This window comes from Symphalangus syndactylus, chromosome 3, assembly GCF_028878055.3.
Source record: "Symphalangus syndactylus isolate Jambi chromosome 3, NHGRI_mSymSyn1-v2.1_pri, whole genome shotgun sequence".
NCBI classification, from domain to species: Eukaryota; Metazoa; Chordata; class Mammalia; order Primates; family Hylobatidae; genus Symphalangus; species Symphalangus syndactylus.
The window spans coordinates 22,390,545-22,521,390 of NC_072425.2; the positions used below are offsets into that span (position 1 = coordinate 22,390,545).

The window sequence follows — 130,846 nt, forward strand, 5'->3', positions numbered from 1 at the left end:
CAGAATTTAAAACAAAACTCACATGATCATCTCAATAGACACAGGAAAAGCATTTGACAAAATCCAGCATCCTTTTATGATTAAAACCTTCAGCAAAATTGGTGTACAAGGGACATACTTTAAGGTAATAAAAGCCATCTACAACAAGCCCACAGCCAACATTATACTGAAGGGGGAAAAGTTGAAAGCATTCCCCCTGAGAACTGGAACAAAACAAGAATGCCCACTTTCATCACTTCTATTCAACATAGTACTAGAAGTCCTAGCCAGAGCAATCAGACAAGAGAAAGAAATAAAGGGCATCCAAATCAGTAAAGAGGGACAAAGTCAAAAACAATAAATGTCGGTGAGGCTGCGGAGAAAAGGGAACGTGTATACACTGTTAGTGGAAATGTAAATTAGTTCAGCCATTGTGGAAAGCACTTTGTAGATTTCTCAAGGAACTCAAAACAGAACTACCATTTGACCCAGCAATCCTATTACTGGGTATATATCCAAAGGAAAACAAGTTGTTCTACCAAAACGACACATATACTTGGATATTCATCACAGTACTATTCACGATAGCAAAGACATGGAATCAACCCAGGTATTCATCAATGGTGGACTAAATAAAAAAATGTAGTACATATATACCATGGAATACTATGAAGCCATAAAAAGAATGAAATCATGTCCTTTGCAGGAACATGGATGCAGCTGGAGGTCATTATCCAAGTGAACTAACTCAGGAAAAGAAAACCAAATACCACATGTTCTCACTTATACATGAGAGCTAAACATTGGGTAATCAAGGACTTATGTGGCAACAATGGACACTGGGAACTATTAGAGAAGGGAGGGAGGGAGGAGACAACAGTTGAAAACCTGTCAGGTACTATGCTCAGTACCTGGGTGATGGAATCATTCATTCTCCAAACCTCAGCATTATGCAATATGTCCAGGTAACAAACTTGCACATGTACCCCCTGAATCTAAAATAAAAGTTAAAAAAGAAAAAAAGTTAAATCTAAACATTCAATTCTTTTTTATCCTACCCATTATATAGGATATTTGGCCTCATAAATCTATCCAGTCTCTGATCCTGTTCATTTTTCCACAAAATTTGTTTTGCCTTCACTCTTACCTCTTCAGGATGAACTGCATGGTTTATAGCTCTCTTACCAATTTGCCTGTCTTTACCACAAGGTCCTTCCTTCCCACTCTTCCACCAAAGCTTCAATGTTGAATCAATCTAACCATCCACCATGTGCACATCCTGACTTTCTGTTTATTATTCAATCCACTGTAATCTAGATTCCATTCCCACCTTTTATTCACATTGCTCCTAGTCATGTCACTGAAATCCACATTATTACTAAATCCAATGAATGGTTTCAGCACTTAACCTTGGCTCTACATTTTTATATTCTCCTTCTCCAAATCTGGTTGTTATTTGATGTCTTTTGGGGACTTTATTTCTCTGCTACTATCTTAATTGTCAATGTTCCCGATGGTCTGTCCTTAGCAACTATTCCCTTCCTTTTCCTTGCTTTTCTCCCTTCTCCTTTCCTCTCCTCTCCTCCCTTTATCTCCCCTCCTTCTTCTTTTTCCTCAGCTTTTACTAACCTCATTTGTTTTTAGGCAATTTCATCCTCCTCTATGTTGACAGTCCGTGAATTTCTATCTCTATCCAAAATATATCCACCTGCCTACTAAATTTGTCTCATGGATGACCTATAGGTACCTCATACTCTATGCAATAAAACTTTTCAAATCTTTTTCTTCTTCTATATTCCCTTCAGTGAATAGCACAACCATACACTCAGCTGTCCAAGCCATAAATTTAGAGGTTTTCAACTCCTTTGTTCTCCTTATTTTCTACATCCTTACCAAAATCAACTCACATCAAAATTACTATATCCATTCGATTCTGACTAAGGAGACTTAAATCAATATAGTTCTCTCTAACATCATGGTCACACTCTATATTATACAGACTTTCATACTCTCTTACCTAAATGACTGTCATCTTCTCCTAATGAGTCTCTTTGCTTCTGGTCTTGCATTCCACTACCCCATGCCTGCTCTGCGAACATGTCCTCCGCCCACTGCAAATACATGCTCATTATCCACTCCTGAACTATACCAACTGTTTTTAGTACGATTGTCAATCTGCTGATCGAGTCCTTCTATGGCTCTTTCTTTCGAGTAATATGCAAATTCTTCAATATGGCTTCTAAGGTCCTGCATGATTTATTCCTTCTAGTTTCTCTGGACTCATCCTGAACCTCTTCTCCTGTTCAAGTGTACATTTCAGCCATTCTAATTTTTCTGATAATTGTTTCCTAAATTTGCCATCCTTTCTCGTCTCTAGGTCTTTTCCTATTCCTCTGTTTCTCTCCCTTTCACTTGCTCTGCCTCTATGTTGTTGACATCACCTTCTACTTGTTTTGATTTTCTTGAGTTTCTGCTTACTTGTAACTTTCTACAAGCCTACTTTGCTGTTCTGTGTGGGAAACGCATGAGGGGAGAAGAAAAGACACACACATAATACCTTTAAGGGTAAACAAGCTTTATCCCACATAAATGGCAATGCAGATATAACAAGCAAATTGATATAATAAGCAAATGATATAATAAGCAAGTTGCAATGGGAAGGGGATAAAGGAAAAGTGATATATATATATTTACACTCACCACCCCACATCGGATGGGGAAATGCATTTGGGGATGGCCATTAATTCCATTCACCATGCAGGATAATATTCCCTCCCCAGTAATCTAGATGCTTACAAACATCGCTGGTTATGAATGCGCCAGACTCCCTGATGATGGTACCCTATCACAGTATTCTCCCCTGCCACCACTACAATCCTGCTTCAGCAACAAATTAAAATATTAAGCTTACATGTAGAAAAAGCTCTTAATGATAGTAGCACTGGACTTATGTTGTTATCAGATGAATTTGCTCAGCCATGCACTGTTGTGTTGCAAAATCGAGAGGCATTAGATATGCTTACCGCAGCCCAGGCAGGGGTTTGTGCCTTACTGCATACTAAATGTTATGTGTCTATCCCTGACAATTCTCACAATATTACTCTCCTTGCAAAGCTATCGCGGGTGTGGTTTTTATGAATTGTGTTTTTAATTCTCCTGTGCTTACCATGTGACTGTAATCTATCAACTGTGCCTTCCCCATGTATCTGTAAGGGTATTGTCCTACAATTGAGTATCAAATTGAGGCCCAATGTGGAGAAAAAGTTAAATATTAAATTTGAACTCAATTGAACGTGGACACAAACAATGGTCACCAAGTCCCGGAACAGGCTATGTGAGCCCCTTGAGGCGTTCATCCAGCGCTGTTTCGGAGAAATCTCTATTTCAGTCTATTCCTATACATTAGTTACTGAAAAACAATAGATAATTGCAAACACAAGTTGATCTTTTTGTGTTCCTTGAGCCCAGTCACAAAGGGCCCTCATCACTGGGCCTCATGCAAAACAACTTCTTACAAAAAGAGCTAGGGTCCCAGACGGCGCCGAAGCTTCATGAGACCTCTCCTCGTCTGTGCACGGACAAGTGGCAGACTCTGGAGCCCAGGCTGTTGCTTCCCAGTCTGGTGGTGAATCCTCCATAGTCTGGCGAGTGTAAATATATATATATTTATATATGGAATAAAGGTATGGTGTGTGTGTCTTTTCTTCTCCCCTCATGAGTTTCCCACACAGAACACTTGCTTGATGCCTTTAATTTGGGTTTGATGCCCCCCTTTGTGCTCCCACAGCACTCGGCTCTTACCTTCATTACAGTGTCTGATGGGTACGGTTTTGTCGATCTCATTTAATGGATTGGGAGCTCTTTGGGGATAGAAAATTGTGTTTTCCCATGGACACAGAGAGGGGAACATCACACACCAGGGCCTGTCAATGGGTGGGGGGGGTTAGGGGAGGGATAGAATTAAGAGAAATACCTAATGTAGATGATGGGTTAATGGGTGCAGCAAACACTATGACATGTGTATACCTATATAACAAACCTGCACGTTCTGCACATGTACCCCGGAACTTAGAGTATAATAATAAATTTTAAAAACAGAAAAGAAAATTGTGTTTTCTTTACTTACAGTGCCTCATAAAATTCTTGCCACATACTTATACAATATTCTTCTGAATGAGTAAATGAACGCACAAATTATTGAAACAAATAATGAAAAAAGCAATCTCCTCCACTTAATTCTCCATCTCTTTTATATTTTTCCCAATCTGAATATAGGTTTCTGAAGATTCTCACACTCATTTTTATGGTCAAAGAATACTTTTTGAGTCCTGAGTCTGTTCCAGCTATTATTATGTGTCATCACTAACCAAAAATAAATCCTGCATGTATTCAGGTGTTTCCCATGAGGAAAATAAATCTCTAGGCCTTGAAAAGTGTTCTTATTCCTCAGGGACTAGTAACACCTCTCCTCCCAGTTCCAAATTGAATGTGGGAAGCAGGAAGTCTGTACAGGCCAGGAGCGGTGGCTCACGCCTATAATCCAGGCACTTTGGGAGGCTGAGGCGGGCAGATCACCTGAGCTCAGGAGTTTGAGATCACCCTGGGCAACATGGCAAAACCCCATTTCTACTAAAAATACAAAAAATTAGCTGGACGTGGTGGCACACACCTGTAATCCCAGTTACTTGGGAGGCTGAGGCATGAGAATCACTTGAACCCAGGAGGCAGAGGTTGCAGTGAACTGAGATCATGCCACTGCACTCCAGCCTGGGCAACAGAACTGTCTCAAAACAAAAATAAAACAAAAACAAAACAAACAAACAAAAAACCCAAAAGAATTATTTAAAATATAGAGCTCACTAATATAAGGGAGGCAACAAGGAAGAAAGCCTAGAATGAAACCAGGCTTTAGGTTTGAAGTTAATGTGTTTATGTTTGAATACTCGTTTAACCATTTACTTTTGAGACATTGTCAAACTCAATAAATGGGAAAAATACTATCTACATCAAACATTATTGTGATGGTTAAAAAATCTTATAGATGTGAAAGTTCTTTATAAATAAAAAAAATCTGTACATAATAAAAGTTCTTATTTATATTCCCATAGGAGTTGACTGTCTTTAGTGTCTGGCAAAGGCACATCTCGACTGGGAATATTAAGGGAAATACAGTAATTAGCCCCTAACTGTCTCTCACCACAGACTTCCGGCACCAGTCCCCTGGGTTCCCAACCAGGCGGGTAAAGGGAGATACTCTTGCTGTAGCCTTGTGGCTGGTGAAAAACAAAGAATGTGCCTCTTCTCCACTTCAGGGTTGAGCTCATGACTTTTCTCACTGTCCCAGCTCTAAGACTTTTGGAGAGAAAATGAATAATTAGTTCATACCAAGGAGCTGACAATATTTGAATTTATCACTGAACTCGGTAAGACCAATGCTTACAGACTCCACTAAGCAGTTTGTGTGTGTGTGTGTGTGTGTGCACGCGTGTGTGTTAATCATCTCCTCCAAAATCTTGCAGATGAGTACACATGTGCCAGGTGGTTTATATAATTTTTGTATCACATCAAATAATTTAGGGTGGACATCATTATTATTATTCTCTGGTGTTTGTACTTTCCTCTTTAGGAAAATGTTGTCTCACAGTTTTGCTGAATATCTGGCCTGCATCCCAGCTATGAGCACATTCCTCAAGGTTTAAAAAATAATAATAATCTGCACTTTTATAAATAGTTATAAACATACCTATATACAATTTCCTATTATGTCCTTTAAAAATTATATCATAAGCTTTTAATGAATTTGTTTTATTGACTACATATTCTTTTCAATAATGTGTACCATAGTTGCCCTAACCTTTCCCTTATTGATGGAAACTAGGTATCCACCAAAAACATTGGCCAGGGTCTTATTTGCTTTTTTCCTGGGACCCCGAGAAATTTACTTTCTGGGAAGCTGCCTTCGTAAATCCAGTAACTGATTTCCTGGACTCTCTATTCTCTTCTGATCATCTGACTAAAGACTGAAGCAATACATCTATGCAAAGCCTTTTGAGAAATTACAGATTCCACCTCTTTAATGACAAGTGCATATCCAGATGTCTTGTCCATCAATGCTCTGCTGCAGGCAATACGACATGATGATTACCAGCATGAGTTTGAAATCAGACAAACATAGGATTGAATGACATCCGCATCATTTTCATGATGTAGGATTTTAGGCAAATTATTTATACTCTGTAAACCCTAGTTTCCCATTGGTTAAATGAGAATAATGCCATTTTTTGATCCTGTTAGGCTGATATGATATAAACTGCATCACAGCAGCTGGCCTACATTATTCACACAATAATTATGTGATTAATGAATGATTGCTATTCTAATTTTTATTATCAGCATTATTGATATCACCATCATGGCACAAATCTTGAAACTATAGATTTTTATTCATCCTTAAACTCTCTGATTTACTTCATGAAATTCTTGAGTGCTCTCAGGCAGCAAATATTGTCCTATTTGAAGATATATTTAATAAGGGCTTTTAATAGAGTGGGAAGAATATAGTCTTTGAAGCCAGATGGACCTGCTATCAAATCCCAGGCTCACAATATACTAGTGCTATAACATTGGGCAAGTTTCATCACTGAATCCCAGTGTTCTCCTCTCCAAAGTGAGGATCAGAATGCCTACATTGGCTGGGCACAGCGGTTCATGCCTGTAATCCCAGCACTTTGGGAGGCCGAGGTGGGTGGATTACTTGACGTCGGGAGTTCAAGACCTGCCTGGCCAACATGGTGAAACCCCCTCTCAACTAAAAATACAAAACTTGGCCTGGCATGGTAGTGGGCACCTGTACTCCCAGCTATCCAGGAGGCTGAGACAGGAGAATTGCTTGAACCCAAGAGGCAGAGGTTGCAGCGAGTCGAGATGGTTCCACTTCCAAAAAAAAAAGCCTATGTGGGAACAGGTGAATATTATTTGAAAACCACCTGGTACAAATTAAGCACTATATCAGATTTCTTAACAATCCAACTATTTCTACAGCCCAGCCTTATAGCAGTCATTGCAGCCAAACTGGAAAGATAGTAAATTTGTTCTCAGTGTCTGCAGCCTCTGCTTTCATTCTGCCTGTAATCCCCAACCTTGTCTTCTCACTTTGTCTAAGGAAGCCAGTGCATTTGTTCTGCCATCCAAACCTGGATCCCCAAATAAATTGCTCTCAGCCATTCTATCTGAGTGAGAGTGTTGGCCATAGGGCTCTCTCTCCCAGGAATACTTACCTTGAAACCTAATCTCTAGTTGGAAACTTAAAGCCCTTTTTCTCTTGCTAAAAGAATTTCAGATATCAGCAAGCTATTGAGGGTGATGTCTCGGGTAGGGATAGGAAGGCTCAATGTTGTTCTGAAAATCACATCACATTGCATGTTCACTTGGAAAACAAAACTAACCCAGATAATCTGAAGAATGTTGAGAAACTTACAGATATGGTTCTATCACTCATTTTCTACAGTCTATGAAGATTTGGGGGTCAAGTTTGGATCCAAAGTGCTGGAGTCTGTGTGGAAAGCCTTTAGCCTCTAAGACTAAGTAACAAACTAGCTTTCACTTGTTTCTGGGCTTAATAGTAAAGCATTCATAAATATTCTAATTCTGCTGAAATTCTAATTCAATATTACATGGAGCCAGTTGGCTACTTTGCTGTAGTTACTGAAAGTTATCATTTGGCATGAATTTTCACCTACTAGGTTAAGTTGGCTCATATTTACACTCTTCCTGTCACTCAGTTGGTGGGAAGGAGGTACCAGGACTAGTAGGACATGGTTGCCTTTTGAATCCAGTTGAGAAGTGATGATGGGGCTTTTGCACTCTGTTTTTTGTTGTTGTTGTTGTTGTTTGTTTGTTTTAAGACAGGGTCTCGCTCTATCACCCAGGATGGAGTGCAGTGGCACAATCTCAGCTCACTGCAGCCTCGACCTCCCAGGCTCAAGTGATCCTCCCACCTCAGCCTCCTGAGTAGCTGGGACCACAGGCACATACCACCATTCCTGGCTATTTTTTTGTATTTTTGGAAGACACAAGGTCTCACCATGTTGCCCAGGCTGGTCTCGAACTACTGAGCTCAAGCAATCCACCCTCCTCAGCCTCCCAAAGTGTTAGGATTACAGGTGTGAGCCAACGCACCTGGTCCTGCACTTGGTCTTCTTGTTCCACATTTTTTCCTTTTTCTCTTGTTGGATAGCTGATGACTAGGTAGGAATGAACAGCAGAAATTTTTGCCCCTTCTTTAAATGGGAGAGAATTTTCAGAGCATGGATTCTGTGTTTCATTATAGTGTCTTTATGTTAAGAACCTCTTTAGATTTGACTACCTGGCCTAAGAGGAGGAGATTTCCTCTTTACCATAGGCCAATAGGATAATCTGCCCATTGGCTATATAGATTGGCCAAAGTAGGTCCATTAAATTTAATAGTAAAAGTTATTCGCCAGGCGCAGTGGCTCACACCTGTAATCCCAGCACTTTGGGAGTCCGAGGCAGGCAGATCACAAGGTCAAGAGATCGAGACAATCCTGGCCAACATGGTGAAACCCCGTTTCTACTAAAAATACAAAAATTAGCTGGGCGTGGTGGCGTGTGCCTATTGTCCCAGCTACTTAGGAGGCTGGGGCAGGAGAATCTCTTGAACTGCAGTGAGCTGAGTCGCACCACTGCACTCCAGCCTGGCGACAGAGCAAGACTTCGTCTCAAAAAAACAAACCAAAAAACCAAAAAAATAGTAAAAATTATTTTAACTGATGGTGGGAAAACATAGAAATAAGAGAACCTTGGAAATTGATGGAGAAAAATAGCGGAAGGCACAATGGGCTCCTAATATTGATTACTTCATGAAGCCATGCTTTTTAAGGTATATATATTACTGAGATATACAGTGCATTCACCAAACTAATAACTCTTATTATAAATTGGGTTTACCTGAGACAGATTTTTCCTGTCTGACCTCCTGTCTGCTAATGAACAAACCTAATTCTCTACACTCTACCTCATCCTTTTCAACTGGTAACATTTTTTAGAGAATGTGACCTTAGAAGCATTTATTTTTTATTTAGAGAAATGTCTTAATTACTTAGTAGTTCAAAAATAAACAGCAGTAAAACATATGACCTAACGTACTTATCATTCAGATTTAACAAACATCAACATGCTGTCACATTTGTTTCTGACCTTTAAAACAAACAACACAGAATGTTATCAGCACAGCCAAAGTTGCATCCCACATAGCCCCTTTGCTTTCTCCTTTTCTAGGGTTAACCACTACAAAGAAATTTTTAATACCTTTTTAATACTTTTTTTACTTGTTTTTGTATTTTTACTGCATATATGTGCCCATAAATAATATATAGTGTTGTTCCATGTTTTAATTGATATATTATACATGAGCATAGTTTGCATGTTAACCCTAAATTAATTTTTAAATAACCATTTATGTAGACAGATATGGCATACACTTTACTCCTTTTTTATTGCAGGATAGAATTATATAAATAAATTAACTTCTGTTTATCTAGTTCTTGACTATTGAACAATTAATTGTTTCAGTTCTTCAGTATTACAAACAAAGCTCTAAACAATAATGTGGCCTTTTTCCTTCTGGAGAATTGTGAGCAATTTTTTACAGCATCTATGGAGAAATACATCAAGAGAAGTAAATCTTCAATTTTATGAGAAATATTTAACAGATAAGCCAATTTAAACTGTTCAAATAGATGAACGATTTAAATCGATGAACGTCTTTATTTATGCTAAATTGACACATAATAATTGTATATATTTATGGGATGGGACACAGTGTGATGTTTTGATACATATATACGTTGCATAATAAGCCGTATGTCCATCACCTCATTCATTTATCATTTCTTTGTGATGAAAACATTCAAAATCCTCTCTTCTGGCTCTTTTGAAATATACAATATTGTTAACAATATTGACCCTACTGTACAATAGTGCATGATAACTTATTTCTCCTATCTAACTGTAACTTTGTAGCTGTTGACCAATTTCTTCCCTTCTCTCATCCTGCTTACCCACCCAGGCTCTGGTAACCACTATTCTACTCTCTGCTTTTATGAGATCAACTTATTCAGATTCCACATACGAGTGAGATCATGCAGTAGTTGTTTTTCTGTGCCAGAACTTATTTCACTTAACGTAATGTCCTCCAGGTTCATCCATGTTGCCACACTGACAGGATTCTATTCCTTTTTATGGCTTAATAGTATTCCATTGTGTACATATACATTTTCTTTATCCATTTATCCACTGATGGACATTTATGTTGATTCTGTATCTTGGCTATTGTGAACAGTGCTGCAATAAACATGCAGATATCTCTCCAAGTTACTGACTGTATTTCCTTTGAATATATACTCAGTAGTGAGATTGCTGGATCATATGGTAGTGCTATTTAATTTTTTGAGAAATCTCCATAGTGTTCTACAAAATGACTATATAATTTATATTCCCACCAACCACGTATAAGTCTTCCCCTTCTTCCACATCCAGGCCAGTATTTGGTATTTTTTTGTCTTTTTGATAATAACCATTCTATTTGAGGTGAAGTCACAGCTCATGGAGGTTTTAATTTGCATTTCCTTAATAATTAGTGATATGAGTGGTTTTCCATATACCTATTGGCCATTTGTATGTCTTCTTTTGAGAAATCTGTATTCAGGTCTTTTGCATATTTTAACATTTGATTGTTTTTGTTTGTTTGCTTTTGCTATTGGGTTGTTTTAGTTCCTTATATATTCTGGATATTAACCCCTTGTCAGACACACAGTTCGAAAATATTTTCTTACATTCTGTAGGTTGTCTTTTCACTCGGTTGATTGTTTCTTTTCCTGTGCAGAAGCTTTTTAGTTTGATATAATCTTATTTGTCTATTTTTGCTTTTGTTACCTGTGCTTTTGAGGTCTTGTCAAAAAAAATCCTTGTCTAAATTAATGTCATGAAGCATTTCCCCTATGTTTTCTTCTAATAGTTTTACTGTTTTGGATCTTACATTTAAGTCCTTAATCCTCTTATAGTTTATTTTTATATATGATAAAGGATAGGGGTCTAGCTTCATTGTTCTGCATGTGCATATCCAGTTTTTCCATCACCATTTATTGAAGAGACTGTCCTTCCCAATTTAACTATCTTTTTTTTTTTTTTTTTTTTTTTTTTGAGACCAAGTCTCGCTGTCGCCCAGGCTGGAGTGCAGTGGCGCAATCTCGGCTCACTGCAAGCTCCGCCTCCCGGGTTCCCGCCATTCTCCTGCCTCAGCCTCTCCCGAGTAGCTGGGACTACAGGCGCCCGCCACCAAGCCCGGCTAATTTTTCGTATTTTTAGTAGAGACGGGGTTTCACCATGGTCTCGATCTCCTGACCTCGTGATCCGCCCGCCTCGGCCTCCCAAAGTGCTGGGATTACAAGCGTGAGCCACCGCGCCCGGCCCCCAATTTAACTATCTAATAGCAATGTATGAGAGTTCCTTTTCTTCATATACTTGCCAATTCATGGTGTCTTCATGTATATTTTTAAAATTTCATCAGTGCTATCTTACCATTGTTTTAACTTTTATTTACTTTATCACTTTGAAAGTGGACCCCCACACACACTTAAATGTTTATTGGCCATTCGGACTTCATTTTCTGTGAGTTTCTAGCTTGTATTTTTTGCCATATTTTAATTGAGCTTGTCTTTTTCTTATTGAACTTTTGTCTTTTCTTTATTGATTCATAGGAGTTCTCTATGTGTCCAGAATACTAGTGTTTTGTTGGTTTGTGGCAGTATATATTCTCCCGTCTGTGGCTTTGTGGTGTTGGTGGTTGCTGTCGTAATGAAACTTCATTTTAATGTTATCAAACTTAACAGAAGATTCATTTACCCTGTGTGCTTTGGGGATCTTGATTCAAAAATGCACTTTACCATGAAAAATGAATGAGACCATGTCCTTTGCAGGGACGTGGATGGAGCCAAAGTCCATTATGCTTAGCAAACTAACACAGGAAAATAAAACCAAATACTGCATGTTCTCACCTTCAAGTGGGAGCTAAATGATGAGGACACATGGACACATAGAGGGCAATAACCCATACTAGGGCCTTTTAGAGGGTGGATGGTGGGAGGAGGGAGAGGATCAGGAAAAATAACGAATGAGTACTAAGCTTAATACCTGGGTGATTATGTATACATATGTAACAAACCTGCACATTGTGCACATATACCCTAGAACTTAAAGTATAATAATAAAAAAAGAAGCAAATACATTTTCTTTCTAATAAAATTTGTTTTTAGATCCTTCAAAAGGATTCAACAGCCAAAAACAAAAAATACCTGGATGATGAAATAATCTGTACAACAAACCCCCATGACACAAGTTTACCTATGCAACAAACCTGCACTTGTACCCTTGAACATAAAATACAAGTTAGAAAGAAATATGCTTTACCCTAAGGCCATAAACATAATCTATACAGTTTTCTAATGATGTGAGGTAGGGATATAGTATTATTTTTCCTTTATTGATAGCCGACTTCCTCAGCACCATTTATTGAACAGTTCTTCCTTTTTACTACTTTATCACTGATTTATAATGCACTTTTGTCAATCTCATGGTCTTCATTATAAACATGTCTATTTCTAAGCTCTATATTTTTCTTCATTATTTTATTGGTTTATCCTTGCAAATATTTATTGTTTGTTTTAATCACTTGCAAATATTTATTATTTGTAACAAGCCATGATATAGTGAATCCCTGTCTTCTCTTTTTATAAAAAATAGAGTACTTTGATAAATATTGATGTGAGTTGAAAAACAAATCGCTTATAAGCTATTTCAGAGATGCTGAAAAAATAGAATTCCTGTTAAAATTACTTTTAGCTTTAAGATTGTATTTCTTTGAATGTGAGGCCATGTGGCAACTAAATAACATGGGGCCCCAGGATTGTTAGAGCAAAAGCTGGTTCTTGAACTAAGCCCAGTAAAAGTTTTTTAATAAAGCTGTTATGATAAATTTAAATAGATCTAACATTTTATTTGATCAACAAATTTATACAGAGTATGCATTAGTTGGTTGTGGTAGATTCTAGGTCTAATCTTTCAAGAAAAAGAGAAAGGAACATGGAAACATGAAAAAGAACAGACCAAAATAAGACATCCAGCTCATATCTTAACCTGAAGTATTATTTCCAGATATGTTGAGAAATTGTCTCGTCCTTCTGGTATTGGTATTTAGAATAGAGTAACAGCATCTGACAGCCTCGCTAACATCTGAATTTATTATGATGTGAAGTTTCCAAGTCTTTATGAATTTTTCCTGATTACACTATTAAATGTTTTAAAAGTGGTAGTGATTAAAGACTGAATTTAAGTTGTGTTTAAGGCCTCATCAGTCAGTACCTTTGATACATCTCAAGATCAAGCAGGAATTTCTAATATGGTATCTGATGTCATATAGAAATGAGATACCAAACAATAAAACAGAAAGGCTGAGAGACTGGAGGAAGAAATCCAAGCTCATCAGCATTTTACTTACTCTGGCTTGACACAGTCAGTAAAATGCTTTGAAAGCCATCCTGGGGACAAGACAAATTCTGAGTGGAACAATGAGATTTCAGTGGCATGGAGAAATTGATGAGATGGCTGAAATCCACTGAATGTGAAATCTCACTTAGCCAATGCTCCTTAGACATATGTGAGAGGAATTCACCGCTGGGTCCCCAGGAGACATTGTCACATGTGTGGTTGAGCCTGGAGGAATATATATATGTTTTCATGCTACACATTGATATTCAAACATAGAATTAAATATCTTACACTTATCTTACGCTTAAACTTTAAAAAGATCAGAGTAATTAGGCTAGGTGCAGTGGCTCACACCTGTAATCCCAGCACTCTGGGAGGCTGAGGCGGGTGGATCATGAGGTCAGGAGTTCAAGACCAGCTTGACCAACATGGTGAAACTCCGTCTCTACTAAAAATAAAAAATTAGCTAGGAGAGTCGCTTGAACCCGGGAGGCGGAGGTTACAGTGAGCCAAGATCTCGCCACTGCACTCCAGCCTGGGCAACAGAGTGAGACTCTGTCTCAAACAAACAAACAAAAAAAGATCAGAGCAATTAATGTATGGATCTGAAACCATAAGAAGGATTTTCTATCTTGTTGCTTACTTTGTATTAATATTTATTTACCTGGACTTTCAACAGTACCACCCTCCCCACCTTCTAGAATAGTACATATATACCATGATAAAATGTGTGGGCATGTCCTTTGAAAAATCACTCAAAATAACTTGTTTTGTTGTCTTTTGGAGTCATTGTTTACATGGAAGAGGTTTTTCAAAAAATAAAGTGTTATGTCTTAAAAAAAGATTAGGGGTCTATAAACAATGAATAAATTAGAAATAATCATGCATTGTGTAGACAAGCAGGGTATACAGAATTAAATAGGTCATTACACACAAAATAAGGCAATGAGATTTCCAATGTCAAATAATTGCTTTGTTTCCACAGAAGAAACTATGGGGTCAAGATACTTGGGTCCAAATCCCAGCTTCTCCTCTTCCTATTGCTATGACTATAAGACTGTCTGCCTTAGCTTTCACATCTAAAGAGTAGAAATAATAACAGTACCACCCAGCTCATATATTGAAGGCTACTGAATCACTTACAACAGCTATTGGAACAGTGTATTAAAAAACATTTAGCAAACAAGTTTTAGTACTATCATTTACAGAGACCAGATTCAGAAAGAAAGTAGGTATATCGACTAAACTTACATTTCTTTTTCAGCACATTTGCAGCAAAATATGTGGCAAATGTAAGAAAATATGAAGACATTCCCTAAGTCAAAAGAACATCTCTATTATACTATGCCACAGTTATCACTTCTTATTCCAAGACATACCATTTTTTTCCTTCAAATTTCCCTAGTGCCCTCCAGCTGATATAAACATGAGCCCTGAGAACCAGAGCAGCGTGTCCGAGTTCCTCCTCCTGGGCCTCCCCATCCGGCCAGAGCAGCAGGTCATGTTCTTTGCCCTATTCCTGGGCATGTACCTGACCACAGTGCTGGGGAACCTGCTCATCATCCTGCTCATCCGGCTGGACTCTCACCTTCACACCCCCATGTACTTCTTCCTCAGCCACGTGGCCCTCACTGACATCTCCTTTTCATCTGTCACTGTCCCTAAGATGCTGATGAACATGCAGACCCAGCACCTAGCCATCTTGTATAAGGGGTGCATTTCACAGACATATTTTTTCATATTTTTTGCTGACTTAGACAGTTTCCTTATCACTTCAATGGCATATGACAGGTATGTGGCCATCTGTCACCCTCTACATTATGCCACCATCATGAGTCAGAGCCAGTGTGTCATGCTGGTGGCTGGGTCCTGGGTCATGGCTTGTGCGTGTGCTCTTTTGCATACCCTCCTCCTGGCCCAGCTTTCCTTTTGTGCTGACCACATCATCCCTCACTTCTTCTGTGACCTTGGTGCCCTGCTCAAGTTGTCCTGCTCAGATACCTCCCTCAATCAGTTAGCAATCTTTACAGCAGGACTGACAGCCATTATGCTTCCATTCTTGTGCATCCTGGTTTCTTATGGTCACATTGGGGTCACCATCCTCCAGATTCCCTCTACCAAGGGCATATGCAAAGCCTTGTCCACTTGTGGATCCCACCTCTCAGTGGTGACTATCTATTATGGGACAATTATTGGTCTCTATTTTCTTCCCCCATCCAGCAACACCAATGACAAGAACATAATTGCTTCAGTGATATACACAGTAGTCACTCCCATGTTGAACCCATTAATTTACAGCCTGAGAAATAAAGACATTAAACGAGCCCTAAGAAAACTCTTGAGTAGGTCAGGCGCAGCGGCTCAAGCCTGTAATCTCAGCACTTTGGGAGGCCAAGGCAGACGGATCACCTGAGATCAGGAGTTTGAGACCAGCCTGGCCAACATGGCGAAACCCCGTCTCTACTAAAAATACAAAAAAATTAGCCGGGCATGGTGGCGCATGCCTGTAGTCCCAGCTACTCGGGAGACTGAGGCAGACGAATCACTTGAACCCAGGAGGCGGAGGTTGCAGTGAGCCAAGGTCCTGCCACTGCACTCCAGCCTGGGTGACAGAGCAAGACTCTGTCAAAACAAAAAAAAAAAAAGAAGAAGAAAAAAATTCTTGAGTAAAAAAACCATTATTCTAACTGATACTTACCTTTCTTTTAAAACATTCCATGTAATATTTTCCCTCAATAATACAGAAATACAAATTATTGAAAATATAGCTCACTTGTCTTTCTTCCACAGCTGTCACTCTGAAATGCTTTCCTGATATTATTCTTGCATCTGTTTGAGGGAATAGTAAAATAGGATATGTCGTATAGGACTTTGTTTGCTCTTTTCTTGGGTAATGGAATTGGAAAATATTCTGAGCATGTTATGTCACTTTGGCTGGTATGAAAAGGAAGCCATCGGGGCTGACGTTTCCCAAATTTTAAATTTGTTATAAAATGTGTCTGGCCCTTCATACCTCTATTCCTTAGGAATTTTCCACTTTTGTGAAGATATGGCTCCTCTTTCGCCCAGGCACCAGATATCCAGGAAGCTGAAGCCCTTTCAGAAATTTTAAGAAAAACATATGACATTTCTCACTCCTTACATAATAATTTTAACACACTGCTTTCTTGTCCTTCCAGAATATAGCCCACACTTCCTTTCTCCCCAAACCACATACAGATGTTCAGTGACAAAATAAATGTCACCTCAGTTCTCTCAGGGACTGATCTAAGAACTTAATATACCTTAAAGTCATCTAACTTAATCCTGACAAAAACTCCAAAAGGTAAGTTTAAAAAACTCAGGCTCTAAAAGGGGAAGAATACCCCAAGATCATATAGTTCATGAAAGGAAGACTTGAATCTTGGCATCTGATTCCAGAGTGACTCAGTGTAGCAAAGACTGTAATAGTTTACATGGAACACTGTGTGGGTTTGAAGAGGAATAATTAGCTCAGTCTGATGGAAGAGGATATAAACAACTTCCCAAATAAGGCGTTTCTTTACCTGAATCTTAACAGATGAGAACTATCCAGACACATAAGGTTTCATCTTGTTCTGATGATCACAGGAAGAGGGAGTAGTGTATGTCAGGATGTTAAACTGGAAGTTTCAACTGAGGCAGCAAGACCTGGGAGACAACAGATATTAAAGTGAATTGTGACACACAAAATGAAGACATTGATAGGAAATACTCAATAATAATAATCAATATCGTAATACTTGAGCCTCTCCATCTAATGTGAATCTAAAAAGAGCTGACAGCTGGAGGTAAGAGAGTGTCTTGTAAAGAGTTTTCTTTCAGAGAAAGCTGCATAGTGAACCCCAAATCCTCCTAACAGGGAGAGGGGTGTTTTTCTCCTTATCTCAAGCTTAATGGAAGAAGCTTCAATAGAACCATTTAGCAAGTTTGATATATATCCCCTGCTTTTGTGAGAGAAAGAGCAATAGAAAAGAAGAAATGTGGCAGGAGAGAGATAAAGACAATGATGAAATTATGTTTAGGGAATGCTTTCACTTCTTTTCAGGGTGAGTTCATAAAATAACTGGGGATCCCAGTACCTGGTAGTGGGCAGTAAGCCAGGAAGGCCCCACCGTGGTGCTGTCCCCATGCCTAACCCTGCCCCTGGTCTCGCCCTCCAGCCCCTATCTCCTGGCCAGGCCCTGTCCCAACCTTCCCTGCCAAGCTGGATGGAGGAGGGTGTAGCCCAGGCTGCTCCTTGTCCGCCTGTTGTCCTGCTAAGTGTTTACCTAGGGAAAAAAAAAAAAGCATTAGAGAAATGTCCAAATATGTTGACTTTATTCAGGAATGAGAAATGAGGATTATAACTCAGGGTGCACAAAATGACAAGCCACCAGTGCATCCGGTGAGGGCGGGGTAAAGGGAAGCTCTCATTGGCAAGAAGGAAGAGGTTCGTGTCAGCTGCTTAGACGTGGAGTCCACTGGCTCCAGAGGCTCAAAGCTAAAGTTGTCATCAGTTCATTGGTAGAGATGCTGTTACTGTGCAAATGGCCATTGAGAGCATGTTGTCTGAATTACTGCAGTCCTAAAGAATGTCTAGTGATAAACCTTGTCATAGAAGCATATGTATACGTGTGAAACCTGCAAGCTGTGCAAAGCAGATGAGTGAAAGATACAAAGAGATGTCTTCTGGAGTTCTTAGAAAGTTCTTGGAAATAGTTCTTATCTCAGACATGTAAGCATGAGCCCCCTCTCCTTCATGCCTTCCCAGCCCTATTTTGTCTGGGTGTGACAAAAGTTATTTCATCCTGATTCCTGCAACTTTCACATTTCCCTCTTTTGATAATGATTTTTCTCTAAAAATATCATTGATCAACTAGCCTGTAGCCAGGTTTGAATTGTCCTTTGGTGCTGAGATAGACCTGTTGTAGTTAGTTGACCTCATCCCACATCAGGCGGAAGTGATAAACAGCTGGAAGTCAGTCTCAAGACCCTTTTAGCCACATTTGAGCAAGAAGGAGGCCAGAAGGAGAAGCTCTTAGGCTTATCTCATCTGGATTTCATCATTAAATTTAATTTTGTCTGTTCCATAGGCATTGACTATCATCTCAAATTGCTGGGCCAACATTATTTTGTCAGGAGTTGTACTTCTGCAAAGATTTAACAGACAACACGTATACAGTTTAAAAAGGAAAATACAGAGCAAAAGGAAATACAGAGCAAAAAAAAAAAACAGGTATACAGTTTAAAAAGGAAAATACAGAGCAAAAACAGCCGCAATATGACCAGCCCAGTTTGCATGATGCTTTTAAGCCATGCAACAAAGGCAACCAACTAAATAGAAAAAATGACCCCAGAGAAGTGGGTGGGACTTGTAGCCAGATAGACTTGTTCTTTTAGTTTATGTAACTGAGTTTCAACTTATCTGGAGGAGTTAACCTGGGTACAACATGCAGTATTAGCAATCACATAGACACCACCTTGCTCAGCTAATAGATAATCAAGAGCAATTCTGTCAACACTACTCTGGCAAGAGAAGCCAATGAATGCTATTGAATTTTGCAGTGAAGTCTGCAAAAATTCCTGGGGTAGCAAATAAATCTTTTACCATTTCTTCATTAGTGGCTCTATCATACCATTATACAAAAGATCTGACAAAGGAAGCAATCCAGAGTCCCATGCCCACCTGGTAACTCATGTTTAACCCTTTGATATAGTAAGAGGGGACTAGTCCAATGACTAGTCCCGTGACCAGTTTCAGATCTATTATGCATTGACAACAGAGAAACAAAACATCCCAACACACATTAGCCTCCTGTTGTCCAAGTGTCTAAATATCTGGAGGCCCATATTGACATATCCCACCCACAAAAGTAAATATATCTGATAGGAAAACAAAGAATTCTTCCATCTGTAAATTTTCTGTGTATGGCGGGATTAAACCAGGGGTCAGTTACATTACTATAAACTGCTAATGGCCCTTCCTCTTAAAATCAGTCCCAGCAAGTTTTCTTACATATGGTAAAGAGACCCAAGGAATACTTTAAGAGAGATGATCCATTGCACATCTCTAGGGCCCAACTAGGAGATCACTGTTTTGAGTAGATGAGACAGGGGACAGGAGTAGAAGGCGAATGAGAAAGCTTAACCTTATAGGATGGTCCCATGATACACTTTGTACAGGGGGTTGGAGCTGAGATGTTAGCAAAATTTGTTACAGATTGTACTAAAAGATCACTAGAGTCATGAACAGGTCAGGATTTTTTATGACAGATCCAACAATCAGTAAGTTTTCCCCTATACCAACAGACGGGAAATGTGGACAGGAATATCGTCTTCCAGGGAAAAAAAATGGATAAGATAAAGTAAGAATTAGAAATAAGGAAAGGGTATACAGAAGTCATCCAAACATCTTGGGAGAAACAGATGCCACCTGCTTCAAATCTTAGAAATTTTTAATTTTATAAACTAAGTTCAATTCTTAGAAATTTTTAGTATTAATTCGCTGACAGGAGTGCAGGTCCACTCAGGAGCTGATGTTTTCCTTAGATAAGATACATATATCCAAGGATCAATTCCTTTAAGCTCGGCAGCACAAAGGTTGGTTAACAGGACTGGAAATGGGCCACTCAGTGAGGTTGGAGGGAGTCTTTTTTTAAATGTCTTTTCAAATAGACAAAATCTCCTGATTGTAGATTATGGTGTTTTCGGTCTTCCTCTCCTGGGAATGCACTGTGGAAAGATCGTTCTACCAGAGCATACTTTTTATCCATAGCCTTGATTATACCTTTATAATACTGAAGCATTTCACCTTTCATGAACTTTGGGTCTTTGAGGTTGGGGCCAAATGCATGGGGTGCCCGGTAATAATTGCAAGTGGTGAGATCTTCTGTATTCCAAAGGGAGGCCTTTTAGCTCTGAAGCACTATAGGCAGGGCTTTTGGCCACGGCAAGTATAAGGTTTCTACAAAATTTGCCAGTTGGGTCTCAAGAGTACTATTGGTGCATTTCAACTAGTCCAGAGGGCTGGAGATGATAAGCACAATTAAAGTGCTGTAAGACTGGCCAGATGGCCCACATTGTCCTATAAAATTAGTTCCTCAGTTGCTGGGAGCTCAAGACAGATGGCCCTGGTATGGATTATCTTTTCTAATAGGACTTTACTGCTAATGTGGTGGCTCATCTTCAGGGGAATGCTTCAATCCAGTGGGAGAACATGCAGATCAAGACTAACACATATTTGTATCCATGCAAGGGAGGGAGCTGTCTAAAATTCAACTTTGAATGGCCCATTAGGGAGGTTAAAATGTCCAGGGTTATGCACCCCGCGTTCCCAGGATTGGATTTAGGGAATGTAGGGCAGGGTAAAATAAGCATTTTTGGCTGCTTTGTTGATGGTACCTGACCAGTATTGTTTTATAGAAGTAATCATATTTTATGTAGTCCAGTGGCTTAAGTTATGTACAGTAGTAAACAATGGAAATTTCATGGAGTCTAGCAGGACAGGTTTGTTTATTTGGCCCAAACCAAAGTATATCTTTACCAATGAATCAGCATCCACTATTCTCCAGTTTATTTTTTTGGCCCCAGGTGCCCAATTCTGTGCTTCTTTAGTAATTGTTTCAGAATTATTTGGGGGAACTTTCTAGCTGGGCCATGATAGAAATTTGATCAATAGGATCTTTTAAGGACAGCATTCTTTGCTGCGTTATCAGCAAAGTGATTTTCCCTAGATTCCATACTGTCTAATTTTGAATGGCCGAGACTTTGATCATGGTTAGGGCATCAGGTAACTGTATAGCATCTAATAATTCTTGCACATAAGGGCCATTCTTTATTTTGTCTCCACTGGAAGTGAGGAAACCTCTTCACTTCCAAACCATACCAAAACTACGAACAACTCCAAAGGTTTACTGTATTAGTCCATTATCATGCTGCTGATAAAGACATGCCTGAGACTGGGAAGAAAAAGAGGCTTAATTGGACTTACAATTCCACATGGCTGAGGGGGCCTCAGAATCACAGTGGGAGGCAAAAGGCACTTCTTATATGGCAGCAGCAAAAGAAGATGAGGAAGATGAAAAAACAGAAAACCCTTATAAAACCATTAGATTTCGTGAGACTTATTCACTACCACAAGAACAGTATGGGGGGAACCACCCCCGTGATTCAAATTATTTCCCACTGGGTCCCTCCCACAACACATGGAAATTATTGGAGATACAATTCAAGTTGAGATTTGGGTGATGACACAAAGCCAAACCATATCATTCCACCCCTGGCCCCTCCAAATCTCATGTCCTCCCATTTCAAAACCAATCACGCCTTCCCAACTGTCCCCCAAAGTTTAACTCTTTTCAGCATTAACCCAAAAGTCCAAAGTGTCATCTGAGACAAGGCAAGTCCCTTCCTCCTATGAGCCTGTAAAATCAAAAGCAAGCTAGTTACTTCCTAGATACAATGGGGGTACGAGTATTGGGTAGATATAGCCATTCCAAATGGGAGAAATTGGCCAAAACAAAGGGGCTACAGGCCCCATGCAAGTCTGAAATCAAGCGGGGCAGTCAAATCTTAAAGCTGCAAGGTGATCTCCTTTGACTCCAGGTCTCACATACAGGTCATGCTGATGCAAGAGGTGGGTTCCCATAGTCTTGGGCAGCTCCACCCATGTGGCTTTGCAGGGTACACCCTCCCTCCTGGCTGCTTTCACGGGCTGGCATTGAGTGTCCATGGCTTTTCCAGGCACCTGGTGAAAGCTGTGGGTAGCTCTACAATTCTGAGGTCTGGAGGACAGTGGCCCTCTTCTCACAGCTCCACTAGGCCAATGTCAAAGCCATTCAACAACAGTGCCCCAGTAGGGACTCTGTGTGGGGGCTCCAACCCCACGTTTCCCTTGCACCCTGCCCTAGCAAAGGTTCTCCATGAGAGCCCCACCCCTGCAGCAAACTTCTGCCTGGGCATCCATGCATTTCTACACATCTGAAATCCAGGCAGAGGTTCTTAACCTCAATTCTTGACTTCTGTGCACCCACAGGCTCAACACTACATGGAAGCTGCCAAGGCTTGAAGCTTGCACCATCTGAAGCCATGGCCTGAGCTCTACGTTGGCCCCTTTCAGCTACAGTGGGAGTGGCTGGGACACAGGGCACCAAGTCCCTATACTGCACACAGCATGGGGACCCTGGGTCCTGCCCACAAAACCATTTTTCCCTCCTAGACCTCCAGGTCTGTTATGACAGAGGCTGCCGCAAAGGTCTCTGACATGCCTGGAGACACTTCCCCCATTGTCTTGGAGATTAACATTCAGCTCCTCATTACTTATGCAAGTATCTGCAGCTGGCTTGAATTTCTCCTCAGAAAATAAGATTTTCTTTTCTATCCATTGTCCAGCTGCAAATTTTTCCAAACTTTTATGCTCTGCTTCCTTTTTAAAACTGAATGCCTTTAAAAGCACCCAAGTCACTTCTTGAGTACTTTGCTGCTTAAAAATTTCTTCTGCCAGATACCCTAAATCATTCTCTTAAGTTCAAAGTTCCACAAATCTCTAGGGCAGAGGCAAAATGCTGCCAGTCTCTTTGCGAAAATATAACAAGAGTCACCTTTGCTCCAGTTCCCAAAAAGTTACTCATCTCCATCTGAGACCACCTCAGCCTGGATTTCATCGTCCATATCATTAACAATATGTTTGTCAAAGCCATTCAACAAGCCTCTAGGGAGTTCCAAACTTTCCCACATTTTCCTGTCTTCTTATGAGCCCTCCAAACTGTTCTAACTTCTGCCTGTTACCCAGTTCTAAAGTTGCTTCCACATTTTCAGGTATCTTTTCAGCAGTGCCCCACTTCCAGTACCAATTTACTGTATTAGTCCATTTTCATGCAGCTGATAAACACATACCCAAGACTGGGAAGAAAAAGAAGTTTAATTATACTTACAGTTCCCCATGACTGGGGAGGCCTCAGAATCATGGTGGGAGGTGAAAGGCACTTCTTACATGGTGGTGGCAAGAGAAAATAAGGAAGACGCAAAAGCAGAAACCCCTGATAAAACCATCAGATCTCATGAGACTTACTCACTACCATGAGAACATAGGCCAGGTGCTATTTATTACAGGCTCATGCCTATAATCCCAGCACTTTGGGAGGCTGAGGCAGGTAGATCACATGAGGTCAGGAGTTTGAGACCAGCCTGGCCAAAATAGTGAAACCCCATCTCCACTAAAAATACAAAAATTAGCTGGGCGTGGTGGCAAGCATCTGTAATCCCAGCTACTCAGGAGGCTGAGCCAGGAGAATCGCTTAAACCTGGGAGGCAGAGGTTGCAGTGAGCCGAGATCACGCCACTGCACTCCAGCCTAGAAGATAAGAGTGAAACTCTGTCTCAAAAAGCAAACAAAAAAAAAAAACCACTCCTAATTTGAAGGATCATTTCACTCAGAAAATTAAGTGGGAGAAGTGGGAAAACCCCCATAAGTCCTTGGAGCCCCTTCACTGAAAGTGATCTCAGATGGGAGAGGAGATGGGGGAGTTGAGAATGAAATTCCCCCTTTCTCTTGCAGCAATCTCTCTTCCAGCCATCTGGAACATTGGCACAGTCCAGGGAGTCTCTGCCTAGTGTTATGTCTGGGAGCTTCAGTTTGCTGTAATTCAAGATTAAGAATGTTAGTGGTTTTCTTTTTAGTACTGTCCTCAGGGGTGCAGGCAAGCTGATTTGCCAGATTAAGCAAATCAGATGTGGACATAGTTTTCCATTCCATGTGTGCTCTTTTGACAAGCTGAGAAAGTTCTTGAGAAAGGCCATTAGCAAACTTAGAATTATAGCCTACTTGAGTAGATTCAGCATCCATAGGTAATCCAGAATTTTCTACAAATACAACCTGGAGCCAACTGTAATAGTCGTAATCTGGTTCATTAGGTTCTTGGGTACAGTCTTGGATTTTATTCATGTGAGGTTTCAGGAAAAGCCTCGAGAACAGCCTCATGAAGTTGTGTTGTGTTTGTTTCCTTGCTCGCTCGCTCACTATGCTTCAGGCCCTGTCATAGTCTTTGGGGGTGTTTTTGCCTAAAGCCCTCTCAGGGTCACATCAAGGAGCCTGGGCCGTTCAATATCGGGCCTGGCCTTCACAAAAAGTATATGAACCAACTGGCATAGGTGAGAAAAACCTGGATGATAAGTCGGAATTATAATACTGTGTTAATTTTATCAGTAAATTGGAAAGGTCTCCATGACCTTTGGGAATTCTGTGGCAATGGCTCAAAGTTCAGCCTTGCTCCAAGGAACAAAAGAAATTTAGGATTTAGAGGAATGATCAGTGAATTTAACTTTAAAGGGACAGGTTTTAACAGGACCAGGTTCAGGGGTAGTGGGAGCTGAGGAAAAGAGGAAAGAGAGAGGAGGAACAGGGGAAAGAGAAGAGGAGGTCTCCTCCAACGAGGAACAAGTCTGGGATCCTCAAGCCTTGTCCTTCCTTAACTATTTGTTTGTCTCAGTTAATTTTGACATAGTATCTCATAAGGAGGCAATTGTAGAATCCTGAATGTATTTAGAAGCTTCGAGATACCAATTAAAGTATGTCTCCCATTCAGATTGTTTAATATTAGGACCACAGTCTTCTAATTTTGTTCTAACGAAACAAGTTTGGGGAGCTCAAATGCCCCCCAGTATGACCACTAAGGATCCAAATTAGTTTTGGTGTGGTGTGCTATAGTTATTGATTTAAAATTGTACACAAGAGAGAGGAACATAATTTTTTAAACATAGAGCCAGCAGGGGTCCCAGGAGGATTATAATTACGTGCTTTAGAATTTTGGGATCCCATTCTGCTTATTAATCTCTTGAGAGCAGAAGAAAAGCCCTATGAGCAGAGCCCTGTCAGGGAATGATAGGCCTTTGGACTGGTGTTTTGTTTTACAGTGTGCCTGGCACCGGATTTTTGTTTTACTTGGCAAGCTATCTGCACTCTCATTGCCTCTCCCATGACCAAGTTTTCCCTAGACGTGCAAAATTTTTCTTGAGACTGGCAGGCCCCCTAGTGGTAACTTGGCTGTTTGTGCACTAGTTTATCCTGACACAAGAGATTTTTTTTTCTTCGGATACTAACATCCCTCATACAATGATGGCCATTGCCCTAATGGCTTTTAAACGGCCAACTCGTGCCTACCTTTTGAGAAAGTAAATTTTTCTTTCAAAAGATGTTTAGAAATAGAGGAAGAAAAGAATCAAGCAACAAATGAAAGTATAAGCATATACAAACAAGTCAGAACAAAACCGAAACCAAAAGTGCACTTACCAGGACCAGAAAGACAAACTGTCTTTCTAATAGAAATAACTTTCCAAAAAAGACAAAAGGTCTTATATAGTCTCAAAAAGGATGCAAGGCATCTTAACCCAATCAGATCCTGAATAAGTCAACAGGGAGCTGCTACCAAAGGGAGGGAACGCAAACTGAGAGATGATTTACCTGGGCAGAAGAAAGATGATCCATGGAAGCTTAGATTGCCAAGGGCTCAATTGTGGTTACCTACCCAGTTCCTCACCTGGTTCCAAGTCACCAATCTTTTCCAAACGTACTCTCACTTCAAGAGTACTTCCAATAGAGGGAAAATGGCAGATAGGAGGCAAAACTAACTTGCAGCCCCCACTAGGATGGACAGAGTGGCATGTGTAGACACACACCATGAACTTTTGCTCTAAGAAACACCACAAGAACATACCAGGAAAGCTGAGAGAATCCACAGACCCTTTGAGGAAGGTGGATTGCTGCTGCAGGCTCCATGGGACAACTGAGGAACTGTGAGTTTGCTTGCTTTCTCAGCTGAGAGGCTTGGAGCCTGCAGACAATTCTCAGCCCTGCTCACCTGCTACCTAGAAATAAACTCGCTGCTGCTGGCAGGTGGTGGGGGTGGGGGACCACCTTGGGAGTGAGACCAGCCTTTCAGGCTGTGGGCTGCATGGGATCTGGGTGAGACCTGTGACTGCCAGCTTTCCCCCACTTCCCTAGCGACCTGTGTGACACAGCAGGAGCAACCATAATCCCCCTGGGAACATAACTCCATTGGCCTGGGAACCATACTCCCAGCCCCCACAGCAGCCACAGCAAGCCTCACCAAAGGAGAGCCTGAGCTCAGACATGCCTAACCCTGCCCCTACCTGATGGTCTTTCTCTAGCTGACCTGGTAGTCAAAGACAAAGGACATAATCCCTTGAGAGCCCTATGGCCCCACCCACTGCCTAATCTTCCCTATACTGATGTGCTGATGTGCCGATATAGCTGAAGTGCTAACACAAAACCAGCACGCTTAACAAAAATACAAGCAAGGACCGTCACAGAGTCCACTTCACTCCCCTGCCACCTCCATTGGAGCAGGTGCTGGTATCCATGGCTGAGAGACCTGAAGAGGCATCACATCACAGGACTCTTTGCAGACACTCCCCTGTACCAGCCCAGAGCCCAGTAGCTCCACTGGGTGGCTAGATTGAGAAGAGAAACAAGTCACTGCAGTTTGGCTCTCAGGAGGCTCTATCTCAGGGGGAAAGGAGAGAGCACCACATCAAGGGAGCACCCTTGTGGGACAAAGGAATCTGAACAGCAGCCCTTGAGTTCCAAACTTCCCTCTGACATAGTCCACCCAAATGAGAAGGAACCAGAAAAACAGTCCTGGCAATATAACAAAACAAGGTTCTTTAACACCCCTAAAAGATCACACTAGCTCATCAGCAAAGGATCCAAACCAAGATGAAATCTCTGAAGTGCCAGAAAAAGAATTCAGAAGATCAACTATTAAGCCAATCAGCGAGGCACCAGAGAAAGATGGAGTCCAACTTAAAGAAATCAAATAATAGAAAATATATGTAATGGAAGTTCAGAAAGAGAAAAGAAAAAAAACAGTTTAGGAGTAACATTTCATGAGACAATGGCTGACAGTTTTCCAAAAACTGACAAAAGCAACACCCCCCATGATATAGTTTGGCTGTTACCCACTCAAATCTCATTTTGAATTGTAGCTCCCATAATTCCTACATGTCATGGGTGGGACCCAGTGGGCAGTAATAGAATCAGGGTGGGGAGTCTTTCCCATGCTGTTCTCGTGATAGTGAATAAGTCTCATGAGATCTGGTGGTTTTATAAAGGGCAATTCCCCTGCACATGCTCTCTTGCCTGCTGCCATGTACGACATGCCTTTGCTTCTCCTTTGCCTTCCACCATGATTGTGAAGCCTCCCCAGCCATGTGGAACTCTGAGTCCATCAAACCTCTTTTTCTTTATAAATTACCCAGTCTTAGGTATGTCTTATTAGCACCGCGAGAACTAATACACCCCATAAAAAACTTTTTGAACCTATCAAAATAAATATACAGAAAACTAGACTTTAGCACACCACAATTCAACTAGTAAAAACCAAAGACAAAGAAAAATCATTAAAGTCGTTAAAAGAAAAACAAATTGCTTTCAAACATTCATTCCTGACAACTGACATGTTTCAACATGAATCCAAAAGACAGGGGAATAACATTTTAAGAGAATAAAAACTATAACTACAAATTGTGGACACTAAAAGCACTGAAAATATCCTTCCAAACAAAGACAAATGAAGACATCTATTCAACACATCTATCTTAAAACAAATATTAAAGAAATTTCATCAGACAAAGGGGAAAATGTCCCAGCAGAAACAAGGAGATCTAAAAAAAATATGAAGAAAAAAAAATATTAAAGATAGCAAAAAATGAATGCTGACTGCACAATTATAGCTATGTATTGTGCAGTCTTAAGTATAAGTAAAATTAAAAATGTATGAAAACAACAAAACAAATTATAGGAGAGGGTTTAATAGAGTATTTTGTGATTTTACAATTCTTTTTAAAGGGGTAGATGTTAGAAGTTGCATTAGACTAATAAGTCGAGAACAAAAAATGTACCATTTACCTATAATATAAAATTTCTATTTGGTGTCTTTTTCTAATTCCCATCCCTTTATTAATATTCTGTTTAGTAATACATTGTTCTCCTAGTTTCCTCTAGTTCTTTGTCCATGATTTCCTTAGTTCTTTGCCCATATTTTTTAAAGTTGATTTAAAATCTTTCACTAGTAAGTCCAGTATCTGGGCTTCTTTCAGGACAATTCCTGTTGATTTTTTTCCCATGAGTGAGCCATAGTTTCTTATTTGAGAACTTTTTTTGCACACCTCATAATTTTTGTTTAAAATTCAGTATTTTTCATATTATAATGTGCTAACTCTAGAAATAAAATTCTCCTCCATTTCCAGGGTTTATTGTTGCTGCTCATTGTGAGTAGTAGTTGTTTCTTTGATTAGTGACTTTTCTTTTTTTAATTTTGTCTTATTTTAAGTTCCAGGATACTTGTGCAAGATGTGCACATAAGTTCCAAGATACATGTGCAGGTTTGTTACGTAGGTAAACGTGTGCCATGGTAGTTTGTTGCATCTATCAATCAACTCATCACCCAGGTATTAAGCCTCACATACGTTAGCTGTTTATCTTAATGCTCTCCCTTCCCCTGCCCCTGCCCCGAGAGGCCCCAGTGTGTGTTGTTCCCTCCCTGTGTCCATGTATTCTCTTTGTTCAGCTCCCACTTGTAAGTGAGAACATGCAGTATTTGGTTTTCTGTTCCTGTGTTAGTTTGCTGAAGACTGGCTTCCAGCCCCACGCATGTCCCTGCAAAGGACATGATCTCATTCCTTTTTAAGGCTGCATAGTATTTAATGGTGTATACTTACCACATTTTTGTTATTGAGTCCATCATTGATAAGCATTTGGGTTGATTACATGTCTTTGCTATTGTGAATAGTGCTGCAACGAACATACACACGCATGTATCTTTATAATAGAACGATTTATATTCCTTTGGTTATACACCCAGTAATGGGATTGCTGATCCAAATGATATTTCCGGTTCTAGGTCTTTGAGGAATTGCCACACTGTCTTCCACGATGGTTGAACTAATTTACATTCCCACCAACAATGTAAAGTGTTCCTGTTTCTCCACAGCCCCATCAGCATCTGTTGTTTCTTGACTTTTTAATAATCACTATTCTGACTGGCATGAGATGGTATCTCATTGTGGTTTTGATTTGCATTTCTCTAATATCACTGATGTTGGATTAGTGACTTTTCTAAACTACTTTTATAAAGACTGTATTCTTCTGTGTGTGTGTTCCCTAAAGGTTCTGTTAGCTTAATGGTCAGCTAGTGATTTAACCATGATTCTCCTAGCTTCCTGGATCCAAAAGAAAAAAAAAGGAAAGGAAATTAAAGAATAAGATAAGATAAAATAAGAAAAAGAGAAAAACTGTTCCCCTGTCTTGGCAGATTGTCTCCATGTTAGGGCAGTCCTTCGATAGTTAGCTAGGTAATTTACAGCTCTGCCTTATCTCTTCACTTACTGCTTACATGGATCCTAGAGATTAGCCAGAGCTAAAAGCATAGGATCTCTTCCAATCTTTCTAGGCATGGGTTTATTCCTGAGTGTGCACATAGCCCTCTAGAACTTTGTTGTATGCAAGAGCGTATTACAGCCATTATTCCCCATTCATCTCCATCCCCAGACTCTTCCTCCCTAGTCAAAACAATCTTGAAAAATAAGAACAAATTTGGAGGATTTACACTTCCTGACTTCAAAATATACTATAAAACTGCAGTCATAAAAAAATATACGCTACTAGCACAAGGATAAATAACTAGATCAATTGAATGGAATTGAGAGTTCAGAAATAAACCCATATATGTATGGTCAATTGATTTTTAACTAAGGTGCTAAGACCATTCAGTGGAGAAAGAATAGTCTCTTCAACAAATGGTGCAGGGGCGATTGGATAGACACATAGAAAGGAATAAAGTTGAGCCCTTACTTCATAGGATATACAAAACTCAAAATAAACTAAAAACCTAAATATAAGAGCTAAAACTATAAAACTTTTAAAAAAATTGAATAAATCTTTATCACCTTGAATTTGTCCAAGTTTCATAGATATGACACCAAAAACACAAGCCACAAAAGAAAAAAATAAAGTGAACATTATCAAAATTAAAATCTTTTTTACATCAAAGGACAATATTGTAAGAGTGAAAACGCAATTCACAAAATGGAAGAAAATATTTGTAAACCCTATGTCTGATAAGGATATCTTATCCAGAATATATAAAGAGCTCTTATAACTCAACAACAAAAGACAAAGGGAAAAAAATGTTTTAATGGGCAAAGAACATAAATAGGCATTCCTCCAAAGAAAATACGTAAATGGCCAACAAGCACACAGAAGATGCTCAGTGTCATTTGTCATTACGGAAATGCAAGACAAAATGACAATAAAATATCACTTCATACCCCTTATCATGGCTATCAACAAAATGATAAACAAATAGTTCAAAGAAATTGAAACACTCATACACTGTTAGTGGGAATGTAAAATGGTATGGACAGTGTGGACAATAGTTTATTCCTCAATCAGTTAAACAGAGATACAAGATGACCTAGCAACTCTACCCCTAGATGTATACCTAAAACAATTGAAAATAGGTATTCAAACAAAAACTTGCATCCAAATGTTCATACCAGCACTACTAACAATAGCCAAAATATGGAAACAACACAAATGTTCATCAATGGATGCATGTATAAATAAAATGCGGCATCTTCATACAATGAAATATTACTCAGCCATAAATAGGAATGAAGTACTTGTAGAGGCTAAACATGAATGAACCTTGAAAACATTATGTAAAGTGAAAGAAGCCAGACATAAAAGGCTTGCCTTTTTTTGTGTTTCATTTGTATAAAATATCCAAAGCTGACAACTTTATAGAGGCAGAATCAGTTTAGTGTTTGCTGGAGGCAAATTTGTTTTATTTAAAAAGAAACCCAAAGATAAAAATAAACAAATAAATAACTTGACTGTGCATATTCCTAAAGAAATAATGGGCTGGATAGTGACTTCATCTCATGAGGGCTGACCAGAGGTGATGAGTCCTTTCCCTGTGAGACATTCCCATCTTCCTTTGCCTTTCTAGCCCTATGCCTTCTACCTGGTAATGGACACAAAAGCAGTTCTGGAAAGCCTAATCTGCTACATGCCTGTAGAGGGCAGGATAGCTGAACCGGAGATGTCTACCCAGAGAAGCCCCATCTGGATCAAGACAGGTAATAAATGGAAAGAGATCATAAAATAGGATATAATACCTGGAAAGGAAGATGACTTTTTTTTTTTTTTTTTTTTTTTAGATCGAGTCTCACTCTGTCACCCAGGCTGGAGTGCAGTGGCATGATCTCAGCCTGCTGCAACCTCAGCCTAGAAGGTTCAAGCAATTCTCATACCTCAGCTTCCTGAGTAGCTGGGACTACAGTCACACGCCACCGCACTTGGCTAATTTTTTGTATTTTTAGTAGAGACGGGGTTTCACTATATTGCCAGGCTGGTCTCAAACTGCTGGCATCAAATGATCCACCCACCTCGGCCTCCCAAAGTGCTGGGATTACAGGCATGAGGCACTGCACCCGGCCACTGGGAGTTGTCATTTTTATCTCAGGAGCAGGAGAATAATATTCTTAGCTGTTTCTTTCATATGTGGTGCTGATCATAGCCCATACAAGGAAATACCCCAAGATTTATTTCCCCTTGATAAGGAGGATTGGACCGAAGCCACACGGCAACAATTACCTGAGACGTTATGTATGAGATTTGGGGAGAAGACATCAGAGTTCTTTGATGACCTGCCTAAGCAACAGTAGGTTGGGATTACTGTTTTAGTCACATTTTGTTCTTATGTGTATCATGCTGATTCGCTGTAGCACTAAGAGGATTCCTGCCTTTGAACCTCTGTGACACAGAACATACTTTGACTGTCAGCTAACAGCTCTGCATCATGTTGTTGTAAATCAGGATGACACCCCACTGTTAAAGCAAATACCTGGGTATGAGGGAGACATCATTGTGGTTGTCTGCCTAGTATATTGGAGTCTAGTTTGCCCTTTTGCCTACATCATATGGTAATGTGTTTGGAAAACAATACAGGCAGGCATTCAAAAAATCACAATGATGTCTGAGAGGGGAATATGACATGACATGGTTGTCACATACCAATGATGATCTCACCCTGGAACTTCCAATATGATGATTATGGGAAGCCTTTGGGATACTTGAACTGAACGGCCCCTGGGAACTGAGTATGATAACCCTACAATCTCTTGAGGGACACCGTACTTTTTAGATGCATGTACTTTATTTGAATTAGTCTTGTATCACAAGTACTCATGGCTGTAACACTTGTGATCACAGACCCTGCATTGGTCCAGAGTACTAAGAGGGACTTAGGAGGTTGGGAACTTGGTTAAGCATGGCAAGTAGAAATGACTTTTCTGGAGACTCATGCTTGTGGTCTAAATGGTCACTAGGGGGAGTTCTCTTCCAGGAAACTCACTGAACTTGCATTTGGCCCAGAAATATGATGAGCAATGTGCTAGGCCATTCTTGCATGGCTGTAAACGAATACCTGAGACTGGGTAATTTATAAAGAAAAGAGGTTTAATTGGCTCATGGTTCTGTAGACTGCACAAGCATGACACCAGCATCTGCTCAGCTTCCAGGGAGGCCTCAGGGAGTTTTACTCATAGTGGAAGGCGAAGCTGGAGAAGGCAGGTCACGTGAAAAGAGCAGGAGCAAGGCGAGGGACATCGGCAGGTGCCACATCCTTTTTTTTTTTTTTTTTTTTGAGACAAAGCTTTGCTCTTGTTGCCCAGTCTGGAGTGCAATGGCACGATCTCAGCTCACTGCAACTTCTGCCTTCCAGGTTTAAGCAATTCTCCTGCCTCAGCCTCCTGAGTAGCTGGAATTACAGGCATGCGCCACCACGCCCAGCTAATTTTGTATTTTTAGTAGAGATAGGGTTTCACCATGTTGGTCAGGCTGGTCTTGAACTCCTGACCTCAGGTGATCCACCAGCTTTGGCCTCCCAAAAGTGCTGGGATTACAAGTGTGAGCCACTGTGCCCAGCCACCACACACTTTTTAAACAATCAAATTCAGGAGAACACACCCCCATGACCCAAACACCTCCCATCAGGCCCCACTTCCAATCCCCATGGGATTTCATTTCAGCATGAGATTTGAGCAGGACAAATATCCAAACCATATCACAGTATTTGAATGGACTATGCATGTTACCCAACTCACTCAGCATCTTGCTTGTCAGTAACTCTGGGCAAGAATCCATATGCTCACCAGCGAAGGAACAATTGCCATATCAACAGCAACAGCACCCGATATATTTAAATAGCAGTTGTACTGCAGGCTCAAGCAAGAGGAGGCATGTTTATGGGAACACTATGGCCAACCTAACCTATGGCATATGGCAAGATGACTGGTAAGCATGCTATTTACTGCTACTCCCTCAGAGTAACAGTGTCAAAAAGTTGAAAGGAGTTTTGACTCTGTGATACAATTTGTATTACCTTGGATGACCCAAAGTTGATCCTTAACTGGCTCAAACTCTACCAATTGTGGACAGATGGGCAGTGCTCCACAATGATACCTGGAACCTGAGTTATAGAACCTGAGTTATTATAAAACTTATTCCTTGGGCCAGGCACGGTGACTCACGCCTGTAATCCCAGCACTTTGGGAGGCTGAGGCAGGTGGATCACAAGGTCAGGAGATCAAGACCATCCTGGCTAACACGGTGAAACCCTGTCTCTACTAAAAATACAAAAAATTAGCTGGGTGTGGTGGCAGGCACCTGTAGTCCCAGCTACTCGGGAGGCTGAGGCAGGAGAATGGCGTGAACTCAGGAGGCAGAGCTTGCAGTGAGCTGACACTGCGCTACTGCACTCCAGCCTGGGCGACAGAGCAAGACTCCGTCTCAAAGAAAAAAAAATATTCTTTGGTGGACGAAGTGTAATTATGCCTCCAGACCAGAGGGAACCTAGACTTTACTGAGCAATGACCTCTAGTAATTACACCAGTTATGGGAAATGTGTATGAGAAAATGGTATTTTTGCTGAGAAGGTTAGGAAATTGACGTGATTATATTAATGTCCTGAACGTTGTCTAATCTTTCTGCTACAGGTAATAAAGAATGTGTAGACTACTTTATAAAAACTAAATGAAAATGGTTGCCAGAATAAAAAGGTATTTTGAGAAGTCAGACTAAAACTTCCAGTTGATGCAATACTCATGGAGACTTATTGGCCAAAGAAAGAAGTAAATTTAGCTTTAAAAAAGTGACATATGCAGCTCAACACCTCTGTTGAAGCCTGTAAAAATGCAGGTGAGGCCAGGCACGGTGGCTCACGCCTGTAATCCCAGCACTTTGGGAGGCCAAGGCTGGAGGATCACCTGAGGTTGGGAGTTGGAGACCAGCCTGACCAACATGGAGAAACCCCATCTCTACTAAAAATACAAAATTAGCTGGGCTTGGTGGCGCATGCCTGTAATCCCAGATGCTCGCAAGGCCAAGGCAGGAGAATCACTTGAACCCGGGTGGTATAGGTTGCACTGAGCTGAGATCGTGCCATTGCACTCCAGCCTGGGTAACAAGAGCGAAACTCCATCTCAAAATAATAATCATCATCATAATAATCATAATGCAGGTGATAGTGGAGAAAAAGGGAAGAGAGAGGATATATCAGAAATTTTTAAGTAAATATACTCATGGCCCAATGTGATTCTTGGGAAGGAATTCCAACTGCTCATTGAATAATATGGTCCTCATGGTTGCAGAGTTTTACAATGTCTATTTTTGTGCATAAAATATTGTAGAAGTTACTACATTAAGGATTACTTTCTAAACTAGGTGATTTTGTCATTTGTGACAACATGGGTGAATCTGGGAGACATTATATTAAGTGAAATAAGCCAGGCACAGAAAAACGGATACCACATGATCTCACTTACATGTGAAATCTAAACCAGTCAAATTCACAGAAGTAAAGAGTAGAACGGTGGTTAGCAGAGGAGGGGGATGGGAGAATGAACAGGGAAAGGCAAAACACTGCTTAAAGGGTACATAGTTTCCGTTCAACAGGAGGACTGGTTCTGGGATTTGCTGCACAGTATGCTGACTATAGTGAACACCAGTGTATTGTAGATTTCAAAATGGCTGAAAGAGTAGATTTTAGATGTTCTCACCACAAAGAAATGATAAGCATTTGAGGTGATTATATGATAATTAGCTTGACTTGATCATTATATAATGTGTACCTGTGTAGAAACATCACATTATACCCTCACAAATATATGTGTTTATTATTTGCCAATTACAATTAAATAAAACTTTTTAAAGAATTTTTTTGAGACAGCGTCTTGCTTTGTCACCCAGGCTGGAATGCAGAAGTGCAATCTTGGCTCACTGCAACCTCCACCTCCCAGGTTCAAGTGATTTGCGTGCCTCAGCTGCCCTAGTAGCTGGGACTACAGGTGTGCACCACCAAGCGCAGCTAATTTTTGTATTTTTAGTAGAGACGGGGTTTTCCCATGTTGCCTAGGCTGGTCTCAAACTCTTGGTGTCAAGTGATCTGCCCATCTCAGCCTCCCAAATTGCTGAGATTACAGGCATGAGCCACCGTGCATGGCCAAGAATTATTTTTTAAATGACAAGTAGATGAAATGTTGGATATGGTAATTAGCTTGATTTAACCTTTCTACAATGTATACACAGATCAAAACATCACATTGTACCACATAAATATATACAATTATTATTTGTCAATTAATATATATAATTATCTTTTAGATGCCTAAGGAACATATGGCGAAGAAGTATTAACAAATGTCAGAGGTAAACTGGGAGGAAAGAATTAATAGATGGAGTATAATCTTTTTTTCAGCCTCAAGAAAACCTGAGGACTTGACTCTCGGTTTTATTTCATGCAACAGTAATTCAAAGAATGTACAGCATACCAGATCTACGATAAACTAGGATCCTGCTATATAGTGAACCAGCATGCTGCACCTCTTTGTTGATTTGTTAACTAGTAACTTCATAACCAGCAATTGCTAGTAATTGACAAGAAGCAGCTGCACAGAAAAATGAGAGAGAGAAATACATCTCATAGGCCGGGTGCGGTGGCTCACACCTGTAATCCCAGCACTTTGGGAGGCTGAGGCAGGAGGATCACGAGGTCAGGAGATCGAGACCATCCTGGCTAACATGGTGAAAACCCGTCTCTACTAAAAATACAAAAAATTAGCCAAGCATGGTGGCGGGAGCCTGTAGTCCCAGCTACTTGGGAGGCTGAGGCAGGAGAATGGCGTGAACCCAGGAGGCGGAGCTTGCAGTAAGCCGAGATCGCGCCACTGCACTCCAGCCTGGGCAACAGAGCGAGACTCCATCTGAAAATAAATAAATAAATAAAATAAAATAAAATAGAGAAATACATCTCAGAGAGGGCTACATGACCATCAAGATGTAAAAGCCAAACAAGCCCCAGATCTGGTGCAATGCCCAAGCTGAGATAGTCTGGCTGTCTCTGTGACCATTCATATTCCAGTGTGAAATGATTGTAGATACAGGAAGATGAGCAGAGGATAAGCAAGGCCTCCACAGTGCTGTTGCAGTGCATAGTGTGGTGCCCATCATTTGTACTATTGTAAAGCTACATAAATTGTGGTGCTGGGTGAAGCCTGTTGTGTCTCATCAATTTGACTGTCAATCCCTACAAAAGACCCCGCCTTCCCACTGATTTTGTATACTCACCTTGCACAAAACGTCATCTTGTTCTTACCTTACTTTTTTTTTTTACTTATTGTCGCTCGACTTTTTTTTTTTTTTTTTTTTTGTAGACACGGGGTCTCGCTCTGTTGCCCAAGCTGGTCTCAAACTCCTGGGTGTAGGGAAAAGAAAGAGAGATCAGACTGTTACTGTGTCTATGTAGAAAAGGAAGACATAAGAAACTCCATTTTGACCTGTACCCTGAACAATTGTTTTGCCTTGAGATGCTGTTAATCTGTAACTTTGCCCCAACCTTGAGCTCACAGAAACACGTGTTGTATGGAATCAAGGTTTAAGGGATCTAGGGCTGTGCAGGATGTGCCTTGTTAACAATATGTTTACAGGCAGTATGCTGGGTAAAAGTCATCGCCATTCTCCATTCTCAAGTAACCAGGAGCACAATGCACTGCGGAAAGCCACAGGGACCTCTGCCCAGGAAAGCCAGGTATTGTCCAAGGTTTCTCCCTACTGAGATAGCCTGAGATATGGCCTCGTGGGACGGGAAAGACCTAACCGTCCCCCAGCCCAACGCCCGTGAAGGGTCTGTGCTGAGGAGGATTAGTAAAAAAGGAAGGCCTCTTGCAGTTGAGATAAGAGGAAGGCCTCTGTCTCCTGCCTGCCCTTGGGAACTGAATGTCTCGGTATAAAACCCGATTGTACATTTGTTCTATTCTGAGATAGGAGAAAAACCGCCCTATGGTGGGAAGTGAGACATGCTGGCAGCAATACTGCTCTGTTACTCTTTACTCCACTAAGACGTTTAGGTGGAGAAAAGCATAAATCTGGCCAACGTGCACATCCACGCATGGTACCTTCCCTTGAACTTATTTGTGACACAGATTCCTTTGCTCATATGTTTTCTTGCTGACCTTCTCTCCACTATCACCCTGTTCTCCTGCTGCATTCCCTTTGCTGAGATAGTGAAAATAGTAATCAATAAATACTGAGAGAACTCAGAGACCGATGCCAGTGCAAGTCCTCTGTATGCTGAGCGCTGGTTCCCTAGGCCCACTGTTCTTTCTCTATACTTTGTCCCTGTGTCTTACTTCCTTTCTCAGTCTCTCATCCCACCTGTCAAGAAATACCCACAGGTGTGGAGGGGCTGGCCCCCTTCATCGGGCTCAACCAATCCTCCCACCTTCGTCTTCCAAAGTGCTGAGATTACAGATGTGGGCCACAGCACCCAGCCTCAACTATTTTTAATTTATTTTATCTTGTTTATTGTATGTATCTTTCTAAACAACCCTATTGTTTTTAGAACAGGATGAGATAGAAAAAGAAAAGAAAGAGAAGGAAGGAAGAAAGGAAAGGACAGAGCAAATAAGGAAAGGAAGGAGGAGTGGAGGAAAGAAACCCAGCCAGCCAAGCACTTGGCTTGTTTTTTTTTTTTTCATGTGAATCTGGAGCATCTCAGAATGCAACTTCCAGGAATCCCAAAGTATAGATTAACATAAAGTCTAGTCTGTCTCCTGAACAAGCCCTCATCTCATTTGATACTTAGAGATACTTGAGTATGCTTCCCACTATCCATAGCGCCAGGATTTCATTTTCCCTCTTTGACCAAAACCCGAGGTGCTCCGTAGAAGACAGATGACTCCATACCCAGTAACAGAGGCTGTAAGAATTAAAGAAAGAGGAAAGAAACACAAAAAGTGCCTCAACAGTCAAAGAGAGTTTTATTTTGGAGAATAAACCTGAGAGGGGCTTCTGGCCAAGTTAGGTCAGAGGCATTCTCTCTTACAGACTGAGGGTTTTTAACGGTTCAAGGCAGGAGAGCTTATCACAGGCTTGGAATGTTTGTCTCTGTCTTGCTTATCTGAGAGGGAGGGTTTTTGTGTCTGTTCCCACACATCTTCCTGCACCTGCAGGCATACCCCCTGAGTCTGCTTTTAGCTTCCCTATCTTCGTGCACCTAAAGGGAAAGGAATGTACTTATTAGGGCCCACTGTTTTACTGGGGCCCATTGTATGAGTGTGAAGTTTGGTGGTTACCCAAGAGACTTTCCCCGTCTCTCTGTGCCCAAGCTGTCTTATCTGTGTTTTACCGTCTGCTCTTTCTGGTTGCTTGTTAGAAGATAAGTGACTTCCTTGAAATGCATGAGGTTAGAAAGGGAGCTGGAACTTAAAGTGGAGCTGTTTGTCCAAGATAACAGTACTCCTGCTCTGTCAGAGGCCAGTAACTGGAAGGAGCTGGAGGGCCACTATTGCAACTAAAACTGGAACAATTCTTAGAGCTTCTCCAATAGATAAATCATGTAAAACTATTCTTACTACATGCTGAAAATTCAGCATTTAAAGAGCCCCTGACATTGTCAATATCCCGGGAATCCAAAGAACCTGATGGTATTTTGTAAACCAACATAACTCTAATCTACCTTCATCACTTGTCCCTGGACTAGCACAAATAAACACACACACACACACACACACACACACTATTCCATTACCTGAAAACTATTGTCCCCCAACATTAAACTATCCCATACCAAAAGACAAAATAGCATTTCACTTTTATAGACATCCTTCATATTCCAAAATACTCACTCCTGTTCCTCAACCTGAGTTACCTACAAATGGAGAAGCTGAGTCACACCTCTGAGATATGACCATGAAAGCTCTGGGAATATTCTCATTACTAGGGAAGAGGCAATGACATGCTCCATCTCCTTGGGCTGTGCTTTGCTTGCTAAACTTGGAAAAGGTGGACCAGGCATGATGGCTCACGCTTGTAATCCCAGGAATTTGGGAGACCGAGGCGGGTGGATCATTTGAGCCCAAAAGTTTGAGACCAGCCTAGGCAACATGGCAAAACCCTGCCTTTACCAAAAAAAAATGCAAAACTTAGCCAAGTGTGGTGGCACATGTCTGTAGTTACAGCTACTCAGGAGGCTGAGGTGAGAGGCTCACTTGAGCCCAGGAGGCAGAGGTTGCAGTGAGCCGAGATCACTTCACTGCACTCCAGCCTGGGCGACAGAGCCAGACTCTGTCTCAGAGAAAAAAAAAAAAAAAGAAACAAACAAAATAAAACAAAACAAAAAAACTTAGAGAAGTCACAGAGCAGAGTTCCCTGAGGGAAGAGCTGGGAGAGAGACTACCCTGTTCCCTTGGAGCACAAAGGGCCCTAAGGAGGCCTGGCAAAGGAAGGTTGAAGCATTACAGTTGGGACAGGGTCTCCAGACCACACAGGTCCTCACTCAGGGGTTCTGGGTCACTCTGTCTGCTGGGATGGGAAGTTAGGATGGTGCTGGGGACCAGAGGTGGGGAATGAGACAGGGATCTGAAGCAGTGTCAGGAAAACCTATGACCACTGTCACTCTGCTTCCCTCTTCTTGTATCCTTGTTCTCTCCTAGGGAGTTAATGAGTGGGAAATGTCAGGTGGCTGGAGCCTTCAGCTGAAGTGTGGTTTCTGAATAAATTTGCAGACACAGTGTGGAAAAGGCTTCTGCTTCTGGACAGTGGAAACAAAACATCTGGACATAGGAGGCGCCATGACTAAATAGCCCCGTCTATCACGTATGCCTTCCTCACTGCCCTCCATGGGAGAATGGTGGGTTCCAAAATGTCCATGAGTCAAACATCGGCAAAAAATCACTCTGAGTGTTTTGATAAGACCCCAGTGAATCAGGAAAGGCTTATTCATGTGTTATTGTCCAAATGAACCCAATGAAATCAAGCACTATCCATGTGTACAGAAAGGAATGAGGGGTCACTATGACTAAACCTCTGATTTTTACATGTTTGGTTAATCTAAGTGCAGGCCAGGCAGGCTTCCAAGATTTAGCTATGACTGGTCACTTAACTAAAATATTTTCTCTTCCTCATAGTATAAATACTAACATTTGGGGATTGGGATGTTGACCACCTGCTGGGCATTGTGCTTTAACATGCTTTTGTTCAGCGAATCTTCTCAACTTTGAGATAGGTACTACCATTGTCCCCACTTCACAGATGGAGAAACCGTGTCACCGAGAGGTTAGGTGACTTGCCCTAGATCACTTGCCTGATAAGAGGCAGGACCATATACCTGAAAAGTGGACCAGCACCCATTCTCTTAATCTCCATGCACATGACCTCTAGTACAGGCAAAGCATTTACTCTTCATGGAGAAGCCAAGAAGTCCAGGTTCCAGTCTTGACTAACAATAAAAATGTCAGGATAATTAAGGTTCTTCCCCCCATCATGCTCCAATTTCTCCCTTCTTTAAAATGATCCTACTGGATCTCTAGGAATTTCTCCAACTCAGAGACCCTAGGAGTCTGTTTTAAAGTTGAAGCTGTAAGAGACCAAGAGGCACCTTCAAGGAGAGGGGTTCCCGCGATTCTGGCTGGTCTCTGTCCCATCTGTAGTGACTTAAATGGAATGCTGCTCTTTAGATAGTGGCTTGAGGTCTGTTGCATTTCTTCTTTACATCTGTTCATAATTATAAATGTCCATCTAAGCATTATTTCATCTCGAAAATATGTATCAAGGGGCCATTGTGTCCCAGGCACCATGCCAGGTGGGGTGGGGTAACAAGGAACCAGATACAGTTCTTGTATTCAGGCAGCTCACAGTCTAGTGGGGAAGACGGTGTTGTAAGTACTGATTCAGTTCCAGGTTGTGTATGTGAGAGGGTTGCCTATCATGGAGGAACATCAGGCAGGCTTCCATGATATCTAATCTGAGGCAAAGGGTGAGGACTAATCCCCAGGGCTAACAGAGAGGGGGAATGGGCATTTTCAGGCAGATGGAATAGTAAGTCCCTAAGGCAAGAAGCAGCAAGAAATACTTTACAATGGGCACATGAAATGCAAGAAGTCAGGGAGAAAGGCAAGAGATGGAGCAGAGCCCAGCAGAAGCCCATCATGAGAAGGAGATTAGCCTTAAGTCTGCAGGCCATGGGGAAGCTTGTGCAGCACAAATGTCACTGTTATGGCTGAATTGTGCCCCTTCCAAAAAAAACTATGTTGGAGCCCTAACTCCTAGTACCTCAGAATGTGGCCTTATTTGGAGATGGGTCCTTTAGAGAGATAATCAAGTTAAGATAAGGTCATAGGGTGGGTCATAATCCAACATGACTGGCGTCCTTATAAAGAGAAGTTTGAATACAGAAACAGAAACACACATGCATAAAGGAAGACAATATGAAGAGACACAGAGAGAAGACAGCTATCTGCAAGCCAGAGAGAAAGGTTCAGAACAGATCCTTCCATCACAGCCCTCAGAATGAACCAATCCTGACAACACCTCAATTTCGGACTTCCAGCCTCCAGAACTGTGAGACAATACAAATACATTTCTGTTGTTTAAGCCATTCTGTTTGTGGTACTTTGCTACTGCAGCCCTATCAAGATAATACAATGATGTATTCAAACTCGCATTTTATAAAAACTCATTTGCCTACAATGTAGAGAATGGATTGAAAGGGGGCCGTCATCTCTGCAAGGAGCCTGGTTTGGAGACAAGACATGATAAAAGTCTCCATAAGGGCAGGAAGAGCTGAGATGGAGAGAGGTGAACAGACTGAGAGACGTGGGAGAGGCAGAATCTCCAGGATGTGACCATAGGTTGGGTGTGGAAAATGAGGACTCAAGGGCCATGTCCAGTCCATGTTTGTAGCTCAGATAAACCTGTGACCAGAACACAGACTAGTCAACCACCTCATCAGGAATCTTAGATACAAGTTCTATACAAATAGGCAAGTCAGGAATACACTGCATAGTCACTACTTTCAGCTTTACACCCAGTTCTTCTGGCTTTTGCCAGGAGGTGCCCCTAGCTTCAACACCAGGGGTGACTTCATTTTTTTCAACAAATATTTAGTAGCCACCCACAATGTGCCAGACACAGTACTAAGCTCCAGGAATATAGTGGTGAGGTAAAGGAAACAAGATCCCTGTGTGTTACGTCAAGGAGATGGCAAATGTTAATCACATTAATTAATAAGTAATTATAAATCATGATACGAGTTATAGAGGAAGGGAACAGAATTCTATGAGTGCATATAACACGGTGCTTTATTCCAGAAAAGTGATGGCTGAGATGACATCCAAAGGACAACAGACAAGTAGGAGAAGCATCCTGGAAGAGGACATCATGATCCAACGTAGGTAGCCAAATTTATCCTTTGGTAAATGCTGATTAGCTCTTCTTCCCACGCCTACTTTCCCCAGGGGCTTCATCCAGCTTCTCCAATGTGCCAGGCTCCTGCCTACACTGGCTCATTCATGGTGTCCTCATCCTAGATGCTTCTCCTACTTGTCTATTGCCCTTTGAAAATCAGCTCAGCCACCACTTTTGGGAAGTCATCAATGGGCTTTGGAATTCCTGAAACAGAGTAGGGACTTAATCAGTATTTACTAAATGAAGAGAGACTTTGTGTGGGGTTGAGTAGTGTTCCCCCAAAATTTATGCCCACTTTAAACCTCAGAATGTGACCTTATTTGAAAATAGAGTCATCTATGTAGATGTAATAAAAAAGATAAGGCCATCGTGGATTAAACTGGGCCTTAACCCAATGGCTGGTGTCCTTATAAGAAGAGAGAAATTTGGACACAGATTTGCAAAGGCGTGGAAACCAATGCCTCTAGAACACAGCCACATGAAGACAGAAGCAGAGATTGAAGTGTTGCATCTACCAGACGAGGAACAAGGATTTCCCACAACCACCAGAAGCTGGGAGAGAAGCATGGAACAGACTCTCCCTCAGAGCCTCCAGGAGGAACCAACCCTGCTGACACCCTGATATTTGACTTCTAGCCTCTACAACTGTGACAAAACAAATCTCTATTGTTTTAAACTACCAGAGGCAATGGTATTTGGTCACAGCAGCCCCAGAAAACTAACACAGACTTTAATCTAAAAAGTTAGATGATTAAATATTGATTACTAAAAGATCACTGTAGTTGCAGTGCAGAGAATGGATGGAAGAGCAGGTGTTGAGAGGGGATATGGAAACGTCAAATACATCATTGAAATGAAACCACAATAATCTAGATGGGAAACGATGGCTTTTCCCACAGCGTTGATGGAGGAAGTATAAAGAGATACAAGATTCAAGAGATAGTTAGGAGCTAAGATCATGGAGATCCTTGAAGAAACAAAGCCCATGCTGATGGATAATAGAATGGAAAAAAAATGGAAAAATTGTTCTAATTCAAGCAACACCTGCTCCTCTCCCCACCACGTGCTTCTAACTCTAGCCACCCTGATTCCCACAGCCAAAAATCCCTTCCATTGTCCTCCACGTTTTGCCTAGCTCAGCCCCCTGCTGCTAGTTTCTCCATTATCAGACACTTCTCAGTCACTCTAACATGTGTCATGTGTGTGTCCCACTTCTGTGTCTCTACCCTGGCTTCCTTCCCTCCATTCCCCCAACAACACTTGGTACATCATTCTTCTTGAGCCTCCTTTTGGGGTCATTTGCCCTACAGGTATCTATATTTCCAACATCATTACCATCGATCTATCTGCCTATTTCCAGAAGCAGATCATCTTTTGTGTTGAAGTTTATTCTGAATGACTTTTGAAAATAGAACAAGACCCAATATGTGTAAGAATTGGGAGAGAAATTCCTGGCACAGTGTAAGGAAAAAACTCAAAAGTCAGAGTTGTTGAAAGGTGAAGTCCACCACCCCTAGAAGAGGGTATGATAAAGACAGTTTATACGTTGGGCAGCAATTGAACTAGAGGATATGAAAAGTCACTTACAACTCAGAAAAACTGTTTAATATTAAGGAGTTTCAGACTCCTCATTTTCAGAACTGACAACAGTGATATTTCGTAACAAGGTATATGTCCAAATCACACAAAATCTAGAAAATGTACCAGTTTTAGACATTGGTTATAATTTTATTGAGCCATAGAGCTTTCCACTGTAAATAAATGTCACCCCCATTTGGCTCAGAAGATATCGATCCTGTGGTAAGAAATGAAAACTTTAGAATGTAGTAGAAAAATTGATATTGTAAGTGAACATCTAAAAGCAGAAAGGCTAAATGTCATTGTTTGGCAGGAATGCTTTATTTCTATTGGCGATCTTTCCTTCCACATGAAGAGAGTTTAATTAATGTAATACCCTTGCTTTTTTTCACCTCATTACTGTTTCTACTCCAGGAAGTACACTGGGAAGGCATATATTTGGCCTGTAATATGGTTTGGCTGTGTCCCACCCAAATTCCATATTGAACTGTAGTTCCCATAATCCCCACATGTCATGGGAGGGACCCAGTGGGGGGTAATTGAATCATGAGGGAGGTTACCTCCATGCTGTTCTCATGACAGTGAGTGAGTTCTCACAAAATCTGATAGCTTTATAAGGGGCATTTCCTGCCCCCCCCTTCACTCTGCACTTCTCCTTGCCCCCCTCATGTGAAGAAGGACGTGTTTGCTTCCCCATCCACCATGATTATAAGATTCCTGAGGCCTCCCCAGCCATGCTGAACTGTGAGTCAACTAAACCTCTTTCTTTTATAAGTTATCCAGTCTTGGGGATGTTTTTATTAGCAGCATGAGAATGGACTAGTAAAGCCTGTGTCAAAGCAAAAATTGCATCTGACAAGGTTCAACAGGCAAGGTAAACTTTATTCAAGGCTGTTGCAATACAGGAGAGAATCCAGAAGTCAGTCTGACTTCAACTCCACGGAAACAAAGGGCAGAAGGGTTTTTCAGCACTTGGGTGAGCTAATGGAAAAGTATTGAAGAACATTAGGTAAAAGTGTTTGCTAATTGACTTTATCCAAAGGAAAAATAAACTTTTCATGCCTTTATAACAGGAGGTTACTTTGCAATGTGGAGCAAGGCACCTGCTGAAGTTAAGCTCCTGCCTTCCCACAGAAGACTGGAGATAGGAGTGCTACCTCCTTGGTGCTTACGTTCCAAAGAGATGGCTCCCAGGACCATGAGAAAGACATTTTTAGTTTATGAAACCGGCAAGAGGCTCTTTAAAAGGTTTACATCTCAATGGGATACAGAAAACTTTACAAGTTTTCTAAAGTAAATGCTCTATGAAAAAGGAGGTCAAGGACCCAGAGTCAGGAAGGAGCCTGTCTGGAGTTTAGTCAAGCTGAGGGGAATGAAAAGGCATCCTGGTCACCTGCTTGACTCAGTCCTCGCCTACGGGGATCAAGAATTCCACTCTGCTTCTCTGTGCACGGGAGTGAGGCAGCCTAATTTTAGCCCTTTCAACTTTTACTTGAAGCCACATCCTCCAGCGACATCTCTATCAGTAGTAATAAAGGTGGCTTCCATCTACCATCCCTCCGTCCTATTCTCAGGCCTCCTCAGAGACCCCACAATCATGACTGGCCCCTACTTGTTAGAGAGAGGTTCTTGCAAACGACTCCTTGGAGAGAAGCATGCTTTCCCAAACCTGCCTCAAGGGGGCTTTACAAAGCCCAGCTACCTACCCAGGCTGCAAACTTTCTAGCCCATGTATTAGAATCCTATTTCAATTCTAGAATACACATTTTGGTATGAGGTTTTAATAACGTGAAATATCTGCTCCTGTGTTCAGATATGTTTTGAAAATTCTAATGATTTTATTAAAAATTTTATTTTGATTTTATTGTGATCTCATTTAAATTTTTAATTTTTAACTATTAAATTTTAAATGTAATTTTGAATACACGATTTTAGTTAACCGTTTAAATTTTATTTGGATTTTATTGTGGAACTAGCATTCACCTTTATATAAAGCTGTGCCTTAAAAATTCCCTCAGAGACTTCCCTATACTTAGCCACTATTCCTTCCCACAGAACTGTAAAAACATGATTATAGATGGCTGAGCACAATGGGGCTATGAGGTATGAGGGCAGTTAAGGGGAATTCCTCCTTCTGGGAGTCTTGGGAGCCTGTTTGACTCAGACGCTGAGGCATGGAAAGGCCTCTGTCTCAAGGTCGGGGATGAAGCGTCTTTGTCCATGTGGAGACAGATTCGCAGCCAGCCTGACAAGAATGCTGCTTGTACTGCACCCAGGCTAGTGCAGTGGCTCACACCTGCAATCTCAGCACTTTGAGAGGCTGAGGTTGGTAGATCTCTTGAGTCCAGGAGTTTGAGACCAACTGGGCAATATAGTGAGACCCCATCTCTGATGGATAATACTGAGTGTCAACTTGATTGGATTGAAGGATGCAAGGTATTGATCCTGGGTGTGTCTGTGAGGGTGTTGCCAAAGGAGATTAACATTTGAGTCAGTGGGCTGGGGAAGGCAGATCCACCCTTAATCTGGGTGGCCACCAACTCATCAGCTGCCAGGGCATCTAGAATATAAAGCAGGCAAGTGAAAAGCCTAGTGAAAAGACTAGATTGGCCTGGCCTCCCAGCCCACATCTTTCTCCTTTGCTGGATGCTCCCTGTCCCCGAACATCAGACTCCAAGGTCTTCAGTTTTGGGACTCGGTTTGGCTCTTTGTTCCTCAGCTTGCAGACGCCCTATTGTAGGACCTTGTGATCATGTGAGTTAGTACTTAATAAACTCCCCTTTATAGATGTAGATCTATCCTATTAGTTCTGTCTCTCTAGAGAACCCTGACTAATACACCATCTCTACAAAAAAAAAAAAAGAAAATTAGCCAAGCATGGTGGCATGCATCTGTTGTCCCAGCTACTCAGGAGGCTGAGATGGGGGGGATTGCTTGAGCCAGGGAGGTTGCAGCTGCAGCAAGCTGGGATTGCACCACTGCACTCCTGCCTGAACAGAGCAAGAGCCTGTCTCAAAAAAAAAAAAAGGAAAAAAATAATTCCTAGGAAAGTTTGGGTCTGTGCTGTACTTGTTAGTTTCTGTAGTATAACTACACCCTTTCAGCATTCCTGAACCTTCAATAAAATATTATTAACAGCTATAGCTTTTTCTTTACTGGACTGTGGTCACTAAGGAGTTTCTGTGCTTGTACCTGAGATGAAATGAAGTACGATATAACAGTGCTTCCTTCCTTCTGGCCAGCCATGAAGGTGACAGCTAAAGCCCTTGGCCTGGTCAGATATGTCAGAGTAGCAAATTCACAAGGGGATTTTGTTTCAAGAAATCATTCTGCATCCATTGACTATCCATATTTAATTTAATTTTAAAAATTAAATATGAATCTACCTTGCAACATTTAGGAAAAAAATTCCTCGTGATTACACATCTAAATGTGACAGACAAAATGACAAGGCTTCTAGAACAAAATAGATGACATCTTCATGACCTAGAGGCAAGTAGAAATTTCTTAATTGGAACAGAAACACACCCATCATAAAATAATAGACTAATAAATTTGACTACATTAAAATTAAAGACTGGTGTTCACAAGGTCAGGAGATCGAGACCATCCTGGCTAACACGGTGAAACCCCGTCTCTACTAAAAATACAAAAAATTAGCCGGGCGCAGTGGCAGGCGCCTGTAGTCCCAGCTACTTGGGAGGCTGAGGCAGGAGAATGGTGTGAACCTGGGAGGCGGAGCTTGCAGTGAGCCGAGGTCGCGCCACTGCACTCCAGCCTGGGCGACAGCGAGACTCCGTCTCAAAAAAAAAAAAAAAAAAAGACTTGTGTTCAAAGTACACGATTATTAAGAGTGAAAAGGGAAGCCAGAGAGTGAGAGAACATATTCACAGCACATATAACCAACAAAAGAGTCATCTTCAGAATATGTGAAGAACTCCTACAAATCAACAAAAAAATGGATGGGAAATTTGGACAAGGAATTTCATATAAAAGAGAATATTCAAATGACCAATAAATATTAAGAGGGGTTAAAGATACCACTAAACACCTACCAGAGTTTCTAAAATGAAAGACAAAAAATAAAAAGTCTAGTCAAGATTAAGGAGTAATAAAAACTCTTCTCCCCTAGTAGCAAGAGTGTGTAAGTTGGTATCACTTTAAAACTGGCAGTAGCTACTAATGTGAACATATGCATACTTTATGATCCAGCAATTTCACTCCTAGAAATACACCCAACAGATACGCATGTATATGTTCACTACGAGCCATATATCAGAATATTTGTGGCAGCAGTAGTCATGATACCCAAAGTTGGAAACTACCCAAGTGCTCATCAACAATAGAATAGAAAAATAAATTATGATAAATTTACAAAATTAGATACTATGCAACAATGAGAATGACCAAACTACAGCTACACCCAAATATACTGATAAATTTACAAACATAATGTGCAAAAAACTCCAGACCTGAAAAAGTATTTTGATTCCATGTGTACAATGTACTAAACAGACAAGACTAATGTGTGGTGTTAGAAGTGAGCATAGTGGTTATGTCTGGGATAGGTAGTGCCTGAAACAGAGCATCATGGGGATTCCTAGGTGCTGGTAATGTTCTGTTTTTTAATGTGAGTGCTGGTTACATGGTGTTTTCACTGTCCTGGGAAAATTCATCAAAATGTATACTAATAATTTGGCCACTTCTTTCTATGAATGTTTTATTTTTAATTTTTAAAAAATATAGGCCGGGTACGGTGGTTCACGCCTGTAATCCCAGCACTTTGGGAGGCCGAGAAGGGCGGATCATGAGGTCAGGAGATCGAGACCATCCTGGCTAACACGGTGAAACCCCGTCTCTACTAAAAACACAAAAAATTAGCCAGGCGAGGTGGCGGGTGCCTGTAGTCCCAGCTACTCGAGAGGCTGAGGCAGAGAATGGCGTGAACCCCAGGGGGTGGAGCCTGCAGTGAGCCAAGATCACGCCACTGCACTCCAGCCTGGGTGACAGTAAGACTCTGTCTTAAAAAAAAAAAAAATTAAAACCTACACAAAAAAATGCCACTACAAACCTACCTGAATGGTTTAATTTTAAAACATTGACACTACCAAGTTTTGATGAAGATGTAGAACAATGGAAACTCTCACCTAATACCAGAAGGAGTATAAGTTGATTCAACTACTTTGGGAAACTCTTGGGAATTATTTACTAGATTTTAAAATATATATACACTCTCACCCAGCAAATCCACTCTTAGGTACACACCCAACAGGAATGTGTACATTTTCACCACAAAATATTTCCAAGAATATTCATATCAACATTATTCATAGTAGCCAAAAAACTGGAAATAACTTAAATGTTCATTAACAAACAGAATAGATAAATTGTGGTGCAGATACAATTCTTTATACCGTACAGCAACATAAACAATTCTGTATTGTATTAGTCCGTTTTCATGCTGCTGATAAAGACATACTCAAGACTGGAAGAAAAAGAGGTTTAATTGGACTTACAGTGCCACATGGCTGGGGAGGCCTCAGAATCATGGTGGGAGGTGAAAGGCCCCTTTTATGTGGTGGCAGCAACATAAAATGAGGAAAAAGCAAAAGTAGAAACCCCTGATAAACCCATCAGATCTCGTGAGACTTATTCACTATCATGAGAATAGTACACAAAAGACCAGCCCCCATGATTCAATTATCTCCCCCTGGGTCCCTCCCACAACAGGTGGAAATTCTGGGAGATACAATTCAAGTTGAGATTTGGGTGGGGACACAGCCAAACCAAATCATTCTGCCCCTGACCCCATCATCTCATTCTGCCCCTGGCCCCTCCAAATCTTATGTCCTCACATTTCAAAACCAATCATGCCTTCCCAGCAGTCCCCCAAAGTTTTAACTCATTTCAGCATTAACCCAAAAGTCCACAGTCCAAAGTCTCATCTGAGACAAGGCAAGTCCCTTCCGCCAATGAGCCTTTAAAATCAAAAGCAACTAGTTACTTCCTAGATACAATGGGGGTACAAGTATTGGGTAAATACAAGCCTTCCAAATGGGAGAAATTGGCCAAAACAAAGGGGTTACAGGGCCCATGCAAGTCCAAAATCCAGCAAGGCAGTCAAATTTTAAAGCTCCAAAATGATCTCCTTTGACTCTAGGTCTCACATCTACATCACGCTGATGCATGAGTAAGGTTCCCATGATCTTGGGCAGCTCCATCCCTGTGGCTTTGCAAGGTACAGCCTCCCTCCCAGCTGCTTTCACAGGTTGGCTTTGAGTGTGGATTTTGCAGGCAACACGGTGCTAGCTGTCAGTGGATCTACCATTCTGGGATCTGGAGGACACTGGCCCTCTTCTCACAGTTCCCCTAGGCAGTGCCCAAGTAGGGACTCTGTGCAGAGGCTCCAACCCCACATTTCCCTTCCATACTGCCATAGGAGAGGCTCTCCACTAGGGCCCTGGCCCCACAGCAAACTTTTGCCTGGGCATTCAGGCATTTCCATACATCTTCTGAAATCTAGGCAGAGGTCCCCAAACCTCAGTTGTTGACTTCTGCTCACTCACAGGCTCAACACCACGTGGAAGATGCCAAAGCTTGAGGATTGCACCCTCTGAAGCCACAGCCCAAGCTCTACATTGGCCCCTTTCAGCCATGGCTGGGACGCAGGGCACCAAGTCCCTAGGCTGCACACAGCCCACGAAATCATTTTTGCCTCCTAAACCTCCAGGCTTGTGATGGGAGGGGCTGCCGTGAAGACCTCTGATGTGCCCTGGAGACATTTTCCCCATTGTCTTTGGGATTAACATTCAGCTCCTTGTTACTTATGCAAATATGTGCAGCAGGCTTGGATTTCTCCTCAGAAAATGGGATTTTCTTTTCTATCACATGGTCAGGCTGCAAATTTTCCAGACAGTTACACTGTTTCCCTTTTAGAACTGAATGCCTTTAACAGCACCCAAGTCACATCTTGAATGCTTTGCTGCTTAGAAATTTCTTCCACCAGATATCCTAAACCATCTCTCTCAAGTTCAAAGTTTCACAGATCTCTAGGGCAGGGGCAAAATGCCACCAGTCTCTTTGCTAAAACATAACAAGAGTCACCTTTCCTCCAGTTCTCAACAAGTTCCCATCTCCACCTGAGACCACCTCAGCCTGGATCTTATTGTCCATATTGCTATCAGCATTTTGGGCAAACCCATTCAACAAGTCTCTAGGGCATTCCAAACTTTCCCACATTTTCCTGTCTTCTTCTGAGGCCTCCAAACTGTTCCAACTTCTGCCTGTTACCCAGTTCCAAAGTTGCTTCCACATTTTTGGGTATCTTTTCAGCAATGCCCCACTCTACTGGTACCAATTTACTGTATTAGTTCATTTTCACACTGCTAATAAAGATATACCCAAGACTGGAAGAAAAAGAGGTTTAATTGGACTTATAGTTCCACATGGTTGGGGAAGCCTCAGAATCACGGAGGGAGGTAAAAGACACTTCTTACATGGCAGCAGCAAGATAAAATGAGAAGAAAAAGTACAAACCCCTGATAAACGCACCAAATCTCATGAGACGTATTCACTATTATGAGAATAGCATGGGAAAAACCGCTCCGCATGATTCAACTACCTCCCCCTGGGTCCCTCCCATAACACGTGGGAATTCTGGGAGATACAATTCAAGTTGAGATTTGGGTGGGGACAGAGTCAAACCATATCATGTATACTCTATAGAAATATAAACAAATTACAGCCATTTGTACCAACACAAATGACTCTCATGAGTACAATGTTGGGTGAAAGAAATCAGACACAAAAGAATACATGCTATGTGATTTGTGTATATAATTTCAATAGAAAAGCTAAACTGTAGTATTAGAGGTCACGCTATCAGTTACTTTTGGGGGGAAGAGAAAAGGGTAGCAGTTGAAAGAGAGCATGAGAGTGTCACTCATAAATGGGAATGCATAAGGTTGTATGGAAAAGCACATGGATAAGACAAAGTGAGAACTGGAGCCATATCTTTCATGGTCTGTTAATCTCACATGCTTCTCAAGAGGAAAAAATAACAAACCTCAGATACATCACTCTCAGGTTTCATGCCCTGTCTTCAGCTTTCATCAGGCCAGCACACCTCGAGGGCTCTCTCTCAGATCTCTGGTTCAGCTCCATCTCTGCCCCATCTTTCCCATGAGTCCTTGGTGAAGGTTCTTGGGAAAGAGAAGGTTGGTGGCTACAGAAGTTCTCTGTGGCTGAGGCTCCAATTGTAGACCATCATGCCAGCCCACACTTAGCCTTTAAATATTTGTTAAAAATTCTCCTGTTTCAGGCCAGGTGTGGTGGCTCACGCCTGTAATCCTAGCACTTTGGGAGGCCAAGGTGGGTAGATCACCTGAGGTCAGGAGTTCAAGACCAGCCTGGCCAACATGGTGAAACCCTGTCTCTACTAAAATTACAAAAATTAGCTGGACATAATGGTGCATGCCTGTAATCCCAGCTACTCAGGAGGCTGAGGCAGGAGAATCGCTTGAACCCAGGAGGTGGAGGTTGCAGTGAGCATAGATCGTGCCACTGCACTCCAGCCTGGGCGACAGAGAAAGACTCCATAAAAATAAAAAATAAAAATAAAAATAAATCAACTGTTTCTTCTTGCTCTCATCTTTGGAAGCTTTCTCCTCGTGCTGCTATTCCAACATGGATCAATGAAGCCTTGCGACTCTTCTAACCTGATATGGTTTGACTCTGTATCCCCACCCAAATCTCCTGTCAAATTGTAATCCCCATGTGTCAGGAGAGGGGCCTGGTGGGAGGTGATTGGATTATGCGGGTGGATTTCCCCTTGCTGTTCTTGAGATAGTGAGTGAGTTCTCACAAGATCTGATGGTTTAGAAGTATGTGGCTCTTCCCCCTTCTCTCTCTCCTGCCACAGTGTGAAGAAGATCCCTGCTTCCTCTTCACCTTCCACCATGACTGTATGTCTCCTGAGGCCTCCCAGCCATGCTTCCTGTTAAGCCTGTGGAACTGTGAGTCAATTAAACCTCTTTTCTTTGTAAATTACCCAGTCTCAGGTAGTTCTTTATAGCAGTGTGAGAACAGAATAATAGATTGCCTAAAAGGAATTCATCATTTTCTGTATTTTTGTTCAATTACATAGTTTCACATTTATACTCTACAAGTAAAAAAGTAACCACTGTTAGGGTGGGAGCAATATTCTCTTATGACTTTCTACATCCTAAATGGAAGTAGAAGTCTAAAGTTGTCCTCATTAAAGTATATGTATATTAATATTATATAGTGTGTGTGTGTATATATATTATAACATATATATCATTAACTTTTATATATGTATGTCATATATAGATATATCTCTCTCTCTTATTAACTTTATTCCTGTATATTAATTAGGGCTCTCCAAAGAAACAGAATCAATAGGATAAATATAAGAGGAGATTCACTTTGGGAACTGGCTCATGTGATTATGAGCCCCAGGTCCCTCTATCCACCGTCTGCAAGCTGGAGAACCAGGGATGCCTGGTGTGATTCAGTCTGTGTTCAAAGGCCTGAAAATGAGGGAGGCCACCAGTGTAAGATCTGCAGTCCCAAGCCCTGAGAACCTGGAGCTCTGATGTCTAAGGGCAAGAGAAGATGGATGTCACAGCTCTAGAAGAAAGAGCGAATTTTCTCTTCTCCGCCTTTTTGTTCTATGCAGACTCCCAACTGATTGGATGATGCCCATCCACACTGGTGAAGGTGGATCTTCTTTACACTCAGTCCACTGATTCAAATGCTAATTTCTTTCAGAAACATCCTCATGGACACACTCAGAAATACTGTTTTAGCAAATACCTGGGTATCCCTTAAACCAGAAAAGTTGATACATAAAATTAGCCATCACAGTTCCTAAGTAGCTTATCTTCTTGTGGTTCTGAATGGGATCATTTTTTCAGCTTAAGTCCATATCCACCATACAATGTGAGGTATTGTTTCAAGCTCCAATATAGTAAGTGGCTTGCAACAGATCAAAACCAAGTTGACCTTGCTTTATAAATCTAGAAGTGAGCCACCTAGGTATTAGCTGAGATCTTGGCCTCTACAAATTTATGTACCAAGTTCATGCCTCAGGCAAGTATTCCCATGTTCAATGTTTCTGTCTAGAAGCATCTGAAAGAATTTACAGCTTGTATGTCACTAAGCTTTTTTTAAAATGGAAATTTATAATAAGCTAAATTTTATAAGTTTTTTTGTGACCACCTCCTGGGTCTTGGTTTTTTTAGTAACTCTCATCAACTCACAAAGATAGCTCTGGGTTTGGTTTTTGTCATAACTCATCAACCTTACACAGGCAGTTTGATAACTTAGCAATCTCTTTTAACAGTCCCTTTAAACCAGATTATGGGTCAGCAGTTGTCTATGTCTGAAGGAGGTGAAGAAAATCTGAGAAAGTCCACCTGCCCTCTCCTCCTATACGCAGCATGCAGGAGCACAGAGCATGCTGAGGTCTTGGGGCAGGACAGGCAAATGGAGAAGGAAACCTTCAGACACAGTAGGACTTCACTGAGTTCTATGCAGCAGCCACCAGAGCTGGGAAAGGAAGTAGGAAAGCAAAGAGAGACCTCCACCTGAAGCACAAGCAGACAGGGAGCCGTAGAACTGAGAAACACGCCACCGTCACTCCAGGCCTCCACTGAATACAAGGCAGCAGCTGCCTATGGCTGGAGAAGAGGCTGAAGAGCTGAGAGAGAACCATCCTATTCACCAGGCAAATGTGTAGTGGGCTGGCTGAAGGTTAAGGGAAGATCAGGAGAATTAAAAGAAACCCCACATTTACTCATACACAAGCCCTTCTTAAAGGAAAGTTGCAATCTTGCCCTTATATCATTTGAAGTCAGTAGTGAACTGTATCTCACTAAAGCCACAACAAAGTCCAGACTTTACTCAACTCTAAATTAGTTTGACTCAGTTTCCCACACTAATAGCCACAATCAAACTGGATCACATATTTTGGGGGGCCTAAATATTACTTATATATTCTCTGTTATTTTACACATATGAAAAACGGAGATGTGATCCACCAAGAGAGAAAATAATCAATATAACAAGACTCAAATAGGACTTTTTATGTTAGAATTATTAGAGAGGGACTTTAATATAACTACGATAAAAATGTTAAAGGGTGTACTGAAAAAGATAGGCTACATGCTTGAACAGATGGAGAGTTTCAGAAGTGAAATTGAAACTTTTAATAGTGTAGATATAATATATATTATATATAGTATATATTTATATACTACGAGTATATATATTACATGTACTATACTATATATAACATTTTATTACTGTACTATATTCTATATATATTTACTATACTATACTTTTATACTATTATACTGTATATATGATACTATATATCTATATGAGCCAAATGGAAATGTTAGAAATAAAAAATACAATATCAGATATAACGAATGTTTACTATGTGTTTGTATATCAAAACATCATGTCATACGCCTTAAATATATATCAAAAAAGAGAACAACTAATTTTGAAACAGAAAAAAAAAAATTTTCAATGGGCTCCTCCGCAGATCAAACACAGCAGAAGAAAGAACCAATGAATTTGCAGCCATGTCAACAGAAATTATACAGACTGAAACACAAGATGGGGGAAATAATGCATTTGGTAAATGCAGGACAATAGAAAATGGTGTAACATCTAAAATTGAAAGCCAAGAATGAGAAAGGAGAGAAAATGTGGCAGAAGGAATATTTGAAAAGATGATGGTTAAGACTTTTCCCAGAGATCCAAAGAGCTTATTGAAACCCAAGGAGGATAAACACAAAGGAAACCATATGCAATGCTCACTACCTGTGTGTAATGCCCATGTAATGAACATGCACATGTACCCCTGTATCTAAAATAAAAGTTGAAGTTAAAAAATAATAAAACTTGCCAGGCACAGTGGCTCACATCTATAATCCCAGCACTTTGGGAGGCCGAGGCAGGGGGGATCCCTTGAGCTCAGGAGTTCAAGACCAGCCTAGGCATGATAGGATACCTTGTCTTCACAAAAAAATAAACAATAATAAACAACAATAATAAAATAAAACAACAAAAATGAAAACATATGTAGGCATACCAGTAAAACGTAGCATATGTCAGCATACCAGTAAAACCAAAGGCAAGAAGATAGTCTTGAAAACAGCCGCAGGAAATAAGACATATCCTATGCAAGGGAAAAGGGATGAGGAGACAAAAATAATTTCTGAGTTTTTATCAGAAATACTGAAAGTCAGAAGACAATGGAGCATCAACTTTAAAGTGCTTTAAAAATAAGCCAAAAAAACCCCTATCAACCTAGAATATTATATCCAGCAAAAATATCCTTTAAATCTCAAAGCAAATGAAGAGATGTTTAGATAAAAACTAAGATAATTTGTTCCCACCAGACCCACACTACAGGAAATGCTAAAAGAAGTGTATTAGGCTAAAGGGAAATGACATCAGGTAGAAATATGAATCTACAGGAAGGAAACAAAGGCACTAGATAAAATAAAATGTAGGTAAATATAAAGGACCTTTTTAAAAAATATATGTTTGTAATTATATAGAAATGAATTGTAAATATGTTTATAATCATATATAACATCTTTAAATCTCTTTAGACAACTGTTGACTATTGAAAGTAAGAAATGATAACAATGGATCATGTGGTTTATGATATTTGTAGAAATAAAACATGATATTAAGAGTACAAAGGCTGGGAGGAGGAATCACAAGTGTACTGTTATGAGGTACTTACATTATTTGTAATGTGGTAGAACACCTTTTGAAGTTAGACTGTGATAGGTGAAAGTGAAGATTATAATCTCTAGAGTAATCACAAACACAGAGGCATAACTAAAAAGAGATAGAGGAGATAAAAGAGAATACTTTAAAAAATAATAATCAGCCAGGCGCGGTGGCTCACGCTTGTAATCCCAGCACTTTGGGAGGCCGAGGCGGGCGGATCACGAGGTCAGGAGATCGAGACCGCGGTGAAACCCCGTCTCTACTAAAAATACAAAAAATTAGCCGGGCGTGGTGGCGGGCGCCTGTAGTCCCAGCTACTCGGAGAGGCTGAGGCAGGAGAATGGCGTGAACCCAGGAGGCGGAGCTTGCAGTGAGCCGAGATTGCGCCACTGCACTCCAGCCTGGGCGACAGAGCGAGACTCCGTCTCAAAAAAAAAAAAAAAAAATAATAATAATAATAATAATAATAATCAATCCACCCAAAGGGAGGCAAGAAAGGAAAAACAGATGAACCAAAAGCATACACAACAAATAGAAAACAAATACCAAGACTGGGTGTGGTGGCTCACGTCTATAATCCTTGCACTTTGGGAGGTCAAGGCAGGCAGATCACTTGAGGTCAGGAGTTTGAGATCAGACTGGCCAACATTGTGAAAACCCATCTCTACTAAAAACAAAAATTAGCTGGGTGTGGTGGTGCGCACCTTTAATTCCAAATACTCGGGAGGCTGAGGCAGGAGAATCACTTGAACCTGAGAGACAGAGGCTGCGGTGAGCAGAGATTGCACCACTGCACTGCAGCCTGGGTGACAGAGTGAGGTTCCGTTGAAAGAAGAAAGAAAGAAAAGAAAGGAAGGGAGGGAGGGAGGGAGGGAGGGAGGAAGGAAGGAAGGAAGGAAGGAAGGAAGGAAGGAAGGAAGGAAAAAAAGAAAGAAAGAAAGAAAGAAAGAAAGAAAGAAAGAAAGAAAGAAAGAAAGAAAGAAAGAAAAGAAAAGAAAAGAAAGACAGACAAACGAAAGAAAGGAAAGAAGGAAAAAGAAAGGAAAGAAAGGAAAGAAAGGAAGAAAGGAAGAAAAAAGAAAGAAAGAAAGAAAGAAAAAGAAAGAAAGAAAGAAAGGGAGGAAGGAAGGAAGGAAAGAAGGAAGGAAGGAGAAAGGAAGGAAGGAAGGAAGGAAGGAAGGAAGGAAGGAAGATAAGAAGGAAGAAAAGAAAAGAAAAGAAAGGAAAGAAAGAAAGGCCAAAATTAAAAAGTAGGTTTAAACTCAAAACTATCACCAATTACATCAAACGTAGATGTTCTAACTACCTCCTTCCCAGAGGTTTAAAAAACAAAGATTATCACCATGGTTTTAAAAAGTTCCAACTAAATGCTTTCTACAAGAAACATAAATTAACCTAAAGATAGAGAAGGGTACTGGGAACATAGCCAATTCCACAGGTTTTTTTTTTTTTTCAGTTCATGCATGAAAACTTCGTTATGGACAAACACTGATCCACAGACTAACACTTGAGATGCACTGGTGTAGAATACACTGGAATCTAGGAGTTAATTCAAAAGTTATGTAGTCTAAGGTTAAGATTTTATTTGGGTCCTGGAACATGTTTGGTGGGTGCTGTTTCAGCTCACCTGGAAGCAGATGTCTGATGGCCTTATTTCTAGGCACAAGTCCTCATTAGTCTCCTCAGCTTTATAAAGATAATAATAATATCGTTTATGGAGCACTTACTATACACTGATTATTGTGTTAAATACTTTACTTGTGTAATCGTATTTAATCCCAACGACAACCCTACAAGACAGATACTAATGTTATTCACATTTTATAGATGAGAACCCTGAGACCTGGTGAAATTTTAACTTGCTTATTACTGCACAGTTAGTTGAGTTATGGAGTTAGAATCTGAAACATCTGTCTGACTGAAAGCCCTGCACTAAATACTAGTGTGTTGTTTGATTGCCAACTCTAAATAGGATTCATCTCTACTTGATTGATAATAGACACCAGCCACAGCTTAGGTATCAACGAGGGACTATTAGTTGGTGGTCACTGATACTCAGTGTTTACCAAAAGTTTAACTAAAAGAAAATATATTTAGGGAAGCTTGCTCAAACGACATGCAGGTCATCCATACTTACCTGCAAGTCTAAAATCCAATATGTTGTCCACCCAAACCACTGGAAATCTGAGCACCTAGACAGCATTCTTTTTGCCTCTGAGCTATTGCTTACTGTGAATTTTTACACCCCAATGTGATTGCCAAAGCCTACATTAAGAATGATTAAAAGAAACCCCATGCAATGTGTCTGTTCTTAGAACCGCAGATGATATAATTTCACGTAATCAAGTGGTTTATTTTTACTTTTGGTCCCTGTGAACTGTGTGACTGACCAGAAAGCTTGAGCCAAATATGAGGCCCACCCATAACAACAGTCATCATAATCTGCATTTTCAGAGTCATTCCTGGCTCAATTTTATGTCACCACCCTTGTTTATCCCCTCTTTTGTTCTTTTCTAACCTCATTTTCCACCTATCTTATCTTGTATTTTATACGTATTTCCAAGCTTCCTTAAATTCTTCAGGAATAAGACTTGGCATAAATATAAATAAATTTGAGGAAATCTACCAAAATGTTGAAACAATGGTTACCTCTGGGTAGCAGAAGTATAGATTTTTAAAATCTGTGTCTTCGTAAAGGATCTCACACCCTGACCATAAACATTCTTTCTTTTATAAGTATGAAAACATATTTCTAATTACAGATAAGCTGTAAAATTCTAATTTTTTGTTATGAATATTGGTAAAAATGTAGTCCATTAACGGAGACTGAAGGTAAAGATGGTGATATTCATCAGGAGGGAGACTATATAGTTGATTTTATGTGTCAAATTGGCTGACCCATGGTAACAAGGTGTTTGGTCAAACATTATTCTATGTGTTTCTGTGAAAGTGTTTTTTGGCAATTCCTGACCTACTGGTTCAATGAAATCTCAATCAAAATTCTATTGGGCTCTTTTGTAAGTTGAAAACTTTAAAATAAAATTTATATGGGAATGGCAAAGAACCTAGAAGAACCTAAATAACTTTGGGGGAGGAAAGAAGACCCACACCATGCAATTCAAGACTTACTAAGCTATAATAATCAAGACAGTGTACTTTTGGTTTTATAGCTCAATCAAACAAGAGTTCAGAAATAGATCTACAGTTATATGGTCAATTGATTTTTGACAAAAATTCCAATGCAATAGATAAAGGACAGTTTTTCAACAACTGATACTGGAACAATTGGATATCCATATAAAAAAAATCAATCCTTAACTCACATCATATAATAAATTATTTCAAAATGGATCATAGACTTAAATGTAAAAGCTAAAACTGTAAAACTTACAGAAGAAAACAAAAGAAAAGCTTTGTAACCTTGGATTAGGCAAATAATTTTCACATAAGAAACAAAAAGCAAAAACCATAATAGAAAAAAACTGCTAAATTCAGCATCATCAAAATTTTAAACTTCTGCTATTTGAAAGATACTGTTAAGAGCATGTAAAGACAAGCCACAGGCTGGGAGAAAATGTTCGCAAAACACACACCTAATAAAGACTTTATCTAGAAAAAAGAACTCTTACAATCAATTACAAGACAAATAGCTCAAATAGTGGGCAAAGGATCTGAACAGACACTTAACCAAAGAAGATACACAGATAGCAAATAAGCACATGAAAAGATGCTTGACGCCACTGGTCATTAGGGAAATGCAGATCAAAACCATAATGAAATACCACTACACATCACTAAAATGGCTAATACCAAGCTCTGGTGAGAGAAGCACCTGGAAATTGTATCCATTGCAAAATGGAGCAGCCCTTTTTGAAAACAGTTTAGCAGTTTATTTAAAAGTTTAACACATACCTACCATACAACCCAGCAATCCTATCCCTAGGTATTTACCCAAGAGAAAAGGAACCATATGTTTACACAAAGAACTGTATGCCAATGTTTACAGTAGCTTTACTCACAGTAGCCAAACAGTGGAGACAGTCCACCAACGATGAATGGATAACCAAATTGTGGTACATCCATATGCAGCAATAAAAATGAATGAATTACTTATATGTGCAACAACTTGGAAGAATCTTGAAAAAAGTATGCAAAATCAAAAAAGCTGGACCAAAAAAAGGCTACATCTTATATCATTCTAATTGTATGACATTCAGGAAAAGGAAGCAGGAAATCAGATCAGTGTTTGCCTGGGGCTAGGAGTGGGAGAAGGATAGTGACTACCAATGGGTAGGAGAGAACTTTTGTGGCAATAAGAATATTCTGTATCTTCATTGTAGTTGTTACATAACGGCATACTGTTGTCAAAACTCATCAAATGGAATACTTCCTATGAATAAATGTTATTGTTCATAAATTATGCTTTAGAAAACCTAATTTTAGAAAAAACACTTTGTAGAAAATAAAAGTAATCATATTTTAGAGCTTGGGCTATGGAAAGATTTTCTAAATAAGATCAACATGTAGCAAAAACAAAATATTGATAAAGTTGGCTCGCATTAAAGCCAAAATCTTTGCAATAATCTGACTACAAGACTCTATGTGAACTGGTCCTGTGGCCATTCTGACCTCAGCTCCTGCCCGTCTTTATTCATTCAGCCCAGTCCAGCCACACTGGTCTGTTATTCCTTAAACACATCAGGTGCACTACTACCTCAGTGCTCTCACCAATCTCATTCTATAATGTTATGCCTCCTTCAACAAAGAGGATATCACTGAGGTTGACTATGGCCATGCAAGACCCATCTCCCCCAACTTGGTCCCTCACTTCTAGGTGTCATTCCTGACCAGACCCAGGTAGGTCCTACTTTTTGGACTGGGAAGGGGGGCAGATGAGCCTGAGAGAGAAGTGCCTGTTTCTCCAGTATTCTGAGTTGCTGACAGCCAAAGGCTGTGTTTCCAATGAAGATACTGATCCATGAAGAGACTACGCTTAATTTTTAATTACTGCTCCCTTAGGAGAAGACAAACTTTTAACCACAGATGCCACTTAATTAAACCACAGAGACCTTCTCTGCATGGCTAATTAGTATCGAAGCAGATGAGCCAGGAGATTCTCAAATGAAGTTTCTCTGGGGCCTCGTTAACAAGAATGGAGGAGACCCCACAGAGGCAGCTACATGCGCACTGAAACTTTTCTGATATTTTACACTCAAAGCCTCCTGGCTTCCTCAAGAGGTTCTGATCACCAACCAATACCATTATCAAAAGCATCTTCCCAGCTGGACCCTGCCTAACTCCCTAGCCTCATTTCTCTTCATGATCTATCATTCTCTCTATTCCCAGAAATAACAAATAGGTTTCATCTCTTACCCTGCCACTATTTAACTAAGAGTAGCTGCCTGGAGTGCTAAGTTGAGGATGATTCAAAGGTTCAAATCAATCCCCATGAGAAATAATGCTCTGTGATAGATTAGCAATGTCTGCCACGAATGTGGAAGGGGGATATTGTAGCGTGAAAGCTATATATTCTCCATCTCTGCCCGATACCAAATCCTGAACCATGCTGCATTCCTAGACCACTTAATGTTTCTTCACACCTCCATGTTTTTGTAGGTTATTGCAATATCATTCCTTCTCTTCACTCAGTCAATGCCTAGTTGGCTATCCTTCAAGGCCTGACTTCTCTATAGCTTTCTCTGAGCATCCTTCCTTATCCTTCGGTTCAAGTGGGATTAATAATTTTCTCCATTGTACTTTTAACATCAGATTATTGTTGCAATTACTGCACTTATCTAAGTTATTGGGGTGCTGTGCAAGAATAACTTCTAGAGAGAAGTTCTTGGTGAATGCTATGAGAAGACACAAGAGACTGGTAATGACTCGCTGGTGGGAAAAGGAAAACAAAAAAGAATAGAGGTATTTATAGCAAGAAATAGAAAGACAAAAGATAGAACCTCTAAGAATAGAGAAAGAATGAGAGGCCCTCCTCCTTAAAGTTACCGTGACGGTTAGCTACATAATAGTCCACAATATTGAAAGCAGAGTGGGGAACTGATGAAGAAAGCATAACCTGGGTGTATCATATATCATCAGAAGTCCTACACTAAAAAAAAACCACTAAAAGAAGAAAGAAAATGATCGCAGGTGAAAGCACAAAATGCAAGCAGTGCAGCGCAATGGAAAGAAAAATAATGTGAATAATCTAACAGAATATTGCTTACTAAAAGCAATAGTAAGGATGTCTTGTGAGGTTTAAAATGTGTGTTGTATTAAAATACATCAAAACTCTAACTCAAAAGGCAGGAAGGGAGCAAATGGAGTTAAAGTGTTCTACAGTTCTTGCATTTACTATGAAATGGTAAAAATATAAAAATATATTGGGCTTTAATAAGTAAAAGATATATATTATAATGTCTAAAGTAAGAACTAAGAGAATAAAATGTATAACAAGCTAATAGAAGTGCAAAACTTGAACAATAATTTAAAAGAAGACAAGAAAACAGAAAAACGAACAAAAAACGGGCAGGATAAATAGAAAATATATAGCAAGATAATAATTTCTATTGCAGTAATGGCAAAGCATCTTGTCTCAGTCTGAGCCTCCCATTTTAATAATTTTAAATTATTGGGAGGGAAACTCTGGGGAAAAATTTTTGTTTGAAGGCTTTGGAGCATAACCAAAAGCAGGTACAAAATGGACGGAATTAACCTTGCAAGAAGGAAATCACCTGGGTGAGATTCATATTTAATTGGCTTTTCTTCTGAGGGCATTCTCCAGATTATATAATGCAGGGTGGCTAACACTCAAGCAAAAAGCCAATATATCAGTATCTGGATTGATGGAGGGGACATTACTACATGCCTTACAGATGTTAAAAACATAATAAAGGGGAGACTGATTTGAGTAATAATTAAACTCTGGTCTCCCACACAGGGGCTCTGTGTGAATTACTCTTTCTCTATTGCAGTTCTCCTGTCTCGATAAACCAGCTCTGTCTAGGCAGTGGGCAAGGTGAACCCATTGGGTGGTTACAAATTTGGGGGCTGGCTCAGGATTGCCCTTGTGGCTACGTGCCCATGGTCCCATAGCCCTCCTCCAGCAATGGATTCAAAGGCCAGCCCAAGCAGCCACCTAGTTCTCTTGGACTGGAGCTGACTCTGGTAGTCTCTCTACTGGCAGGGTGCTGCCAACCCAATGTGCATGGATTTAATTGTAATGGAGGAAAAGTCCTGGGGAGATGTCCCATAACTGTAGCCCTATCACAAGGTGTCTGTCCGTAGCCCTACTGCAGGGTGTCTGGGTTGATGAGTATCCTAGACACTGCCAATGCCTCCTTCCTTCTCCTGACTGGTTCTGTGGGCCCATGGTGGGGTGTCTGTCTGTAGCCCCATTGTGGGGTGACACCGCACAATGTAGCTCCACCACAGGGTGTCTGTCTCAGTTCAGCTCCTTCAGACGTCTCAGTTTGTCTGTAGCCCCATTGAGGGTGTCTGTCTCAATTCAGTTCCTGAGGGGTCTTAGTTGGCCCTCCCTAACTAGTAGGAAGAGTCCTGGTTTGGGAGACTTCTCAATCAGGAAGATTTTGGGGAGATTTCTCAAACAGAGAATGGGAGGATAGTTTAGAAGGGATACTCTTGGAGTGCTTGGCTAGGGATCTGATTTAGAAGGCCTTTGTCCATCTCATCTTTGTGTGTGTTTGTATATGTGGAGCAGATCTCAGAAGGAATTGCTGACAGAAGTCCAGCAGGCCTAACTCAGAGAAAGCCCCCCACCCTTACTTGACTGGTCACATTCAGTGAGCCCTGAAGAAAGCTCAACAGGCCTGACTTGGTGTGACTGTCCACTCTTTGCCTTGCCCAGAGACCACCCACTGAATTGCTGTTCAGAGATCATGCCTCCCCACCTGGAGTGGACCAAGGACAACAGGGACCAATGGGAGAAAGTTTGAGCCTTGCCATGTCGATATTGGGTCCTGAACGAGGTGACTAGTGTCTGTTTTGTTATGTGTATTTTGCTTCAGCTGGGATGGCAAATGTTAATTCAGTTTTCTACGCAGCCCATTGTGCAACATCTTGCAAAATTGAGAATCTTTTGTTTCTGGTTCCATAAAACAGAAAGGGTGATTTTCTTTTGTAAAGGGGCTTAACCCCTACAGCTATAGTACAGCAAGTAGGGTCATCAAAAACCACTTCATTCTTCTGGCATTCCTTGGTGTGTAATAACTAGGTAGGAAATACAGTTTATGGTACAGCTAATGGCAGTCATGGATGGATACTTGGCTCTTTGTACTCCTCGAACAGAGAAGCATGCTCTTGGCCACTTGGAAGATATGGAAACATCCCCAACCCCCACTGAGACATGAGACTCCCATGCAGGATGGGCTGATTACAAAATGGGCTGATTTGCTTTGGGTTGCCTTGCAATGAAATGCATGGTAGAAGTACTGCACTATCTTCTCTCATAGTATTTCCCTCCTTTTTGGGGATCCAGGATCCAGTATAAAATAACACCCTATCCCAGCAATTTGGGAGGCCAAGGTGGGCAGATCACCTGAGGTCAGGAGTTCGAGACCGGTCTGACCAACATGATGAAACCCTGTCTCTACTAAAAATACAAAAATTAGCTGTAATCCCAGCTACTCAGGAGGCTGAGGCACGAGAATCACTTGAGATTGCAGAAGTTGCCGTGAGTCAAGATTGTGCCACTGCACTCCATCCTGGGTGAAAGAGCAAGACTCTGTCTTAAAATAAAAAAAAGCAAAAATTAAAATGGCACCCTTAATTTTGGAGATCTGTCTTTGCCTTCCAGCTGTGCCTCCTCATTAGGCTCTACAAACTGCATGCTTTCCTGACCCTGTTCCTCCAAGGACTCCACCCAGAAGCCAGTAATCCAATTAAAAAAACTAGCCAATGAAAAATCTTACAACTGCTGGATCATCTGTCTGTCTGTCTGTCTCTGTATTTATGTGTTGTTTGTGTGATATTTATATAAAAGAGCTCTGATTAATTGATTTAGAAAAATAAGTGCTTAAATCATATTTTGTCAGAAAAATAGACACTTTAATGCCTTTTTTGTTCACATGACGTTAGTAATATTTTGAGGAAAAAAAAGACAGTTCTAAAGATTATTGGTAAAATAAAAATGTCTTCAAATGTAGGCATTTAGTCCAAATTTAAGGTCAGATATCAGATTTGCTAAAAGCTTTAAGATCATACACTGCTTCTTTGACTTTTGATAATTGTTCAATTTACCTACTTTGTAGCATGAGATTCTACATAAGGCCTGAGGACATGTGGAGTTAGCCATGCCCCACGCCCACCCTGACCCTCTGGCTATGCTGGAAAGAGTCAGACATTATCTGCACTTCTCTCTGATCCCCTAGGTTCCATCCCTAGTACATAATTAAAATCACTTACTTATCAGGTTTTTCACCAAAAATAAACATTGCTAATAGTTAACATTGCAACATGTAATTGAGACTACTAGAGAAACAGTTTTACACACAAGGTGTGTAGGGAAAGTAGAATGTGTTTTTGGTAAAAGATTATAAGAAGGCATGGGAATATGGTTTTTGTTCAAGGGAATGTAATTTTGTCTACTTCAGAGGGTTTTAAAGATCATCTTAACCTCAAAGAGTAATGGAAAAACACGGAAGGTTTAAGCAAAGTGAAAAGAGTTTGTGAAGGCTTGGTCTTGTAAAGAAAGTTCTGTGGGTATGAGCAACTTGGCTAAGATTCGAAGGGGATTATTTAATTTTTTTCTGTAGGTCAAACATTAAAATAAAAGCATACTAATGCAGGGCCAGAAACTGGGCCCATGTGTCCAAATAACAGGATTTTCTTAGAAAATTGATCTGCTGTTTAACAGAAAATTGTGAAGGGTTCTAAAAAGTTTATTAAAATCTTACCTTAGGGTCAAACTAATTAAAACTAGACAGATTTATAAAATTTTCTTTAAAAACTAGCTTTAGCATTAAAGATGCAGTAATGCAAACATGAAATATGTTTTTCTCTTTTGAAAAAGATCTTTATGTAATATTAAAAGATAATGAAAGGTTTTTGTTTGCCCCTTTGGGTAAATTGCACGAAAAGAAAAGAGAAAAGAAAAGAGAAAGATTCAGTTGGCCTCATGCTAACTTCATTGAGTCTTGTTTGGAAAGCTTTGTCTCTTCTATCAAAGTATTTTGCCTTTTAAAAAGTTTTTTTGAGTTACCACTTTGGATAAATGAACAACCTATGATCCTATTTTGTGATATTCAGTGTTTTAAACCTTTGGTATTTGACAACCTTGCCAAAATCAAATTATAAAGTATGTCATTTTCTGATCTAATTAATCCTTTAGACATTAGGTTCCCTGAAGTCCAAAAATGACGTGTTTGGCTTATTTGGTATAAAAATCATACAGGAAGCATTGTCAAATATGAAATGGTGTTTGGCTTTCTTTGGGCTATATTTGTGTAAATGTGTTACTGGTATATGTTCCAAAATTATGTGAAACTCCTATAATTCTGATATGACTCAGTATATGTTATCAGTAATAATGATAATTGTTATGTTAAATTATTGTGTGCCACAGAGGTAACCAAAATTCCTAGTTCACTGTGGCTTTAATAATGGCTGTTCTGCATAGGCATGGGCAAGGACTTCATGTCTAAAACACCAAAAGCAATGGTAACAAAAGCCAAAATTGACAAATGAGATCTAATTAAAATAAAGAGCTTCTGCACAGCAAAAGAAACTACCATCAGAGTCAACAGGCAACCTACAGAATGGGAGAAAATTTTTACAATCTACTCATCTGACAAACGGCTAATATCCAGAATCTACAAGGAACTCAAACAAATTTACAAGAAAAAAACAAACAACCCCATCAAAAAGTGGGTGAAGGATATGAACAGACACTTCTCAAAAGAAGACATTTATGCAGCCAAAAGACACATGAAAAAATGCTCATCATCACTGGCCATTAGAGAAATGCAAATCAAAACCACAATGAGATACCATCTCACACCAGTTAGAATGGTGATTATTAACAAGTCAGGAAACAACAGGTGCTGGAGAGGATGTGGAGAAATAGGAACACTTTTACACTGTTGGTGGGACTGTAAACGAGTTCAGCCATTGTGGAAGTCAGTGTGGTGATTCCTCAGGGATCTAGAACTAGAAATACCATTTGACCCAGCAATCCCATTACTGGGTATATACCCAAAAGATTATAAATCATGCTGCTATAAAGACACATGCACACATATGTTTATTGCAGCACTATTCACGATAGCAAAGACTTGGAACCAAGCCAAATGTCCATCAATGATAGACTGGATTAAGAAAATGTGGCAAATATACACCATGGAATACTATGCAGACATAAAAAATGATGAATTCATGTCCTTTGTAGGGACATGGATGAAGCTGGAAACCACCATTCTCAGCAAACTATCACAAGGACAAAAAACCAAACACCGCATGTTCTCACTCATAGGTGGGAATTGAACAATGAGAACACATGGACACAGGAAGGGGAACATCACACACCGGGGCCTGTTGTGGGGTGGGGGGAGGGGGAGGGATAGCATTAGGAGATACATCTAATGTTAAATGACAAGTTAATGGGTGGAGCACACCAACATGGCACATGTATACATATGTAACTAACCTGCACGTTGTGCACACGTACCCTAAAACTTAAAGTATAATAAAAAAAAGACTGTCCTGAGACTTTCTATCATCCACAGACATTTGTTGTCGTTACGATCCTCTTCAAAAGGTGTTTTATAATAGGCTGTAGGACTTTGAGAGGTGTTCTTGGATGCAGCTTTCTAATAACTTTGGAGATTGTGACATTAGAATAGAGGAAAAACTTTTGGGACTCTCATGGAGAGCTGAAATGTTCATGAATATCAAGCAGAACAGGAGTTAACTGAATGGACTGAACTAATAGGAAACTGAAGTAATCATTTTTTGACGTTTTTGCTAAAAAACATTGCTGATCCTTTTATTTCCAGAGCCAAGAAAACTTCTTTTCAGCTATGTATAACTTTTAACAACTGAGTAAAATATACTCCTATGACCAAAATTTGGAGCATATTTGTTTCTCTCCACCTGGTTTCTCCAGAATTTGGAAACTATGTGAGTATTCTCAACTTATGACAGTATAGTTATTGCATAAGTGCAATAAGAATCTGCTTTCTTTTGTAACAGGACACAGTTGGAGAAACTGGTTACTTTACCAAGACCGGAATGGCATGTTTTCCTTTAAGGAATCTAACTTGACTTACAGAGCCAATAAAAGCCCTTTGGGAAAACTGGCCTCATACCTTGTCTATACAGTCCCTGTATAGGGTTCCTGACTGGTGGTAAGTAAAGCATGTAACTTTTTAAGCAGCCCAAGGGCCCCAGGTTATCCTAGGACCTCAAGAGGAGAGGAATATACCCAACTCATAGTAATTTGAGGGTACAAACCCATGGCTGGGCTCAGCTTTTAAAAAATCTTATCTGAGATTCCTTATGAAACAGAGTTCCATCAAAGCCAATTTAAAATGCCTATGTGGGAATAATTATTCTTGCTGCATTTTATGCAAATAATCAGGCCAGATATAATAAGACTAAAGTTTATTTTGCAAACAAATCACTTCTATCATAATTTGTTTTTAATAACAATGGGAACTGAGGAGAGAAAAATTATGTTTAAAAAAAAACTATAGTAGACTTGTTATCTGTTCTTGAGTTTTTTCTGCAGTTTGGACTAGATCTTAAAGTCTTTGTGGGCTACAAGGCTCCAAACTAATGCTTTCAAATCTTTACTTTTAACACTGGGAATTGCACTCCTTACCCTAGTACTCATTGTTTACCTTATAATATGTTGTTCCCTTAAACGCGGTACTAAAACTATAGATGACAATACGAAGGCCTTTTCCATGCAAGCCTTGGAACCCCAGCCAGACCTGCATGAGTATGCTCAGACAGTTGCAAAGTGTTCCACTCCTCTCACCTTGGGATCAACATCTGCCCCCACTACGCCCTATCAGCAGAAAGAAGTTAGAGCGATCTTCACTTTTTCCACCTTCTTTAGCCAACACCTTAAGATTAAAGTGTTATAAAACCCAAAGGGAGAGATTGAAACCACCATTGCAAAATTTTAACTGAGACAGTGAAAGAGATCTGACCTAACCAACTCCACCTTGCTTTTAACTTCCAAGCTGCCCTTGTTCATTCCTGGGCGTAGGCACAACTAACTTTGGGAGGAACTTAGTTTATAGTTTAAAACAAAGAATGAGAACAGCCTTTTCCAAAGGCAAATTCCCTCCTTGCCTGGGGACTAGACTGCCTTTTTACGACTAACAAATTAGCCACAAGATTAGAAATTATGGGCCGGGCACAGTGGCTCAAGCCTGTAACCCCAGCACTTTGGGAGGCCAAGGTGGGTAGATCACATGAGGTCAGGAGTTCAAGACCAGCCATGGCAAAACCCCATCTCTACTAAAAATACAAAATTAGCCAGGCATGGTGTTGAGTGCCTGTAATCCCAGCTACTCAAGAGGCTGAGGCAGGAGAATCGCTTCAACCCAGGAGGCAGAGGTTGCAGTGAGCCAACATTGCATGATTGCACTCTAGCCTGGGCAACAGAGCGAGGCTCTGTCAAAATAAAAAAAAAAAAGATTAGAAATTATGGTTTAGGAGTCATGCAGCTGGAGGCTACAATATTCTGACCCTCCCTAAACTGCTCATAAGATCAGTGCTTGAGATATTTTACAGATCCTGCACTTGACGGATTAGCTAGCACCACGCAGATTGATAAACTGGCTCATCTGATCTTGTGGCCCCCCACCCGGGAACTGACTCAAAACAAGAAGACAGCTTCTACTTCCTGTGATTTCTTCTCTGACCTAACCAATCAGCACTCCCGGCTCACTGGCTTCCCCCCACTCACCAAATTGTCCTTAAAAACTCTGATCCTTGAATGCTTGGGGAGACTGATTGGAGTAATAAAAAAACTCCAGTCTCCCCCTCACCAAAAAAAAGTATAATAAAGGAGCTGGGCATGGTGGCTCATGCCTGTAATCCCAACACTTTGGGAGGCCAAGGTGAGAGGATTGCTTGAGCCCAGGAGTTCGAGATCAGCCTAGGCAACATGGCGAAACTCCGTCTCTACAGAAAATACAAAAATTAGCTGGGCATGGTGGTGCGCACCTGCAATCCCAGCTACTGGAGAGGCTGAGGTGAGAGGATAGCCTGAGCCCAGGCAGTCGAGACTGCAGTGAGCCATGATTGTACCACCGCACTCCAGCCTGGGTGACACAGCAAGATCCTCTCTCAAAAAACAAAAATAAAAAAGTATGATAAAGGTATATTGTAAACAACTCTCTGCCAATAAACTCAACAACCTAAGGACAAATTCTTTGAAAGATGCGATTATGAAAACAGACTCAAGAAACAGAAAATCTAAATGACTCTGTATCTCCTTTTAAAATCAAATTAATGACTTAAAACCCTCCCAAAACAGATCCTCCATCCTCAGATGGCCTCATTAATAATTCTTTTTTTTCGCTCAGCTTTCTGATCTACTCATTAATAAGTTCTATTAACCATTTAAAGAAGAAATAATACCAACCTTATGTAAACTCTTTCAGAAAGTAGAGGTGTGGCATTTCCCAATCCATTTTGTGAGACCAGCATTATCCTGATAACATAATCATATATATAAAACATAAAAATGAACATAAAAACATAAATATAAACATAAAAATCTACTTAAAATATTATCAAATTGAATGCAACAATACATAGAAAGAATAAGACCATATGTCCAAGGATGGTTTATCCCAGATATGCAAAATTGGTTCAACATTTAAAAATCAATTCATGTAACTTACCATATCAATAGAGGAAAAGAGAAAAACAACTTTAATATCTCAATAGATGCAGAAAAAGCATATGGCAAAAAAAATCAACAATAAATAGAACTGTCAATAAGCTTAGAATAAAAAAGAACTTTCTCAAACTGATGAAAGGTCATTCCACAAAACACAGCTAACATTACACTTAATGGCAAAAGACTAAATGCCATCATCCTAAGATAGGGACAAGGGATGGATGTCTTCTCTCACTGATTCTACTAAATATTGTACTAAAGATCCTAGCTATACAGCATGGCAAGAAAAAGAAGTAAAAAGGCATGCATGTTAAAAAGAAAGGAGTAAAACCGTTCTTATTCAAAGATAACACTACCACATACATAGAAAGGCCTAAAGAATATGCAAGGAAAAAAAAATCTACTAAAGCCAATATGTAAATTTAGTGAGTTTCCAGGATCCAAAAAGTCAATCGTATTTCTATATACTAGGCAAAAAAAAAAAGCCAAAGTAAATTTAAAAATAAAACAGCAATTTATCCACATAACAAACCTGCACATGTACCCCTTGAAACTAAAATGAAAGTAGGAAAAAAAAGAATTTCATCTACAATATCATCAAAAAAAATTTGTGGCTAAATTTAACAAAATCATACAAAACCTGTACACTGAAAACTACAAGACAATGCTGAGATTAAAAACCTAAGTAAAGGAAAAAATACACCATGCTCCTAAATTGGAAGGCTCAATATTAAGATGTCAGTTCTTCCCTACTTGATCTATAGATTCAACACTGTCCCTATCAAAATCCCAGCAGCTGTTTTTATAGAAACTGACAAGGTGATTATAAGATTTTTATGGAAACGCAAAGGACCTAGAAAAGCCAAAATCATCTTCAAAAATATTTTAAAAACCGAGGTGGAAAACTTATACTAAACATTTTCAAGACTTACTAAATAGCTACTTATCTACTCACTATAAAGCTACAAACCTGTGTGATGTTGTCGTAAACATAAATAAATCAGTGAAACATAACAGAGAGTCCGGAAATAGACACACATATATCCAGTCACTTAGCTGTTTATAAAGGTGCTAGTGCAATTAAATCGGGGAAGGAGTAGTCTATTCAACAAATGATGCTAGAGCAACTAGATGTCTAAATGGAAAGAAATAAACCTTGGCGCTATCTGTATCATGGCCTTAGCATATGATATGCCAAAATTAAGTTAAAATGGAGTTGCGACCTAAGCGTGAAACTACAAATCTTCTAGAGAAAAAAACAAGAATATCTTTGTGATATTGCAGTAAATACAATTGTTTAGACAGAATAAAAAACAAAAACACTAACCATAAGGGAAAAATAGGTAAGTTGGGCTTTATTAAAATGTTTAAATTATATTCTTCAAAGTTATGTTAAGAAAATAAAAGGGCAAACCACAGACTAGGAGAAACTATTTGCAATACCTATAACTTATAATAGTGACAAGACAAACAACTCAATAAAAGGGCAAAAGATTCAAACAGACACATCGTAAAAGAAGATATGCAAATGACCAATGATATATGAAAAGATACTCAACATCATTAGTTGTCAGGGAAATGAAAATTAAAATTACAATGAGATACCACTTAACAGCCACCAGGAAAATGGCTCAATTAAAAACATATGAGAACCAAGTGTTGCCAAAGATATGGCACCACTAGAACTGTCATACATTGTTGAGGGGAGTACAGCACATTACGACCCCTTTGGAAAACTATTTGGCAGTTTCTTAAAATTAAATACCTATCTACCATATGATCTAGAAATTCTACTCCAAATATTTAGAGTAAATGATTATATTATTTATTTGCATATCTTCTTTTATGATGTGTCTGCTGGAATCTTTTGCCTTCTTTTTGGGTTGTTTGTCTTATCACTACTAGCAGTTATAGGTATTACAAATATTTGTGATATTTAGTTAAGAGAAAGGAAGACTTATATTCACAAATGACTTGTATCAAATACTCACAATAGTTGTTTTCACAATAGCCCAAACAAGAAACAATCTAAATGTCCATCGGCAAGGATAAACAAGGATAAACAAACTGCTGTACGTTTACCCAACAGAATGCCACCCAGGACTGAAAAAGAACAAACTGCCGATAAACACAGCAACGTGGATAATTTCACAAGACATTACGTTAAGCAAAAGAAGTAAGAAACAAAAGAGTATATATAGGCCAGGTGTGGTGGCTCATGCCTGTAGTCTCAGTACTTTGGGAGACTGAGTCAGTAGGATCACTTGAGCCTAAGAGTTCAAGACCAGCGAGACCCCATCTATACAAAAAAAAATAAAAATTAAAAATTAGCCAGGCATGGTGTGTGTCTGTAGTCCCAGCTACTCAGGAGGCTGAGGCAGGAGGATCCCTTGAGCTCAGGAGGTCAAGGCTGCAGCAAGTTATGATTGCACCACTGCACTCCAGTCTGGGCATCAGAATGAGACCCTGTCTCTTTAAAAACTTAATTAAAGAATATATATAGTATGATGCCATTCCTATGAAGTTCAAGAACAGGCTAAACTATCTACAGTGCTAGAAGTCAGACTAGTAGTTACCTCTTTAGGTTAAAAAAAAGTTCAAGGTAGGCCAGGTGCTGTGGCTTACACCTGTGGTGAGAGGTGACGGCATGCTGGCAGTCCTCGCAGCCCTCGCTCGCTCACTCTCGGCCCCTCCTCTGCCTGGGCTCCCACTTCAGCGGCACTTGAGAAGCCCTTCAGCCCGCCGCTGCACTGTGGGGACCCCTTCCTGGGCTGGCCGAGGCCGGAGCCGGCTCCCTCAGCTTGCCGGGAGGTGTGGAGGGAGGGGCGCAGGCGGCAACCGGGACTGCGCACCGCGCTTGCGGGCCAGCGCGATTTCCGGGTGGGCATGGACTCGGCGGGCCCCACACTCGGAGCGGCCAGCCGGCCCTACTGGCCCCGCGCAGTGAGGGACTTAGCACCTGGGCCAGCAGCTGCTGTGCTCGACTTCTCGCCGGGCCTTAGCTGCCTCCCGGCGGGGCAGGGTTTGCAGCCCGCCATGCCTGAGCCTCCCCGCCGCCGTGGGCTTCTGCGCGCCCCGAGCCTCCCAGTTCAGCGCCACCCCGTGCTCCATGGCAGCCAGTCCCGTGGACCACCCAAGGGCTGAGGAGTGCGGGCCCACCGCGCGGGACTGGCAGGCAGCTCCACCTGCGGCCCTGGTGCGGGATCCACTGGGTGAAGCCAGCTGGGCTCCTGAGTCTGGTGGGGCCTTGGAGAACCTTTATGTCTAGCTAAGGGATTGTAAATACACCAATCAGCACCCTGTGTCTAGCTCAGGGTTTGTGAATGCACCAATCCACACTCCTATCTAGCTACTCTGATGGGGACTTGGAGAATCTTTATGTCTAGCTAAGGGATTGTAAATACACTAATCGGCACTCTGTATCTAGCTCAAGGTTTGGAAACACACCAATCATCACCCTGTGTCTAGCTCAGGGTTTGTGAATGCACCAATCACACTCCGTATCTAGCTACTCTGGTGGGGACTTGGAGAACCTTTGTGTCTAGCTCAGGGATTGTAAACGCACCAACCAGCACCCTGTCAAAACGGACCAATCAGCTCTCTGTAAAATGGACCACTCGGCTCTCTGTAAAATGGACCAATCAGCAGGATGTGGGTGGGGTCAGATAAGAGAATAAAAGCAGGCTGCCTGACCTGGCAGTGGCAACCTGTTCGGGTCTTCTTCCATGCCATGGGGGCTTTGTTCTTTTGCTGTTTGTAATAAGTCTTTCTGTTGCTCACTGTTTGGGTCCACATTGCATTTATGAGCTGTAACACTCACCGCAAAGGTCTACAGCTTCACTGTTGAAGCCAACGAGACCACGAACTCACCGGAAGGAATAAACAACTCCAGACACGCTGCTTTAAGAGCTGTAACATTCACCGCGAAGGTCTGCAGCTTCACTCCTGAGCCAGCGAGACCACGAACCCACCAGAAGGAAGAAACTCCAAACACATCCGAACATCAGAAGGAACAAACTCCGGACACGCCACCTTTAAGAACTGTAACACTCACCGCGAGGGTCCATGGCTTCATTCTTGAAGTCAGTGAGACCAAGAACCCACCAATTCTGGACACAGTGGCACTTTGGGAAATGGAGGCAGGAGGATTTCTTGAGATCAGAAGTTCGAGACCAGCCTGGGCAACATAGGGAGGCCCTCTCTCTACCAAAAATAAAAATAGGCCAGGTGCGGTGGCTCACACCTGTCATCCCAGCACTTGGGGAGGCCAAGGCGGGGAGATCACAATGTCAGGAAATTGAGACGATCCTGGCCAACATGGTGAAACCCCGTCTCTACTAAAAATGCAAAAATTAGCTGGGCATGGTGGTGCGCACGTGTAGTCCCAGCTACTCGATAGGCTGAGGTAGGAGAACCGCTTGAACCCGAGAGGCGGGGGTTGCAGTGAAGCAAGATCGCCCCACTGTACTCCAGCCTGGCGACACAGCAAGACTCCCTCTTAAAAAAATAATTAAATTAAATTAATAAAAAATAAGTTAGCCAGGGGTGGTTTTGCATACCTGTGGTCCCAGCTACTCAGGAGGCTGAGGTAGAAGGATTGCTTGAGGCTCAGAGGTCAAGGCTGTAGAGAGTTGTGATCACGCAGCTCGGCACTCCAGCCTGGATGACAGAGCAAGACCCTGTCTCAAAAAAAAAAAAAAAAAAATGTTCAAGCTGTACACTTGAGATGTGTGCATTTTAATGTAAGTAAAATATGCTTCAATTTGCATTGTAAATTTATTTTTAAGCCACCTCACTATTAAGCCTTGGATGATTTTTCTGTCACTACTCTTCTACCAGCAAGATTATGCCTACAGGTACCCCTATGCTTTACCAATTTTTACACTGCTCAAAGTCCATTCAATGGTGAGACTCCGTGCGTCCTCCCTAAACTGATGATAATTAGTGTCCAGTCCAGCTGCCATTTTGAATGGCAGCTACAAGTTCAGCTGTATTTATGAAGCACGATATGTAAAAATCTACCGGAACACTTAGTTGGGGAACTTATGTTCCGTATTTTTCCAAATCAGCAGAGACTCCACCTCTGAGCTCTTGTCTGGCTGAGTGATAAAGGTAATCCGATTCAGACGGATGACCAGAATGACCAGCTACTCAACAACAGTGATCACGCAGAGGGGCTCACAAAGCAAGATTGTTTAAGAAACCCACACAGTGCACAATGCCTGGTGGTCAATGACCTTTTCAAAGGCTTATGGAATTATTTGAGACTTGGAAGAAATAATGTACTGTCCCAAAAACTTACAAAATGAAAATTATGTTTAATTAAATGTCTACAAAATGTATTGTTAGTCAACTAAAACCTACCTCAACATATACACGTAAATTATACTAAATGTGCTATATGGCTACATTTTAACATGTTTGGTATGAGGTAGGACAAGGCATCCAACACAGATTTGTCTTAATTGCGTGAAGATCAGGAAAATGCGGCCTTGCTCGCATGTCATATGGTAGCTTTTCTGTTAAGTCTAATAAGCTCTTCCTTTTTTTTGTGGACATAGAGACTGCAATTGCTTCCTTCATTTCTGGAACCATAAGGGAAGTCAGCCTACATGGTCCTAGCAACCAAAAGCCCAAACTCTTGAAGAAAGAATCTTAGACGACAAGGCAGGAGAAACAACCATCTGGTACCAGTTAGAACCTTTCCTTTCATGAGACCCCCTCAGCCTGTGACACATTTGGAGTCACTTTATTTCTTACTCTGCTTGCCCTGTGTGCCATCCCAAGATGTCAACTGACAGTTTCTGGGGTCACAGATCCCAGAAAATTCCTGGAGCATAAGTCATTTGAATGTGTGCTCACTGGGTTTTTTGTTTGTTTTTTGTTACCACTGACCTTCAGGATGGAGTAGAAAGAATGTTCTTTTGGAATGGAAAATATATGTGCTCAGGATTTACCCAGACCTACATCATTCATGTTTTGGTCATCATTTAGCAGTGGTTGGAAACAGCGCTGAGCTGGAGTGGGGGGTGGTTTTGTCCAGGTTCTACCACTTACGGGCTTTGTGACCTCACATAAATCTTTTCTCTCTGAGCCTCAATTATCTCATCTGTGAAATGAAGGAAGAACCCCAATTTCACAGAGCTGCTGGCATGAGAATTAATAAGGTATGCATATCATGATATTAGCACAATGCCTGGCATGTAGTGAGTGCTCTCAACACTGTCAGACAGAAAGAAAGTTAATCGTTGCCAGGGGCTGGAGATGGAGAGTGACTGCTGAAAATGGTTATGGGGTTTCCTTTGGAATGATGAAAATGTTCTAGAACTAGGTATTGGTGATGGTTGCGCCACATTGTGAATATACTAAATGCCATTCAATTGCACGCTGTAAGGTGTTTAAAATGATCAACTTTACGTTACATGTATTTTACCACAATGAAAGAAAAATAACTGGTAGATCGTCTTTTCCACCCCATAGGGTGAGTGGGGAGGAGGAGGAGGAAATTAGGATCTGCCCTGAATCCCTCCCATAAGGGCAGGAACTGAGAATCAAGAGAAGAGCAGATCCTTGAGCATCAACCTGGTGAAGGACGCAGAGCTTGGGTTGCGGCCTCGCCGAGTGTGGCTCACTTGGTGAGGGAAGGGGTAAGGGCAAGTGGGCAGCAGGCAGGCAGAGAGATGTCACTGCTTTGAGATTTCAGATAACAGTTATATGCAGTGAACGTCACTGAGGATGCAGAGTGTGAGTCATAGATTAGAAAGGAGACAGCAAGCCTAGAAAAAGTGAGTCATGGGGAGAGGAAAGAAAACGTCATTCATCTAAAGAGGAAAAGGATGACCAAAGGCAGCATGATACAGTGCAGAGGGCTCCCTCTGAGGCTTATGGATAGAATCTTCTGGAAGTGCATCAATATCACCAATGCCCACCACCCTCCACTCCCCCATCCCTACTGTGATTCTGGTTCTAGATGATTTGGACAGGGCATATGGTGGAAAAAGGCCATGCTTTGGAATTTCATGTGACCTCCTACCACTTTGTAGCTGTATGACTCCAGACAGGTCACCTAATTTTTCTGTGTCTCAATTTCATCCTTTGTGAAACAGGAAAACCTACCTACAAAGTTGTTAGGAGGAGTTAATAAAATAGGCAGGTAAAATACATGCCCCACAGTAGATGTCTAGTAAATATATGCTCCCTTTCTCCTTCTCTAATGGTACGTGTACACTCATGAATCCATTTTCTCTTTCCATCAGTCCATGAAGCAAGAGAAGTAACAAAAGGGAATTTTGAATAGAGAACTGGAACCATTTCCCATAATAAGTGTAAGTAAAGATGATGTTTTAATTACAGCCCTCATTATAAGAGTTAAAATCGGCCTGGTGTGGTGGCTCACATCTGTAATCTCGGCACTCTGGGAGGCCAGGGCGGGGAGATCACGAGGTCAGGAGATCGAGACCATCCTGGCTAACACGGTGAAACCCCGTCTCTACTAAAAATACAAAAAAATCAGCCAGGCGTGATGGCGGGCACTTGTAGTCCCAGTTACTCGAGGAGAATGGCGTGAACCCGGGAGGTGTAGCTTGCAGTGAGCCAAGATCGAACCACTGCACTCCAGCCTGGGTGACAGAGCGAGACTCCGTCTCAAAAAAAAAAAAAGAGTTAACATCTACCATAGAGGGCAGTTTTATTCATAATAGTAAAAAAAATGGAAACAACCCAAATGTCCATCAACAGAAGACTAGGTAAATCAACTGTGATATACGTTAGTTACACAGCAATAAAAAGATCAAACTGCTGATATACACAGCAGCGTGGATGTCAACAAATGTTATGTTGAGCAAAAGAAGCCAAACACAGAAAAAAGTACATACTTTATGACGCTATTCAAATGAAGTTCGTGAGTAGACAAAACTAATCAAAAGTGATAAAAGTGAAAATAGTGGTTACCTTTCAGTGGTTTTTGACTGGGAAGGAGCACAAAAGAGCCTTCTAGAGTTCTGGGAATGTTCTATATCTTGATTTCTTTGGCGGTTTATACATGTGTAAAAATATGTCGAATTATGCATATAAAATTAGTGCTCTTTGCTGTATGTTATACTGCAGTTGAAGGCAGGAGGGAGACCAACCTGCCACAGAAATCTGCAAGGGTGTACTGCCACATCATTCTGAAACCCAAGCTGCAATTGTACAAATGGCTCAAAATCCCTTTTGACTAAAGGATAAAGATTGAAAGCAAAAGATGTATTTTGACCAAGTGTGGAGGGAAACTGACTTTGAATGAAACACGGATAACAGATAAGATAGTGAAGAAAGTGCTTCATTGTGATTCTCTTAACAGTACTCAATAAAAGTATCCTTTAAGTTTTAGTATTTCTTTCTGTCATTCACACATAGCTGTTTTAATTTAGAGTCCATTTTTATAGGAAAAGCATGATAAAGTTGAAAAGTGGGTTGTAGGCATGTCTAACATATTTTCGTGTGAGACATATTTTGTGTGTGGATACATAGCAGGTGTGTATATTTATGGGTTACATGAGATGTTTTGATACAGGCATGCAATGCATAATAATCATGTCAGGGCAAATGAGGTATCCATCACCTCAAGCATTTATACTTTATGTTACAAGCAATCCAATTCTACTGTTTCACTTATTTTTTAATGTACAATTAAATTATTATTGACTATAATCACCCTGTTGTGCTATCAAATATAAGATCTCATTCATTCTTTCTATTTTTTGTACCTATTAAACATCCCCCTTTCCCCCCAACCCCTACTACCCATCCCAGCCTCTGGTAACCATCCTTCTACTCTCTAGCTCCATAAGTTCAATTGTTTTCATTTTTAGCTCTCCAAATAAAGTGAGAACGTGCAAAGTTTGTCTTTCTGCGCCTGGCTTGTTTCACTTAACATAATGACCTCTGGTTCCATTCAACTTGCTGCAAATGAGAGGACCTCATTCTTTTTTATGGCTGAATAGTACTCCGTTTTGTATATGTCCCACATTTTCTTTATCCATTCATCTGTTGATGGACACTTAGGTTGCTTCCAAATGTTGGCTATTGTGAATAGTACTGCAACAAACATGAGAGTGCAGATATCTCTTCGATATACTGATTCCCTCTCTTATGAGTACATACCCACCAGTGAAACTGCTGGATTGTATAGTAGCTCTTTTTTTATTTTTTTGAGGAAACTACAACCTCTGCTCCACAATGGTTGTACTGATTTACATTCCCACTAACAGTATACAAGGGTTCCCTTTTCTCCACATCCTCTCCAGCATTTGTTATTGTCCTTCTATCGTCTCACTCCATTTTAACTGGAGTGAGATGATATCTCATTGTAGTTTTGATTTGCATTTTTCTGATGATCAGTGATGTTCAGCACCTTTTCATATACCTGTTGGCCATTCATATGTCTTTTTTTTTTAAGATGGATTTCCGCTCTCATTGCCCAGGCTGGTGTGCAATGGCATGATCTCGGCTCACTGCAATCTCTGCCTCTATGGTTCAAGCGATCCTCCTACCTCAGCCTCCCGAGTAGCTGGGATTACAGACGCCCAGCTAATATTTGGTATTTTTAGTAGAGACGAGGTTTCACCATGTTGGCCAGGCTGCCCTCGAACTCCCTCAGATGACTCACCTGACTTGACCTCCCAAAGTGCTGGGATTACAGATGTGAGCCACCACGCCCAGCCTCATATGTCTTCTTTTGAGAAGGGTCTATTCAGATCTTTTGCCCATTTTTAAATTGGATTATTAGACTTTTTTTCCCATAGAGTTGTTTGAGCTTCTTATATATTCTCATTATTAATCCCTTGTCAGATGGATAGTTAGCAAATATTTTCTCCCATTCTGTGGGTCGTCTCTTCACTTTGTTGATTGTTTCCTTTGCTGTGCAGAAGCTTTTTAACTTGATGTGATCCCATTTATCCATTTTTGCTTTGGTTGCCTGTGCTTGTGAGATATTAAGAAATCTTTGCCCACTTCAATGTCCTGGAGAGTTTCCACAGAGTTTTTGCATAGGGGTTTTGTAGTTTGAGGTCTTAGATTTAAGCTTTTAATTCAAAATTTGATTTTATTTTTGTATATGGCAAGAGATAGGGGTCTAGTTTCATTCTTCTGCATATGGATATTCAGTTTTCCCAGCATCATTTATTGAAGATTAACTATCCTTTTCCCAATGTATGTTTTTAACAACTTTGTCAAAAATGAGTTCCTGTAGGTGTATAGATCTATTTCTGGGTTCGGTAGTCTGTTTCGTTAGTCTATGTGTGTGTTTTTATGTCAGTATAATGCTATTTTTGTTACTATAGCTCTGTAGTATAATTTGAAGTCAGGTAATGCGATTCCTCCAGTTTTGTTCTTTTTGCTTAGGATGGCTTTGGCTATTCTGGGTCTTTTGTGGTTCTGTATAAATTCTAGGATTGTTTTTTCTGTTTAGATGAAGAATGTCATTGGTATTTTGATAAGGATTGTATTGAATCTATAGACTGCTTTGGGTAGTATGGACATTTTAACAATGTTGATTCTTCCAATCTATGAATATGGAATATTTTTCTGTTTTTCGTGTGTCCTCTCCAATTTCTTTCATAGTGTTTTATTTTCCATTGTCAAGATCTTTCACTTCTTTGATTAATTTCCAGGTACTTAATTTTATTTGTAGCTATTGTAAATGGGATTACTATTTTCAGAATTTTCACTGTTTTCACATAGAAATGTTACTAATTCTTTCTTCTCTTTGATCAATTCTCCTATTAAGAGACTCTGATGCATTCTTTAGTAGTCAGTTGCATTTTTCAACTTCAGAATTTCAGCTTGATTCTTTTTAATTATTTCAATATCTTGGTTAAATTGATCTGATAGGATTCTGAATTCCTTCTCTGTATTATCTTGTATTTCATGGAGTTTCCTCAAAATAGCCATTTCAAATTCTCTGTCTGAAAGGCCTAGAGGTGTAGATATATGATCTTTCTCTGAGAGATAGAGAAAGATGACATATTTCTATCTCTCTAGGATAAATCCCTGGTGACTTATTTAGCTTGTTTAGTAAGGTCATGTTTTCTTGAGTGGTCTTGATGCTTGCAGATGTTCATTCGTGTCTAGATATTGAAAAGTTAGATATTTGTGGTAGTCTTTGTAGTCTGGGCTTCTTGGGAAAGCCTTCTTGGGAAGGCTTTCCAGGTATTCGAAGGGACTTGGGTGTTGTGATCTAAGTTTTTGGTCACTGTAGTCATATCAGCATTAGGAGGCACCCCAAGCCCAGTAATGCTGTGGCTCTTGCAGACTTGTAGAGGTACCACTTGATGGTCTTGGATAAGATCTGGAAGAATTATCTGGATTACCAGGCAGATATTCTTGTTCTCTTCCCTTACTTTCTCCCAAACAGACAGAGTCTCTCTGTCTCTATGCTGAGCTGCCTGCAGCTGGGGGAGGGGTGGCACAAGCACCCCTGTGGCCACCACCACTGGGACTGCACTAGGTCAGATCTGAAGCCAGCACAGCACTGTGTCTTACCCAAGGCCCACTATAACCACTACCTGGCTACCACATTTGTTTACTCAAGGCTTGAGGGCTTTACAGTTAGCAGGTGGTGAAGTCAGCCAAGCTTGCCTCCTTCCCTTCAGGGCAGCGAGTTCCCCCAAGCAGGTCCATAGATGCTGTTTGGGGACCAGGGCCTGGAGTTGAAAATCTTAAGAATCTGCCTTGTGTTCTATTCTACTGCAGCTGAGCTGCAGACAAAGCTACAAGTCAAGTCTTTCCCACTCATCCCTGCCCTTCCCACAGGCAAAGGAGTCTCTCCCCATGGCCACCACCACCACAGGCCCATGGGGAGTACTGCCTGGCTACCACCAATGTTCACACAAGGCCAAGGGCTCTTCTGGAAGCTTGTGGTGAATGCTGCCAGACCTAGGACTCACCTATCAGGGCAGTGGTCTCCCCTCTGGCCCAGGTCAGGTCCAGAAATGCTGTGCAAGAACCAAGGCCTGGAATCAGGGACGCTGAGAGCCCACTTGGTGCTCTGCCCCACTGTGGCCGAGCTATTACCTAAGCTGCAAGATGAAATCCCCTGCTTTTCTCAAGTAGAAAGAGTCTCTCCCCATAGCCACCACAGCTGGGAATGTGCTGGGTCACACCTGAAGTCAGCACATCTCAGAATCTCACTCAAGGGCCATAGTGTGTGCTACCTGGCCACTGCTGCTGATTATTCAGGGCCCAAGGGCACTTTAGTCAGCAGGTGGTGAATACTATCAGGACTAGATCCTTTCACTCAAGGCAACAGGTTCCCTTCTGCCTTATATGGCCCATATAAGCCCAGGGTATGTCTAGAAATGTCATCTGGAAGTTAGGTCCTGGAATGGGTGCCTCAGGACTCTGCCCAGTGCCCTAACCTACTGTGGCTGAGCTGGTATCCAAGTGGCAAGACAAGTCCTCTTTATTCTTCTCTCCTCAAGCTGAAGGAAGGAGTCTCTGTCAGAGCTGTGAGTTGCACTGCCTAGGGTTGGGAGAGGGGTGGCGCAAGCACTCCCTTGGCTATCTCAGCAGGTCACATACCCCTCAAGTCCACTGGCTCCAAGCGCAGATCAGACTTTCCCAGGAGTTGTAATCCTTGTGGCCTATACTGCCTTTCAAGTTTATTTAGAACCCCGGAGCCCTTTAGCCCGTTTAGCAACTGGGATAGATGGTTCCCCTCTGGCTAGGGCTGATCTAAATTCTCCCTCATAGGTATTAGCTGAGTTCTGCCTGGTGTTGCTTTCCACTGTAACAAGGCAACACTGAGTTCTAACATAAAGTCCTACAACCACTACACTCTCTCTACACAGATTCTCTGTGCCATGTGGCTGCTGCCAGGGATCAGGGAGGGATGGCTCTGGCAATTCAAGACCATCTTTCCTACCCTCTTCAGTGCCTCTTTCAGTAATATAAAGTTAAAACCAGCTACTACAATCATTCACTGGAATTTTGGTTCTAATGATGGTGCATTTTTTGTGTAGACAGTTGTTAAATTTGGTGTTCCTGTGGGGAAGACAATTGGTAGAAGCTTCTATTCTGCCTTCTTGCTCTGCCTCCTGCGTTTCTGACACTTTTTTTAACTCAAAAATTACTTAAAGAGTGGACTGTGTGTACCCAACAGTCTTTGTTTCTCTGTTGTTCTATAATTACATAACTTCACTTCTTAAGCTCTTTGCTTGCAACTATATCGAGCTGCTACCAGGTCAACAGTAAGGCCATTGTGATGGTCTTTGTAACATTCTAGGGATAGGGCCCACAGAGGCAGAACAGAACTAAGAAAATTCAGATTCACCAAAGTAGACTTTCCACGTTTCCCAGCCCCTTTGAACACCTTTCCTATGTATGAAGAATTTTCCTCATTATGGGTTCCTCCTTTTCAAGGCACAAACCAGAAAACTCACTTTCCGTTCTTTCTTGTAGCTGCAGTACAGACACATGAGCTGGGCTCCACCAATCAGACACAAAATAAAGATAATTTTAATTCTAAGTAGAGAAAAGAGAGGAAGCAAGTATCACACAGAATCCATTTTCCAGCAAAAGTGGCTGTAGAAGCAGCCTGTTTTGGGGGGCAGCGGTAGTGGGATTTGGGCAGCAAAGGTGTCATTTGAGATGGCTGTGTCCATGGCAGTAGTAGAGGCATCTCCACTGGACAGTGGCCACCATTCCTAGGTGCAAAGCCTCCAAGCCTAATTCCCTGGTCCTCCCAGTGGCTCCATGAGCTATGTAATATCCTATAATAAATTCCTTCCTGCTTATACAGGCTAGAGAGTGTTCTGTTGTTTGCATTGAGAGTCCTGAATGAATCACCCATTGTATTAGTCAGGGTTCTCCAGAGAATTAGAACCAATAGAATATATGTGTATTATTATTATTTGATTTCCAATAATCAAATAATACAGTGGTTTGTGTATTATTTGATTATTGGAACTTGAATAATAATATGCATCTATTGGTTACACGTGTAGGATGTGCAGGTTTGTTACACAGGTAAACGTGTGCCATGGTAGTTTGCTGCACAGATCGTCCCATCAGCTAGGTATTAACATTAGCTATTCTTCCTGATGGCCCACCTCCCACCCTCCAACAGGCCTCAGCGTGTGGTGTTCCCCACCATATGTCCATGTATTCTCATCATTCAGCTCCCATGCATAAGTGAGAACATGCAGTATTTGGTTTTCTGTTCTTGTATTATTACCGAGAGAGGTAGAAATATAAAAATGTACATTTCTTGAATATATATATATCCAAATCTTGAATACAAGTCTTGAATATATATATATATCATATATATATATATATATATCATATATATATGTGAAATTGGAACACAGTACGTGCTCTGCTCCCTGGGTGCCCCCTCTGTTTTATGCTCTGTAAGGGATAAAGTTGTTTTAATCAGATGGTGGGACCTGAATGTTATATCTCCCGGTGCTGGGGCAATGGGTATTTTAAGAGAACTTCTTGAATATATAGGTATATACATTCAGTCCTGAATATATAGGTATATACATTCAGTCCTGAATATATAGGTATATACATTCAGTCCTGAATATATAGGTATATACATTCAGTCCTGAATATATAGGTATATACATTCAGTCCTGAATATATAGGTATATACATTCAGTCCTGAATATATAGGTATATACATTCAGTCCTGAATATATAGGTATATACATTCAGTCCTGAATATATAGGTATATACATTCAGTCCTGAATATATAGGTATATACATTCAGTCCTGAATATATAGGTATATACATTCAGTCCTGAATATATAGGTATATACATTCAGTCCTGAATATATAGGTATATACATTCAGTCCTGAATATATAGGTATATACATTCAGTCCTGAATATATAGGTATATACATTCAGTCCTGAATATATAGGTATATACATTCAGTCCTGAATATATAGGTATATACATTCAGTCTTGAATATATAGGTATATACATTCAGTCTTGAATATATAGGTATATACATTCAGTCTTGAATATATAGATATATACATTCAGTCTTGAATATATAGGTATATATATTCAGTCTTGAATATAGATATATATGGAGGATATACATATATATATATATATATGCACATATCCTCCATATCCATGGGTTCCATATCTGTGAATTCAACCAAATGCAGATCAAAATATTCAAATACAATAAAAATAATACAAAGAAAAAATACAGTATAACAACTAACATTTACACTGTATTAGGTATTATAAGTAATCTAGAGATGATTGAAGTTATACAGGAGACTGCACATAGGTTATATGCAAATACTATATCACTTCATATAAAGGACTTGAGGAACCACAGATTTTGGTATCTGTAGAGATCCTGAAACAAATCCCCCACAAATACCAAAGGATGGCTGTATATAGCTTTATTTTTAGAAATTAATTCACACAATTGTTGGGGTTGGCAAACCTCAAATCCATAGGGCAGACTAGCAGGCTGGAAACTCAGGCAGGAGTTGATGGCTATAGTCTTGAGGCAAAGTTTCTTCTTTTCCAGGAAACTGCAGTGTTTGTTCTTGAGACCTTTCAACTAATTAGGTGCAGCTAACCCAAATTATTTAAGTAATCTCTTTCACTTAAAGTCAACTGATTGTAGATGTTAATCACATCTACAGAATACCTTCACAGCCACACCTAGATTAGTGTTTGATTAAATAACTGGGTGCTATAGCCCAACCAAACTGACAAATAAAACCAACCATCACATCCACCAAATCAAAACTCCAGGAACAAACGTTTAAATTACAAGCATTAGGATTCTTCACTCTGAGGAAGGTTTCTTGGTGTATTTAGCCTGTTTCCCTTTGCAAAACTTTCATGTGCAGTTGTCCATACTAAGCAAAGTCTACCTAATCTAGTCACCTGCATTCAAGAGAGGAATACCTCTGGAACCCATCCCATCCTTCCATCCTCAAAGCCCTTTCCCTAGCCCCAGCTGCCATCAGCTCCTGGTTGGACCACAGCTGCAGCCTCCTTAGTTCTGCCAGCTTCCTGTCCTTTCTGCTCTGCTCTGTCATCCACCCTTCCCGAGGGTGCTCTTTCCAAAACACTCGTCTGATTGCATCTTCACTGATTAAAAGTCCCTCCAGGCTATTAAAGTGCTTGTGTCACTCAGTCCAGCAGCCATAAAGGCTTGATTACAAGCAACAGACACAAACTCCAACTGATTTAAGCAAAAGAGGAATTCCTGGAATAGGCCACCGGATGGAAGGAAAAGCTAAAGTCTTGAGAAGGGCAGGGATCCAGGCTGCCCTGGGGATCTCGGAAGCAGGAACGAATGGACCATCTTGTCAGAGCCAGCTGTGGGGATGAATCAGAGACAGTGACCTCAGTCTCCATGGGCCAGTTTTTAAGGAGAGGGTGTCTGATTGCCCAGGATTGATTCATAGGCCCACCCCTTGGCCAGAATGCACCTCTGATAGAACCACCAAGGCTGAAATTAATCAGAGAGGAGAAGATTCTCAAGCAAAGTAAGAGGTATTAGCAGAAGAGGGGAAATAGAATCTGCAAGAAAGGACAGGACACAAGCTCTTCATGGAGACTTCCAGCACCCGAAGGATCTTTCTATGTCAGAGCAACTGTGAGAGCAGGGAAGGATTGCATTCCCTGCATTCAGCAGGGGCCAGAAGGAATGATGGGAGCAGTTTCCAGCCAGCTAAGGAGAAACAGGAGTTTCTGGACTATAAGACAGGAGACTTAACCCCAAGGACTGTCAGACTGAACTCTAGTTTCCCCTGTTGTTTCTGGGCCATAGCTCTTCCTGAAATGCTAAGCCCAAAGTGTGGATCACGAAGAACCTTCCCTCAACCCCTCATCTTACTCCTCTGTCGTCTCTCTCTGCTGCCTATGGAGGTCCTGAGAAAAGGGTCTCAGAGCTGGAGTGGAGGGCTGTCTGCCCTGAGATCACTGCTGTTGGGTCTCTGGTCTTGAGAGCGCAATAGGGGAGGACAGAGCAGAGGGGGTTAGAAGGAAGTCACACTCACCTTGTATATATCTTATTTCATTGTTTCCTTATTCATGGTCTGTTTCTCTGCCACTGGAGTGTGAGCTCCATAAGGGCAGAGCCTTGTCTGTATTGATTACTCACTGCCGTATCCCCACACCTGTTACAGGAACTGGCAAGTAGTAAGCACTTAGGAAAATACATATTTGGGACTGAGTGAGTAGCCTGAATATCAGGTGGAGGCTACACTCCACCATTCTGTCTTTGACTCTGAGCCAGACAGGCAAGATCAGGCCTGGAACTGAGTCAAACCAGGAATCAAGAGGAGCGCAAGCTCTGGACTCAGCCTGCGTGAGGTGTGTCACTCGACCACTCTGAGGCTGCTTCCTTGGTTTTGAAATGGAGATTATACCACGCACTTCACACTGTTGGTGTGAGAACAAATGAGAATTAAAAGTGTGAAATTGGAACACAGTATGTGCTCTGCTCCCTGGGTGCCCCCTCTGTTGTATGCTCTGTAAGGGAGAAAGTTGTTTTAATCAGATGATGGGAACTGAATGTTATATCTCCCAGGGCTGGGGCAATGGGTATTTTGAGAGAACTTCCTGAAAAGGGCAGTGCCTGGCCCGCAGGGAGAAAGGAAGCACCAGTGGTAGCATGTCTATACAGTGATGGGCCCAAGGATCCCAGCAGAAAGTCTCATGCTGCAACCTCTAGCATGCCCAGCCGTGGCTACGAGAAAGGCTAGCCACATTCCAGTGTTGCCTCTGCTTTGGAGGATGGGACCAAAAGAGATATATAACAGGCAACTTTAGAAAGCGAATTTTATTAGCTTCATGAGAAACAGCTGCCATGAGTCAAGACCTGGATGGGGATAGAGCTCTGGTAGCTTCCAACCAATGGCGTGAATAAAGCCCACCTGTTCTCTCTACATCCTCAGACCAGGGTCTTAGTGGGGGTCCCAAGAAGAACATCCCACCTCCTTGCCCTCTCAGTGCAGGCACAGATTCAGGGAATGCATTCTTGTTGGACCTTATGATCTCCCGCTCTATAATATCTCACTGAACAGGAAAATGAATCAAATCCACATTCTAGACACTCAGATGCTGACAGATTTGGGATATGAGCCACTGTTCTGGATCATCAGCCAGGAATGCAACACTTTGAATCACCAATCAGAAAGTCAAGATTCTGGAATGCAAAATAAGAACCCCCTAACTTTCTAGCAGATTTCATCAGTAGCTCCACATTCTAGAATGACTGTGTTACAAATCAACCAGAAATCTGATATTCTAGGTTGTCAACTAAGAACCCAGTATTCTGGCAGACCAAATAAGAACCACTCCTAACAGTCTGAAGGGCTAATTCAGCATTCTGGAAGAACAAACAGAATCACAATATTCCAGATAATGGGTGAGACTCGAAGTTGTAAATGTCAACCCCAACACTCACCATGCCAAACCAGAAAATGAGCATTTAAGACCATCAGCCCTGGCCTCAACACTCTGGAATGACAAGCACAAAGCTCCCCCCTCTAGAATGCTACTTTCCTGCCCCTCAGAGCTCTGTGGATGGTCGCTCCACAGCAGGCCCATCATCCTGACTGGCATCCGGCACACGGAAGGAAACGTAGGGACAGGTCTTGGTGTTGAGGCAGACCAGCTTCTTCAGTGTGGCCGTCTTGACGATGTTAAAGCCCATCTCACCGCCAAATGTGCTTGGCTTCCAGTACTCCGGAGAACAGATGGGATTCCCTAGGAGACCCTTGAGGGAAAAGGGAGCCCCAATCTCTATCATACTCTCCCCAAAGATAGAGTTTGGATGGCACTTTTCAAGAAGCAGTCCAGGGTAAAACTCCAACGCATCAATGTCTCCATACAACTCCTCCAACTCCGCTGCCATCTCCTTCTCTCCTACAAGGAGATAAGGGGAAACGCTAGCATCAGATCCATGATGCCATTAAGGTCAACCTAGGGTGGGACCCTTCCACGTCCACCTTTTTCTGGGGCTAATAGGGACTCCAGGAGAATAACTTGAGCAACTGAGCATGTGCCCTAGAATTTGGCGTGGTTGGCACTGGGGAAAAGGGACAAGAGGAAAAGCACAAATTGCCCCTCCTCAGGGACAGGGTCTAGGGAAGGAAAATGCTACTAAAGAGAAAGTCAGGGGCCTAGATCTGCCACCAAACAGCCTATAACCTTGAGCAACTCTGGGCCCTAATTACCTGATCATTACAGAAGGGAGAATGCTCCCCATCTTGCTTTCTTCACAGACAGATTTCAAGACCTTAGCCTGGGCCAAGCCCTTTTATTACTAGACCTCAAAGATGTCACATGTCCAAGCTCACACAGAAATTCAGTGGCAGTGTTCCTTCTGCCCCCGGGGACCATTTGTCGTGGGAAAGTAAAGAATAACTAAGATGCTGTTCCAGGATCACAGGGAACTCACGCACAGAATCTGCTCCACTCGGCAATACCCACATGTTCATGGATAGTGGCCAAGGGGAGACAAATGTGGAGCTTCCCTGCTTCCCTGACCAGTTCCTCAAATCCATCCTCCATTGGGAACTCTCATGGGCCATGTCACACTCTGCTTCAGTGGCTCCCCATTGTATGTGACAAGGGCTGGCAACTTGGCTGCCCAACATCTGAGGATATTGGGGGAAATTATATATATATATATATATATATATATATATATACACACACACACACTCACATATATACATACACACACATATATACACACACACATATATGTGTGTGTATATGTATATATGTATAGATATGTATATGTATATATTGATATATATGTATATATACTCTAGTCATATATATTCATATATATGTATATATACTCTATTCATATGAATATGCAGATTCTTGGGCACCACCCAGGCTGGTTGAATCAGAATCTGTAGGAGAGGCATCTGAGATTTAGTATCTTAATCAGCTTTCTAAATGATTTTTATGCAGCTGGCCCATAAGTGGGTACTTAGAAAGCACTAGACCGGCCGGGCGCGGTGGCTCATGCTTGTAATCCCAGCACTTTGGGAGGCCAAGGCGGGCGGATCACGAGGTCAGGAGATCGAGACCACGGTGAAACCCCGTCTCTACTAAAAATACAAAAAATTAGCCGGACGTGGTGGCAGGCGCCTGTAGTCCCAGCTACTCGGAGAGGCTGAGGCAGGAGAATGGCGTGAACCCGGGAGGCGGAGGTTGCAGTGAGCCAAGATCGCGCCACTGCACTCCAGCCTGGGTGACACAGCGAGACTCCGTCTCAAAAAAAAAAAAAAAAAAAAAAAGCACTAGACCAAATAAAACTCAAAATATTTAGTATGAAAACCAAGATTCTACATGGTTTGGCCCCAACCTCCCATCACTAATCACCCCCACAACATAAGCTCCTTGCCCCAGCCACATCTATGACTTTCCCCAGATACCTGCTGTCTGACCTCTATGCCTTCGTACTTTCTCTTTTTTTTTTTTTTTTTTTTTGAGATGGAGTCTCGCTCTGTCGCCCAGGCTGGAGTGCAGTGGCGCAATCTCGGCTCACTGCAAGCTCCGCCTCCCAGGTTCACACCATTCTCCTGCCTCAGCCTCCCGAGTAGCTGGGACTACAGGCGCCTGCCACCATGCCCGGCTAATTTTTTGTATTTTTAGTAGAGACGAGGTTTCATCGTGTTAGCCAGGATGGTCTCAATCTCCTGACCTCGTGATCCACCCGCCTCAGCCTCCCAAAGTGCTGGGATTACAGGCGTGAGCCACCACGCCCGGCAGCCTTTGTACTTTCTATTGCTCTGCCTAAAACACTCCTCCCTCTCTTCTCCCACTGAAAATGCCATTTGTTCTCCAAACCCAGCTGAAAAGTCACCTTCTCTCCCCAAGCAGGATTATTTGCCACCCTGGCACAGCACTTCCACACCCGTTATAAGTCTGGTTGTTACACATTGCCACATGTATTGTCCCGTTCTATTTCCTTGATGTCTCCCTGACTTTGCTGCCAGTCCCTCAAGGGCAGGGACTGCATCCAGGAAACAGCTGCTCACCTACGAGCTCCTGGAAGGAGGTGTAGGGCTTCATGCCAAACCTCTTGCGGTACTCATTGAAGGGCTGCAGCCGCATCTCCCGAGACTCCCTGATGACATCCACAGCCACGTGCAGGACGTGGTGGTCCATGTTCCTGCCCCCACCGATCTGCCAAGAGAGAAGCACAGCAGTGGTCTGGGAGCCAGACCAGGCTATCTTGGAGCTTGGGTAAGTTCCTGGGACAAGAGCTTCCAGTGGGAGTCCCTTCTGAGCTAGGATGGAGAGTGTTGGGCAGCCTAGGAGATGTGATGCTGCAGACTTGACCCTGGACCTGCTGCTGTCATGCTCTCTCAGGAAGCCCCTCTGAGTCTCAGCTTCCTCATTTTTTTTTTTTTTTTGTGGGTTTTTTTTTAGACACTGTCTCACTCTGTTGCCCTGGCTGGAGTGCAGTGGCACGATCTTGACTCAGTGTAGCCTCAACTTCCTCAGGCTCAAGCGATCCTCCCACCTCAGCTTCTCAAGTAGCTAGGACTACAGGCACGTGCCACCATGCCTGGCTAATTTTATTTTATTTTTGTAGAGGTGAGGTCTCACTATATTGCCCAGGCTGGTCTCAAACTCCTGGCCTCAAATGATCCTCCCACCACGGCCTCCCAAACTGCCGGGATTACAGGCATGAGCCACCACATCCGGCAGCTTCCTCATCTTTGAAGCATGGAATGGGCCAGGAGGACCTCTCTTGTGGATCACACTGCTCCCTAGTCCGTTGAGTTACACCAAGAGGTAGTGTAACCCCCTGTGAAGGGAGGGAAAATAGAACTCAAAGCCCAGGTAACCTGGTGAGATAAAAAAGGCTGCAGAAGCCATAAAAAATGATGAGTTCGTGTCCTTTGTAGGGACATGGATGAAACTGGAAAACATCATTCTCAGTAAACTATCGCAAGGACAAAAAACCAAACACCGCATGTTCTCACTCATAGGTGGGAATTGAACAATGAGAACTCATGGACACAGGAAGGGGAACATCACACTCCGGGGACTGTTGTGGGGTGGGGGGAGGGGGGAGGGACAGCATTAGGAGATACACCTAATGCTAAATGACGAGTTAATGGGTGCAGGAAATCAACATGGCACATGGATACATATGTAACAAACCTGCACATTGTGCACATGTACCCTAAAACCCTAAAGTATAAAAAAAAAAAAAAAAGGCTGCAGAAAAAGATTCTGATTACTAACAGTCAAGGCGCATTAGTCTAAAGAAAGCTCTGGTGCTGGCCAGGCACAGTGGCTCATGCCTGTAATCCCAGCACCTTAGGAGGCCGAGACGGGTGGATCACTTGAGGCCAAGAGTTCAAGACCAGCCTGGCCAACATGGCAAAGACCCGTCTCTACTAAAAATACAAAAATTAGCTGGGCGTGGTGGCAGGTGCCTGTAATCCCAGCTATTTGGGAGGCTGAGGCAGGTGAATCGCTTGAACCCAGGAGACGGAGGTTACAGTGAGCCGAAATCACACCAGTGAACTCCAGCCCAGGCAAGAGAGCAAGACTGTATCTCAAAAAAAAAAAAAAAAAAAAAAAAAAAGGAAAGAAAAGAAAGCTCTGGTGCTTAGGATGAAATAATAACATTCATGCTTAACTTAAGAGATAGTCATTTTGATAGAACAACTATAATTGGGCAAAAAAGAAAGGCATGGTTGGATGCAATCATATGAGCAAAGCAAGCAGAGGATGGTGCCAATTACAGCTTTACAAGCTGTGGGGCTGTTGAGGGTTGAACTGTGTTCCCCAAAATATTAAGTATGTGTTGAAGTCCTAAGTCTCTGCATCTGTGAATGCATCCTTATTTGGAAATGAAGTCTTTGCAAAAGTAATCAAGTTAAGATGAGATCCTACTGGATTAGGGTGGGCTCCAATCCAATAACTGGTGTCTTTATAAAATTAGGAAAGACAAGCTGAGGGAGAGCACCACAGGATGACAGAGGCAGAGACTGGAGCAATGCCTCTGCAAGCTGAGGAATGCCAGGGACTGTCGGCCACCACCAGATGCCAAGGAGGCATAGAGCCTTGAGAGAGAACATGGCAGCGCTGACACCTTGAATTCAGACTTCTAGCCTCCATCTGTTGCTCTGAGCTTCCCAGTTTGTGGTACTTTGTTGCAGCAGCCTGAGGAAACTAATATAGGGACCTTGGGCAGCTATTCAAGCTAAGTTTGAGTTCCCGCATATGTAAAAATGGGGAAGGGAAGAGCCTCTACCTGATATGGCTGTGGTCAATTTAAATGGGATAAACTAAGCAAAGCTGTTATCTCAGTATCAGTCACATGGGAACCCCTGAGAGGGTAGCCATGGACAATGGTTATCAGGGGAAGCCCTGTCTTATCATCACTCAACTCTTCTTAATATCCTGAGAGTCGCCTATAATCCCAGCATTTTGAGAGGCCTAGGTGGGCAGATCGCTTGAGCCCAGGAGTTCAAGACCAGCCTGGGCAACATGGCAAAACACCATCTCTATTTACAAAAAAAAAAGAAAAAAAATCTTGAGAGTCAATACGTCTCTGTGGCCTTTCTGCCTTGTGCCAGGTACGATGCCGGGGCTTTTCACGCACATCATCATGGTCATTCCTTGAAAACGTTCTGAAAACCGTCCAGCCTCACACAAAGGCTATTGTCTCTGTTCATGTCTTGTGTCCCCACAAAGAACCACAAAGAAACCTACAAAGAGGCCATAAAGTAGCCAGCAGCTGCCCACCGGGGCAGCAAATGCTAATTTCAGTCAAATTACCAGAAGGAAATGGAAATCCATGTGTGCCACAGCTTCATGACAGGGTTTAGGGACAAGGATTAGAGAGAAGCAGAGGACTGTGTGGCAACGGGGGAGCCAGAGACTGCGATGAAGCAGATGGGAGCTTCCGAATGTGGAGAAGGGGAGATTGAGGAAGGCATTGGCTGGGAATTCCAGGGAAAGAGAATGTGTTTGTTTGCTAGGGCTGCCTTGACAATGTACCACAGACCGAGTGGCTCAAACAATAGAAATTATTTCCTCCGTCTGGAGACTGGAGGTTCAAGATCAAGTTGTCAGCAGGGTTGGTATCTCCTGAGGCCTCTTTCCTTGGCTTGTAGATGGCTTTCTTCTCCCTACATCTTCATGTGGCCTTCCCTCTGTGTGTGTGACCTAATCTCTTCTTCTTATAAGCATACCAGTCACACTGGATTAGGGCCCACCCTAATGACCTCAATTAAACTTAATTACCTCTTTAAAGACCTTGTCTCCAAATGCAGTCACATACTAAGGTTCCGGCAGTTAGGATTTCAACGTACGAACTTTAAGGGAGCCTCAATTCAGCCCAGAGTGGAGGCTTATGATTTAATAAACACCACAGGCAGGCACTGTTACATATACCATGCCCTGAATGTCCTTCTGCTCCTCAAATTGCCATGTCCTCTGACTTCCATGCCTTTCACCCATGCTGTCATCTCTATCTGGAACACAGCCATCCCCTGCCACTAACACCACCTCTTACCCTGGGAAATCTCTATCCCTCCTTCCAATTTCTGCTCAGCTGTCACTTCTTTTCCCATAACCCGCAACTCTGGGTCAGATGTCCCTCCCTGACTCCCAGAGCATGGTGGGCTTTTGTACTATGGTTTATAACATACTCTTAGAATTCTGATAACATAGGAGAAGCTCTTAGAACAGTGCCTGACATACAGTAAATGCCCTAATGCTGTTAGCTGTCATATGATTGCCATCACTTTCTAGGATGTGAGCACTAAAAGATGAGCCAAGAACCACATAGGTCTTGTTCCCACTACATCTCCAGTACCTGGAGTAATGTCTGGTATTGTGGAATGAACAAATGAACCAATGAATTCACGCAGGAATGCTTACAAGTGCCCTGTAGAAGTGACATTAGCCCCATTTTACAGAAGAAGAACCTGGAATTTGGACCCAGGTCTGCTGGATCCCTCAGCCCACCTGCCCTCACCAGCATTCCTCTGGGGCTTACCCGGCCAGCACTCTGGCGAGAGAAGGCATCCACCAGCGCCTCGACCCCATAGTCCACCAACATGGAGGTGTTGAACAAGAACTGCTCGTAGCTGTACTCCTGGGAGCCCACCTTGAAGGAGTCAGGCATGAGGGGGTGCCAGTGGTAGAGATGGTTGAACTCCATGGCAATGCGGTTGCGGTATTGGAACTGGACACCGAACAGCAGCTCTGGGTCAAATTTCAGCTGCAGGAAATAGCCACTCAGCTGCTGCACATACTCCTCGATGACAATCCTGATGGTCTCCCCTGGGCAGCGCAGGATTGGAAATAAGGTCAGCCAAGCACAGTGATTTAGATGCCCAGCTTGGAAAGCAGGCCAGTTGATGAGAGGTGCTTGCTTTTGGTCTCTTTATTGTTGTTGGTGGTGGTGTTTATGTTTATTTTTACAGACAAGGTCTTGGTCTGTCACCCAAGCTGGAGTACAATGGTATAATTACAGCTCACTTCAGCCTGAACCTTCCCAGGCTCAAGCAATCCTCCCACCTCAGCCTCCCAAGTAACTGGGACCACAGGTGTGCACCACCACACCCAGCTTTCTTTTTTTTTTTTTTTTTAAGAGATAGGGTCTCACTATGTTATCCAGGCTGGCCTTGAACTGCAAGCCTCAAGCACTCCTCTCACCTCAGCCTCCCAAAAGCTCTGAAATTGCAAGTGTGAGCCACCACACCTGGCCTTGCTGTTGATGTTTAATTTTGTTTGGCCTCTTCCATTTTGTCTCTTTGTAACAGGATGTGAAAATAGAACTTTTGGTCTATTTTGACTGAGGTCTCAAGGCAAGAGCACCAGCTACTCCCACATTTCAGAGGGAGGTTCTAGGCCCAGCTAAGCAGGACATGCAAAGGAGGTGTCCAAGAATCGGTCTTGTGACCTCCCTCCTGAAGCCCTTCTGGTAGAGAGACTACAAAAGATGGAAAAGTGGAGGATTTACTGGTGAGAGCTGTCACCATGCTGACACCCTCGGTGATAGAGGGGGACTTCAAGGAGACCACTCAGAGCTGCTGCAGTGGCAAAAGAGAATACTGAGGACAGAAGGGGAGCCTAGCCCTAAATATATTTCAAAAAACATATTTCCTATATGTTCTTATATAACAGGATTCTTATAAATAAATTTTTCCTCTGCCCCATTGGTAGCTATAACCAGCTAGAAAGCAAAAAGCCAGGGAAGATGCAAATTGAACATTCTGTAACAGAATTAAAACTGGGCAACTAGACATCGTAAGAAACTGATATTCAGGCCTGTTAACCATTAGACAAATTGGCTTTTGGAAATCGACCTGGAGCTACAGACTGTGGGATCAGCAGACCTGGATTCAAATCTTGGCTTTACCACTTCCAGCCACCTGAGCTTGGGCCGAGTTACTTAATCTCTCAGAACCTCACTTTCCTTAACTGTAAAATGTGTGTTACAATAACATCAGTGCGGCCGGGCGCTGTGGCTCATGCCTATAACCCCAGAACTTTGGGAGGCTGAGGCAGGTGGATCACCTAAGGTCAGGAGTTCGAGATCAGCCTGGCCAACATGGCAAAACCCTGTCTCTACTAAAAATACAAAAATTAGCCAGGTGTGGTGGTGTGCACCTGTAATCCCAGCTACTCGGGAGGCTGAGACACGAGAATCGCTTGAACCCGGGAGGCAGAGGTTGCAGTGAGCCAAGATCACGCCATTGCACTACTGTCTGGGCAACAGAACAAGACTCCATCTCAAATAATAATAATAATAACATCAATGCAATACTATATTAGGGTTGTTGAGAGAAGTAGACAATGAATACGGCGAAACTGCTGGCACAGCGCCTGGCATAAGAAGGGGTGTCCATATATGTCAGCCAAAAGTAGGAATACTAAGTGTAGACGCGAGGGGGAATCTCTTTCCAATACTCACATGTCACAGATCAGACTGAGGCTTGCAACCCCTTCCCATTCAAGAAGAGCCCCCTTTGTGATGGAGTGGAAGTAGCATAAATTTTGGTGGCAACCAGACTTAAAAGTCTCCATCTGCTGAGTGTCCCTGGATAATTCACTTAACCTCTCTGAATCTTGATTTTCACAGGGTAATCATACCTGGCTCATGAGGTTGTAGGGAAGTTAAATGGTGCCCTAGGGTCCTGTCTTTGGTCACAGCTTCATCTCCAGCCAGTGTGCTAGACAGCCTCCAGCTCTCTCTGGTCAAGGTCTTTGCGATGCTGAAACTTCAGAACCAGCCCCTCTTCCCTCTAATGACTGTTCCTATTCCTAATGCCTGGCTCTTCATGGCTCCAGTGAATTAGGCTCTGTAATTGTGACCAGCCATGCCCAGTGGTGCCCAGAGGTGGGGGAAGGGAGTTACTGGTGACTCAGAGCGAACATGGTCTGGACAGGGATGTCAGGGGCCAAGCTCCCAGGCAGGAAACCATCTGACATTTTAGGTTGCAGACTCGCCCCCGTAGGGAACACAAAAATATCCTGTCCCTGAGTCACCTAGAAGCTACCAAACTGCAAGAAGGTAAATATATGCAGGGAAGGGCACATGAAGATTCCTGAAGGCCGGGCAAGCTACAGTTTGATCCTGCACGTGCTGGGGACCACAAATGTGCATCTGGGTGCAGCACACGGGGGATGGCTAATCAAATGTGCTGAGTCACCCAGCTAATAATCAACCATCACAGTCATCCATTATCTGAAGGCCTGCTATGTGCTAGTTGCCTTCCCATTCATGATCTCAATAAATCCTTATAATCATCATTCACCCCAATGTACAGATTTGGAGACCGAGGCTCACAGAGGTTGAGAGGCCTGCTCAAGGTCTTCTAGCCACTAAGCAGAAGAGCGAGGATTCTAATCCCAGCCTCTACCTCCAAGTACCCCCCGCCCCCCACTTCTCGGGATGGAGGGCGTGACCTTCCAGGGCAGGGCAGGTCTGGAGTCCTCACCTATGAGGATGAGGCGGGTCGTCTGGAAAAGCTGCTCATCGCCCCAGGTGGGGTGCTCAGCCTTCAGCAGGTCACACACACGATTGTGCTCGCGTAGCCAGAGCGTGGCATACAGCATGAGCCCGGGAAGCAGCCCAAACACCTCCTGGCCCACAGCCATCTGGCTCTGGGGTGGGATGCCTCGGGGGTAGTGCATCAACACAGGCGCCTCTTCTACCGAGGGCGGGTACATTTCTCCGTCCAGTACCTGTGGGATGGGGCCGCCTGGCAACCTGGGGTTGGGGGTCACCCACAGCTGCCCACAACCAACTCCCTCCCACTCCTGCCTCCAGCTGCCAGTTCCCCTCAGCCAAGGCTGTTGATTCCACCTCCAAAATGTCTCTTAAAATCAGTCCCCTGCTCTCCATCTCTACCACCACTACCTCAAGCAGTGCCCCCTCATCTTCCACTCTGACTCCTTTCCCTGAGTGGGCTCCCTATGTCCACTCCTAATCCCCAGACAGGCCAGTCTCTGTACTGCACCCAAGCAAAAAAGAAAAAAAAAAAAAAAACCTTTACAAAAAAAAAAAAACAAATCTTGCATCATGAGCTGACTTAAAACCTTTCCAAGTAATCTCTCTGCTCTTGGCAGAAAGTAGAATTCCTTAACACGGTCCCCACAGACATCTCCACTTTCCCGTAAATTCATTCTTACCCTCGATCACTAGGCTCAGCAAACGCTCCCATTTTTACACTCCCTCCAAGTCACCAAGCTGCTCTCCACCTCTAAGCCTTTGTACTTGCTAAACCCTCTACCTGGAAAGCCCTCTCCCATTCTTAGCATCCCTAACTCCTCCTCATCCTTCATGCAACTCTGGGTTTATTTGTAACTTCCTAGGGAAGTTTTACCCATCATCCAAACACTCTAGTGGCACTCACAGCTTCTCCGTGGTGGCAGCTACAAGTGTACCTAATTATATGGCAGCTTCTTCATTCATTCAGTAAATACATGCCAAGAGACTACTACATGCCAAGTACCGTTCTTAGCCCTAAAGATTTCAGCATCAAACTTTGCTTTGGTGCTTGCCTAAGATTTGCACGATCCAATATGGTAGCCACTAGCCACGTGTGGCTACTGAGCACTAGAAATGTGGCTAGTGTGAATGAAGAACAGAATGTTACTTAGTTTTATTTATTTTATTTAGGTTTATCTTAATTTCTATTTGAATTTTAAAACTGATACTTCAGCTATTGGAAAACCTTTAAGTATGCGTGGAACAAGTCGGACATGTCACTCTACTTATTCAGCTGTACATTTTATGAAATCTTAATACAGATTAGATCACTCCAGTGAAAACAGAGCATCCAAATTGAGATGTCCTGTGAGTGTGAAATATACACCAGATTTTGAAGCTTCAGCATGAAAAAAGAATGTGATATATTTTATTAATAATGTATTGATTACATGCTAAAATGCTAATTACCTGGACATATTGCATTAAGTAAAATGTATTATTAAAATCATTTCACCTGTTTCTTTTTCCCTCTTTTAATATGGACATTAGAAAATTTTAACTATGTATGTGGTTTACATTATATTTCTGTTGGACAGTTGTGATTTAGACAAAAGCCCTCATAGAATGAGCATCCTAGAGTTTGTCTGTGGTTTTTTGAGGGCAGGACCCATAACTATAATGGTCACTACTCAATCACCTGTGCCAGGCATATTCTCGTGTCCAATTAATATTGTGGAATAAATAAATAAATGCAGACTACAAATGTTTATCTCCTATTGAGCTCCAAAATCTACCTCCCTGGCTGACGTGGAAGGCCACGTCTGCTCCTCCCTGGCTTCTCATACCTGCTGCCTCCTCCCAGGGTATACTGTCACTCCTGGCACAAGCCTCCCACTCCCGTGGTTGGCCCTCTCAGGACATGACCCAGACCCCCGCCCCCCGCCCAAGCAGTCTTTGCCAGGGGAGACCATGGGAGACCCCTCCCTCTGCCCTACCCCCTGGCCCAGCACTACCTGGTACTTGAGTTTCCCGTCCTTAAAGAGCCGCAGTTGATACTGACGCTCCAGATTGTCTCCATAAATGTGGCCGAGGTCTACCTGTGGACAGAGAGGGGTTCCCTCAGGTCACCAGCGTTCTGGCCCACTGTCGATGACATGGGTGTGCCAAATTAGGTCCAGAGCAGTCCTGAGCCCCTCCTAGGTACTCACCCCATGGCCCAAGGCCTTGGTGAAGCCAGGACCCATCTTGCCAGAAGTTTTGAAGAACTGGTGGGTGAAGTGTTGTGCAAAGAAGGCAAACATGATGTTGGTGCCTTGGGGGTCAGGTATGAACTTCCTCCTGAGCAGGAAGCGGCGGGCCAGGAGCTGGGCATCTGGCAACTGCTTCTTCCCTGGTTGGGGGGTAGGAAACAGCAGTAGCTTCTCCTATCTGGATCTTGCTGCCCTGGGGACATCTGGGCTCACCAAGCAAACTGGCCCAAGCAGGAAGCCCAGAGTGGCCTCCTCAGGACCACCTCCCCACCACCACCAAGTAACCCACTCTCTACCAAAAGACCCTAGAAGTATTTACAGGTGAAGTGGCATGATTTTTAGAATTTTAAGTGGCATGATTTTTAGAATTTGATTTAAAATACTTTATAAAAATATGAGAGGGGAGAAATGAAATAAGATGAAGAAACTGTGGGTAAATGTTGAAACTGACAGATGGGTACATTGTTCATTCTGCTTTTCTCTCAACTTTTGTGTATCTTTGCAATTTTTCCATAATGAAACATTTCACCAAAAAGAAATAAAGAAACAGAAAAAAACAAACATGAACTCCCTTGCCCTGAGTCAAGGTAGCCTGTGTTTGCAACTGACTATGCTATTTGCTAGCTGTGTTAATACAGATAAGTCATCTCATCTCTCTGAGTGTCAATTTCTCCATCTTTAAAAAGAGGCAAATGATACCCATTTGATACAGTGAATCTGAGGATTGCAAGAGATAATGTAAGCATGGCAGAGAACCAGTGGGTAGAATTTTTTAAATCAAAGGTCAGCAAGCTTTTCCTGGAAAAAGCCAGATAGTAAACATTTTAGGCTTTGCAGACCATACAGACACGTCACATCTATTCAGTTTTTGCTATTGTAGCCGGAAAGCAGTCATAGATGACACATAAACAAATGTGTGTGGCTGTGTTCCAATAAAACTTTATTTACAAAAACGGAGAGGTGGGCTGAATTTGGCCTGCAGGCTGTAGTTTGCCAACCTATTTATTTATTTATTTACTTATTTATTTATTTATTTTTGAGACAGGGTCTCACTCTATTGCCCAGGCCAGAATGCAGTGCTGCAATTATGGCTCACTGCAGCCTCAACCTCCTGGGCTCAACTGATCCATCCACCTCAGCCTCCTGAGTAGCTGGGACTACAGGCACACACAACTACACCCACCTAACTTTTGTATTCTTTTGTAAAGAAGGTGTCTCACCATGTCTTCCAGGTTGGACTTGAACTCCTGAGCTCAAGCAATCCACCCACCTCAGCCTCCCAAAGTGCTGGGATTACAGACGTGTGCCACCACACCTGGCCCTGTCAACCTATTTTAAATGATGCCAATCTTTCTATGTCTGGCATAAAGACAAGTCATCCTTAGAATAAGTATTGAGAGGCCTTCCTTAATTATGTCAGTGTCAAATGAGTTGTCACCCAATGCCCTCACAGAAAGGAACAGAATTTTTTGAGTTCTGGTAAAGACATCTCTTCACAATGCATCAAGATGTGAGCCCTGATGTTGAAGGTTCAAGATCAATGGAAATTACTTGGATTAAGATGGCTGACTGGGTTCCTCTGGCAGGAAAAAATATCAAGTACCCCTAAAGAAAATCCACCAAAAGGGAAGTTAGAGGGAGTGATCTGTCAACCATAATTTGGAATCATCACTCACTGACACTGGGCAAGCATTGATTTCAGCAAAGTTGGCAAGACCCAACTATCCTGGTAGAATGGTCATGCTTTGGGAATAGCAGCTAACCATGTGATGGAAAACCGTCACAGTAGTGCTCTTGAGACCCAGGCAGGGACATGGTGCAAGGTTTTGAACCCAAAAAAGCACATAACCATGAGGCTGCACAGGACTGGCATTCAACAGTGCCACCATGTGGCAGGAACTGAAGTATAGCAGCAGTGGACTGATGAACCTCTCTTGTCCTCTCTGTACTTGACGCTGAACTGATGGGTCTGAAATGAATAATATCCCAGGTTTTTGGATAATTACAGGTGACAAGGGAAGGTCTTACAAGGAAGACCCCTGCCACTGTGGCTAAGTGGAGTCTTGAGCAACGAAAGAAAAAAATGTGACTTATTTGTACCTTACACTGGTGAAGCATGTAAAACTATTTACATTTGTAAAGAACCAAACACAGAGACAGCACCCAATAAATAGCTCACTACTCATTCTTTCCTACGTCTCAACTTCTAAGTCACTTCCACCCCAGCAGGACCCAACTCATCATTAGAGAAGAAAGGATCAAGCAAAGAGGCACCCTGGAACTATGGAAACGTTGGTCTGACTCTAGGTGACCTCAGGCAAGACCCTCTGCGGCCCTTTCCTGTTCTCAAGCCCAGGCTCTGGACATGTCATATGTCTTGCCTTGGTCTAGCCATCTGCAGAATTGGGTCAATAATTGTTCTTCTGCCTGATTTTTCCCAAAGAGAAGAACTGAGCACCTCCTGTGATCCCCAGGCCCAGCTCCTCACCCCGTTTTACCTTTGGTTCCCATGGGCGTGGGGCAGTCTTTAGGCACAGAGGGCAGAATACGAGTGTAATAGCTCACGTTGGAGAAAGACTCCCAGCTGATGTAGTCATGTGCTGAGTTGTAGGTGGGGGGACTGGGGATAAGGTTGGAACGCACTGCAGAGAGCAAAAATAATGGTGACAAGGGTGTTTCCACCCCCAGCTGCACCCCAGTTCTTGCCTCCTCCTGGGTTGGGGCTTATTTTATCAGGCATCATAGACTCTCCCCACCCACTACCCTTATCAGATGCCAAGAATCCAAAAGGACTAGCAGGATTGCTTGCTCCCCCAGGTCAGGGGGCCCTGCCCGACACCCACCTGTGAGTACCAGGCGCATGAGCATCTCTCGGATGAAGGTGGCATTGACAAACTCCCAGAACCAGCGCCCGTGAGTGAGCAGGAAGTGGGTGAAAGAGGGGCTGGGCCGCAATGAATTCCGGAGCCAGGTCCATAGGCCAGCTGCAGGGGCAGTGGGAGTCACTCAGTTGGTCCCTCCTGCCAGGACCAGAAGTAGCCAGGGTGGAAGATGGGGCACTGAGGACAAGGGCCGGGATGGAACAGAGTAGCACCTATGGGGAAGCGGGTAAGGATGGAACCTTGGGAGCAATGACACATGACAGAGCCAGAACCAGGCGTGAGGACAGGGGCCAGGGCATGTGGTGAAGACTCACCAGGGAACCCAGAAGCAGGGAGTGAGGGTGGACCAAGAGTGAGAGCTCATGCTGAAGCCAGGTCAGGGAGAGGGGCAGAGCCAGGCAAGGAAGGAGAACAGGGCCAGGGCCACACAGGAGGGTAGGAAGTTAGGGTCTAGGAGAAGGGGCCCGGGGAGCAGAAGGGCTCAAGATGGAGGGAGTGAGGGCTGAAGGTCCAGCTCACGGATGGTGCAGTTGGGGCCGGAATAGCCCGTGCGGGTGCAGTCACACTGGTAGCGGTCAAGGCCGAAGCGGACACAGATGCCCTGGTGCTGGCATGGATAGTAACAACAGGGATTCACTGTGGGTGAGAAATGGAGGTCAGCGACCATGCTAGGATGGCCTCCTGACCCCTATCTAGCCCCTGATGGGGGAATGAGGGGCCAGAGGCATGGACTTAAGTCGCAGCTCCATCTTGAATCACTGGGTGCCAGGGCTTCAGGGTTCCCCCAAGAGTCCCCCGTTCCCACCTCTGTGAACATAAACCCCCCATCCTGACATTTCCAGGCCCTGCTCTGGAACTCCAGCCTAGCCCACATCAGGCCCCCAGGGGAAGTGCCCCCTCCCTCCCTATTGCCACCAAACGGTGGCAGGAGAAGAGTCCCCGGCTGTGACACTGAAGGTTAAGAAAAAGCTGATAAAATCCCACAGCCACGGACTTCTAGAGCGTTCACTTCCTGCCTAGTCAGAGTCCAGCAGCAAGAGCAGACTGGGGCAGTGGGGGCGGTCAGAAAAGGGACAAGGATGAGGAGGGGGACTTCTCCCAGACGACCACCCCAGGCTCTGAGCACCTGAACACTAGGAAAACGAGATCCCTCACCATTCCTCCATTTCTGCAGAAGGTAGAGAAGAGCAGATATCATAATGTCCACATTGCAGATGGGGAAATTGAGGCCAGAAAAAGGGAAAGCCAGACCTATCACCCCACAAGTCTCACCAGACCAAAGGCCCATCCCTTCACTTCCACTCCACCCCCACAGCCTCAGCAGCCAAGTCTAAGGAAAGAAGTTTTCCAGACCCTGGGTACAGAGGGTGGGTGTGCAGGAGGAGGGGGACTCCAAGGTCTCAGCTGCCTCAGCCCCCATTCCTGATGGAATCAGACTTGGCCCACATCAGGGTGGGGTCTGGGCTCTAGGATCCAGAGGAGGGTCACAGACCAAGGGAGTAGGAGAGACAGGGCTGGAAAATCTCCTGGGAGGGTGCATGGAGCTCTGGCATCCGCCCTGCTGCCTCCTGGAGAAACTCTATAAGGAAATCCCTCTTGGCATCTAACCTAGATCCCTCAGACCACCACCCCCTTGCTAAATCTGCCTCAGTGATTCTTTAGCAGCAAAGTTACAGACTCCTCAGGTTCAGTAGGATCCACCATCACCTCCACCACCACCACTGTTCAGTGAAGGAAACTGAGGTTCAGGGAGAGGTGACAACTTGGCCAAGGAAACAGAACAGAGCTGGGCAGACCAAAACCTCCTGGCTCTTGGCAGGAGGCTCCATCTCTGACCTTACACGGAAAACGCCAGGCTCCTTTCTGCAAACATACTTCCTTATCTGGGCTCAGAGCCAACGTTACAGGGAACATGTCTTCTTTGTGCAACTGGTTATTGCAGGTCAAAAGGGTAGTGAAAGGCCGGAACAGCTGAGGATGAAATGCTGTCATCTCAGGGTGCTAGGATCAGAGAGCATGACCCTGGGCAAGACCTGCCCCCTATCCCCTGCCCTGGTCTCAGTCTCCTCACTTCACAGCACAGGGCTTGACCTGGGCAGCAGAGTCCTCTTGGTCCCCACGTCGAAGACGGCAACACCACCTCACATACATACACACACACACACACACACACACACACACACACACACACACACACACAAGCAAGGACCACAAGAATCATGCAAATGGTTTTGCTTAAGCCCTGGCAACTCCCCACGGCCCCACAATGGCCCCAGCAGGGGTGTAGGAGGGAGGGGTCAGGGGAAGAAGGCTGGACAAAAGGCTTTATCAGGCAGCCACAGGCAAACCTGACAGGCAGGATCCAGGGAAAGGGCCTGGCAGTACCCCAGCCCCCACCTCCCCCAGCCACAGGCCCAGAAAGGCCAAGAGGCCTCTGGGTCAGCCCCCCTGCTGGCTCAGAGGTCTGGTTCCCCCTAGAAAGGACTTGTCACTCTGCTAGAACTCTTCTTCTTGCCCCTCCTGCTGGCCTGGCTCTCTCACCCGCCCAGGAGCCCCTGTAGCACCCACTGCCCAGCTCCCAACCCTGGCACACAAGGTCCCCTAGGACTCACTGTCCAGTTCTACCACTCTAAGGGCACAGGGGTTAGGCCTCCCCTAGGCTGAATTTCCCCATCCCTGCCACAGCAGAGATCTCAAAATGAACTCCAGAGGTTCGTGCAGCTTAAACATTCTGCGCCAGCCCCTTCCTTAGCCCCAAATCCTCAGCATCTCCATCCTTCATTCAGGCTGTTAGCCTCCTTAATACATTTCCTCCAAATCAGCTGAGCCTATGCCTTGCCTCCCCAAGAAGGCTTCCCTGAATGTCCATACTCCCTCTCCCTTGCCCTGGCTCCGGGTTCCAATTCAACCTGCTCTTCTCCACCATAAGCTTCCAGGAGAAGGGATCCCCCCTTCCCTTCCGGCTTTCTCTTCCCCCAGCACAGGCTATGCACACAGCTGGGGCTTAACCAGGTCTGGGATCCAGATGTGGTAGCCAGAGCTTAACGAATGTTTGTGGAATAAATAAAATGAAGTGAGGAGATTGGTCACCCCCAGCCTGACCAAAAGGAGTCCCTCATCTTCCAGGCCCTCAACAGCTGTCTGAGGTGGAGCCGGAAGGCCTCCGGCCATGGCCCTAGAGCTCTGCCTCGGCAGGCAGAAGAGCCACAAGCTCCAGATGCTGAAGCTGGAACGGCTGCCCACACCCTCTCTGCCAAGAGAGGCTGTGCAGAGCTGGGGGCTCCTCCCTCCCAGGCTGGCCCGTCCAGCTTCCCCCTCCCCTACCCCCATGTTCTTTCCATAAACACCGCTGCTCCGGGGCAGGAAAAGTTCTCCCAGGAAGGACAACAGTGGGCCTGCCGCTGGTGCCCCAAGGTGTCAGCGTGGGCGGAGAGGAGACTGGGTGCCACTAGACTACAGCCGGACCATCACAGCCCAGCCAGAAAGCCAGGGCTCCAGCCGACCAAGTCCACAACCTTCCACACCCACACTCATTTATCTCCCCAGCACTCCTAGGAGAGGTAGGTGAGACTCCCCACTGCACAGTGAGGAATGTGAGGCCCAGAGAAAGCAGGAGGCTTGCCCAGACCCCACTGCTTTGAAGTTGCGGAGCCAAGACTTAAACTCCCTCCTTCTCCTTCTCCTGGAGGCGCTCAGGACTGGATTTGGGGAAGGGATGGAAAGGGAGAGTCGCTTTGATGCACAGACTGGGGATGACCCAGGTGAGGTGGATTTGTCACATTTCTTCAAAGTGAACCATGAAAATCCAGAATGAATGAAACCAGGACCCCAGGGGGATCACCATCTCCTGCCACAACCAGACCTTTAGGAAGTATTCATACAGGAAGGCCTTCCTTCGGTCTAACTTTAATCCTGCATGTTTTCATGCCAACTCAGTTCTGTGCTCAGTGGAGGACACCCCTGTTCATCAAGAAAGAAAACCAGGGAGATGCAGGTACCAAGTCTAATTCACTTTGAGTCCCCCATACTCAGCACAGGGCCAGGCACCAAGTAGTTGCTTGGGAGAGCTGTATTGGAGAGTGGCTGCTCTTACTGGCTGTGCATTCTTGGGCAAGTCCCTCCCACCTCTGGAGCGTCATTTTTCTGTATATCCCATGAAGGGGGTTTAGCAGGGGGCTAAAGGAGGCCTTCCTTTCGACGTCCAGGCCCTCTACTCTGGGTAGAGGCAATCTGTCCCTCTCCATTATTTGTATCAATACAACCCTCCCACAACTGCCCCATCAGCAGAGAACCATCCCATTTGCTCTCACTGAGTCCCCAAGACACGCGGAGGCAGAGATGATCAGCACACCACACTGCATGCCAGACACACACAGCCGAAAGGCCAAGCTGCTAGTCCCCATCCCCACAGATGAGGACTGTCCAGGACTGCCTGGTTCCAGAATCTTCCCAAGGGTTTGGGCAAGGAACACCCGCTAGCGCAAAAGTCAGGGCTCCAGGTCCAGGACTGAGCGTGACTAGGGGACAGGCACAGCCAGGGAACACCGAGTCCTCCAGGATGCAGAGGCGTCAGGCTGCAAGACTGCCCAGTGAAGAGGCAGGACCCAAATCCCCTAAAGAATAATATTTAGAGAGGCTCTGGCGACCTGGCAGCCAGAGAGAAAAAAAGAAGGTGGGGGACCCTGACTGGTCTGGCCTGGGCCCCAGTTCCCACACCTAAGCACCACTGCACCAGACCCAGATAACTAGGCCCAGCAGCTGGAAGAGCCTGCTGGAGGGGAAGCCCTCTCCCGGCCCACAGACCCAACTGGTGCTGGCGAGAGCAGGCGCAGATGCCCGGGCAGCCTTGGCACAGCTGGGATCTTGCCCCATGTGCCCGGGTCAGCTGGCCTGGGGCTCCTGTGCCTGGCACGCAGCTCTGGTTGCCAGGTCATGCCCTATCCCCATCTAGAAGATGGGCACTGAGTCAGGTCCAGAGACTAGAGGGGAAGTACTTGAGCATTCAGGGCCTCCCCCACCCCGCCCCCACACACAGCCTTGCCTCCAGGCTGACCTCCATCTCCTCATCCACCAGGGAAGCGAAAGCAGCATTCTCACCCTCCGCCTGCCCTCTTAGGTGAGTGCAGCCCTCATCTCTTCATCTCCTTTGCCTCTAGAGGCAAAACACAGGCTTTGGCTTTCTGGGGCAGATGCCCAAGTAGCTTGGCCCTCAGTTTACTCACAGACTTGGAAATATGAGGGCAACCCAGACCGTCTGCCCCTGCACTCCACCTGTCATTCGTTCTTTCCTAGATCCTTGCAGGAGCCTCGGAACTGGTTTTCTGGTCTCCAGTCTCATCCCCACATTACACATCCATCCTCAGCCTCCTGCTCCACATTACCCTTATGGTGTTTCCTGGTCAAGTCTCTTAATGTTTCCCCCACCTGCCACCTCCTTCAAGGTCCAGTCCAAATGTCATCAGATCCAAGAAGCCTCCCTCAATTCTTTGCACTGAGAGGCAGCTGCTCCCTCCCCTGAGCTCCGCACACCCCTGCTCCCTCCCCTGGACTCCCCACACCCCTGCTCTCTCCCCTGGGCTCCCCACACCCCTGCTCCCTCCCCTGGACTCCCCACACCCCTGCTCTCTCCCCTGGACTCCCCACACCCCTGCTCCCTCCCCTGGGCTCCCCACACCCCTGCTCTCTCCCCTGGGCTCCCCACACCCCTGCTCTCACCCCTGGGCTCCCCACACCCCTGCTCTCTCCCCTGGGCTCCCCACACCCCTGCTCTCTCCCCTGGGCTCCCCACACCCCTGCTCTCTCCCCTGGGCTCCCCACACCCCTGCTCTCTCCCCTGGGCTCCCCACACCCCTGCTCTCTCCCCTGGGCTCCCCACACCCCTGCTCTCTCCCCTGGGCTCCCCACACCCCTGCTCTCTCCCCTGGGCTCCCCACACCCCTGCTTCCTCCCATGAGCTCCACACAGCCCTGGTCCCCTTGGATGACAGTCTGTTGGCATTTCTGGCTCCACCATCAGCCTGTCAGCTCCTCCCAGCTCTGTGTCTCCAGGCCCCAGCCAAAGACTGGCATAAATAAGTCCTTGGGAATGAAAAAAAACAATTTCGTGTAAACATTTATTATATAAAAGGAAACAGAAAAGGCAAAAACAAAATAGCACAGACCGTGGCTCATTGTGCATTAGTGAATGGACTAAAAAAGAATACAGGCGGGTGGGACCTGTATACCAAGGGTGCCTGGATGAGGCCAGATGGGGCCTCAGAGGAGGTGCTGGGCTGATCCAGGGACTGACAAGATGGGTCAGCCAGGCAGCCTGATGAGCCCCTTCTACTCCCCACCACCAGCTCACTGTGAGGATTCAGACAAGTGGCCTCAAGTGGCCTCACTCCCTCTGGGCCTCAGAGTCCCCTTCTTTTTTTTTTTTTTTTTGGGGGGGGGGAACGGAGTCTCGCTCTTTCACCCAGGCTGGAGTGCAGTGGCGCGATCTCGGCTCACTGCAGGCTCCGCCCCCCAGGGTTCACGCCATTCTCCTGCCTCAGCCTCCCGCGTAGCTGGGACTACAGGCGCCTGCCACCTCGCCCGGCTAATTTTTTGTATTTTTAGTAGAGACGGGGTTTCACCGTGTTAGCCAGGATGGTCTCGATCTCCTGACCTCGTGATCCGCCCGCCTCGGCCTCCCAAAGTGCTGGGATTACAGGCGTGAGCCACCGCGCCCGGCCCAGAGTCCCCTTCTGTAGACTGGGTCTAACGCATCTCTCGGGCAGGGCTGTTGAGAGCACCAAAGAGGTGGATGTGCACAGCCAACCTTTGTAAACTTTAAAGTGCTAGCCACATGAGCCTTCCTCCTCCTCTTCCCATAAACCAGACTCTTATTCAACCCAAACCCTTTTCTAGAGCACCCTCCATCCTCTCTTTGGGTTCCCTAAATGCCACCCACCCAAAGCCTCTGTTTCAGGAAACTTGGTCTGATCCAAAATCCATGTACGTATCTTTCCTCTCTCCCCTACGCACCAGATCCTTAGAGCATCACAGCAGAAAGTGCAGATTCCCTCTGCCCCCTCCTGCCCTCTCTGGGCCTCATTTTAGAGATTTTACACAGCTAGGTGGTGAAGGAAACTATGTCCAGCTGGGACACACGCACACACACACACGCACACTCACGCACACACACACGCTCACACGCGCACACACACGCGCACACACACGCACACACACACGCGCACACACACACGCGCACACACACGCACACACACACGCTCACACACACGCACACACACACGCTCACACACACGCACACACACACACGCACACACACACAGAAGCAGTGAGCTGGGGGAGGAAGGTTGGCTGAGCCAGGAACTAAATTCCTTCACCTGGAACCTGGCACATGCATGGGGGAGGGAAGGGCGGAATTTCTCCATCAACCTCCCCCATGAAACCCAAAGTGGCTCAGGGTCCATTGTGGGTAGAAGCAGCTTTCTGTGGAAAGACCTTGCGAAGTGTGTGGAGGCAGACAGACCTGAGTTCAGATCCTGGGCCCACCATGTATTGTGTGAGCTTGGGGGATCGTGGCACCTACTGAGCCTCAGTTTCCTCATCTGCTCAATGGGGATCTCTTACACCCCAGAGGAAGCATCCCGGCTCCTAAATGTATTTCCATCTCCCATGTTCTCCCGAGGTCTTCACCAGGGGAGACCTTCTCCACTGGCAATGGGAATCAGGATGGGTTCTCCAGACGGTTAGAGGCTGGAGAAAGGGAACTCATTTCCCTTGGTGCCTGCGGCTTCCTCCCAAAGAGGCCGCTATAGGAAACAGCGGGGTTGTTGGGTGCAGAGGCTGCTTAGACATCTGGGGGCCAGAACAGGTGAGGGGGATGGATAGGGACTGTCCCTTCTCCCCAAGTTGGCACCAGATCCCAGTCTGCTGTTTCCCCTGAAAGAACTAGATAGCCCATTAGCCAAGGCCACACCCCCGGGGGGCTTCAGGGAGCCCCCATCCACCAAAAGACAGCCTCAGTCCCCTTTCTCAGCACCACGAGCAGAAAGGGGAAGCCGGGCCCGCTGGAGGGGAAAGGAGGGGGTTGACACCAGGCGAGGGGCGCAGGACCAGGGATTCCCATGGGGAGGGATGGGGCCGCCTACCTGGCGTGGGCGCCCCTGGGTCCGCGAGCAGGACGGGGAGCGGCGGCAGCAGGAGCAGGAACAGCAAGAACCAGAGCAAGAGACTCCCTGCAGAGGAGAGAGACGAGGGGCTGAGCCTGGCATTCAAGGCTCCGCCAGGAGGCCAAGAAAATTCCCGGGCGCGCGGGACACCGGGGTCGCACTCACGGCTCATGGCGCGGCTGCTGGGGTGCGGGACTCAGAGTGCAGGCTCCTGTGCGTGCGCCTCGCACACTGCCTGGAGCTCCGGCCCATCCCCTCCCCACCCTTTCCCGGCTCCACCCCCGCTCCTCCCTCCAGCTGTCACCTCGGCTGCCCGCTTACTTCCTCTGCCCAGCCCCGGCCAAGGCATTTTATTAATTAGTGTATGATCGCTGCTAAGGCGGCTTTTCACCCGAGATCCTTGAAGCACTTACGTTTCTAATGCCTGGTGGCACTAGATATAGACAGGAAACTGAGGCTCAGAGACGATGCTCAATGCTGAGGTCACCCAGGGCTTAGGGACAGAACTGAGGATGGAAGCGGCTCCTCTGAACCACACACCCTGCCCCGCAGAGAAGAAAGGGTCTCAGAGTTCCCTTCTGTAAAATGGGTCTAACGCACTCTACAGAAAAGGGTAGAGAAGAAAAGGGGCTACAAATGGGGCAGTCCGCAGAGAAGAAAGGGGGCTAGAAATGGGGCAGTCCAGCCTGGCCTGCTGGTGGTTTCCTAGATGAGAAACTCACTACTCCTCAGACAGATCTAACAGGAAGGACTTACTTCCCCCATGGGTTGGCCTCGGCCCTCTGAAGCCACAGGTCTCTGCCAGAAATGAAGAGACCGGGCTCCAAAGTCCAAGAGAGCCTAGTTCAAATCCAGACTCCACAGCTTACTGACCGTGTCACCTTGGACAAGGTACTTATCTTTTCTAGCCCTCAGTATTCTCATCTATAAAATCGGCTTAATAGCAAAAACCATCCCAGAGGGTGGTTGTAAGATTCAATGAGGGAATGCACACAAATCTCCTGGTGCAGTGCCCAGCATGTAGTAGGTGCTCAGTTATCAGAAGGCATTTTTTCAAAGATCTCTGAACTCAGATTCCAGGGCTGGCCAGGGTCCATGTTGTAGCTAGACTCACATCCACCACTGAATTTACAGAATCCCAGCATCCAGCTCTCCTTTTCTCCAGCTCAGGAAACACCTAGAAGGAGGAAGGAATGGGTCCAAGATCACCCAAAGTCCCCTGGTCCTGGCACCCACAAGTCATCTCCCTCAGTTTCCCCGGCACACCCAGCCATCCTGTGGGCCCCAGAGTGGGGAAAGCCAGCAGGAGGGCCCAGAGGTTCTTGTGCTGGCTCCTGGGCATCGCTGGGTGCAGGGTAGAAATTATGCCAGGTGGGAGAGGTGAGACCTGCTGGGAAGCCCCTCCCCCATTCTCACCCAAGCTGTTCCCATGCTCCCCTGGGACAAAAGCCAGCTGCCCTAGGGAGACAGAGCAAGCCAGGGCAGACCTGGAGAAGGAGTGGGGCAGGCGAAGGGCCTGGAGCTCTCAGGGTGCCGGGACCGGCTTCAGCCTTCCTTTCCTCCCCAAATCAAGGGCCCCCTGGCATTTCCAGGGCAAGGCGATGGGATTATCAGCAGAAGGGATGGGGACAGGGTGGATGTGTGGGGGTCCAGTTGTCCAAAGAAAGGGGGAGTTTCTGGTGAGAAGAAAGGAGCGATGGGCTTGAATGAGGTTCCATCTTCCACTCCCAGGCCCTTCCCTCCCTTTGGGCCCTGAACCCATCAAGTCACCACACCTGTGCCTCCTGCTGACTTCCAAGCCACCTGTCTGCACTCAAAACAAGAAACACTTGTGTGGCCCTGGCACTGATGGGAAGAGCCTTCGCCTCAGAATCAGAAGTGAGTTCAAGTCACTTCTTCCATAGTGTGACCTTAGACAAGCTGCTAGGCCTCACTGGGCCTCTGTTTCCCCATTTGAACAACAGAATGAGCAGATCAGATGGTCTCTGAGGACCGGTCCAGTTCCAGCATGGAGCAATTAAGCCCTCACTGCAGCCAGGCTCTGTGACCAGCACCGCAGATCTCAACACAGCTGCCATACAGGAGAGGATGGAGTCCGAGAGAGCAGGCAGGGTGCCGAGTTAGCCCTTCAGGGATGAGGCAGGACCAAGAGCATGGAGTGGGGAGAAGGTAGATGAGAGAAATGGTGGCAGAAGTGCCATGGCTTGGTAACCGATTAGCACTAGAGCTTAGGGGAAGAAAGTTACTGAAGACATTTAGCTTTCTGGCTCAATGCTGGTGGTAATATCCAGGGAAGGGGAGCTGGCATGGGTAGGTGGAATTTGAATTTGGGCTTCTTGTGTTTGATCCACCTCAGGGGATGAGGAGGATCAAACCTTCCCTGCCTTCTCCAGCTTGGCCCATGGGCCAGCACCCCCAACCACCCCAGCATGCAGCTGGATACACAGGCGAGAGATCTGGGCTAGCCCTTGCCCCAGCCCTGGGAAAGAGACCACAGCATAGGGCCACCTTTTCCTGCTCCCTACTGCAAAGCTATAGTCTAAATGTCTAGGACTGGTGTCACCATCCTAGTCCTCAAGATTGTGAGCTTCCACTCATAGGGCAAGTCCACCTGCCACGTCCCCTGGGAGGCCTCCTCTACCATGCCTCCTCCTCCCCTTTCTCTCCTCTAGGAAGCCCCTGTGCCTTCCCTGGCCACAGCAGTGCCACTCCTGATCACATTGTCCCTCTGCCCCCCCAACCTTATGAGGCTATGCGAGTCTTGCTCACTCTTGTAGCCCCAAGGCCAAGCATAGGATCTGGCAGATAAAAGACATCCAGGGAATGTTAGTTGCTTGAACAAAGAAATGAATGAGTATCTAAAGGAGTAGTGAATGCATTAAAAAAACAGACCAGGTCTAGCACCAGCCTCATCGAAGTGACTGCCAACCACCCATCTGCTGTGACAGCCATCAAAAGTATCACTGCCTGCCTCAGTTTCCCTGCCTTCTCCAGCTTGTCCCATGGGCCAGCACCCCCAACTGTCCCACAGGTCCAGCTTCACCCTAGGCCCTGAGCCCTTTCCAGCTAAGGCAGCAAGGACCTCCTTCCCTATACAAGGGACGTTGCACAGGAAGTTTATGGGGCTGTAAAATACCAGTCCTCTCACTCCACTTCCTTCTCCACCATAGTTGAAGGAAGAGGAAGTGTTTCCACAGCCCTCCTCCGGCATGTGGAACACTCTCCTAATTCTGCTTAGAACCTTCAATAGCTCCCACCATCCCCAGACCTCAGCCTGGACTTCAGGCCCTGGCATGTTCCCCTGGTAACAAGGGGTAGGATTTCTCTCTGCATAGCCCCCTCCCCATTATCCACACCAATCACGTGCCCTCCTGCTCACCCTAGCTGCAGCCTGGATTGTAATGCTCCTGGAGAGGTCTCACTCCTGCTGGGCCCCACCCACTATTTGGAAAACCAGAGGTGACTCTTACCTGAATCACTCGTGGACCCAGCCCCACCCGGCCCCACCTCTGCAGGCAGCTTCTCAGTCAGGCAGGAAGGCTCTGGACTCAATCCAATATCTCTTCAAATCCCAGTCCTCCACCCCACCTGACCTCTCAGTGTGACCTTAAGCAGCACACTGCCCTTTGTGGGCCTCAGTTTCCCCATCTGTAAAAACGTGGTTAATAATGCCACTCTTGCAAGAGTTGTTGTGAGGATGAAGTAAGATGGTCCCTGTGAGCATCCCCAGCATTCAGTAGGAGCTCAGTGCTAGTTCTTTATTGGCCCTTACTTCTACTCCCTACCTGAGCAAGAGGGTTACATGAAAAATTCCCTTCCTCCTCCTCTTTACCTACTCAGAACCAGGCTGGGGTTGACCATTGGAGGTAATAATCATAATGGCTAATATTTCTTGAATATCTACTATGTGCAGGGTAGAATGCTATGTGTTTTAAATGCACTGTTACGTGTGATTTTTCTCAACAACCTTATAAAGTCAGTGTTATCACTTCCATTTACAGAGAAAGAAACTGAGGCCCAGTGTTGAAGCAGCTTGTCCAAGATGCGCTACCAATAAGGGTCAGGTTTCAAGGCCCAACCCTTTTGTTCTGGAATATCGGGTACCTGTACCCAAGCCCCAGCATAACCAACCAGTGTTTGAAGTTAAAAGGAAACAGAAAGGCTCTGTTAGGGTGGTAGTTGGCTTGTGGAGCGATGTGTGGGATCCAATTTAAGCAACATAGTTCAGCTGAGAAGCTGAGAACTGAGAGTCACAAAATAACGTTTTGGTTTTGGTTTTGTTGTTGTTTATTTTTTGTCAGGGTCTCACTCTGTTGCCCAGGCTGGAGTGCAGTGGTGCAAACTTGGCCCACTTCAGCCTTGATCTCCTGGGCTCAGGTGATCCTCCTACCGCAGCCTCCTGAGTAGCTGGAACTACCAGGTGCACATCACTATGCCCAGCTAATTTTGTTTTATTTGTTTTTTTGTAGAGACGGCGGGTGGGGGGGGTCTCACTATGTTGCCCAGGCTGGCCTTGAACTCCTGGGCTCAAGTGATCCTCCCACATTGGCCTCCCAAAGTGCTGGGATTACAGGCATGAGCTACCACACCCGGCCCACCAAATAAGTTTACATCCCTTTCTCATTGAAACCCTCACAATTGCTGGAAGAAGAAGGTATCATGATCCCCATTGTGCAAAGAGGAAAATGAGGCTCAAAGATGTCCCTAGATTATGCAGAGAGGAAGAAAAGTGGGAGGAGTTTTAACCACTTCTGAAGCACTTACCATGCGGCAGACATTATGCAAAAGATTTTTGGTGCATCATCTCCTTTATAACTCCTAACAGCCCCATGAGGTAGATTTTCCTCTTGTCCCCATTTTTATAAACAGGAAAATTAACTGACTTGCTATAGCCTATACCACAGGCTATATATATGTGGTAGAGCTGGGATTTGAGCCCTGGCCTGTATGATTTCAACATTTACAAGCCTAACTCCCTATTACACTCATCGCTGGTTATCTTGTATCTCAAACCCTGAATCCTTAAACAAACACCCAAATCCTGCCAGGGATGGGCCAAGAAAATAAACAAGTGGGAGACTCTAAGTGGAGAGTCCCCAAGTTCATCTGGGGAGTTTCCACTGCAGGTCCCCTGTCCCGCAGACCTCTCCACTAGACAGCCAGCACCATCTGCTCGGCACAGGATGGCTGAGTGGTCACCCCATGGCACCCTCCCCAGCCAGCCCCCACCATCCGTGTAATCTGCAGAGCCTCAGATATCAGCTCCTGGGATCAGGGGACTCAGCCACCTGTGACGGACAAACCAGGGGAAAGAGCCATTGTCTGGCTGGGGGACATTGCTCAGGAAGTTTATGGGGCTGTAAAATACCAGTCCTCTCACTCCACTTCCTTCTCCACCACAGTTGAAGGAAGAGGAAGTGTTTCCACAGCCCTCCTCTGGCATGTGGAACACTCTCCTAATTCTGCTTAGAACCTTCAATAGCTCCCACCATCCCCAGACCTCAGCTTGGACTTCAGGCCCTGGCATTTGCTGAGCAGCAGGATATCATAGAAACAGCCCTGGAATGGGGACCCAGTCGATCTGATTTCTTGTAAGATGACCCCCTGAAATCACTGTGTGACCTTGAGCTAATAACTCTTCCTCTTGGACCTCAGTTTCCCTGGCTGTTAACTAAGCTTGGTAAACTAGGCATGCTGAGGATGAAGAGCGGCAGTTTTGGCGTAAGGCAGACCTGGGTTCAGGGCCCAACTTCGATTCCAGCTGTGTGAATTTCAACCAGTCATTTGTCATCTCTGAGCCTCACTCTCCTCATCTGAAAATGAGGAAAATAGTAGTATTTGTTTCCTGGGACTGTTGTGAGAATAAAATCACTTAGCTCAATTCCTAATATTCAGGAGGCACACAGCAAATAATGATTACTGGTAGAATTATTATAATTAATAGTATAAAATTACTCCAATTCTGTCATTATGGCCCCAGATGCAAGGAAAAAAAAAAATGCTGGACTAGACGCTTAGAAAGAATTTAAGAGAGAATAGTGACCAGGCACAGTGGCTTATGCCTGTAATCCCAGGCATAACAGGACTTTGGGAGGCTAAGGTGGGAGGATTGCTTGAGTTCAGGAGTTCAAGACCAACCTGGGCAACTTAGCAAGACTCCATCTCTCTAAAAAAACAAAAGAGAGAGAGAGAATGGTTGCAGGCAAGTGCTAGCTTAGTGTATCAGGAATGCATGTGGTTACATATATCAAAAACCCCAAATATGGAGGCTTAAGCCCAAAAAAGGAGGGAGAATTATTTCTCTCAGATGACAAGAAGTCCAGAGGTAAGCAGCCCAGCCCTGTTGTGGCTTCTCGGCTTCTCAGCAGTGCCATCAGGAGTCCAGATTCTTTCCATCCTTCTGCTCCGTCATCCTCAAAATAGTTTGTGTCCTTGCAGTTAGCACTTCATGCCCATGTTCCAAACAGGAAAAGGTTGGAAAGGGAAGAGACAGCCCCAGGAGATTTCCACTTTACATTTCTTTCACCAGAACCGTGTCACGTGGCCTCACTTGGCTGCAAAGCAGGTTTGAGAAATCAAATTTTTTGAAATAGACAGGGAAGGGACGGTGAGTTGGAAATGTCTCCCAGACTCCAGAAAGAGCCTCGTTCTGGCATGGGCTGTGGTTTCTGACGGGTGGCTTCTCTGGAGAATCCAGTAACCAGTGCATGCTGCAGACAGCAGAAGTGAGCAGACTTCTTTTGTCCCAGGATAAGGTCTGGGAATAGCAGGACCACAGTGGATCAGAGCCAGCTGCTCCCTAGGAGAAGGCCCAATCCAGCCCCACTCAGGTGACAAAATCAGAGACTCAAGAGCCAAGCAGGGACTTGCCCAAACAGGCCAGGTATCTTTCCTCACTGTGCTACGGCCTCTTGTAAAGTAAGCGACCTTGGAACAAATCACATAAGAAACAGTGTGACCCAATGCAAGGACACCTCATCCTTAGAAAACCTACACCCATTGAACTGATAATTTAGGGGACAAGAATTCGCACTTCCAAAAATTCCTTCTGTTCTCAGGCAAGAACCGTAAAAGTCCATTTTCTCAAGCCTTTCAAACAGAACTGGACGGACTGACTCGTCATTTGCATGGAATGCGTGTTCCTGCTTTAACACTTCATTAATAACTTACCGTCATTCAGCCATATACAGTATAGAGAAACATTTTTGCTTACATTATCTTCCCTTTTGATCTACACAGCAATTTTTTGATATAGATGTTTTATGTTTGCTTTGTTGTTTTTTTGAGACAGGGCCTCACTCTGTTGCCCAAGCTGGAGTGCAATGGCATGATCACGGCTCACTGCAGCCTTGACCTCCTGGACTCAAGCAGTCCTCTCACCTCAGCCCCCTAGGTAGCTGGGATTACAGGCACTCACCACCATGCCGGGCTGATTTTGGTTTGTTTTTTGTTGTTGTTGTTATTTGTTTTTTGTTTGTTTTTGTAGAGACAGAGTTTCACCATATTGAGCAAACTGACCTTGAACTCCTGAGCTCAGGTGATCCGCCCATCTTGGCCTCCCAAAGTGCTGGGATTACAGGTGTGAGCCACCGTGCCCGGCCAACATAGGTGTTTTTAGCCCCTGAATAAGTGAAGATTATTTCTATTGCAAGCAACGGACACAATTCTAACTAATTTTTGCAAGACAAGGGGAAGTATTTTCTCTCAAGCTGAAAATCCATGGACAGGCAAGGCTGTATCCAGAAATCATATCAGGTTCTCTCTCCTACCCACCCCTGCCCCTCTCTCTCTCCACCCCACCTCTCTTCTTCTCCTTCTCATCTCCTTCTCCTTTTCCTCTTGTTGGCTTCATCCTCAGGCAGGTGGTCCCCAAGTGACGTTACAGAGGTCTCAGGCAGCTCCAGGCTTACGCTGTTCTCATGCCCCAATCCCATACGGTAAGAGAATGCCTCTCTCTTGGCCTTTTTCTTGGTACCAGGAGTTCCTGGGACACTTGTAATTGCTCCAGGGCTAGCTCATGCACCTATACCTGAACCAACGGCTGTGAACAGGAGGATGGAATGTCTGCATGCTGACTGGCCAGTCCCAGACCACATGCCCAGGCGACTGAGAGTGGGAGTAGGATGTTCCCCAATAGAAAACTGGTTGCAGTCGGCCTGGCGCGGTTGCTCGCGCCTGTAATCCCAGCTCTTAGGGAGGCTGAGGCGGGCGGATCACGAGGTCAGGAGATCCAGACCATCCTGGCTAATACGGTGAAACCCCGTCTCTACTCAAAATACAAAAAATTAGCTGGGCGAGGTGGCGGGCGCCTGTAGTGCCAGCTACTCGGGAGGCTGATGCAGGAGAATGGCGTGAACCCGGGAGACGGAGCTTGCAGTGAGCCAAGATCGCGCCACTGCACTCCAGCCTGGGCGACAGAGTGAGACTCTGTCTCAAAAAAAAAAAAAAAAAAAAAGAAAACTGGGTGCAGTCACCCAAAGAAGAGGGAAGGGGTGCGGGACAGACAGAAACAACTGATGACCACCAGTACACTGCGTTTCTCCATTTGACAAAGAATCCAAGGCTCCAAGAGGGGAAGTGGCTTTTGTCTGGAGCCTCGGAGCTGGTAGGTTAGGAGCCTTACTGGTCCTGGGTCCTGGACCTGGATGGAGAGAAGGGGGACGGCCATGCGGTGAGGGCACTCTTGCATGTCCAGAGCCTAGCTTGCTTCAGACCTTCTCAAGAGAGAGGGAGAGGGGTTTGCAAGGATGCCGGAAGCCAAAACTTCTTCTTCTCCCTACTTCTTGGTGTTTGCTTAAGCAGGAAAAGACCTTCATGTTTATTGAGCAACCAAGGCATGCTAGATACTTCTGGTACTTCACATACATAATGTCTCCAATCATGTTTTTCAGAGGTAGGAACTGAGGCTAAGAGATGTAAAGCGACTTGTCCAAGTCACACAGTCTTGGAATGGTAAGGCTGGGACTTGGCCCAGGTCTGGAATGACTCCAAAGTCTGTGCTCTTTTCTTGAATGTTCTCTCAATGGGGTGCTGTTGACAATGAGTGTAGGACTCTCCTGCACAGGGCAGAAATCTTAGCTGGCTAACAACCAAAATTTGCGACCCTTCCTGTGCCCCACATATCCAACTTCCACCCTCAGAAGGCTACCTCTGCCCCTGGATAACAACCTCAACCACCCTCACCAGCTCTGGTTCCTTTCTGTGGGCCCAGGGACTCACATAGAGAAAGCATTTGGCCGGGCATGTTGGCTCATGCCTGTAATCCCGGCACTTTGGGAGGCCAAGGCGGGAGGATCACTGGAGCCCAGGAGTTCAAGACCAGCCTGGCCAACATGGTGAAGCCCCGTCTCTATTAAAAATACAAAAACTAGCCAGACATGGTGGCACATGCCTGTAGTCCCAACTACTCAGGAGGGTGAGGCAGGAGAACTGCTTGAACCCAGGAGGTGGAGGCTGCAGTGAGCCAAGATCGTGCCACTGCACTCCAGCTGAGGTGACAAAGCGAGACTCTGTCTCAAAAAAATAAAAAATAAAAAAAGATAAACTATTTAATAAATGTTTCCTGAATGAATGAATGGAATACTCTTGAGTTGATCAAAGAGGACTAGGTGTGAATCCCAGCTGTACCATTTACTAGCCAGATGGCATTGAGCAAGCTACTTAAATCCTGTGTGTCTCAGTTTCCTCGTCTATAAAATGGGGACAATCCTAGCACCATCCTCATAATGTTGTTAAGAGGATCGAATGAGTTAATGCTTCTAAAAGGCTTAGGACACTGCCTGGTGCTTAATAAGGATTTCATCAGCCTTTGTTAAATGGATGAATGAATGACTATTTATATGTTTGTAAACTATAAACTCTGATTACAGTTCACACACGCTTTGGCTTTTGTTATCTTGTTTGATCCTCTCCATCACCCTGCAGGAGAGCATTGTGTACATTTTACAGATAAGAAAACTCAGGCAAAGGGAGATGAGATGACTTGGCTAGAGATATCTGCTTGTTGAACTGCAGTTCCAAAATTTCAGGCTCTGGCTTCTCTCTATGCCTGCTATCCCCACAAATATACATATTTTAAGCCAAGAATGAACACGTGAATGAAGGAGCTGCTGGGATCCTGATCCCAGCCCCTCAGAGCAGCTTAACAGGGAAAGCTGCCCCGGCTCCACAGCTGGGAGGAGTCAGTCTTCCCTCCATCCAACCTGGGGCTCTCTCATGGGGCTGCCCAGTGGTTGTGTGGGGTAAATGTGGTATGTTTGTTTTGAGGGGGAGGTATGTGTGTGTTGTGGTGGGGCGGGGGGTATGTGAGTCATCAAGGCACTGGGGAAGGAGGAGGCCCAGCCATCCAGCCAGGACCACAGGACCACAAGAAAGAACTGGGTGGTGAGTAGGACGTGCAGCCAGCTGCCCACAGCCACCCACTCGTGAGGAGAGGAGCACCAGCTCTGCGAGCACCCCAGAGACTCCAAACCTGAACCCCTCCCCCAGGCCACCCTCAGGACAGAAACTGGGAGCCTCCTCAGGGCACCCGACACCCAGCACACAGGAGTGACCTCGCTGCTCTGCGATTCCTTCAGTTCCACTGCACCCATCCTGCAAATACTCAGAACATGGCATCTTGGCCAACCTCCAGACAGACCCCGGGAGTCCTCAGCTCTCAAGGACCTCCAAGATGATGGGGTGAGCCTCAGGAACAAAAGACAAAGGACAGAGGAGAGCGCTGGGAACCTCCTTGCAGGGACTCACCTGCCAGATTCTTAGAAGGATCTTAATTCCCAAGTGCTGAAGGTCCACAAACCAGCCCCTGACCTGTTGTTGCCTCACTGAGGCCACAAGTTCCATGACTAGGTCTCCACCTGCAAAGCGTCTCTGGGCTGCCCACTCCCTTATCTTCTCACCTCTTCTCTGACAGACCATTCAGCCCACCTCATCTGCACCCCAGTCTCCTCTGACCCTCACTCTCAGTCCCCCAGCACCCCCCACCACCCTAGCTCGTCACTCCCACTCACCTCCCCTACCATCCTTTGGTTGCTGTCACCCTAAACCATCTATGGTTTTCTGTCACTCTTTTGGCAAAAAGGGACACACTGACCTGGGTTTACATCACACTGGCTGTGTGATCTTGGCCTTGTTGCTTCAATTCGTTGGGCCACAGTTTCCCCACTATAAAATAGAAGTATTTTGTGAGTGTTCAATAAAACAATGGAAGCAAAAATACTTACCACATATTAGATGCTCAACAAATATTACATTTTCCTTTCTTCAAAGTCTGCTACCTATGAATTGGGTTAAGAAACTGAGAGGGGAGGCTTTCTGACCTTTATGTTCCCCTTCATTCTCCTTAAAAAAAAAATTTTCCAGCCGGGCGCGGTGGCTCAAGCCTGTAATCCCAGCACTTTGGGAGGCCGAGGCGGGCGGATCACGAGGTCAGGAGATCGAGACCATCCTGGCTAACACGGTGAAACCCCGTCTCTACTAAAAATACAAAAAAAAATTAGCCGGGCGTGTTGGCGGGCGCCTGTAGTCCCAGCTACTCGGGAGGCTGAGGCAGGAGAATGGCGTGAACCCCGGGAGGCGGAGCTTGCAGTGAGCCGAGATCGCGCCACTGCACTCCAGCCTGGGGGACAGAGAAAGACTCCGTCTCAAAAAAAAAAAAAAAAAAAAAAAAAAAAAAAAAATTTTCCAGCCAGGGATTCATCCAAACAGAACTTCTCAGCAAGAGTGAAGATTCTGTGGGATATTGATTCTCCACTGGAACGTGCTATAGCCTGGGAGGCATTTATGACTCACCTTTGGGGTATGTCAAGGGGATATCTGCACGTCTGTGTTCATTTCAGCATTATTCCCAATAGCCAAGATATGGAAGCAACCTAAGTGTCCATCAACGGATACATGGATAAAGAAAATGTGGTGGCCAGGCACGGTGGCTCACGCCTATAATCCCAGCACTGTGAGAGGCTGAGGCAGGTGGATCATGAGGTCAGGAGTTCAAGACCAGCCTGACCAAGATGGTAAAACCCATCTCTACTAAAAATACAAAAATTAGCCAGGAGTGGTGGCGGGCACCTGTAATCCCAGCTACTTGGGAGGCTAAGGCAGAGACTTGCTTGAACCTGGGCGGCAGAGGTTGCAGTGAGCTGAGATCGAGATTGTACCGCTGCACTCCAGCCTGGGCAACAGAGCAAGACTCCATCTCAAAAAAAAAAAATAGAGAGAAAATGTGGTATGTAGACACACTGGAATACTACACAGCCTTTAAAAAGATGGAAACATTCACAACATGGATGGAACTGGAGGACATTATGCTATGTGAAATAAGCCAGGCACAGAAAGACAAGTACTGTATGACCTCACTTACATGTGGAATCTTACAAAGTCACTCTCATGGAAGCAGAGAATAGGGAGGTGGTTACCAGAGGCTGGGAGAGGGAGGTGGGGAGGAAGAGAAATGCAGAAAGGAGAGATGTTGATGAATGAATGCAAAGTTTCAGTTAGGAAGAAGAAGTTTTACCTGCGTGGTGACCACAGTTAATAACAATGTATTATATATTTCAAAATTGCTAAAAGATTTTTAACATCCTCATCACACACAAAAAAATTACAAGTCAGTGAAGTGAAGGATTTGTTAATTAGCTTGATTGAATCTTTCCACAACAAATACACAGATAAAAACATCACATTAGCCAGGAGCAGTGGCTCACACATGTAAATCCCAGCATTCTGGGAGGCCAAGGTGGGCAGATCGTCTGAGCTTAGGAGTCTGAGACCAGCCTGGGCAACACAGTGAAACCCTGTCTCTTAAAAAAATGAAAAGAAAATTAGCCAGGCATGGTGGCATGTGCTTGTAGTTCTACTCAGGAGGCTGAGATGGGAAGATTGCTTGAGTCCAGGAGATTAAGGCTGCTGTGAGCTGCGATCATGCCACTGCACTCCAGCCTGGGTAACAGAGCAAGACCCTGTCTCAAAAAAAAAAAATCATATTTGATATGGTTTGGCTGTGTCCTCACCCAAATATCACTTTGAATTGTAATAATGCCCACATGTCAAGGGTGGGGCCAGGTGGAGATAATTGAATCATGGGGGTGGTTTCCCCCATACTGTTCTCATGGTAGTAAGTCTCACAAGATCTGATGATTTTATAAATGGGAGTTCCCCTGCACAAGCTTTCTTGCCTACTGCCATGTAAGACGTGCCTTTGCTTCTGCTTTGCCTTGCATCATGATTGTGAGGCCTCCTCAGTCAGGTGGAACTGTGAGTCAATTAAACCTCTTTCCTTTATAAACTACCCAGTCTTGAGTATGTCTTTATAAGCAGCATAAAAACAAACTAATACACATTGTACCCCATAAATATGCATAATTATTATTTGTCGAATAAAAATAAAAAAAGGAACCACCTTTGGGTATTTTTTCAGATTACACACACACACACATACACACACACACATGAGCACACATGCATATGCAATGAGATTCTGATATTCCCTTCTTCCCATGCCATCATGAGCCTCCATTATCAATGAGAGTGTAGAGTGCAAAAGAAAATGGAGAAACACTGAGATAAATCATTTATATGCCAAATCATCTCAGACTCACAGTCTGCTTAGATCTCAGCCATGGACACCTCCCCTCACCAGGACTCTCCTTGCTGGAATCTCAAGCCACCTTCCTAAGGCATGATTCTCCTGGATCTGTCTCCTAGGAGTCTTTTAACTTTCTTATCCCAAACAACCCAACTTAATTCAACTCAATTCAATGCATCTCAACTCTCCTAAATTCAACTCAAGTCAACCCAGTTCAATTTACTTCCACTCAACCCACCCAAATCAAACCTTACACAAGGTCAATCAAACTCAACTCCACTCAACTCAACCCAACCCAACCCATCCCAACACAACCCAACTCAGTTTAACTCTACTAAATTCAGTTCAAGCCAAACCAACTCAACTCATCTCCACTCAACCAATCCCAAATTAAACTCCACTCATTCAATCAAACTAAACTAAATTTGACCCAACCCTTCCTGACATGACACAACTACGCAACTCTACTCCACTGTACTCTACCCAAACAAAACCAATTACACTCAACATAATTTAACTCAACTAAACTCATCCCTGCCCAGTTCAGTTCTTCATTTGTATCTCCTCCTTCCTTCCAACAATAAAGACCTTCCTCCCACCTCCCCACCAGATATCCTGTCATTCCCTAAATGACAAAGAGTAATGCCTATCCCTAAATGACAGGATATCTGGTAGGGAGGTGGAACACAAGAGTTAATGCCTGATCTAATGAAAGAAGGGGACATTTTTCTTTGGACTTTGCCTCTCCTTGCTCTTCTCCCAACTCTAACCAAATCCCCGTATACATAATAACTATTATTCGTCCCTGACTTTGCCATTTACTGCTACCCTTTAATGAAGCCCCGAGGCCACAAAGCCTCAGGCCTGTGAGGGCTTTCACCTCTGCCCACACCACCTCTAGGGAAGTGAAGTCTGGAGGAGATTTAGATTGGCGGGGAGGCAGGGAAAATTCCAAAAGAAGATTTGATTGCCAGAAGAGGTACCACCAGACTGGAAACCTTGCAGGGAAAAGCAGTGTCTGAGTTGACCTCCAGGGAGCAGAAAACTCTGTCCCTGGCTTCTCTGCTCCATCCACCTGGCACTGTCTTCCCTCCTTTTTATGGCCCAGTCCTCTTTTGCCTGCCTTTATCAGCTTGGTGCTCTCTCGCTCACTCTCTCTCTCCCTCTCTCTTGTTATCTCTGCTCTGTCTGTGTGTGGCTGTCTTGGACTCCCCTCCTCTTTCAATAACTCTGTATTGCTGTCTTCCTCTCATTGACTCTTCCCTCTCTGTCTCTGTTTCTGGCACAATCTGCTTCATGTTCTAAGCTTTGGGTGGGGAATTGTTCCTCCTGAACAGAGATGCCTGCATCCCTTCATCCCCTCCACCCTTTCTCCACCAGGGGAGCCCTCGGTCAGCCCCGACTGCCTGAGAACCAGGAGCTAAAGCTACTTCCCCAGTCAGGAAATTAGTATTAGACACAATAGAGCTGGAAGGAAACTGAGGCCAATCTTCTCATTCTATGGATGGGGAAACTGAGACCCAGAGACTGGAGGAGGCCTGCCGTAGATCATACGGAGTTAGGGGAATCAGAATGAGGCCCTTCTGAGGCTGGAGAGCCCAGAATCTGAACCCAGAGTAAGGAGATTTGAGCATCAGGTTGGGAGGTGGGTGGGAAAACAACAGTGTCTGTCCGCAGAAGCCATCTTTATGAACAGAAGTGTCAATCGCCATGCCATTACCGTCTCAGAGCAGTGCCTCACTGGCTCTCTTTTTCCTCCATCTCTTGGTGCCTCACTGGCTCTCTTTTTCCTCCATCTCTATCTCTTCTCTGTGCCTTTCTCTACCTCTCTCATAGTAAAATGTATTGTCTGGAGGGTGGGGAGGAGGGGAGCCAAGAAGCATTCTGGCTGGGTGTCCCTTTGATGAGAGTCGTCCACCACTGACCCCAACCCTTCCACCTCTTGGGGTGAGGACTGCAGGTACCATTCTGAGAGCACCAGGGGGAAGGCCTCATAGGCTCAGGGGAGAGGAGGAAGCAGGAGTTTGCCTCCCACCACAGAGTGGCTGCTTGTGAGGGATAGGACTGGGGTTTTATGACTCAACTATCCTAAATTCAGCTCAGTTCAATTTACTTCCACTCAACCCACTCAAATCAAACCTTACCCAAGTCAAACAAACTCAACTCCAATTAACTCAACCCAACCAAACCCATCCCAACACAACCCAACTCAGTTTAACTCTATTAAATTCAGTTCAAGTCAAACCAATTCCTAGTTCTAGACTGAATGTAGAATCCAGCCGTTGCACCCTTGGCCACAGGCCCCCAAACCAACCAGGCACAGCCTCCATGACTTTCCTGGTCAGGGTGAGCTCTCAGACAAGGTCAGGGCTGCATTCCTTCCCATCCACCTCCCCCGCCAACCCCCACCAGCCTCCTGGGTAGTCCAGACTCCAGAAGCAACCAGTGCTGGGGGGTGGCTACTGGGCCAGAGGCAGGCTAGGGTAAGAAAAAGACCCCTCACCACTCCCACGGCACTCAGTGTGGCCCCTCCTGCAGCCCAGCTGTCTCCTCCCAAGCCTGTGACCTGCTGTATCTTTAACTGCAATCCCTCCCGCTAGAGTTGCCTCCTTCAGCAGCTCAGAGTTCGTGGCAGCCAGCCTGGGCCTTCCCCAGAACTCTAGGATATCTGAATATAGAAAAGGAGAAGAGAAGGCTGTGGTCTGTGTGGTGGGCAGAGGAGAAGCTGGGAGGGGGTGGGGTGGCTACAGAACTAGGCTCTAGGCCCATGGACAGGTGCCACTAGGACCCATCCTGACCCAACCTCTAGTTCTCTCCCCAACCTCTAGTTCTCTCCCCAACCTGTCTCTGAGCCACAGGTTCCTGCCTTTCTGTAGGGGGTGCCTCAAATCATTGAGCCCAAACCTCCATTCAACTGATCTGGAGATTGAGGGCTACAGCTGGAAAGAATGAATGCAAAGTTTCAGTCAGGAAGAAGTTTTACCTGCATGAAGAACACAAAACAGAGAAGGGGCTGGAATCCAGGGCTCCTGGCTCCCAGGCCAGGGTCCCTCCCCAGTTGGCTCTCAAGATGGAGTTTGTTTGCGGCCCTGATTTCTGCCCCATCTGCCCAAAAAGTCAAATTCAGGCAGCCCACTCCCAACCCAGAGAGTGTCTTGTTTCTCAGAACCCACGAACTCAGGCACTGGAGGGAGCTGGGAATCCCAGAAACCTCACTCCGAGCCCTCACTCCAAGCCCTCACTCCTTCCTCTTCCTTCGCTCTTCCTCTAGCTCTGCTGTTGACCTCTGGCTGGACTGGCTCTTCCTTCCTCTTTCCCCAGAACCTTCTCCCCACCCCCAGCAGCACTGGGGATAGACAGAGAGGAGGGATCTCAGCCCAGGCCTGGACCTTGAGGCACATGG

At 43.8% G+C, this 130,846-nt stretch overlaps 2 protein-coding genes and 1 long non-coding RNA gene across 8 annotated transcripts; 1 reads left to right on the forward strand and 2 right to left on the reverse strand.

The window, feature by feature from the left end:
- Nucleotides 1-14,968: 14,968 nt before the first annotated feature.
- LOC129478293 (olfactory receptor 1J1) lies at nt 14,969-15,928 on the forward strand (the record flags this gene model as incomplete). The annotated part of the gene is made up of 1 exon (XM_055269928.1): nt 14,969-15,928. A coding segment is annotated over exon 1 (960 nt), but the record flags the coding sequence as incomplete, so codon positions are not given.
- A 21,311-nt stretch (nt 15,929-37,239) lies between these two features.
- LOC129478295 (uncharacterized) lies at nt 37,240-77,276 on the reverse strand. Of its 2 annotated transcripts, none has more exons than XR_008656378.2 (3): nt 77,156-77,276; nt 72,336-72,404; nt 37,240-37,373 (listed from the first exon to the last, which is right to left on the reverse strand). It is a non-coding gene; the product is annotated as an uncharacterized lncRNA (long non-coding RNA). The 2 variants fall into 2 exon arrangements; XR_008656379.2 differs by lacking the exon at nt 77,156-77,276 and adding an exon at nt 75,173-75,401.
- Nucleotides 77,277-90,399: 13,123 nt separating this feature from the next.
- Nucleotides 90,400-114,107, reverse strand: PTGS1 (prostaglandin-endoperoxide synthase 1). Of its 5 annotated transcripts, none has more exons than XM_055271207.2 (11): nt 114,027-114,107; nt 113,841-113,927; nt 106,223-106,339; nt 105,665-105,805; nt 105,320-105,463; nt 102,780-102,961; nt 102,585-102,668; nt 100,577-100,823; nt 97,738-97,913; nt 93,638-93,785; nt 90,400-91,502 (listed from the first exon to the last, which is right to left on the reverse strand). In XM_055271207.2, exons 1-11 carry the CDS (start codon nt 114,031-114,033, stop codon nt 91,147-91,149), a joined length of 1,689 nt encoding a protein of 562 aa, XP_055127182.1. In that variant the 5' UTR covers nt 114,034-114,107; the 3' UTR covers nt 90,400-91,146. The 5 variants fall into 5 exon arrangements, with proteins under 5 accessions (XP_055127182.1, XP_055127180.1, XP_055127184.1 ...); XM_055271205.2 differs by having other exon boundaries at nt 97,627-97,913; XM_055271209.2 differs by lacking the exon at nt 105,320-105,463 and having other exon boundaries at nt 97,627-97,913.
- Nucleotides 114,108-130,846: the final 16,739 nt, after the last annotated feature.

Excerpts from the sequence above, each read along its gene's own strand:
- PTGS1 (XM_055271205.2), bottom strand. Across the intron at positions 105,806-106,222 it reads CGGCCCCAACTGCACCATCC|CTGGCCTATGGACCTGGCTC; the intron begins GTGAGCTGGACC and ends CTGCCCCTGCAG. Across the intron at positions 91,503-93,637 it reads CTCCTTCCAGGAGCTCGTAG|GAGAGAAGGAGATGGCAGCG; the intron begins GTGAGCAGCTGT and ends ATCTCCTTGTAG.